The sequence below is a fragment of the Hemibagrus wyckioides genome, linkage group LG11 (assembly GCF_019097595.1).
Source record: "Hemibagrus wyckioides isolate EC202008001 linkage group LG11, SWU_Hwy_1.0, whole genome shotgun sequence".
Classification (NCBI taxonomy): Eukaryota; Metazoa; Chordata; class Actinopteri; order Siluriformes; family Bagridae; genus Hemibagrus; species Hemibagrus wyckioides.
In genome coordinates this window covers 16,752,401-16,896,579 of record NC_080720.1, presented here as the reverse complement: position 1 = coordinate 16,896,579, position 144,179 = coordinate 16,752,401, and the positions used below count along the sequence as shown (strand labels likewise).

At 37.0% G+C, this 144,179-nt stretch overlaps 9 protein-coding genes and 1 pseudogene across 19 annotated transcripts; 6 read left to right on the top strand and 4 right to left on the bottom strand.

Moving 5' to 3' along the window:
• Window positions 1–27,914: 27,914 nt before the first annotated feature.
• LOC131361239 (monocarboxylate transporter 1-like) lies at window positions 27,915–36,488 on the top strand. 2 transcript variants are annotated; one of them, XM_058402223.1, is made up of 5 exons: window positions 27,915–28,062; window positions 31,269–31,533; window positions 32,998–33,141; window positions 33,267–34,052; window positions 34,239–36,488. In XM_058402223.1, the coding sequence occupies exons 2-5, from the start codon at window positions 31,320–31,322 to the stop codon at window positions 34,445–34,447; spliced, it is 1,353 nt and encodes a 450-aa protein (XP_058258206.1). In that variant the 5' UTR covers window positions 27,915–28,062; window positions 31,269–31,319; the 3' UTR covers window positions 34,448–36,488. The 2 variants fall into 2 exon arrangements, with proteins under 2 accessions (XP_058258206.1, XP_058258205.1); XM_058402222.1 differs by having other exon boundaries at window positions 31,266–31,533.
• Window positions 36,489–40,199: 3,711 nt separating this feature from the next.
• Window positions 40,200–44,068, top strand: LOC131361442 (uncharacterized; annotated as a pseudogene).
• A 422-nt stretch (window positions 44,069–44,490) lies between these two features.
• Window positions 44,491–53,382, top strand: LOC131361242 (monocarboxylate transporter 1-like). The gene is made up of 5 exons (XM_058402226.1): window positions 44,491–44,685; window positions 45,174–45,422; window positions 51,641–51,784; window positions 51,897–52,682; window positions 52,837–53,382. The coding sequence occupies exons 2-5, from the start codon at window positions 45,206–45,208 to the stop codon at window positions 53,088–53,090; spliced, it is 1,401 nt and encodes a 466-aa protein (XP_058258209.1). The 5' UTR covers window positions 44,491–44,685; window positions 45,174–45,205; the 3' UTR covers window positions 53,091–53,382.
• Window positions 53,383–54,417: 1,035 nt separating this feature from the next.
• Window positions 54,418–78,180, top strand: sycp1 (synaptonemal complex protein 1). Of its 3 annotated transcripts, none has more exons than XM_058403930.1 (34): window positions 54,418–54,511; window positions 55,815–55,941; window positions 56,031–56,112; window positions 56,257–56,300; window positions 56,398–56,562; window positions 56,882–56,949; window positions 57,033–57,106; window positions 57,215–57,273; window positions 57,952–58,018; window positions 58,146–58,219; window positions 61,848–61,956; window positions 62,040–62,125; window positions 62,199–62,383; window positions 62,494–62,561; window positions 62,637–62,698; window positions 62,784–62,900; window positions 63,932–64,036; window positions 64,339–64,442; window positions 65,392–65,479; window positions 65,588–65,658; window positions 71,866–71,947; window positions 72,076–72,138; window positions 75,401–75,463; window positions 75,616–75,732; window positions 75,940–76,050; window positions 76,167–76,259; window positions 76,791–76,865; window positions 76,952–77,026; window positions 77,143–77,211; window positions 77,292–77,423; window positions 77,518–77,589; window positions 77,657–77,758; window positions 77,895–77,963; window positions 78,040–78,180. In XM_058403930.1, the coding sequence occupies exons 2-34, from the start codon at window positions 55,816–55,818 to the stop codon at window positions 78,178–78,180; spliced, it is 3,018 nt and encodes a 1,005-aa protein (XP_058259913.1). In that variant the 5' UTR covers window positions 54,418–54,511; window position 55,815. The 3 variants fall into 3 exon arrangements, with proteins under 3 accessions (XP_058259913.1, XP_058259912.1, XP_058259914.1); XM_058403929.1 differs by having other exon boundaries at window positions 77,657–77,764; XM_058403931.1 differs by lacking the exon at window positions 63,932–64,036 and having other exon boundaries at window positions 77,657–77,764.
• si:ch211-105j21.9 (sialomucin core protein 24-like) lies at window positions 77,418–79,588 on the bottom strand. 3 transcript variants are annotated; one of them, XM_058403933.1, is made up of 3 exons: window positions 79,078–79,588; window positions 78,827–78,982; window positions 77,418–78,716 (listed from the first exon to the last, which is right to left on the bottom strand). In XM_058403933.1, exons 1-3 carry the CDS (start codon window positions 79,586–79,588, stop codon window positions 78,493–78,495), a joined length of 891 nt encoding a protein of 296 aa, XP_058259916.1. In that variant the 3' UTR covers window positions 77,418–78,492. The 3 variants fall into 3 exon arrangements, with proteins under 3 accessions (XP_058259916.1, XP_058259917.1, XP_058259918.1); XM_058403934.1 differs by having other exon boundaries at window positions 78,827–78,985; window positions 79,084–79,588; XM_058403935.1 differs by having other exon boundaries at window positions 79,084–79,588.
• slc5a8l (solute carrier family 5 member 8, like) lies at window positions 79,555–88,937 on the bottom strand. The gene is made up of 15 exons (XM_058403932.1): window positions 88,160–88,937; window positions 87,713–87,778; window positions 87,447–87,498; window positions 87,019–87,086; window positions 85,957–86,111; window positions 85,602–85,742; window positions 85,373–85,502; window positions 85,187–85,275; window positions 84,969–85,081; window positions 84,024–84,091; window positions 83,599–83,685; window positions 83,129–83,322; window positions 82,806–82,918; window positions 82,622–82,710; window positions 79,555–81,820 (listed from the first exon to the last, which is right to left on the bottom strand). Exons 1-15 carry the CDS (start codon window positions 88,511–88,513, stop codon window positions 81,701–81,703), a joined length of 1,839 nt encoding a protein of 612 aa, XP_058259915.1. The 5' UTR covers window positions 88,514–88,937; the 3' UTR covers window positions 79,555–81,700.
• A 1,722-nt stretch (window positions 88,938–90,659) lies between these two features.
• tshba (thyroid stimulating hormone subunit beta a) lies at window positions 90,660–92,567 on the top strand. Its single transcript, XM_058402371.1, has 3 exons — window positions 90,660–90,795; window positions 91,055–91,232; window positions 92,166–92,567. The coding sequence occupies exons 1-3, from the start codon at window positions 90,764–90,766 to the stop codon at window positions 92,433–92,435; spliced, it is 480 nt and encodes a 159-aa protein (XP_058258354.1). The 5' UTR covers window positions 90,660–90,763; the 3' UTR covers window positions 92,436–92,567.
• A 2,813-nt stretch (window positions 92,568–95,380) lies between these two features.
• On the top strand, window positions 95,381–101,047 carry slc25a55a (solute carrier family 25 member 55a). Of its 2 annotated transcripts, XM_058402367.1 has the most exons (10): window positions 95,381–95,538; window positions 96,304–96,410; window positions 96,504–96,629; window positions 97,043–97,098; window positions 98,243–98,333; window positions 98,426–98,544; window positions 98,680–98,872; window positions 98,969–99,123; window positions 99,241–99,316; window positions 99,712–101,047. In XM_058402367.1, the coding sequence occupies exons 2-10, from the start codon at window positions 96,391–96,393 to the stop codon at window positions 99,869–99,871; spliced, it is 996 nt and encodes a 331-aa protein (XP_058258350.1). In that variant the 5' UTR covers window positions 95,381–95,538; window positions 96,304–96,390; the 3' UTR covers window positions 99,872–101,047. The 2 variants fall into 2 exon arrangements, with proteins under 2 accessions (XP_058258350.1, XP_058258351.1); XM_058402368.1 differs by lacking the exons at window positions 95,381–95,538; window positions 96,304–96,410 and having other exon boundaries at window positions 96,545–96,629; window positions 97,601–98,333.
• Window positions 101,045–113,879, bottom strand: tspan2a (tetraspanin 2a). The gene is made up of 8 exons (XM_058402370.1): window positions 113,700–113,879; window positions 109,502–109,604; window positions 105,027–105,124; window positions 104,489–104,563; window positions 104,311–104,394; window positions 104,158–104,220; window positions 102,249–102,332; window positions 101,045–102,152 (listed from the first exon to the last, which is right to left on the bottom strand). The coding sequence occupies exons 1-8, from the start codon at window positions 113,766–113,768 to the stop codon at window positions 102,087–102,089; spliced, it is 642 nt and encodes a 213-aa protein (XP_058258353.1). The 5' UTR covers window positions 113,769–113,879; the 3' UTR covers window positions 101,045–102,086.
• Window positions 113,880–121,051: 7,172 nt separating this feature from the next.
• On the bottom strand, window positions 121,052–132,154 carry ngfb (nerve growth factor b (beta polypeptide)). Of its 5 annotated transcripts, XM_058404255.1 has the most exons (5): window positions 131,929–132,154; window positions 128,417–128,737; window positions 124,874–125,056; window positions 123,079–123,196; window positions 121,052–122,035 (listed from the first exon to the last, which is right to left on the bottom strand). In XM_058404255.1, the coding sequence occupies exon 5, from the start codon at window positions 122,019–122,021 to the stop codon at window positions 121,428–121,430; it is 594 nt and encodes a 197-aa protein (XP_058260238.1). In that variant the 5' UTR covers window positions 122,022–122,035; window positions 123,079–123,196; window positions 124,874–125,056; window positions 128,417–128,737; window positions 131,929–132,154; the 3' UTR covers window positions 121,052–121,427. The 5 variants fall into 5 exon arrangements, with proteins under 5 accessions (XP_058260238.1, XP_058260237.1, XP_058260239.1 ...); XM_058404254.1 differs by lacking the exon at window positions 124,874–125,056; XM_058404256.1 differs by lacking the exon at window positions 124,874–125,056 and having other exon boundaries at window positions 123,079–123,193.
• Window positions 132,155–144,179: the final 12,025 nt, after the last annotated feature.

The window sequence follows — 144,179 nt, the reverse complement described above, 5'->3', positions numbered from 1 at the left end:
GTACCAGCAATCTGACTCTAAATGTGACTGAATATTGATGTGCATCATGTGAATCCAAAATCATTTTTCACACTGCACTGGTTACAATGGAATTCACCATGCCACAGTGCCATGAGGTACTGAGACAGTTCCCTGCCCGACCACCAGAGAGCGTGCTGGCAGGCAATTCCGCTTTCCCATTGTGTCACCTGTTCCCCATTTACCCTAATGTTTTGTCCTATATATACCACCCCTTTCTTTGTTTGTTGTTCGCTCAGATGCTGTTGTGTTTTCCATGTTCCCATGTTATCGTTACGTTCTGTTAGTCACGTTATTATCCAGCATTCTGTGTAAGTCTGTGTAATCTTGTTTTAGCTGTGTTAATAAAGCAGTGCTTTTAATTTGTCCTGCTTGTGGGTCTGATAACCTGCACACAGGTGATTGCGACTACCACAGGTTTGATCCCTGCTTCAGGCGGTGTCTCCCGAACTTTCCAGCAGGCATTTTATTTACTTTTTATTTATCTTTAAAGCACAACAACAATTGGAAAATCTAAAGTGATATCAAAGTATTAACAGTCTATTAAAACAAAAGAAAGTATTTTCTTAACCGAGTCTGAAGTCTGTTTTACTTACCATCTGCCTGAAACTCCTGCCTTTCTGTTCCCAACACCATGACTAGTTCATGGCTTCACTAGTGAATGTATTAAACTACTTGACTAGTGTATAAAAAACCATAGTACACTCACTGCAGAGAGAGAGAGAGAGGGAGAGAGAGAGAGAGAGAGATGTGCTGCATTAGCCGACACCATCTTATTAGTACATTAGCAAGCAATTTGGAGCAGTACACACAGGTCTCTAGTTAGTGTTATCTCAAAATTATGGGTGAAAAGAGCCTAGACAAATGTACCATTCCTGCTGCCAAGAGGCAACTAAATTCATTGTTTCCCTAAACGAAAAAATTGCATTGATTCTCTAAATACAAAACTCAGTGCATTAGTATATTTCTGCTCAGGTTAAAAACAGCTAAAGGTTACAAACTCCAGACTTCAAAAAAGATAGCTGGTTGTTTTTGCATGCAAAATACTTCTCCCTTCATTTAGTAAGTCTATTAGCAAGCTAATGAATAGTAATGAACATTAGGGTCTGATCTATTAATATTAATGATGTCAGTGAAAACTGGCTTGGAGTGCAAAAAATAATGCAGACTTTTTGGGTATAATAATAATGCAAACTTATCATTCTTGTATAATGCAAGCATGTCTACTCCTAATTCGCTCTACCACTTTATAAATTAGTATGTTTCCCACGGGAAAGACTAAAGGGTTTTCATGGTAACCAGGATGACATGATTGTTTTGATTTGTACAAACATGAATGCTTTGAAAGATGCAAAGAATGCTGTATGCACATCGGCTATACTGTATGTATACAGTACCTAATTGGCCCAATTGCTGTTATATAGTGGTAGACAGTGTTAGATAGATAGATAGATAGATAGATAGATAGATAGATAGATAGATAGATAGATAGATAGATAGATAGATAGATAGATAGATAGATAGATAGATAGATAGATAGATAGACAGATAGAGTGAGAAGAGATTTGCCTTCTGTTGCACACTTTATTCAGCTAAAAAGCTTTTGCTCCCATTCAGTACATTCCATACTACTCTGTCTTTGTCATTGGACTGTGCTATGTATTATTTTAGACTTTATTCGTTCCCATTTGTGAAATGAAATTCTTCAGTAATGTATAATGAATGCACCATATTCATATATTGTATTGTTAGTAATGCAGCCTGTGCAATGTATGTATACTTGATGTGAGAGATATGAGTCAGACCAAGAAATCCTGCTGATTGTCATTAAAGCAGGATTGGGCTGAGCTAAAAGAAAACCCTAGGCCAATGTTGTTATTGTCCATATACAATCTGTACTTTCACTGAATAATGAGTCTATTTCAAGTTCATTTCAAACACTTTGAAGTTTCAATTCAGTAAAATGAAAGCACAGCAGTCCCTGGTTTCCAATCCAAAGCTCCCAGCTTAGCTTTTCAGGAAAGCAAACATTGAATACAGGATTTTTGGCAGCAGGGCACTTTATTCTAACATGGAAACCTTGCTAACCTTGCTTTGGTCTCTACATCAGTCTGGGTCTTTTGAACCTTCTCTGAGGTCTAAGGTCAATCAAGATGCTGAATGTTGAAAAATAAAAACTAAAATGTCAAATAAAATAAATGCGAACCATGAATATAATCATTCTGCTCACAAGGTGCAATGCTGAAAAAGCTCGTTTCACAGTAAGTAAAATAACTGTGGTGTCTATCACCATATCATTTTTAAAATCATTCTAATCGGAACTCTGGTTATAACACCAATCATCATACTTAAGATGGAAGTTACCTAGAAAACATTAAGCAGTCACACATTTGTTTTACTAGGTGGAAATAGAGCAGAAATATTCATTGCTGCCATGTGGTTGGCTTTGCCACAGGCAGGCCCAGCCCTTGAGGTGTTCTACACAGTTGTGTAACACCTATACATGAAGGCATACTTAGGGCACTAACATACTGCAGCATGTGCCCACTATTATGAGGTACAAACCTGTGGTGAAAAACATTACATTCACTCTGCTCAAGAGGCTTTTAATCCACCGGGGAGGTTAGTAGATGAAATGGAATCTCACAGGTCAGTGTATGTATGCAAGTGTAAGAGATTAGGTAACGATTCAAATTCTTAATAATACAATTTAGCTCTCAACAGTAGCTTGGAATGTATATGTGGTGATTTTAAACATTAAAATTTAAGAAAATGTGGTCCATTTCAGCAAAGGAGCAATTTCGATCTATTATAACATAAAGGGCATTTGAGACCCACACAATATTAAAGGAAACTTTAAATGTAGAGCAAAGTCGATTCCCACTTTTCCTATTTTCCGAGCATCATTTAGACTATTCATTAGAATTCTACAACATGACCTGCCTCGTAGTTAACATGTCTCCAAGGTTAACATTTTTAATTCAAGACTGAGGGGTTTGGGAGAGCTGCTCCTTTGAAGTTTCTTGTATGAGTCAGAAGGGAAGCTGCAAGGCCACTGAAAGACCGTCTACAATATTGACATTAAAACTCAACACACAGAATGGTGCCGATTGAAATTTCATATGCCTCCCTTAGGGTGAAGAACAGAGTAGGGCAGGCAAGTGTGAGATGAATAATGAAAGTTTCTATCTATCTATCTATCTATCTATCTATCTATCTATCTATCTATCTATCTATCTATCTATCTATCTATCTATCTATCTATCTATCTATCTATCTGTCCTTGTGTCTGTCTAGTGATATACTTTTGTAGAAATATATCTATATATCCTCCATTCTGTCTATCTTCCTCTGTTCTCATTCTTTATTTAATGTGGAACTCTCTTTCATTTCCTCCCTGGTGTTCCTCTAAGTGAGACACTGGTGTGGAGGCAATGGAATACCAAGAGCTCTGTGTGAGGTGAGAGGATATTTACATGTATGGCAACGATTATGTAGCGTAAGGAAACAGATGTGTGGATGACTCCCAAAGAACTAGGAAAATCTATAATGGTTCTGTTTAAAACATAAACTTCTAGATCTTAAATTATGAATTGATTAATAGTGGGGCTGTTTAAGGAGGGTCGCTACTCACATGAAAGCATTTTTGCACCTCTTCTTGTCAGTCACACTCTGTATAAAGATTCCTCTTGGACTATTCTCACAGCTGGATGTAACCAGCTGCAGAATCTCATACTGTGAGGCATAAGTAAGTCAAATTAACCTACTGCTGCAAGATAATTTAATAACACAACGTGTATCTGCAAACTCATGTCATTATTGAACATTTGATTACTTCAACAGAAACAACTTCATGTTAAAACTACAATGAACTCAGAAATTACGCTTATATGCTCATATTCATATTCATTGCTCAAAAACTCCTGGTTGCACAATTGCTCTTGACTATATAGTGTACATTTATAGAAAGAAAATTATTTATAATCATACTATCCAGTGTCACCCAGATGAGGATGGGTTCCCTGCTGAGTCTGGTTCCTCTCAATGTGTAACAACGTCCATTGTTAAAAGCGATATACAAATCAAATTTATCTGAATTGAAATATGACTTTGTGTCTAAATGTGGCATCTCTTGTCTTTTTAATGGCTGCTTTACCCTTTACTCTTTCTAGATGTCTCTTTATGCATTCAATTCGCATTCTATACACATAAGCTATGAAATAACAAATCTGGTGAATGGATAAACAGATTTTGTGCAGCTAAGACAAACACAATCATTGTTATCCTCTTTACTTGAGTCATTTTTTAACCTGGAAACTGTCCTTTACTCTAAAAGAAGCTATTTGTATGCCTGTTTGAGAATATCAATCCTATTCCATTTCCCCTAACCTTCTTACCCTTTAGCCCCTTACACTCATTCTTACCCTCCCACTACTAGCACCTATATGGAGCCTTTCTGTATTATCGGTCGGCTCCATCGCATCTTCTGCATCCTTCCTTTTTTGCATTGGCCACTCACGCTCCCATCTTGAAAGGTTAATAACCTGCTGAAATGTCAAGGGCACATCCAATATACCAGGGCCCCTGCATACTAGGGAAAACAATGCAAAATACAAGGCAATCAACATTATTAAGCTTTGATTTAAGAGAATGTTGAAATGCTTGTTGACAGGAATGTAGCCTATATGATTATAAGGAAAAATAATGAGGGTAAAAGATTGCCTTTTATTTTGACCCTGTATAGTATGTGTGGTTTTTGTACCAAGTGTATTAGAAAATGTTCTTCATGAACATTTTTGCTGGCAAAGAGGCGATCTCAGTTTATAGCCAGCTATTAGACTGTGACAGACTTAGCAGAGATGTATGCAGAATGTGATATATACTGAGATTGATTATAGAGTATGTGGGGGTTTAAAATGTTGGAGATCAGTTATCACCAGGATAACTGATGGGACCTGAGAAAGTAAGGGTTCTGTGAAATGGACCCACTGTCAAATTGTGAGATAAACCTGACATGTCTAACTGTGAGCATTGTTTCGATTGTGATTGAAATCCAGTATGAGACCAAGGTCTAGGATCTCTTTACCCAGTTACTTTTCAGCCTACCACAATTAATCTCCACATCTTATTTGAGTTAAACCGTTTGAAGACTAGATAGGCCAGGGTTCCCCAGATGTCTGACAAAGGAAGTGGTTCATCACTGGAACTTCCTACTTAGTTCACCAGACCTGCAGGATTACAATAAAGAAACATGGATAGAGGTTTAACAAGGTCAAACAAGGTCACCTGACTAGTAAATGTGGGTTTCTTTCTCATCTACTTGTTTCTTTCGTTGGCAAGCAATATTTTAAAGTTGCTTGTGTGTGTGTGTCTGTGTGTCTGTGTGTCTGTGCTTGCGTTGCTTTGCTTTATCCAGTCATCCTCTGTGGAGCACATCTGTGGGAGAGGAATCCCAATGGGTTGTGCATAAACTAGGTTGCACTGAAAGGGAGTCAGGGCTGAGGAGGTATGGATTATTGAGTTTGTGCCCACAGAAAAAAAACAAGATCACTCATCTTACTGATCCGGACAGATATGTACACATTTTCCAAGGTACTGATTAACTCTCTTGCACAGGCTGTTTGTGGATGATATCCTGAGGTTACACTGACATTTCAGAGCTTCACAATGAAAGATCTCCTTACAATGGAATTAAATTGGTGATCTCAGCTAGAGATGATATCCTCTGGGATGGCATAAATTCTAAAGATATTATAAAAGAGTTTTTTTGTGGTTTCTAATGCAGATGATAAGGTGGAAAGAAGAATGAAACAGAGAATCATTTGACTATAGTAAGCATTGGTGCTTTCCTGATGTTCTTGAGATCTTGGATTTTGTTACACCTGTGAGTTTATACAGAAATTGTGCACATGAGTTCTCATATCTCTGATGTTTCTACAGACTTAAGAACCTAAGTATATTTGGTAATATCAACTTGACAAAAAACCTGAATGACATTCAAAATCAATTAAAACTAGAATGTTGCTTTTCCAGAAGAAAATGCGAGTGTGATTGCGAATATGTTACTTAAACTATTGCAAGCTCAAATAATATTTAAAAGCTAAAGTCACAGTTTAAAAAGTTTATGTGGCTGTAGAGTAAGAATTCAAGCTGTAGGAACAGTTTAAAGATGATGCATCCTTATATAATATATATATAAAAACAACGTCTCCAGTATGGGAGGCAGATGCTCTACCAAATAAGCTAAACTGCAACTTGTAATGTCATTGAGATCAGTGGTACTAATACTTTAGATGCACTACCGCTAGCCACTGTCAAATACACAATATACGATATACACGCTAAATATGCTTAAACTATTGCAAGACATTCTCAAATAATATATACAAACTAAAGTCACAGTTAAAATATGAAGTCTAAACGAACTAGTGTGTGCGCTGGGAACAGTTTAAAGACGATGCATCCAACCTCTTCCCTCACTCTAGCTGACGTCACACACACACACACACAGTAGCGGTCTGAAGTCCGTAATGCATTTAAAAATGCATATAAAATAAACTATAATACTTATCAGAATGAACTGTAATACCACACTTAAGCACAACATGAGCAACATTTTAACATTGGAACCATGTTTCTGTCGTGTGCAGGAAGTGAAGTCCGTAAAAAAAAGCATTTAAAAATTAATATAAAATAAACTACAACACTTATCAGCATGAAATGTAATACCACACTTAAGCACAACATGAGCAACATTTTAGCGTTGGAGCCATGTTTCTAGTTATTACCGTTTAGGACTAGTAATGTTTTACATGCTTGTTTACGGCATCTCCCGAACATCTCCGAGAAAAAACAAACTGTGCGCGCTCTCCTTAAATGTCCATGCGGAAACCAGGCAGTGAAGTCTGTAAAAAATGCATTTAAAATTAATATAAAATAAACTACAATACTTATCAGCATGAAAAGTAATAGCACACTTAAGCACCACATGATGAACATTTTAGCGTTGGAACCATGTGTTTACTTATTACCGTTTAGGACTAGTAGCGCACCCAGGAAACGGAATAATAATAATAAATAGTGACGATAACAAGAGCTTATGCAATCGCACTAATAAAAGCTAATAATTTACAGCATTAGCTTTTCCCTTAAAGAGCATCAGAAAAGATATCACCTTAATTAGGGCCAATATGAATATATTCATATTGAATTTTTCGATTTAATTTTTATGCATACAATTATGGACAACACTTTCTTAAAGTGACTGTAAGTGTTGTAAATGAGTGCTACCTCCGCTTGTCCTGTAAAACGTTGACACATTCTTTTTAGGCGATTGTTTCAAGTTAGCCAAAAACACAGAGATAATTTTATTAATTTGATCATTTAAAACAGTGAATGAAAAGCCCAAAAATGTGTACAATATAATAGAATAATATGTAAAAAAAATATATATATATCAGGATATGCTGTCTCAAGTAGTGAGGGTGGGACGCCAAATAGTTATATGAACGTCAATGTTTAATGCAAAAATTCCTATTAGAATTTTTCATGCAGCAATTTATTTCCAATATAATAAACACCCATTAGTTAGTTCTTTTAAAATGTGTAATCTTCCCCTTATGCTATCATATTAGTGGTGCTTTTCTCTGTGTTTAAAATGGTCTCTTGGATTTATTTATATCATGTTGCATTTGACAGCAAAGATCTGCTTCTTCAGTGTACATTTTTAAGCCAGGTAAAAAATCTGGCAACTTCAGAGGCGTGTACTACATGCAGGTCATTTTAATATATTGATGTAACATTTGAACTACATCAACAACTTAAGTCACTAACTCTGAATACAGGCCACTGAAAGCAGGAACAAAGCAATGGTTGTCACTGGACATATTCTCCCACCAATACTAATTGGCCAAGAGTAGTCAAGAAATGGATAAATGTAAACAGAGGTCACATGTTATATCTTCTGGATATGTATCTATGGAAATGGGAACATTAACTGTATTTATCTCCCTGCCGTTAAGATGACATTACATCCAAAATTATTATCATACACTTCAACTGTAACAACTAGGAAAGGCTCAGGAAACGAAGAAGGGAGTATTGTTGAAGGCTGTTTTTAAATTCTCATCCTTCCCATTCCGTTGTAGATGACGGGGCTTTCTCTTGATGACAGTTAGTGTGCTGCTAAATTCTGTAATCGTTACTAATCGTATAAATTGATGTTGATATTACTGGAGTCAGGCCAGTTTAGGACTGCCTTAGCCATATAGTCTGATGAATGGACTGATGATGTTACCAAAAGAAATTAATCAAATGGAAGAGACTGTGGTTTAGGAGTCTCTAGAGCAGGGGTCTTCAATCTTATCCTGAAAGCCTGCAGGCTTTCATTCCAACCAAGCAGGAGCCACACCAGATTTCACTTGTTTAATAGTTTATTTAAGTCTCCAATCAACTACCAAGTGTGCCTTCAGTTTGGCTGTAATGAAAGCCTGCAGCTACACCCTATGCTTTGGAGATAAGATTGAAAACAATGTACATTTTTGTGAACTATTATAGGATAAGAGCATAACTAACTTTCTGTGTTTTTAAGCTCTTCAACCATCCACCACAACCCTCACCCTCTTGCAGCACATGCTACTCTCAATTTATCAATGATCTTGGTTCCTTCTGCTCTCTGGACATGTCTGATCTATCCAGGTGCCCTACTTCTGTTTTTGTCACCTGGAAATCATTTGCTGCTGCTAAGGATGGCCCCACGTGAACAAGATCACCATGAGATTATTGTGAATTGTACTACATATAAACCATAAAGATGGCTGTGGGTGTTCTTCTTTGATGATTGTCTAAGGACTGCAATTTCTAAGAACAGTTAGTTACCATAGCAATATTGGGAGATACAGTATGTGCTTCATTTCCCTCCAGCTATTGTCAATTTCTACCTAGGAACCCTTATTCTATATTGTTATATAGTTTATGTGCAAAATTATACATTTCAGACTTCTGTATTGCTTGACTTTCTGATGTGATGTTGGGGTCTGGAGGTGTTGCTCCAGAGTGTGTGTGTGGTTTAGGGACATTTTGTGTGAAACTGAAAAGGTCCTACTTTAGCTTGGCCCATTGGCTCCTGGGCTGTCAGGGGCAGCTGAGGCAGAGAGACTCAGCTTTACTGGCTGAGTTAATGATGTCGTTCATCTTGCTCAGGTTGGCTCTGTCTGTGCAGGTGCATCTTAGCATGAATTTTAGCTCTAGGCTGGTTCACTAAAGATTTTCATGAGGCACATTACAATTCTGCAGGGTAAGAGTTGTACAAATGTATATCAAATACCAAGGTTGGGCGTTTGAATTTATAGACGTGCATAATATGGAATTTTTTAAATTACATTTTTATTACAGTGAGAGTCTTTATACATAAATCCAATGTGTTAAGTGCAAATGCATATTTCGGTTGGGTAATTCTATTTTCTGTTCATTTCCATGTAGGCACACAACCCTGTGTACATAATGCAGTATTTGTTTATTTCTTTTAAATAAACTTTTTCATATACTCACCATTAACTCTCCAAAAGCAAATACCTCAGAAATACAGCACAGGTCTCAAAAACAGCTGTGTAATATGTCTTCTAGCGACAATTCTTAATTATAGGGAGAGGAAATAAAAATACATTTCATTGTTAGTGGACAGCACCTAATTTATCACCATCCAGAAATCTACTATCAAGAGATTTCATGATTAGTTAGCCAGCCTTTTCCATTTTGTATGCAGAAAAATCCTGAAAAAAAAAGAAGAAAGGCAACTGTACTGTACACACAATGTATCAGACTGCAATTCGTCTAAGAATCCCAGCTTAGAAATCAGCATACAGACTCTTGTTCCTTTTAATGATTTAATATTTTCTTATTCTGTCAAATACCCTGAGATCATTTATGGGTTATGATAATTGTGATTGGTTGTAATATAATATATAATGTTTCTTGAGTGAATGCAAGCAAACATAAATATGCTGTCACATGGGGGGAAAAAACGTTTGGCCAACACATTCTTGTAACTGTAGTTACATTATTTTCACTGTATACTAATCTGATAGCATAATGTAAATATGAATACATGTATTAGGTGAACAAACATGGGATGCTGGTAAGCTTTAAGATATTGCTCTCATAATAGCAACTGATGGCAACCATTAGATAATTTTCTTTGAAAAACCATATCAATAAATGTGAATGTTTTCTGTGTGACAAGAGATTGATCAAGAAGCTGATGGCAATCGGCCCCTTAATCGGTTACCAATAAATCACAAAAATGTTGGAGTGTTTAACTGTAAATGAATTATATTGGTTTCCTATAATTGTGGTAAATCAATAATGAAGGCACAGCATCGGAATGCACAAAGACAAATGTACAATAACTCTGAGCCTTAACATAATATGTAACATAAGGTGCTACACACCAAATTATACACCTTCTTATATGAACTTTCCTTGAATGAATCTTTCTTTCTTTCTTCTTTTTTTTTGCTGAATTCATTTCTCTCCATGTAATGTCTTTCACTGATTGACACCGAAAGTAATAGGCCATTTTATGACTTCAGCCAGTTGTTCCACCCACATACATCTGGCAGGTAATGACCCTGCTCCTGAGCCAGCCATTTCTTTTCTTGAGTTTATAAAGATGCCCCATTGAGATTGCTCCGAACTTGTGCTGAATCATGAAATCGCATTCAACATGTCTAGCACTGCCACTCAAGAATCATTTCCAGCCAAGTATTCTCATTTTATTGCATGGGCCTCTCCATATACACAGATCAATATCCATTTCAGCTCACATCGTCTCCTCCTGATAAGCATCAACCACACATACATACACAGCCAACACTCCTGCTGAATTCAGTCATACCCCAATTGCTTTCATTGTGAAGGATTCTTGTTAATAAGCAGATCACCATGAGATTGCTGGTCTCAAGGGGCATATACTCAAGAGTAAGATGTACTGAATGCTGTGAAGGTGTCTGTTATTATTTTACCAAATGACTGCACAGCACAGATGAATTCTGCATGGTAAATGGACATTTGTAACTAAAGGTCTAAGTAAACATGTTTAACGTTATTTATTTATCTATTATGTGCAGAGTATGCTAGGGCAAATCTAATTTTCCTACCCATCCTTTCCTTTCCATCTTTTTACTCACCTTGCTTCTGTATAAAGATGTTTATCATTCTAGTCTCTCATGTTGGTTCTGTTAATTATTTCTTACGCAGACAAGTCAACATTCCATAAATCATCAGGTGTGGTTAACTGATTACTGCACCGTGTTTAATATGCTTTCAGAGTTTTAATAATTGATGCATAATTAGTTGTGAGTTATTGTCATATACTGTGGGACTAACAGACTTTCGGTAATTATGCCCAGATGGAGCTTGTTGAGCAGTGGATGTTCATAGAGAGAATGTCGCGACAGAGGATTCAGGGGGGAAAAAAACCTTTTGCAGTAATCAGTAATGAAAGACAAATATCTCCACACTACCTACAGCGTTGTCTGGATACCTAAGAAGTTTACATTCATATGCAGAGCAGAAAACAGTGGCAGCGCAACCAACAGTAAACAGATATTGTATGTGTCTGTGTGTGTGTATTGCTATTGCTACAAATAATTGGAATTTAATATTCTATACTATCAATGCTCATTTATATGCAATTATTCATGACAGGCATTCATTTGATTCATTGTCACCATACTGTTTAAGCTTTGTAGTTGTCTGAAGTTGACAGGCATATGAATTACGATAGCCTTTTGGCAGTGTGTACTTTTGTCTGTTGACTATCTTTCATTGGATCACTAAACCTTCAATTTCTTGCCAAAATTGCCCTTAGCTCCACACAACTATAATTTCTATGACTCACAGAGGAGGAACTGCCACAATGCTAAAGCTATTAATCAATAGACAGAGAAAACTTACAGCTTGATTTTACCCCCCCCCCCCCACACACACACACCTTTTCTCTATGTTTATCTTGTGTATTCTGATGTCTGTAAACCAAATTGATTTTTCTTCAACCTACAATTTCTGTTATGTGCAAATTAAAAGCTTCATTGTACTGAAATTAATTTAGATGCAAAGACACACTCCACTGCAGAAAGCAATGACATGACAATGCACAGTCACCCAAGGATTACTGTATCTTAATGGATTTGATTTACAAGTTCACATTAAACACATTATATCTGCTGTTAATTTCAAAACATTATTGCTTTGTTATTCAGACTGTCAAAATGCTACTGAATTGTTTTTCTGTTGTGTGTGTGTGTGTATGTTCTAAAAGAATAAACTGTGTATAAGATTAAAGGTGCCCTGTCACAGACTTTTTTCTATAATATCTCATGCATGTTTTGATGTCTCACAAGTGAATAAATTAAACTTACTGTGTACTTGTGAAAAGCTTTAGAATTATCAGCCAAATTGAGTGGATATCTGAATCTATATTTTGAACAGATCATTATCATAAAGATTCAAGTATGTTTTCCCAGAATTAACGATTATTAATTTATTGAATGTGTGTGTGTGTGTGTGTGTGTGCTATAAATATGTTGCCAACACTTTAATTTAAGGTTTGGTAATAAATATGCATAGGTATAAATGTTAGAGGCTTAATTTTAAACTTTATAATTTATTCTGTTTCAATACTTCTGAAAAGCTGCTTTGAGACTGTTAATATGGCTATAAAAATAAATTTCATTAAATTGAATTAAATAGTGCTCGAGTAATCAAGATATGATAAATTCATGATTAATTTTCAGTGTATATAGAGTTTATTAATATTATTTAAATATATTTTTTGTGTTGCTTTATATAATATTTTGATAACATTTCAGTATCAGGTAAGAGTTTGCTAAATTATATACTATATAATCTAATAATTATTATAGACCTATTTACACATTATATATCAATATGTTTATTTGACAGGATAAATACACAACCATATAACAAAATGTTGTCATTTAATGGCAAATGTATTTTCATTTATTATAATTATTACTGTCAGGCAGTGTAGATGGTTGCAGTTCTAGGTGACTTTTATTAACAAAAGTCGACAATTTAAAGCTTGAAGCAAAGTCAGTATCAGCAAGTATTCACTTTGTATTGCTTCACTTTGCATTGCTTGAGTTTTCTGTGTGTGTGTGTGTGTGTGAGGGTGGGGGTTGTTTGGGGGGGTAGGTATAAACAGTGTAGAGTGTTGGTGGTGATTGAGTCAGGTGTGTGTAATCAGTAATATATTGATTTTGAACATGACAATGCAGATGAGTACTGGGAATAGCGGTCCATGGCGGCTATGGTGTAAGGCCACAAGTCATACTGGGAACTGGATCTCGGCACATAGCACATGCTGACATGACAAAAACTGACCATGACTACAATCCTGCAGTAGAAACTGACTTGCATTTTATCTTTCTTCTTTTTGATTTTATGTTAAAGAACCGTCCGTTTCATCAGTCAACCCTAAAACATGCAAAGCCTTAATTTACAACAAGTAAAACTGCACACATGCTTAACAGTTTTCACTCTGTGAAGCATTTAGGTGTTTAGGGAATGTTGTGCAAGCAATAAAGTTACAATTTTTTGTTCTGTACTGTATTTTATTTTGAGCAGTTTTTTCATTGTTCAACATCCCTGTATATTCCTGATTCTGAAAAGATTGTCTAGTCTCCATTCAAGCTGATTAATATGCCTAATAAAAGTAGTTCCTTCCAACATTTAGACCATGTGCTCAGGGTGTGTGAGTAAGGATTCAAAAAAGAGTAGCTTTTTCCACAGCAATGATATATTACCAAACTGATATATGACCCAGTTGGGGCATCTTTGGTTTAAACAAACTTGATTTTTGTGGCTTAAACAAATCAACAGATTTAGATTTTTCTGTTTGTAGGATACAAAAAATGCCTTTAAATCATGCACTCTGGTGACTGTTGTATCAGCAGAATCCTAATTATGAACAAGACTTGACAGGCCACATTATGTGTGGCCTAAACACTAAAAGCAATGTTGATTCAGCCCAAATGGAGATTTAACATGGTCTCAGATCTTGTAAAAGAAGAGATAATAAGTAAATGACAAAGAGAACAGAGAGAGCGAAACAAAGAAGATTTTTTTTTAATGAAGAACAAGTTATCTGTAGACTGATAACTGATCTTTTTTTTCTAGCACTGTCTCCTGCCATTTTTGAAGTTCAACAGTGATTGCATTTATACAGAGACTGTAAAAAGCAAGTCAAGCACTTCAAATAACTTAAAATGACATTGCTGTTTTCATGTTTCTCCACCAGCTAATCAAACTCATGTCAGCCATGAAGTCCTCTGGTTGTCTATTAGTCACATCCCTGCAGACAAAAAATGGTTGCTTACACTTGAACAATATTAAATAACTATTGACTGCTTGCACATACCTAGTTTATGACCGACACTTACTTTAAGGTTTTAACAACAATTCATTGTTAGAATTATTTAGCTGAGGATCAAATCAGATTATCATTATATATCTATTCATCTAGATAATATCAAGGTTCATCAAATGATAGGAATTTGGTCTATACAGTAGGAGTGTCCTCAGGGTACTGTTGATGAGAAAGGTAATGCTCCCAAACCCATTCTGCATTACAACCTCTGTCAAACACTTTCCACTTAATCGTCTTCACTGAACAAATCAGTAGTGGTGTGATTAATGTAATTAGGCTTTAATCAAAGTACCAAATTAAACTGAAGAACAAATTGTTGCATTGCTAATGTTCCTCTTGTAATAGAGGCTTAATCCATGACTGGGGTGTATTACACTGATGCATGCTGCCCCTCAGTGTAAAACAATATTATGCTAGAATTAGGCTGTTGCATCTAGGACCAACTGTGAAATCATTTTCAACCAAAACTAGCATAAAACAAACCAGAGCACTAATCTCAAGCGATTAAAGGGAGTTTCCACCATCTTGGGTGGCTAAAGAGATTTCACAGAGCTAAGATGCACGTTAGTGTCAGGGTTTACACAAGATTTTTGCACCACTGCAAGGAGTCCTGGGCCATGTCCTTCCTGTTGCAGTAACAATGCAATTAGGAAAGCCCAAGAGGGAGAGGAGAGGAAATCAGCTCTCGGCTGTCTTGTACCTGTAGTGTAATTAACTATCTCTCTCTCTCTCTCTCTTTCTTTCTCTCTCTCTCTGGTAATATAAAAGAGTTAAGGGTGAGGAGTCAGCTCTCTTCATTAGTACAGCAAGAAAATGTTGCTGTAGCTCGATCGTCCTACAGGAAGCTTCAGTCACGCCTCGCCTCTCTCTGTTTCAAGGGGCTCTGCACTGTTGCTATCCTCTGTGGCTTAACTCCATGGCTTGGTAGGTTTCTGCTAATTGAGAGCTAATAAAACTCATAGAGTGTTCACACTAAATAGTTTATATTCTTAATAATTTAAGCAAGGCTAGTATACCAAACCCATCAGCTTTCTTACTATTTACACACAGGTACCCTCAATTCCACATGTCCTGAATAGGGAGAAAATAGTTCATGTGAATGGATGTGTGCAGGAGTCTATGGCTAAATACTTAGGCTACAAGCAGCCATGTTAAGAATTCCATGTTTGAATTCAGAACTAAAAGAAAAAAACAAGTACAAAATGAGAAGAACAGTCTGTTTAATACACATCCCTTATGGTTAGACTGCTGCTAATGATAAAATCATTAAAATGTAATAAATGCATAAAGCCAGCAGTATTAAATGATTTAAATTGCCAAGACCCACTAGAAATGGGTACTATTGAAAGGACATCTCTGTTAATATCTCTTTTAAGAGCTTCACACCATTTTCATTGTCACTGGTAATACATTGGCTCTGATACACACACTATAATGATAGTGGTTGCATTTGACCAGACAGGGCAGAATAATGGTCCCAGTTGTTGATAGGTTAAGACTATATTTTCTAATCTCACCTCTGCCCTGCTCATCCTCTCTCATTTTTTTCTCTATTTTCATGCTCAGGTGTTAATTGGCCATGGTGCGTGACAGTGATAGATTTTTGCAAGTGCAATTACTCAGACAAATTGCCCTTTAGAGGAGATGTAGATTGCCTAGCATTCCTGTGTCCTCTTAGATTTCAATCCCCAGCACTCTGATCATTAATAATAGTGCAACGGGGAGACAATTTCACATGCCATTTAAGAACAGAATGCTTTCATTATACATGAAATTTACTGCGGCTAGATTGTCCTCAAGCACTGATCTAAAAGAGCATCCTGTTGTGACTTTAAACATGACCAAAGAAGGGACTAACCTGTTTAAGGTGTACCAACATCTTTCATATGACAGGCATAAAAGTATAGCTCATGTGATCTGTTGTGATGCAGTGACTTTACAGTGGTATAGTGTGGTGGTGCAGCTGGTAGCGCTGTCGTTTCACAGCTTCATGATTCTCTGTCTATGTGGGTTTCTTCCCACCTCCACCTGCCTAATAGATGCTGGTAGGTGGATTACTGACTCTAACTTGCCCTTGGTGTAAATATGAGTGGTGTACTGCTATTCCATCCAGGGTGGATTCCAGCCTTACACTCAGTGTTTCCAGGATAGGCTCTGATTCTATCATAACTCTGTTTCTGAATAAGAACAAAGATGATGACTTTACACTTATTTAGCAAAAAGAGCTGTAATTTAGAAGTCCAAAGATACCGCTGAAGTATTTATTTAGCTTCATGATAGCTGTTCTCATTAAATTGTGCTCTTTCTGGACTATAGGATTCTCATCTAATTTGTTGTTTTTAGAACTTAAACAACAATTTATCAAAAAGTTAGTGTACTGAAAAATCGTTCTCACCAGCCTATTGGGCCTGCCTTCAGTGTCCGTGGTTTACAATAGCCATACATTGCTACAAGTATGTGGACAGGATTGTTTGTCTTTGACACAGCATACACTGGGCTATGGCTAAAGCTAGGGGATTTGAAATACATCAAAGGACCAACGATCTCCTTGAATATGTCCCTGTGTAAAAAACAAAACAAACTAAAAAACAGGTGGCATGAAGGCAAGAGAGCCTGGGCCTGTTTTCATTGTGCCGGTTAATCCTCTCTCCTAAATGTATTATCTGTAGGCCTGAATGCGCTGATGACTTATTGACTCTTTTGGTATTATAAAAGCAGTGGGTTCCATCTGGCAAGAGGTGGTTGCCATCGAATCAGACTTAATCCCTTTTTTGCTTGCAGATATCTTAAAAACCTTCCCGTCACTCTCTACCGTTCTTTTCCCCGTTCCCTCTCTCCTTCGTTTCTACTTTTCTTTTATCCTTTCTGCATATTGTTGATGAACTCCAAAGCACAGACAGACTTTTGATATTCTTGCATTTTACAAATGGTTTTATAAAAAATATGAAACATTTTTTTTATCCTGCTTGCAAAGGGGCTAGGTCTATTTTTCATAACAATCGGCTGGTATAATCCATTTGCTCAGTCGTTTCTCTGTGTCTGTCTATCTGTGATTAGTGCAGTGAGCGCTGTCTCTGCCTCTCTCTTCTGCAAATTTCTGTGGCAGTGTTAAATCACCTGTGTGTGCCATCACGTCTGAACATTAGTCATTAAATGGCAAGCAGTCAGTCCCACACTATTTCCCCTCAGATTAATGCAGACACACGCCAATGCACCATCATTACAGCTGTTATTACTGCAGAGTCATGTAACCATACATGTAGATGTGAATGTGGTATGGAGTGATAATGCCCAATACCCTTTACAATCATTCAACATAATTTGCATATAGAAATATATATAAAAATCATTGTTAATAGCACATGTAATGACTATGCTGCTTTTACCACATGATTATGACATATAGTGAAGATTTAGCACTTGATCAACGTGCATGCTATTGAACAGTGAAAAGAAGTTTGATTTGGTCATATTTATACTATGTGTGATGATCAAGTACACTGAGGAAGTTATGAAATATTAAAGTTTTATCTGTTTTATAATATTTAAAGTGTGATTATTGTGGAGAATTATGATAAAAACAGATTTTTGGTAATATTTGTTTGAGAGTAACCTATTTATAATCTTAACCCCCCTACCCCACACACACACACAAAAAAAGAAATGTATGTGATTCATTTAGAATTACTGCACATGAAAGTTCAAGGCTTTATTCTGTATCTGAAAAGTTTGGTGTCCCATCTTTCACAGCTTTGCACTTATAAGGCTATTGTCCCACAATCCATCTCCATAGCATTAGCCCTAGAATGCACTTTATCTGCATTATGGTCCTGGCAGACACTGTCTCTCTAAAGGTGCAGTAAATGCAATCTCCTCCACGGTAAAACTCTGTTTCCCAAGCTTTGTCCTCAAATGCAAAGAGTTACCTTGGTCCTGAGGGCACTTTGAAATGCTCTGATTGGGATGTAATGAAGCCATCAATTAGTTTGACAAAATTTCTGAACATCTCTTACCGAAAGGGCAGAGCTGACTTGTGTTTTATTCCACATTTGCATGAAAGGAATTATTGCAGAGGCAATAAAAGACACAGAGTCTGACCAATGATTCAGATGTCTTTATTTTTAATGCTTTTGGTCTCCATATTTGTCTTCTTTTCTACTACTCTTGCTACTACTAACTACTACTAGTTGTAATAATAATAATAATAATAATAATAATAATAATAATAATAATAATCTTGACTCTTGAAGATAACTTAATGGATGAATGAATACAATATGATCTTATAGCCGTATAATGTGTAAAAGCAGAAAAATTTCACATCATTTAAAGGTACACTTTGGGAGATATCTACAGTAACTTTTGTTTACATTGTTGTAACTACACTCTGTTTATTATGAGAACTTGTGTCTCCAATGTTTCCTGGATTCATTTCTTACAATGACCTTTCCAACTGCCAGCTCAGATGTGGATCCTGTCCCTTGTCTCTAAACCTATCCAACACTCTGACATCCGGACCGCTTTGAACGTCTTCAGCATCTGAGTCTCCAGTAGACAGCCCCAGTGGACCATGACATTTAAATAAAAGCTGGCATAATCCGTAGAAAATGCTAGGCTGTGCGTACACAGTCAAAATCAGATAGCATGTGGTAGGTAACACAGGAAATTAACCTCCACCTTTAAGTGCAAACCTTATTTTTATTTCCACAAATAGAAATAGACCTCTCACATTAAGTAAAGAAAATATGTAAATTTAAATTAAATTTACACATTGTTTACAAGATTTTTTTTTCATGGCAGCTGAATCCATTCTCTCATTTCTCTGCTTGTTCTTCCCCACTATTTAATTGTGTGATTTTTAAACCTGTGTCTCTGTACCAGTGGCATACTGAGAAGAACGAGCAGAAATTATGTCAGATAAAGCTCCTTTCTGGCTTGTGGCACCTCTGTCAGTTTGAAATGGAGACTATTGTCATGTCTACTCACTGGTAGAAAGTATTTTACGAATACTTCATCTTGTACCTATTCCTGCCTCCCTTGCCATCTACTGCATACAGATTTATACACGGTGAGGGAGAATGAGCCATATATCAGTACTGTGGAGTACATGAAGCCCCTTAAAAATGCTTATGGCTTCAGATATAAGATGTCTTTGAGCAATATGCCAGTTCCCAGCAACAAAATGTGGACAATACATTAAACTTCTGAAATTATGTATTTGTTTATTTATGTATTTGAAATCTTGTCCTCAAAAATTGCTGCCTCTTTGTAAGAATGAATGAATGAATTAGGTAAAGTTTCTGTCAAATAAATGTCACACTGCAACCATTTCCATTGATTAGGTTTGCCACAGAGCGAAAGTAACCACATACTGCCACAGTGTTTGTAAGAGTTCCAGCATCACACTGGTGTTTCTGAATCTGTCATTGACTTGCCCTCTCTGTCTCCGTTTCTGAAGTACCTGCACTTCCCCTATTGTGCAGAAGACCGCTGTTTGCCATTCTAGATCTGTCCCTCCGTGAGTGTTGCTGGCCAGGTAGCTAAACAAATAAAGAACAGACAAGGCTCAGGCAAAGCCCCAGGACAACTTCTGTATTCATGTGACCTGGCCACCTCCAGCATGACACATTCCCAAAGGCTTTCAGCCCCATACACACCATTTGCTTTGGAACTTACTACCTCCTGTTCCTTTTTATTGTGTTGCTCATACAGGGTGGTAGAGCAACAGATGTTACATTGAGTTTAAATTGGTGCAATTGTAAATAATTAATAACATAATAAGAATAAAATACTGTACAGTTCTAGTATGGTGGCAGAGCAGGTGGTATTTAATCCTGAGCTTGAGTTATTGTGAAATGAAGATTTACTGTCTGCAAACCTTTCCTCTACTCTGATTTCCTCTTTAACCAATATTCCTCAATAATTTATTCATAAAACTACTATAAATTATTACATTTTTAAACAAAGATAAAATTGTCTGTATAACATGCAATCTCAATAGCAAAACATTTAGTCCACTGTTTTTTTTTTTCTCCATTTGTGACCACTACATATCTGAAAATTGAGAAACTGGACATCAAATATGACATACTCATGAAAAGCATGTGTCTTGATGTATATACAGTATGTCTGGACAAATGTAAATTTCCAACATAAACCTTTTAAACTACAGTTACTAGAGTGCAAACACACATCACTATTTCTAGTGTCTAACATTTTTTCTAAATTTTTTCTATATTCAAAACAAAAAAGCATGTTCTTTATTTCCCTAAGCATATTAGAGGGAATGTTGATAACTATTGGATTTATGATTTATTTAATAATGTTTTCATAGAGAACTTATATTCCATTAAATAGCTGTTTAAATTTATTTCTCAATTTTACAGTGAAATAAATAAATGAATTCTAACATCATCTAAAGACTTTTTTGGTAAGTATACAAATAACATATAAAACCTGTAATAACTGTAAATGTTTAAAATTCTTTGTTCTTAGCTTTTCTTAGTACTGCACTCATCTGTACAGAGACCTCAGATGTTGTACCTGGAATCTCCCAGCCACTCTTCTAGTTTGTGGTTCATAGCCCCATAATGCTCCTATTAAAGCTGGGTTCACTTTGGACTTCACCTTTCACATCTGTTCCAGTTGTTCCTTCAGCCGTGGTCCTGCTTGATGTCAGCCATTTACTCTATCTGCCATTGATACATTCCATGGAGGGGCTTGGTCTTCCATGATATTTTCTCTTCCTCTTCATCACCCTTCTGTTGCCAGAGGCACTCTCTTAGCAGTTCATCCTGTGGGGCCATCTTCCTGAGGTAGTCATGGATGCACCTTGTTTCACTCTAGATATTGGCTCTGACACTCACTAATCCTTGCCCTCCATTTCATTGCTCAGGGTGCTGGACTTGTTGTGCAACCCTCTGTGCCTTTGCAAGGATTTTTTTTGTCTTGACATCAGTAGCATCTATCTCCACCTGTGACCAGCTTACTATTCCAGCTGGGTATCTAATGACTGGTAAGGCATACATATTGATAGCTTGAATCTTATTCTGACCATTGAGCTGGCTTCTCAGCTTCTGCCTAACTCTCTGGAGGTACAGAGGATATAAAAATTCAACACATTTTTAGGGAAAAAATAAATAAAAATAAACATGTACAATGACCTGCTTCAAAAAGTTAGTTGAAGCAACTTTAGATTTTATCACATCATTCAATCATTGTGGCTAAGAGTCAATCGTTTGGTACATCTTGACTTATTATTAATATTATTCTTGACAATATTTTGCCATTTTTCCTTACAAAAGCATTCTAAGTCTGATGCCCAAAGTGGCTGGGCATCTCCTGTGCACATCCCTCTTCAGGTCACCCCACAGATTTTCAATTGGTTTTAGATCTGGACTCCCACAGGGCCATTGCAGAATCTTGATCTATTTTGGTAAAGCTATTCCTCTGTTAAATTTGGAGGTGTGTTTCAGGGTGTTGTTATGCTAAAGGGTGAAAGTCCTCTTCATCTTAAATGGGCCGCTCTTCAAGCCAAGCCAAGGTCAAGCCACTTGGCTTTGGAGTTGTGTGTTTCTCCCATATGTCCCTCCAGTATTGTCCAGTCTCTGCTCCGGGTGGGTCTATCCTTGTGCTGTTATTCCCTTTTAGCTGGTAGTACACACTACAAGAATCTTTGGAGAAGAGGCCATTTATTCTCTTGGAATCTGCTTCTCTGGTGTATCTCTTCAGGCTAGCTGACAGAACTGTAAGTCTTTCTTTGTCTCTAGAGCCTCACCTATGGACATCTAGTTGTACTTCTTATCCATCCAGGACTTGTCCTTTATGACACCCCTCTGTACGTCTGTTAGCTGACTAACATCCCTCCGGAATTTCTTGATCTTGGCTTCCACTTAAGTCTTCTCCATGGATAGCACTCTCTGCTTGTTGCATTTTTGATCTTATACCCAAGTATCTCCAGGATTTCTGTAGCAGTAGCATATATAAGTGCAGTGGTTTCCATGATATTTGTAGTGATGATAGTGAGTAGACCCTTACTGGAGGCTTACCCTGAAAGGGATTTGCAAATGCAAGGGCACTACCACTGTGCCATCCAGCTGCATGCACACACACACACACACACACACTGTGTGTATAGAATACTGTTCCAGATCATAATTACCTCCTGAGGAATGGCAGTAAACATGAAAATGAAATTTTTTTTACTTGCTTTGCAAAGTAAGTTGTATTCTTTATAAACTGATTTCTTATAACTTTCATTGCTGTTAAGTCTTAGCTGGGAACAGCTTACAAAAAAACAACCTGTGTGTGTGTGTGTGTGTCTGTGTGTGTCTGGGTGTAAAACGTACATGAAAGAAAGCAGGATGCATAATAATAATTCTTTTGGCATAATTCTTAATTCCATTAGGGTTAAACAGCCCAGTTGATCTTGCTAACAGAGGGAAGGTTGATTAGCAGTCTATCCTGTTGTCCATCTTTTGCCAATATGAACTCTAACCCTTCCTGTTCTTAGTGGAATTAGTGTGGATAAGAGCTACTCTCTGGATATTTGACCTCATTGGAAAAAATCCCGCTTCATATTGAGAGGCTTAAACTTGCTATGGCATTGCAATTCGGCAAATTTTTTGTGTTTATCTTCTTGCTCCTTGCTTTTTTTCCTCCAACATAAAACCTTAAACCAAATATCCTCTACAATGAATTTAACATGGGCTTCAGTTTGATTTGTCAGACAGTTTTCTTGTCTAATACAATCAGCATGAGGTTGTGAGTAGAGAGTGGAACACTGGCCAAAAAAATACGCAAATACACAATTTAATTATGCAACAGGAGTTTCCATAGCAAAGAATACATAAAAATGGGCTGTAAGGACAAAGATTAAAATTAACATTTCAAGACAGGCCTCTAGGCAGCAAAATAACAAATCATGGCTCTCTGTCATTGAAACAGATGTTGGGAATGGAGACAGAATTGTTTTTTATGTTTGTTATTGTGAGTTACAGTCCCCTGCACTCGATGCATGATGGCTAATTCCATTGTGAGAAGCAACCCTGACCAGAATAAATGACACAGGTGAGGGCCGAGTGACAAAAAGGTTTTACAGCTACTGTACTGTAAATGTCAGAACAATAACAAAGATTTGCTGTGCCTAACAGCAGTATCAGACCTTTCATTCATTGTTAAAGCATTCAGTGGATGCTCTTATCCAGAGTGAATTGAAGTGAAGTGTTTCTTTCCTTCAAGAACATGTTCACATGGAAGTATGAATGTACAAATACATAGCTCAGGTGCTAGGATTACTACCAAGCTAAAGCCATGTAAGAAATGAATTAATGCATTGGTTAATACATAGTAGTTAATAATGAATTAGTTAATACAACAAATAAAACACAAAACTATATGCTCTTATTTTCTGTATAGTTACAACGAGTGATTTTATGTGTGTGTGTGTGTGTGTGTGTGTGTTTCCATTCCTCTAAGTGAATTTACATCAGTTGTATTATATAGCTGACAAGTGGATCAGTGATGGCTCCTGCACCTGCACCTCACTTTTGTGATCCCTATTGATGTAAAAAACAAAGCTACTCTGCATGGAATCAGGTAAGGCCCTGCACACTGAAAAGAAAGAAGGTATAGATTAGAAACGCATGCACATCCCAAAACGTTATCCATAAAAAGCTTGCCTGAAACCAATGTGTTTCTGAGGCATTGGCAAAAGGTTAACACATTCAGCCAGACAGTATTTCTGATACATATATCCAACATACATATTTAAATGCATTACCTTTTTTGTAATTTGCATGTAATAAACATATAAATTTTTTGTGTATTTTTTTATTTTATTATAACACCAAAAGTACTTTATGTGGTGACATAATGTAATCTGATGCTCATGTGATTTTTGTAAATCTCTCACACTCATTTACCTCCCACTGTGGTGACTGAATAATTCATCATGGTTTTATGGATAATGTGCTTCATAATATGGTGAATCATTGAAGGATGACCTGGCATTTCAATGGTTAACATTCTGTTAAGTCAACTGATATTGCTTTGGAGTGATAGAATCAGGAGCACACGTCATAAAAATTTTTTTTGTCTCATTGCAAAAAAAAGATTGATTCAGAGAACCAAGTACCTAAGAATACCAGTATAATAATTGGATTTCGTGGGGGAGGTTTTAGAAACGTAGCCAGAGATAACTTGGTTGAAGTGGATATTTTACCATTCTTATACCTCCATAACAACTGTCACTATCAGCACAGCAGTTCTGTGTTAATGTGAGTCTGTGCGCTGTTGTGTTTAAACTTAATGTCTTGAATCCCAAGCTGTGTGTAAATGCCAGCCACGCATAAATTTCCTTTGTGAATTAGAATTTTAGCATGACCCTGACCAGAAAAAGCAGTTACTGAAGATGAATGAATTTGAATTTTTCAATATGTAGGAGGTTATCAGGGTTTTTGGCTGATGCTAGACTATCATACAGAGTCCAAAGGACAGCAGCAATACAGTGCTTAAATGAGTTCCCCGGGGTTTAGTTAAATACCCTGACCCCAGGGTGAACACTCATCCCTGTAACAGGGGAATAATCTGAATCCTGTGTGGGAGAGTAGAGGCTGAACCAGGAAGGTAATTGCTGTGCTGTGGCACTTAGAATAAGTGAATAACTAGGTAACAATTAATGAGAAAATAGTAGATCAGCCTTTGCTTTTTAAATGCAAGATTTACTGGCATTTTTTATTCTTACAAATGTTTTTAAAAGAATTAGCTGCCTTATTAAATCTTCATCTTGTTCATGTGTTGCTATTTTATGGACACAGTTCTTTCATTTAGCATAATGGAAACGTTTTTTCAATAGCATTTTTGGTTAAAAGATAATATAATATAATATAATATAATATAATATAATATAATATAATATAATATAATATAATATAATATAATATAATATTTTTAGAAATTACTTTTTATAAATTAGGTAGGGTGCCTGTAGTGTCCAGTAGGGGGCATTCATCTCATGCCAGATAGCTAGTGATTCACATGTTTCAAATGTTAAGGAGTTGATTATCCATTATCCTGTACAATTTATTTGGTCCAACATACCCCATAAATGAGCTAACTACCTGAATTGCTGAATTAGATTAGGTTTGTTAGCCATTTAGATTAAAATATAACAAAGTGATCTGGATTAGTCTATGCCTTCTTTTGATTGGACACTGGCTCAGATAATAAAGCCAAAGAATAGATCATGTTATCAGATCTTGACAAATTATGTGAATTACATATAATTTAGGCCACAATATATTATGGTGATGTGACTATAAACACTGTTGATTTATATACACCTGCATTATGTAATAAAATTGTAATAAATAAGTAAACTGTCTACTGTATAACTCAATACAGTGCTATTTGTTGGTGAATTTCTAATTATTCAAGATAGAGAAGAGGGGCTGGTTAAGAATTGAAATGGGCTTTATATTACTCAAGAGTCTAGAGCTTCCTTTTAGAATCAGTTGACGAATCAATTGATGGCCCTACAATTATTTTATATGACAACAGTTAATAGGTTTAATGTGATACTGTGAGAGATGTCCAAAAAGCAACAGACATTGGGCAACATTTCTCAAAAGTAACATCAGAGAAGTGAAAAGTTTTCTCAGAGAAGCGGCTTTAATAAATGCCATGGGTTGAATTAAACGATGTGTAGTAAACTGTAGAGACATCCCCATCTAGCAGACAAAACTAATGCCTTTTATGCAGGGCATATTTTCAGTCATCCTGCATTTGATAAGCATGAAAAGAGTAAAGAGCTACAAATGTAAATGCTATTAATAACAGACATTCTAGTCAAGATGAAATATCCAGTCACCCACTTGCTAGATGGCAAACCAAGGTGAATGAAGAGCAACAGATGGCTTACTGGGAGTGAATGTGATAGGAGTGTATTATTCATGTGAAGAGAGGATGAATATAATTCAAAACATTGCACTATCCATATCAGTATGGATTTGAGGGAAAAGTTGAAATTAGCTGAATTTTGGGAGAACATAGACATAAGATAAATGTCCACTATTAGAGAGTTGTGTCCACCAGTAGAAAGTTCCCTGGAATAATTGAACTGGGTGCTAAATGAACAGTGTGGGACATAATAGAGGGGCTGATCAATGATGAATGGATGGCAAAGTTAGTCAATGTTAGTCCAAATTCGGGGGCTGCTGTTATCATTGGTATTTACAACGGAATTCTGACAAATCTATGGCAAACGACTGAGATTGGTGATTACCTTATACATATTCTGTGCACTGCACACACCCGTACTGTTGTCAAGCTGCTGCAATTTTATTTACATAACAGTGGAGTGAAAAAACGTTGAAGTGAAACAGGTGACAACGCCTTGAAGCATGTCTGCACAGCACATTTTCAGTGTTTTCTGTGTTTTCTAGCCAACATGCTTGACACTGGCAACATTTTACAGCTGACTTCCCAAAGGTTTTCAGCAGGAAATGCTGACTATAGGAGAATATAAAGCAGAACCCATGCTAACCATTAGACAGGTCATGGTTTTTGATGGTGAAGGCCAGCACAGGAAATACACTGTTTCTAATGCTGATTATGACAGGAACAAAACTGATTTACTGAGCAGTTTAATTTGAGAGTTTGAAAACAAATAGGAATCTTTAAAGTCATGTGATTATTTTTTTAGTATTTGATCCTTCAGAATTGTTTTGTTCTGCAAGATCTGCATATTTTTGGCAACACAATGATTATTACAAGTGATTCTCCACAAGTATAAGGCATCTTGACTTTTGACAGAGACACAACTGGGAGAGAATGAATGCTTTTAAAGCAAGGAGGAAAACACTTGCTGGCATTATGTATGACTTAGTCAAGGTAGTTCATTCAAGCATTCCAGACTGTACTCCAATATCTGCAAGGTACATAAATTGTCACTTACTCTTTCTTTGAATATAGGAAAATAAGGCAGGTAGGAAGATGATGTTTAGTCAGACCTATGGGTGGATACCACTGTGGTGGCTGCGGGATGTGGTTTTGTGTAAAAAATTAGATAAATTGTAAGAGTGTCTGCCAAATGTCAGAATTATAATGTAAATGTAATGGTGGTAAGTACCATACACATCTCCAGGTGCTCTCCTGAGAACCAGACTAAAACGTTATGTGCATTAATGGTTATATTTGAAAAAGTGAATTGTTATTTTACTATAATTAGCTCTGTGAATTGTTATTTTACTATGATTAGCTGTGTGAATTTTCCACATTTCCCTCCATCCAAGGTCATTTAATGAATACTGTAAATGGAATATTCCAAGTAAAATGAACATACATATAAATATTGCCAATGAGGGCACAACATGGACATTTCTAAGTAAATGAGTGTTTGTTTTTAACTGCCATTAGTAGGCCACATAATTTTGCAGTGATTAGTACTGTGGGGGATTTGAGAAGGCTTATAATTCACCAGAAACCCAGGCAGGTTGCTTTCTCAGTACATAGGACATTAAATTATATTATAAAATAGTTCAAATGTATGGGGAGAAAATCTCTGAAAGGATAAAGAAAGAACACTGACCACAGAGGTATGTCTAATTATTATGATATATATTTTTCTGCCCATCTTATGTCAATTTAATTTACTAAAAATGGAAATGCAGTATTGTTAAACCCCTTACCATTTAGAATTATTGTTGCATGGCCCACTTTGGTTAATTAATTTAACCAAATTTTTATCTAAAACAAGATTAATGTGGCCTTTAATACTATAGTAAATTAAATGGCACAGAGTTTATTGAATTTGAATATACTTATATATTCAAATGTATAGTCATATTTAGAATATAATCTTTTAAAATAAAAAAAAAATCATGTAAAATTCATGTTTTGGAAATTACTTGTCAATTTGTAATTTGTAAAAAAGAAATCCAAATTAACAAAGTTTTACTGAGTATTTTTAAGAAAAAGCCATAACAAGGAATTTTAAATTTCTTGACACATATATAAAAAAAATATTCCTATACTGAAGAATGTTTGTTTGATAAACAATATTTAATGAGTTCATGTAAAATTTCTCTTGACAACTTGTCATCCAAAGTTGAATCAATTGTGCATTCTTTGGTAATGACGTTATATTTGATTATGATATAATGATTTATTAGATCTTTTTAGAACACACTGTATTTATTTATTTGTTTAGTTATTTAGTTTAGTATAGTTACCAATAGTAATAGGAGCAACAGTAGAAGATATAGCATTTATAGTAGAAGAAGTACTAAACAACAGACGTAGAAGTAATAGTAGCAGCAGTTGTAACAGTAGTAGTAATCGTAGTAGTCTTGTTTTCTTGTTGTAGTTACATTAACATATACTATAAAGTTGTCCAAATGCATGGATTTTTGTTTAAAAAGTGATACAAGTGATACATCCTCCTCATGTTTCCCTCCTCTGTTATGGAAATCCTCTAATCTCTCTAATTTATACAGGTTCTGATGACTGGACACTAATGTTTGGACTAAAATCTGTCAGCAAACAAAATACATTGTGCATAAATATACACAATAGAGACAGTGCATATCATTTGCAATAACTAAATATAACATATTAATGACAATATCTCTACTTAATAGTTATTGTTAAAATTAATGATACTATTTATATTGATATAATTCGGAAATGTCACAGTGAACTTAGTTCATATCAGTAATAGATAACAACTCTTAGGTTTTCATTCCTGGACCATAATCATGGCCGTATCTTCTTTGAGTCTCTTTAAGTGCATGAAGAATATACATTTGTGTTATTGACCTTACACTCCCATTTCCTCTGGATTAAAGCTTCATATAATAGTTGAAGGATTTTAGCATTTTTCTGTTGATGAACTTTGTGTATTTTCCACTTTTAGGTCTCTGTTGGACTAACCACTGGTGTACTTCCTATCCATGGATTGTGCCAAAATTTATTGAAATAATGTCATTTTGCTTGTGAAATTTCCCTAAAAAAAACATCCTTAATTTACATGTTTTTGTTCTGCTAAGACGTTTCATTCATTTCATTTACTACAAATCAAATTTGTTGTTTTGTGCTGGAGCTTCACATCAGCTGTGGGTTGTGTTTGTTTTTTTTTTCAACTTTATATATCTTTGTACTGATTTCCAATTATAGATTTTGTCGACTGAACAAAGCTTTGCTAAGCAAACAAGAATGTAAAGAATATGCAAGCATTTATTTTTACATGTGAAAAAATTTAAATGTAAATGTTAATGTAACAATATTTATTTTCTAACGAAAAGGTTAATACAATTCATCTAGAGTGGCTCAAAACTAGTTGCATATTCTAGTACAAATTCATATGTTATTTCCACTAAATATTTCTTTTAGTGATGACAATATAATGCCAGTCAGTATATCTAATTATTTATAGAAGTTGAGTAAATAACAGCATATTTGGTGGTCACACCACTGGTCACTTATTGTCAACAATTAAACCAAGATGTCCTTTCCAGAATGTAGTGCTAATAAGAATGGTGTTACATTTAACTATAATAACCTGAAGATACATTCTGGGTATCTCTGTAAACCATAGTCAAGGAAATTGTTTTTGCTTAGTCATGTCCTGCCACATATTTTTTACTTGTAGTCAGATTCTGGAAATATAGAGTATATTTCTTGGTTTCATTATAATGTCTTGCTTTTGTTAACAGTAATAATAAGTGAACCATGTGCTGTAGAGCCTGACCAGTATTCTTGGAAATAGTAAATAAAGACTGCACTGGTAGATCTAACTCCCAGACTAATGCATAATAAATAGTAAATGCAGGGTGTATGGCAGAAAGTTTGTGCACACCTGACCATCACACTCATATTTTGCCACAAAGTTGGAAGCAACCAATCTGATATAACATCTTTGTATGCTGTATCATCTCAAGTTCCCTTCACTGGAGCTAAGAAGTCTAGCCCAAACATGTTTCAGCAGGACAATCCACAAAGCAAGGTCCATGAAGATTTGGTTTCCCAAGGCTGGAGTAGAAAAATTCAAGTTGCCTGCACAGAACCCTGACCTCAACCCCACTGAACACCTTTGGGATGAACTGGAATGATGACTGAGCCCCAGCCCTCCTTACTCGACATCAATACCTGACCTCACATTCTGGCTGAATGAGCACAAATCCCCACAGCCACATTCCAAAATCTAGTGGAAAGCCTTCACAGAAGTGTGGAGGTTAATATAACTGTAGGTGGAACAAAATCTGGAATGGGATATTCAAGAAGCATGTGTGTAATGATCAGCTGTCCACATACTTTTGTTCTTATATTGTATCTTTTGCATTAGTCCAAATTGCATCTGATGAAGGAATGAGAGGTGAGAGCCATACTGAGCAGCATGGGAGTGATACTTAACAAGGCTAACAAGTTAACAAGGGCACACAGGACAAGTTAGTAGTCACAGAGTTCTGAATGGATTCCAAAAAGTATGAAATACATTCACAAATAAGCCATTAAGATATGAGAGGAGATGCTACTGTAGGAGATGAAAGAAGTCTACTGCCAGCTTTGGAGGACTAGCTACCTGTAGTTTGGAGATAGCTCAATGGTGTCCATGAGCTTTATCTCATATGAAAAAAGGTGGAAAATGGCTGTATGACATCTATATTAATCTCATAATTTTCATTGCTTTATTACATTGTGGAAGGGTTTGGCATGCCTGGTACATGGCATTTGGTATTTACAACTTGGTAGTATTGAGCTAAATATTTGTTAATGAAATATTTTTATTGCTCTTTTGAAGCAGAATACCTTTTGCTCCTCTGTGTATTGTGGATCCATCAAAAACTCAAAGCCAATGCCAGCTGTCAAAGATCCTGAGTCATATACACCACCAGATGGGGGCTGGGGTTGGGCAGTGGTGGCTGGTTCCTTCATCTCTATCGGTTTCGCCTTTGCCTTCCCAAAGTGCATCACTGTGTTCTTCAGAGATATTGAACTGATCTTCAATGCAAGCACAAGCAAAGTCTCATGGATCTCATCCATCAATGCATCCTTCATATATGCAGGAGGTGAAACATTCTCTTTCAGTCTCTCTCCACCACACAACATACCTCACCATTGCACAGCAACATATCTGAACCATCATATAATATTAAAATGAGCATGAAAATGCATGATACACTTTCACAGAGTAAACATATAAGAAAAACAAGACATTTGTCAATGGTAGTGTCCATATCCAAACATAATAATATTCTGATGTGCATTGAAAACAGGAGGAAAATACTTTAATTCACAGTGAAAATACAGAGGAGTTTGAGTGCAAACCTTATCAGTTAATGGTTAAAAAACACAAAAAAGCAGTCATGCAGATAGTAGAATAGTCTTTCTATCCATGAGGACACTATAAAATGCATCAGGCACCATTATTTTACATTACTCCATTTTATTTTATCCTATTCAGGGTGCAAACAAAGTTAATATGTTGATTTGCGCCTTGAAAATATGTTGCTGGAAAACAGTGAGAAACTTTGGCAGGCAATACACTAGCCTACAAGTGAAAAGTACTGAAGAGTACGGATCTGCAGTAGTTTTATCTCTTTTTAATCCAGATTGTGAAAGAAGCATTGCCTTTAGCTACCTCTCAGTTCCTTTTATTTTCCTCTTGGCTTCTCGCTTTTCAATGCATCTTTGTATTAACTACAAAAGGAACAGTAAATATCTAATATGTTGAAAAATGAAAGACCATAAGATACACATAAAGAAATACTCTAAACACTACCTGGATTTGAATCAGTTCTAGCTATAAAAGCTTCAACAGCTTGAAACTGCAATGCCATATGCACTTCATGTCCGTACTACCAATCAGTCAAACAATGATGATTCTGTTGTACATTTTTTGTCTACTACATGAGCCCAGTTCTAAACTAACATGGCCTTTCATAAAACCATAATCTATGTTGCATGACCTTATATTAAATTCTCAAATTTTATGATACCAGCTCAGTGATCATGTTCAATAAGAAAACAGTGAAGCATTACAAAGAGTTTGCTTAATCCACAGTATTTTGTAGGATATGATTCATTTTTATTTAAACAACCTCTTGATCAAGCATACTATCTGAAAAGAGTGCATCTGGTTCACAACCTATAGCTTCCAGATGCCTGGATGCTGAAGTGTCCTCAAAATTGCGGCTCTAGCCAATTGGTTTGAGGCTTTATGTCAGCCTGCTCAGAGTGAGTAGTTCATGTTTTTATTAAGTCATCAAAGCAAGTGAAAAAATGGCCTCCTACTGAAGACTTAATGGGCCAACTAGTTCAACTGAATTCAATTTTATTTTTCATAGTGCTTTTAACCATAGACATGCCAGAGGCAACAGTGACAAAAATACCCTGAGATGACACATGGAAGAAACAAAAGGGAAGCCATTCTATTCTTTGAGAAACCAGAACAGTTTTGCCTTTAAGGATTGTCTTTCCTTATCTTATTGTATACCTTTAATTACTATGCTTCCCTATCTTATTATCCACAGGTCCAATTAGCAGTATCCTGGTGAATAAGTATGGCAGTCGTCCAATAATAATACTAGGGGGTTTGCTCTCGGGAACTGGACTCATTGCTGCGTCTTTCTGCAACACAGTGGAGGCTTTGTATCTCTTTGTAGGTGTTATAGGAGGTGAGTTAAATGAAACCTGTTTTACCCAATGGAGCAATAAATCTAAAATGATACTGTATGTTAGTAGCTATCATATTATAAAAGGGGCAACATTTTCATCTTCTCTGGTTATGATGTCTTAACAGGTCTGGGACTTGCGTTCAATCTCAATCCAGCCCTTATAATGATTAGCAAATATTTTTACAAAAGAAGGCCATTTGCTAATGGCATTGCCATGGCTGGTACTCCAGTACTTCTGTCAACTTTAGCTCCTCTGAACAGTTGGTTATATGACCAGTTTGGCTGGAGAGGTAGCTTCTTAATCCTGGGTGGGCTTCTGCTCAACTGTTGCATAGCTGGATCTCTCATGAGGCCTATTGGGCCAAAATCCAAACCTGCTGTGAAGGAGGCTAGTGCTGATGGAGAGAAGAAGACAGTAATGCAGATTATCAACAGTTACATTGATCTGTCTCTCTTCAAACACCGTGGATTCATCCTCTACCTCATAGGCAATACTGTGCTGTTCTGTGGTATTTTCACTCCCCTGGTATTCCTCAGTAATTATGCCAAGACTAGGAATATTTCAAATGAGAAGGCTGCATCACTGCTTTCAGTGCTGGCCATTGTGGACATGGTGGTGCGGCCATCCATGGGAACGGTGGCCAACACCAAATGGGTGCGACCCAGGATACAGTATTTCTTTGCAGCTTCCATTCTCTTTAATGGTGTATGTCACTTGCTTGCCCCATTTGCACTGGATTATATAGGGTTTGTGATCTATTCAGCTTTCTTTGGGTTTGGGTTTGGGTGGCTGAGCTCTGTGCTGTTTGAGACCCTGATGGATTTAGTGGGAGCCCAGCGCTTCTCCAGTGCTGTGGGCATAGTAACCATCTTTGAGAGTGTGCCAGTGTTACTTGCCCCACCCATATTAGGTAAGTCAGAAATACAGATTTGTTTTATGTTACATGTGTAATGGTAAACAGTATAATGGTAAACATGAAAGGCATACATCTGTAGATTTTTTCCTAATTAATGTATGTTTTACACTTTTACCTTTCTAATTATATCATTATATTGAATAAAGCATGTACAAATGGAATATATATATGCATTGACAGGAAAATTTAATGACATCTACCATGACTACAAATACACTTACATATGCTGTGGAATACTCCTGTTGATCGCAAGCACATTCCTCTTCATTGGCATGGGCATTAACTACAGGCTGCTGGATAAGGAAGCAAAGGAGGAAGCTAGAATATCACAGCTAAAAGGAAAAGAGGAAGAATCCACCATAGACATTGCAAACAAAGCAAGCACCTAATGACACTGAAACTGTAGAAGATTCTGTATATCTAAAGCAGGTCTAGGTATAGATCTATAGGTATGTCTAGCACAAACTTAATTCAAATGAATTTACTGAAAGTGTATGCAATTTGTAATTTAAAATAAACTAATTTACTTACTGATTATATATTTAACATTATAAATGTGGCATGAAAAATCAGTGAGATATTTTCTGAAAACAAAAAAAGAGGTAGAAAAAATCAAAAATCAAAAAAAAAGCAGGGGGCAAGCTTTCCAGCTTGCACCACCCCCTTTCTCTTCCATGTAATAACTGCTGTTTCAAACAGGAAGAAATTCTTTCAATCAGGAAAAGGTCTGAGGGGCAAAACAATTGATTTTTCCACTAAAGTATGAAAATGACCTGTTAATTTCCCACTAAATGTTCTTCATATTTCCTTAATTTTCATCAATTTCATAAAGGTTTTAATTTAGTATAATGTAAGACATGCATGCATTCAGATGTGGTAAAATGATTTAAATGTGTATCCTGAATCAGTTTGGATTATTAAATGGGATGTTTTGTTTTTTCAGTTTTATTAAAGACTTTATCATTAATTATTTGGAATGTTGCATCATGATGTTGCATGGCTATTACAATGATGACTGATTAAACAACACAAATGCTTGCAAATGTGAAAATTGTTGCATCTGTCATGATCTCTGAATGGAAAATAGAAAAATGTATCTCTATTTTAAAGTCTACAAAAAATAGAACTCCAGAAGTTTCGAATAAGATATGGTATTCTGCAACAAGAGACAATCCAAAATAAAGGTGCCTTAGACATAAGTAAGGCTTCAAAATCTTTTCCTTCTTCATCTGCAAGATATGCAAATGTTTAAACTCATCTACTGTATATAAGCTACTCATCTCAGCAGCATTTTCAGCTGCTATACCACTTACTTGTACACTTTATGCCATGCATTAGAGGACAAAATATTCTCTCAAACACCAATTGCTTGGCATATCTACAAGCAATCATATTAAACATCTTAAAATGAAACTCAAATGTCAGCATAAAGCTCAGCACAATGAATTTATTGCTAGCAACACAGAATAGCAACCAGACACTAGTTAGGTCTAAATACAAACCTAGATCAGTGAAAATAACAGCTTTTTCCCATTATATTGTTTTTAACGATCCGCTACTGTTGGAGAATGAGGACTATATTAAAAAATGAAGTATTCGTTACTAACAGGTGTACAGAAGTCATTTTCTAAAGTGGAATCCTCTCTTTTTCATTTCATTTCATTTCATTTCTTTTTCATTTCAAACCTACTTGAGCTGAGCTTACTAATGTGTGTCTTCATGTATTTGCACACTGCCTATACCAGGGAAACATAAACGTAGCTACCATCTCTCAAGGTACAAGGTAGGGATAAATCTAGACTCGTCTCTGTACTGGCACCGAGGTGGTGGAATGAACTTCCCCTAGATGTCCGAACAGTTCAGTCACTGGCCGTCAACGGATGAAGACCTACCTCTTCCTGAAACACTTAAAACTAGCTCTTATTTACCATGTTTGTTTTATGTATTGTTGTATTTTGTATGTTGTTAAAAAAAAAAAAACTTCCTCCCAACACAGATAGCATGGTTGTTTGTTATTTCAGAGATGATTGCTTTCCTGGGATTTTCAAAGTTGTCTGAGTGTAAAATCTTGCATTTTAAAAAACGTCAGTAAAAATGGTAAAAATTGGAGTGTAAACTGCAAAACTGTAACCACTTTTACAGCTGTGGTGAACAGAAAAGCATCCCAGAACATGTTGAGCCTTGAAGCAGATGGGCTACAACAGCAGAAGATCACATCAAGTTACTGTCCTGTTAACCAAGAACAGGAATCCGAGGCTACAGTGGGAACAGGCTCACCAAAACTTTATGGTAGAAAATGGTGTAATTTTACAGTGGTGTGATTTTACAACGATCGTAAACCAGCCGACTATCATTCATGTGGAATTAGACAGTAAATTACTATTCAGCGAGAATATTCTCAGTCAGTCCTGAATCCTTCTCATTTTTCTCTTCTAGTGTAACTTCTCACACAGCTGATTGATTACCGGTTCTTGTCTGTCTCTATGACCATGTAATAATATAACAGATCACTTAATAAAAATACACATAAAAAATGACCAGGCATGATTTTTCCTCTATAATATATTTCAGATAGCTAGCCACAGTTATTAGACTAATTCACAACTGTTCTCAGGACTGTGGGATTGCAGCAGAGTAGCTCAGAGATTTTGCTGTTTAATGTGTTAACTATGAGTCACATCAAAATGCAAACATTTTATTCTGGTAATGCTTCTATAAAACGGCATGTGTTGATTTGATGCTTCCTTCCCTGAGATTATTTTACAAGGCAAAAGCAGCACAACCCACATTACTAGATATTTTTTCAACAAGCAGTTTCCAATTGCCTTTTTGTAGATTTTTGCAAATTTTACATCCAGAATCTTTAATGTATGCTGTTTTAAGCCAAACCTTTAGCTATATATGCTATTGCACTGCATTAAAGAAACATTTATTTGAGAATGTAAGACTAGACACAAACCTGTTTGCTTTTTAGACAGCATTTAGGTACTCAATGGCTGGCCATCTGGACTGTTTCAAAAACCTCAAGCAGAAATACAAACTAAACACTGTCATATATCTGCAGAAAAAACTCTACAACTGAACTGCAACAGACTGTTCTGAACACTGGTGTACTCGGTCAGAAAAGAATACAAGTATTTCTCTCTCTCTCTCTCACTCTCTCTCTCTCTTTGTCTCTAGTTTACTCTCTCTCTCTCTCTTCTCTTTTTTATCTTATCCACTCAGCAGTGAACAATGATTCAGTAACATTTTTTTCTTTAGATTTTTTGATATTTACCATATTTGCTCCCAGTCAGGTCATTAACTAATTGCCTAGTGCTCCCTCATTAAATGACTACTGGTGAGAAGGAAGCCTAGTACAGGCTCAATTTTGCTCTTTTGGTGTCCTATGGTACATAGATATACATAGATAAACAATAGTCACGGCTTAAAATTCAGCAGCATTAAAAACATTGTGAACTATGCAACAGTAAATAACAGACTGTAAATAGGATTGCACCTGTATCACTTGTCTGAGATTGCATGTTAACTCTACTGAAACACCTCAAGTTAAATTTGCATCATATATGACTGGAATTGCAGCAGGCTGATGTTATGTTTAGCATCTTAAGGCTTCTCACCCATGTCCTTTTGGCTGAAATTGCCAATTTGTTATTTTGCTAGTCCTCACAAGGTGAAACTGATTAAGCTTGCCATTGTTATCAGGACTATGTGTCCAGTTAAGCACACAAACAAAAACACCAAAATCACACACACACACACACACACGTTTTTCATTCTCTCCAGGCAGAACACACAACTTCCTTGTTTAATGAGATGTTATTACTTGAACATATACAGTATATGGAGTTACTAGTGAAAATTGTCCATACTTCTTGCTACTTATAAATCATTCATTTTTTTCATTAATAATATACCTCACTATGCTTTCCTTTTTTCATGCAAACAATTTACTAATAATACGATTTTAAAACTGCAAAAACAGAAATAAAATTATAAAAGTGATTGACAAAATAACAAATAGTTATAGCGTCAAACAAAACATCCTTATAATGAATAAAATTATTTGACACTTTCATGCCATCATGGCAGTTTGTAGATCACATGTAAGAGATTAGTGCTGGATTGCATAATGACCTGAGGAATGTACAAAATGTTCATGCAAAGGAAACAATAAGCAAAGCAGAGACGTGCTGAATGTCACAGAGAAAGGAATAGAAATACGTCAAAAACAGTAAATGTAGAGCTACCGTATAGTTGCATGTTTGGAAGGTCACGTCAAAATAAGCATGACTGTATTTCCCTTCACTTTAAAGCTTTATTTTGATAACAATGAAGCACTAAATGAACAAAATCCCAGACTCCTCTGTTCCTCTGCTAAGTGTTTATTTTTGCAGGTGCTCCACACAGATATACAATATGTTAGATCTTTTGGCATGGGACTGCCTCTACAATGAGGAGGCCAAACAAACTATGCAGCTAATGGGAATGTGTCTCCTCCTCTCTCATTCTGCACGAATCTCCCAGCTTCCTTAGATAAAGCAAAAGACAGTCTGGTTAGGTGTGGTTCATACAGTTAAATACTACATAAATCATACAAAAGTAAACAGTTGCAGTTTATTTCTAAGCCTTGAACACAATGAAATCAAAGAAGCACTCCTGCTTTGAAAGGCATGAGAGAACGTGAGGAAAGTTGTGTTTTCCTTTAGAAGACAATTGTGTTTGAAAATACGGGGTGTTTATCTTTAATAACCCTTTACTTAAAGAGCAGTGTTGAGAGGTTGAAGGGAAGCATGCAGTGCAATTTCTTAGTAGGGCAATTCAATCTCTAGAAAGTATACTAGTGTAGAATCAGCAGGTTTTTTCTTCAATGTACCTCACCCTGCCTTCAGCAGTCTGTCTTTCTTGATATTCTTCACACATGGGTGGCACGCAGCAGGACTGTGTAGTGTCTGCCTCATAACATTTCCAGATCATGTTTGTTTTGTCTGGGCTGACCCGTATAAGCAAAATGTTCTTGCTCAGCATCTTTGTCCATCAGTGGCTCCCTCAGAAAAGCAAAAGATGAATGTTGTACTTTTTTATTGGATAGGGACTGTCAGCAAATTCACGATGTAGGTTGCCACGAGAGTTTGTTTGTTTTTTTTCATTTGTCGATGCCAGCATTTAGTCTGCTTTCTAGATATGTGAAATTTGCTGTGTAGATGTTAAATCATAAATTTGTCCTTAGGTTTTTATATATTGAGTAAAATCAATTTCAGTTATAATGTTTGCCACCAGATGCTGTCTACTGTTTTGAATCCTTTATCATCTAGCTTACTTACCATCTATGTGGCCACCATTTGTGGACACCTGACCATCACCCCCTTAAATGGGCTTTTTCCCCATATATAATTTGTATATATTTCTCCCATATATAATTCATATGTTCATATATAATTCACATTCATAATTCACGCATACCCTTAACATTATTCAAACTCATGCTAGTTTAATTACAGTACTAAGCTACTCAGTTAATTATTTTTTCCCTACACTGAATGCATATTTAAAGAGGGAGTCTCTTTCAACTTGTAGTAGTGTGTATAAATATAATTTACATCAGGCATGTTTACAGGACAGCTAAAAAAAATCACCACTTAGTGATTCATGCTAAAATTATGAGCCTTCTTACATAATCTTCTTTAAAGATCAATTTACCCAAAATAATTTGCTTATTAAATTTACATAATTAATATGTGAACTTAAACGGTATCCAAGATTTATTTTTTTGTTTGAGTTTTTTGGTTCAAACATCTTTTATCAGCATCTTGGTCTATTTTCACTCTGCTTAACACTGTTCTATTTTACCCATAATGCCATATGACTACCTGATAGTTGTGTTTTGACCCAATGAAAATCTGTATCATATAGCTACACTGGAATATGGAACTTTGAGCCCAATGTCTTCTGTCTTTACTACTTTCTATGCTGAATGTTTTCATTTGTACAATGATGAATTATACTAGAAAATGGTGAATGATATGAAGGTCTTGCTCTTGAATGAAGGTCTTACTCCTTTGATTTTAGGAGCCATCTGCAAAACCTGACCATTACTCTTTGTACTCTAAATCATTTATAATGAAGATTCATCAGGCCAAGATGAGGTGTGTGGTGAGGGTGCAGCCAGAGCAACGCACAGGAAGTAATCCTGGTAAGACAGAGTAGGAGCCAGGTCGGGAGATTTTGAAAAGGAGGTTTAAAGGGGCAGGTAAGGAGAAGAAGATTGGGCTGGCAGAATTGAGTGGAATACTCAGGAAGATGCTACTAGACGGAACAAGGAGAGAGCCCAGAAACAAACTGCCTTCCCAGCAAACCCCTTTGGGGTTACAAGACAGTTGCTAGGACAGAAGCACAGTGGCCACCTCACAGTTTCAAAGGAGGAACTATCTCCAACTATCTCCAGAACACCTACAGCGGTGCAGCACGAAGGGAAGCCCTAGGAGAATCCCAAGCCTTGATCAAGCCTCTGGGTCCAACAACAGCATTTAAGGCCAAAACAAAGGAACATTGGAAGGAGATCCAGACTACCATCAAGGCCGCCAGACACAGTTCAGCACCAGGAACCAATGGGGTGCCATATCTGGTGTAAAAGAGGTGTCCCAAGCTCATGCTCAGACTGTGGAAGATCCTGAGGGTCATCGACTCCTCTGTACAGAGGGGGGGCATACCAGTGGTCCCAGGATGCCTGGAGCACAACGAAGTGGTAACACAACTGATTAGAGAGGCACATGAAGGGAAAGGGGACCTGGCTGTGCTATGGCTGGACCTAGCCAATGCATATGGATCCATACTCCATGCACTGGTGAATACCACTCTAGTTTGATACCATGTGCCTAGCAACATAAAGAGCCTCATTATGTATTATTATGACAATTTCAATCTGAGGTTCACTTCTGGGTAAATTATAGCACCATCTGGAGAAGGGTATTATCACTGGTTGCACCATTTCAGTAAGCCTTTATTCCCTGGCCATGAACATGCTGGTCAAGTCAGCAGAGCCAAGAGAGTGCCAAGGGCCAGTGACCAAATCTGGAGTGAGACAGCCCCCCATCAGAGCTTTTATGGACGATTTGACAGTTAAAACATCATCAGTCCCAGGAACCAGGTGGATTCTGGAAGGTTTGGGAAAACGAATTAAATGGGCCCGGATGTGTTTTAAGCCAGTGAAATCCAGGTCTCTGGTATTCAAGAGAGGTAAGGTGATGGACCTGTTCCACTTCTCTCTTGGGGTTACCCGTATTCCATCCATCACAGAAAAGCCAAGTGAAGAGTCTTGGGAAAATGTTTGACTGCACTCTGAACAACTCAACCTCAGTCAGAGTCACCAACCAGGAGCTGGACAGATGGTTAATAGAAGTTGATAAATCAGGACTCCCAGGCAAGTTCAAAGCCTGGATATACCAGCATGGTATTTTACCTAGGATTCTGTGGCCACTGCTGGTATATGATTTCACACTGTACATTGTTGAAGGCTTTGAGAGGCGGATTAATAGTCACCTTCAAAGGTGGCTGGGATTACCAAGATCTTTGAACAGTATCACTGTCTATGGCAGCACAAATAAACTTGCACTCCCATTCAGCAGCCTGAGAAAAGAGTTCATGGTAACCCTAGTGAGAGAGGTGCTGCAGTGTAGAGGGTCCAACAATCCAAAAGCTCCCAGGCTGGCATTGAGGTGAGGACTGGAAGAAAGTGGAGGGCAACAGAAGTAGCCGATCTGGTGGAATCACAACTGCACCACAGAGTGCTGGTGGGATCTGTGGCAGTTGGCCGAGCAGGACTGGGCAGCATTCCATCAGCTGACTATAAGGCCAAGGGGAAAGAAAGGCGGTGATGATGGTAAGGCTGCGTCAACAGGGTGCGTGGACCAAATAGGAACAAGCAATGGAGTGCAAGATCACGTGGATGGAGCTTTGGAAGACAGAACCATCTCACATCAAGTTCCTCATCCAGTCACTGTATGATGTCCTGCCAACCTTTTCTGTTGGGGCAAAGCTGAAATACCATTATGTCCTTTGTGCCAGGGAAGAGGGACACTGGAGCACATTCTTAGCAGCTACCCGAGAGCACTAGCTGAAGGTCGCTACCACTGGCACCACGACCAAGTACTAAAGGCAATTGCTGAAGCTGTCGACAGCACTATCGGGCAGTCCAGAGGTCTCCGACAGGGAAGATCCAGCATGGCCTTTGTGAAGGCAGGAGAATATCCAAACACCAAGTCAAAAACCCAGACGGGCCTCTTGAGATTGGCACAAGGCAGGCAGATGAGAGTTGATCTGGGGAAACAGCTTAGATTTCTGGAAAACATCACAGAAACTTCTCTGAGGCTATCACTGTAAAAAAAAATCCTAATTTTACAGAAAATAACTCTAATTTTTTTACAATAGTTTCCCGTTTTTTAAAAGTATATTTAAAAACCAGTAAAATGACCAATATTATCTTTAAATTAACAAATTTACTGCAATTTTAAGGATTATACCATTAATGAAAAATTACAGTAATTCTCATTTTTTTTACAAAAAATACTGTATTATTTTAACTGTATTTTTTCTATCTTAAATTACATAGCAATTTACGTAAAATTACAATAATAAATTGTAATTAAACAGGTAGCTTATTATATTAAATGTTTATGCCCATAATAACATTTTACCATTTCCCACCTTCATTTTACAGTAAAACCCATTTGTATGTGTATGTGTTGTATGTGTATTTCTACATTCAAACTCTGTAATTCTAAAAAGAAATTTAGTTAACTTTTGTCATTACACCAACGCATGTTTTTTTAAAGTTTTAAAACTTAAAGTTTTTTTAAAATATATGTAGGCCAAAATGTTTGATGTTCAATTGACATCAAATCAATGTCATGTTTTAGATGTGAAATTGATGTCATATTGACATCACATTGACATCAATAATTCAGCTGTTTAGCTGGTTTTGTAATGTCAAAAGAGTAATGTTAATTTTGGGGTCATTTTAATTTCAGTTTTTAAGGTTTGGTCTCACTGGCAGCATGGTGGCTTAGTGGTTAGCACAGTTGCCGCACAGCAAGAAGGTCCTGGGTTTGAATCCCTGGTTTGACATGTATGTATATTTGGTTGGTTGGTAATTCTAAATTAGAATACTCACATAGATATAAGTGTTTGGTTGTCTGTCTATATGTGTGACCCTGTGATGGACCTGCAGGGTGGGATAGGCTCTAGCAGACCCCTGTGACCCTAGTTAGGAATAAAGCTGGTATAGAAAATGGATCTCTTCAGACTAAGAAAGTGTCCAAAAGGGCCTGATAAATGAAATATTTCTTACTTTTGTGTCATTATTTTGGTGTTCAAAATAAGACCTCAATATGTTGATGTCAATTTGATTTGCTTTTTTGACTTGTTTTTTGACATAATTTTTTGGCGTCAGTTTGGTGTCATATAATAATAAAGGAAACATCTGTAAAATTACAGTGTTTTTCTGTAAAATATTTAATGCTGTCATTTTATTGAAAGTAGTGGTTCATAATAGTAAAGGAAAAATCCGTAAAATTACAGTGTTTTGCTGTAAAATATTTAAGAAAAATGTATGTAAAATGATTGTTTTTGCATTTTATTTGAATGAACGTATTTTACTTTAATTTTACGTTTTTTGTTTGGCAGCCGCTGCTACCAGTGATTTGACCGTTTTTTTACAAGATTTTTTTTACAGTGTAGACATTGTGCTGACATCAGACTCGTCAAAACAAGTCATTATGCTGGAGCTGACAGGAAATCTAAGGAAATCTAAGGATAGAATGGAGGAGGCGAAAGGCGGAACTGGTGGAGGAATGCTGCAGTCAGGGGTGGCATGTGCAGTGCAGGCCAGTTGGGGGGGTGGGGGGGGGGTCTTTGCAGGGAAGTCACTGTGCAAGGCTGGTTGGGTCGCCAGGACAAGGGGGTCTGAATTTGAAAGACCCAAAACCCCTAAGGACCCCTGGTACTGTCACTGATGATGTGTCCAAGCGCATCAACAGATGTATCTTACATGTTTCCTTAACATTAACCTGTATCCTGCCCAGGTAACTTTTTGTCCTTGCTTGATTTGGAAAAAAATAATCTTAAATGTTGTTATTGCTAATAGCCACTTGTATGGCAATGTGTACTGCTCAGCACCTCATAATAACACTTTGAGGCCTAATAGTGATGCCTATATTTTTCAGACTTAAACATACATTTCAGTAAATGAATACTAGAACTTGAGTCCCGTTGAAAGGGACCTGAGGGATAAGAGAATGAGAAGGTGGAGAGAGGGGACACAAGTGGGCAGTCCTAGTAAACTTTGTGCAGCCAGTAAGAATCTGTTTTCACCTCTGTGTTGACATCAAGAGCCAATAAAAGCAGCACTGCTCTCATTCTGGCACTGTATATTGAATCTGGGCCTGGCTTGTTACATCATCAAGACCTGTGGTGCTTATGATATCCCTTAGTTCAGCTGTGTGTCAGTGCTTTCAGTGTACTGATTACCATTGAATACTAAAGCATCTTGAAATGACTTGTATTGTGGAAAACTAGTGTGCTTTGGAGTTTGTTTTTTTCTTCTGAAAGTGTGCTGAGTGGTGTTCAAAAGGTAAGTGCTCTGCCTAAGAATTATGTGACCTATGAGAGTGGATTCTCTGACTAATCTACCTCGATTGTGAGGTCTGAAAGCATTTGATCTGTAAATCCATCCATCCATCAATCTATCTTGCTTTGCTGATTTGCTGATAAACATAACATATAAATATTTTATATAATGAATTTATTTTGAACAGCTAGGACCATTATAAACTATTTATAATTAGGATCATAGATAGGCTTTGCACTGAGAATGGATTAATTGGATATGGTGTTATGAGGACCCATGGATTGTTTGTTTTGTGGTGTTTTGTGGAACAGAGATGAGCATCTTCCCTCCCAATTATTCTGCTCAAGACCAAATGGGGACAAGTGGTTTAAAAATGGTTTTAATTTTTACTTCATGTGCAACTTATAATACTGGACCATGCTTATAACTGAACGTAATCCAATGTATCTTGTCAGCTTTTTAATTAATAAAACCCTAATCTCTCCTCACAGAAACCCAACTATCATTTAGTGAAGATATCACCATGCCACTTGCAGTTGGCGGTCCCGTGGGTTACACTCCTCCAGAGGGGGGCTGGGGTTGGGCAGTTGTGGCTGGTGCCTTCATCTCTATTGGATTCTCCTATGCCTTCCCAAAGTCCATCACTGTGTTCTTCAAAGAGATTGAAGTAATCTTTAAAGCCACCAGTAGCCAAGTCTCCTGGATATCATCCATCATGCTAGCTGTCATGTACGGAGCAGGTGAGACTACATGGTGCATGAAAAATATATTGTAGAAGTTCTACATTTCTTCTCTTCTTGCTTCTCTTCTCTTCTCATATATTGATTCCGAGTCAGTTTATTGAGGACACCATACAATGCACATGTTTTGTTTCTACTGTATGTCATACAACTCAACTTCTAGTCTAATTATTAAGCCATTCTAGAGCATAACTGACAGATGTCCAGTACATGGAGTCTCTAAGAACCACTGTAGTTAAACCAGAGGTCCAATCTTATCCAGTAAGGGCCAGTGTGGGTGCAGGTTTTCATACCAATCAAGCAAAAGCCACACCTGTTTCCACCTGTTTAATCAGTTGATCATGGCTTTCAATAGACTTGAGTGTGGCTTCTGCTAGGTTGGAATGATAGCCTGCACACACACCGGCCCTTATCAGGTAAGATTGGACACCCCTGACTTAAACCATTGTCTTAATGGTTAAGGTTTAAAAACAGCTGAAACATCACAAAGGCTGGTTACATCTTGACTAGGAGGCAGTCAGAGGCAGCAGAACCAATTGCACCCAGAATCTAATAAATGTTTGATCTCTGCCTCATTTTAATTAATTTCATTAGTTATTTTCAATTACAATTATTCAGCATTCAGAATTATAGACATCAGCCATAAGAAGCATTAGTGAGGTCAGGTATTCATGTCAGGGAGGAGACCTGGGGCACAGTTCATCCTAAAGGTGCTCAGTGGGGTTGAGGTCAGGCCTCTGTGCAGAACACTTGAGTTCTTCCAGTGCAACATTGGCAAACCATGTCTTCATGAAGCTTGTTTTGTACATGGGGGCATTGTCAAGCTGGAATAAGTTATGTGACTATATAGTGTTTTTGAGCTCATTTGGTTGCACTGAAAATGAGGATAATGAGAATAGAGCTAGCTCTATGAGACTCAGCATACCTTGTTTCATTAAGAATATCAGCATCTGTAAAACTTTAGAATACACTGATTCTTAAACAGACTCCCAACACAATCTTTCACTCAGTTTTGTCTTAGAGCACAAGCCAGTTTAATATTGTAATCCTCTTCCCGTGTCCTTTACTTTGATTTACATAATCCTTTGTCCCAGATGGGACAAAGTTGTTCCTAGCTGTCTTTTACTAAGCTTTGCATCAACACCTCTCTTAGTCCACTGATGTGATCGGTGAGGGCATGACATAGATAATGAAGCTTTCAGTACACTCCATTATCTGAAATGGCCTAAATGGAAAGGTTTCCATGGACAGAATGAGCTAGTTGAGTACAAGATGAGCTTTAAACATTACTACTCTGTGAGACAGAGCTCTGAATGGGCAACTCTATCTGCCTCTAGAGCCTGTGTTCTCAGTCAGCCTTTTATTTCAAGAGCAGGGGGTTCAGATGTTTTCCTTGGAGAGAGATCAGGAGATGAGATGCTTCCATCTCCGGTTGCACAGAGCTGAGATTACTACCATCAAATAGCACTGCTAAGTGATGTCAGAGCGACTATAGGTTACTAAATTACTTGTTTATAAAGAGCAGGAAAAAATACTCTAAACTGCACTATTTTGGTTAACCAATTTAAGTGTTAAACCGTAATGACGTTATGCTAAATGTGCATCTTTTATGAGCAGTTAACAGATAAATTGGATATTGTACTTGTTTGGTCATTAATGGGACAGTGATGCAACATGGTGTCAGTTGCTTTTGTCACATTTTTTTGTAAATATTCTATAATTCCTGTTTCTTTGACTCATGATTTTTTTTTTCAATTCAATTCAATTTTATTTTTATAATTTTAACAATGGACACTGATGCAAAGCAGCTTCACAGAGATAGATTTAAATTCTGTTACCTGTTAAAAAACAAACACCTTTTTTATATTAATATCAGAGGGTATATACAATTAAATGAAAGGAACAGAATGTTACAACTAACCCCATAGGTCAAGGGTAGCTTGTAGCTGATTGGAGTGATTGATTGTGCTATAAACTGACCCAAGTCTCCTACTCTCAAATTAACACTAGTTTCCTGAATTTATAAAGAACAAAATCTCATAATTAATTCTTCATTTCAGTTCCAGTGTTCTTTGAGAAAAAAATAAAATAAAGGGGCACTTTGGTAACCAGCTGACAATTTTTCTTTCTTTCTTTTTTTATGCATTTATAAAGTATAAGCATGAGTGTTCTTCAAAAACATTTTTTCATGGTTAAGATATAGATATATATATATATGTATATAGATACATTTTCAACTGGATGCTACATATAGTGATGAATGCAATTTGTTGTGTTTGTAACAAATACATTTAATACATACAATTAAGCCAGCTTTGCTATAAATTAAGTATTTTGTGTATATTCTTTAAAATCTGGGGCACAGAATTACCACAGTTGTAGACTGACCCAGAAAGTTTGTGTAATCCACTTACTTCCAGGGTAAATTCTAAATAACTGCTAGTTAAGCTTTATAGGCATAAACTTCACACAGCAATTTTATTACACAGCACACATATACAGAAGCACTTTTTAGTTTAAGCTTCTGTTAGAAGCCTTTGTTTAACTTCCAAACTTCCACCCATCCTGTATGCATTGAATCAACATTTTAACGATTTGTGGTATCCACAAAATGGCATATACACAACCAGGAAACCAAGCTGAGAAATGTAGTTAAAATGGGATATCAAAACAAGACTGTAACACCTATAAAACTCTGTAATGGTAATACAATGGCAGTAAAACTGATAAGATGCCCAAATTTTAATTAACCATATTAGATATGATCATATGACTACAGTGAGCAAACACTAGTAGATAGAACCTCTGTAAAGCCAGACTGCCATACTGGACAAAGGAGCACAGAACCAGCAGAAATTTGATTGGATTTGATTATGTTATTGCTACAGAATTCATGAAATCAATACCGAACCATGGTGAAGTTAACAATTTGATATGCTGTTTGTTATGTTATACCTTTTTATTGTACCTTACTTAATCAGTCACACTAGCAAGCTGCCTAACTAGCTAGTAATCTGATGAGCTTTATATGATTTACAATTTGTGGAAATATTATTATATTATATATAGTTTAGAAGTGTATACTACATTGGTTTGTCCTATTACTATTACACTGCATATGAGCAAACTTGTAAGATGTCTCTTATTGAATTAAAAGGTGGACTTTTATTGGCCATTTCTGGAAGTTATTCATCCAAGAATATGACTGGGTGGCATATTGGGTGAAACATTAATAAAAAAAATTTTTAAAAAAGAATATCCGAAGATAAAATGCCAAACAAAATTTCATAAGACCAAGAATACACCACGATTTCTTATACTGAGGTTATCAGGCTCTCCAGTGTATTGAACAAATCTTGTCTTGGGCTTTAGCACAACCTCTGTCTTTCACATAGTAAACATCTGTGCACTTTGACTTTTTTGCTGTATACCTAGACAGCCATTCAACAATAACTGTCAGATTGTGTTTGTGCCTGTTCAACACTGTGGTGTTATAGCATAACAGACTGGTGTATATTTCAATTTCCTTCTTTTCATATTTTGATAGGCCAAACCAGCTAAAGTCAGTTTGCTAAGAGAAAAAGACACTCTTATATGTACAGGTATATGTATATGTATATAGGTATAGTTTTTGCATGCTTTTCCACTGAAATCAAATACAATTTTTAAAACTGATCCAAGCATAAAAACTGTCTGTTAATCTGTCACTCATTTTGAGTGTCACTAATTTTTCTGAAACCTTACTTGATGCAATTTTGCTGTGATTAGCTTTGTTCTTATGACGTCTTGAATGAAATAGCCAGTTCATATTCAGTTATACAGTCAGTTTATGATCAGTATATTAATGAGCCAGTGAATTTCTTATTTTCATTTAAGAGTACCGGTGCTGAATTGTGGTTCATGTCTGACTCCACTTCACAGGCATTATAAGGCAAATACAACCTGCTTTGCAGTACAATAATTGCTAATCAGCAGGAAATTGGAAGGCTTAAAATGTTGGGAACACTGATTCTAATATATTACATCTTACAAGGTTGCATTTCTGCATTAGATTAGTGTAAGCATGTAATCTTTTAGAGGTTTGATGTAGGAATTGGTTGGCTCTAGTTGTATAAGGTGGATTATAAAAAGGACAAATAGAACAGTCCATTGTACATTTGGTAATTCTTCCCCTTGCAATCCACTTATAACAATTGTGTCATAATTCCTTTCTAGGTGGCTATTTCCAACCTTTCTTTCCTTATAATTAAACAAGCTGTATTTGTTACTGTGTCTTTAAGATATAAGATCTGTTATCATGGGATGAAATAAGGGATGGCAAACATTTATATATAAGATAGAAAACTGTGAATAACAATAAGAAAAATAATGTCAGCTGCACAACACTTACTAACACTTACCTGTACTATGTTTTCAGTGGAGTCTTCTTCTGAAACCAAATAAGAAGACAATCAGCCAGCTCAACAATGTAAATACTACAGTTTTTGGCATGATGACTAAGGAGAATTCAAATGCATTAGTGGTGCATCTGTAGCCCAGATCGGGCTGCATATTAACAAGTGTTCAGACCAAACGATTCTTAAAACATACAACATTAGAGCCATGTTTGTATCCTTTGGAGGGCTATACTATGACAGATGTTCTTTCTTATAACAAAGAACAGCTCAACATTTAGCCATTTCTGTCCCCTACCCCTCACCAGGCTACCCCCCACACACACATACACACACATCCCCTGCTTGAATAGCTCTGCAGACTGCAGTAATAGCACTCCTTATCACCTCTGTAATAGCCAAGCTGATAATAGGCAGTAAATGTAGGTGTTTATATGTAATGTCCTGACATCACAATCATGTACAAAGAAGGGCAAAAATATACCCACAAAATGTCTTTTTTATACATGATACATGGAAAAACCACAAATGTAAAGGCTTTAACATAAATTACAAAATTATGCAATGAAAAATACATAAAAAATTAGTATATTATTTTATAGTATTTTGAAAATACACTTTTGCAAGAGTTTTGAAACGGATCTGCATTATTTCTTCAGTCTTTGGTGCCACTACAGTTTAGTAGTAGTAGCAAACAGTATCAGTATCTTGTTATGATTTTAACGCATGAACTTAGTAATTCCATTCACATTTTGTTTATATTTGTTTGTTTTGTACAGCTTCTACAGTAAACTCCAGGTAGCATTAAACCCTGTGAATGTAGCTTCTGTTTAATTCTTTGGTTTGTCCCTGTTGGGAGAACTGCCTAGACAGAAGCCTACAACAAAGGGTTTCTCCATTATAAGTTCAAATCCTTAACCATCCAAAGAAGCTGACGAGTATATTATTGCATTAACAATATAATAATAGTCGAAGGACTCCACAGCATTTCATGCTGCTTAATGATTTATAATTAAGATTTGCTGGTATTATATGAAAACTGCCACTTATCACCAGGATACAACATATATTACTCACAAATATTATGAATAATGAATCTTTATTTAGTATACCACCTACTGATGTTTGAATCAGTAACTGAGGGAAACAAGGCAAAGTTGCAGGTTAGTAATAGCTACAGCAGCAAAAGACAATTTCAAATTCTTCTGCTGTCATATGTAAGACTATTAAAGCAACAGTGCCCTCTAATGTCGAAATTCTAGACTATATCAGATTTTATCCACATTTAATATATTTTCCATCAGCAAATGCAGTTGAAGAAAATATTTGCAAAGCTTTTTCAAAACATCATTACGCAGATAGATGACAAAGGGAAACTGGAGGCTCTGTTATGCTGTAGAAGGCATTTCTGGCATGGTTTGGTCTACTTGTCTACTTAGAGGAAAGAGTCAATGCAAATCAATACAGAGTTATTCTGGCTAATCACTTCTACCCTGTGATGAAACATTTCTATCATGATGGGAGCTTTCTACTCTAGGATGACAATCCCCCATTCACACTGAATATCTTAAATAGATCTCAGCCCAGGTGAAAAGAAATAGAAGACAGCACCAAATAAAATCAATTAAAATAAATTAGGTGGTACATATTCTAAAAGAATTGTTTTCATTCATCTAGTGCAGCCTTAAATTAGTCAAGATGTACTAAAGCTGTTCCAATGGTTCTTAAGTGGCCTTATGTTGGTTTGTCTTTCAATTTGTTACCTATCTGTATTAATGAAGAGTACATTTAAATACAATAAATATATTTTTTCATTATCCACAGGTCCAATAAGCAGTATTCTAGTGAATAAGTATGGCAGTCGTCCAATCATGATAGCAGGAGGCTGCCTGGCAGGAGCTGGACTCATTTCAGCATCTTTCTGCAACACGGTGGAGGGCTTGTATTTCTTTGTGGGTGTTGTAGGAGGTGGGTTAGTATAAATATGCATGTGACTGATGTTGAACTTTATAGAGTTGTATATGCAATAGTACAACTTTATTTAAAAATGTGTTTATTTTTTTTACTGTTTAAATTACAGGTTTGGGACTTGCGTTTAATCTCAACCCAGCCCTTACTATGATTGGGAAATACTTCTACAAAAGGAGGCCCATTGCAAATGGCATCGCCATGGCCGGCAGCCCTGTGTTTCTATCCACTTTAGCTCCTCTGAACAGTTGGTTTTATGACCAGTTTGGCTGGAGGGGTAGCTTCTTAATCCTGGGTGGGCTTTTGCTCAACTGTTGCGTAGCTGGATCTCTCATGAGGCCTATTGGGCCAAAACCCAAACCTGCTGTGAAGGAGGCTAGTGCTGATGGAGAGAAGAAGACAGTGATGCAGGTTATCAACAGTTTCATTGACCTGTCTCTCTTCAAACACCGTGGATTCCTCCTGTACCTCATGGGCAACATTGTCATGTTCTTTGGCCTTTTCACCCCACTAGTATTCCTCAGTAATTTTGCCAAAAGTAGGGGTATATCAAAAGAGAAAGCAGCTATTTTACTCTCAGTACTGGCCATTGTGGACATGGTGGTGCGGCCATCCATGGGAACTGTGGCCAACACCAAGTGGGTCCGACCAAGGATACAGTATTTCTTTGCTGCCTCAGTTCTATTTAATGGTGTGTGCCACGTTCTTGCGCCTCTTTCAGTTGATTATCTAGGGTTTGTTATCTATTCCATCTTCTTTGGGTTTGGGTTTGGGTGGCTGAGCTGTGTGCTTTTTGAAACCCTGATGGACTTGGTAGGAGTCCAGCGCTTCTCCAGCGCTGTTGGCCTGGTCACCATTGTGGAATGTGGACCAGTTTTAATTAGCCCTCCATTGTTGGGTGAGTGTGAGAGAGTTGCAGATTTTTTAATGCATATATTTCTTATAACTGCCCTTTAGCAGTCTCTTTTCTAAAAACATAATATAAAACATTTCACATACTAAACTGATACTTTTGTATTTATCTGTATCTGTATTTTATTTTTTTTTTTCAGGAAAATTTAATGACATCTACCATGACTACAAGTATACTTACATAACCTGTGGAATAGTCCTGATGGTGGCGAGCATGTTCCTTTTTATCTGCATGGGCATTAATTACAGGCTACTGGACAAGGAAGCAAAGGAGGAAGCTAGAAAATCACAGCTAAAAGGAAAAGAGGAAGAATCCACCATAGACATTGTAGACAAGCAGACAGCTAGACAGAGAGAAAACAAAGACATTAAAACAGCAGAAGACACTGTGTGACTTCCCCTATCCAGACATGATTGTACACTTTTGTGGAACTATATATGTCATGCATTTTGGCATTGTTGTATAATTTTTATTATTGTGCAATATTTCCATGCCTAAAATTATCACTGGGAGGACACAATACAACATGATTCCATGCATAAGAAATATGTTAGTAATGTTAATGTTTAACATTATTTTAACTGAAACTAAGATATTTTCTCTTTTTATTTGTAAGAGTCAAAACTAATCTAAGGTATTTATAAGGGTATTACAATAACCAGCACTAATAAAATAATGGTTTAAATGTCTTTGTTTATTTTTTGAGTAAACCTAGATTTTATGTTTATAGCCTCCTGCCAACTTACATCAAAGGATTAAAAAATTTTAGTAAGGACATGGCTAAAAGTTTGTGGACACCTGTGGTTCTTCCACACACAAAGGTTTTCCACAAAAGTTGGAGCACACAATTTTACACAATGTTTTTGTATGATGTAGCATTACAATTTCTCTTACCTGGAGCTAAAGGGCATAAGCATACTAGAGCATGGCAATGTCCCTGTGTACAAAGTGGGTCTTTGTCATTATCCAATAATGGAACAACTCGTGTGGCCTACAAAGAGACCTGACCTCAACGCCACTGAACACCTTTGCACCTTCACACCCATCATCAGTGCCTGACCTCTCTAATGTGCTTGTGGTAAATGAACAAATCTCAACGCTCCATAATCTAGTGCAAAACCAGAGAACCTGAAGGGAACTCACGTGAACATGCATTAGCACCACATTAGTCACTGTTACTAACTACTTTCCCATGTTAGCATATTATTAGCAACGTGATTCTTATTAAACCAAAACCTACCTCTCCCAAAGAACTGTCATAATAATAACAACAACAAATATATCATAATATTAATACAATTAATAATAATAATAATAAATTAAGAATTACTATAATAATAATAAATTAAGAATTACTATAATAATAATAATAATAATAAAATCAGATTCCATAGTGTTTTAGAAAAAAATACAATTTAATTTCAAATAAAATTTCAGCAACTTGGAGCAAAAAGCAAACTGGACTGGTAGATAAAGGTAGAATAGCTAAACACACTCTCTTTTCGTTGGAAAGTACAGGGGTCAGTCGAGGCAAACTTCAAGCTCTAAAATGGGTAACTGGTAATTTTACTGTATTTTATCTAAATTTATGTTATTTATAAATTATTTACTCTATTTGTCCATTGCTCTTGTTTTGGGATAGTGATAAATTGTCAATTGCGTGATTTAGCCACATCTGGCAACCCCGTGAATATGCAATATATATATATATTATCCAGCACGCGCGCCAGAAGTATAAAGTCGTTTAGAATACCGTTAGGATCCTGACAGAGCTGCTCACAGAGATACGGCTGATAAGTAAATAAACTAATAAGGTAATTTGACAAACCGTGATTTAAAGGGTCATTTAACATTCACTTACTCTAAAACTGTCCATTTTTTTTTCTGTTAGTCGAATCATTAACAAGCTAGCTCAACTAACCGGCTAATTTTGCGCAAACGTTAGCTAATAATTCACCTCACGTTCAGTACAGCTGAAGCGCCGAGTGACAAAATTACAGAGTTCAAATTTTGAGAGCTAATATTTGCCAAAATAATATTTGTCAAAATAAACTCCTAAAATATGGGTCGTGGGTTATATTTCATCGTGTAATGAATTACAGTTGCTCAAATTTATCGCGTTTGTCCGTTGTGTTAATCGAGTTAACGTTACACAATATTAAGCATGAGTCTCTAAACTCACATTCCTCTTATTGTAATGTCTGTCACTTGACCAAATACTAAAACTGGGGGGGAAAATGACTTAAAGCTAAATTGGTCAGAGGGAAAATCACAAGTCCAGTTTGTTGTAGGAGAATGGTATTCTGCACACTATATTTCACTTTTCTGAGGATCTTTATGAAGTCATTCATACAGGCTGCAGTGTTTATTCAGGGCAATGTAAGATCTACCTTCCAACCAAAATCTATTCTCATCCATTCATTCATCTTCACTAGCCACTTTATCCTCAGGGTTACAGTGGATCCATAATGAGATGGGAATAAAACCTGTATGAAACACCATGTCCACTCACACATTCACACCCAAGGGCAATTGATCAATTCCCTTAATGATGTTTTTGGATGTGAGATGAAATGTCTTTAGCACAAAGAGAACATGAGAATCAACACAGACAGTAAACCCAAGCTCAGGTTGTGAACAGAGACCATGGAGCGTTTAGGTGGTAATGCTACCCACTGCCCCCAATATGCATTTTGATTAACAGAATTTAGTCCCATTGTTTTGAAGAGAATCAGGGGAGCTGTTGTCTCATCAGTGTGCCCATGTGACAGATGCTCTGTTTAACCAGTTCCTTCAGGATTTCATGATATTGCAATCACAGAAATGTACACAAAATCAATCATATTTGGAAGTACTTGCAAATTTTCAATATCTTGGAGAGGCTGTTTAAAGAGTGTAGTGTTTCATACATTTCATTATTGGGTTCATTTGACCTTTTTCTGTTTAACAGCTATTAATTATTATTTATTCCTTTTCCCAACAGACCAGTTTATGAGAACAAACTGTGTCTGAAATGGAATCGTATTAACACACCTTGAAATTACGGAAGTGCCTGTTTGCTTTTCAAGAAACTTGTCAGACAGACAGCAAGCTAATTCTTTTCCCATTATGTTGCAGCATGGAAAAAGCATTTAACTTCAAACTGTTAGTGCCTCCAAGACACAAGCTAGGTCCGGTGTCAGCTGTAAAGCCTCAAGATACTGGGCTGAATGAAGAGAACAGAAGCTTTACGGCACCGGTTAAGGTGAGTAGAAATAATAGTGGGATGTTCGTCAATTTCTGTAATTACTGTAGTTGAAGATATTACTTGGTGTGTGTATGCTTTTTCTTCAGAGTTTAAATAAATGTTTTGAAAAAGACACTATTTCAAACAGCAAGATGGTGTTGCCTAAAGAGTACCCAAGACCAGATAAAGGTGCAGAGATGCTTTTCATATAGAGCCATTATTTAAATAAAATAAAAATAAAAAATTAAAATGACATTTTAATTGTGAAGCAGTAGAAATGTTCGTTATTCTGATGTGTACGGAACATAATATTTCGAGTTTGCTGTTTTAAAGAGATCACAAAGATGAGTGCTGTGATGCCAGTAGAGAAAGAAGGGGTGAGTGAATTCTTCATGTTTGTGTTTTTGATATGAGTTTAATTGTATGTAACTGTAATGATTTTTTATTAATGTTTTATTATGTATGTTGTGGTAGCCTCCGTTGAGATCCAGTCAGTTGTATTCCAAACTGTATGAAGAGGCTGAAAAAATAAAAGCTTGGAAATTGAAAATGGACTATGATATGTCAGAAAAAGATAGAAACCTTCAGGAAAATAGAAGGACAATTGAGACACAGCGCAAGGCCATCCAAGAACTTCAGGTAAATCTGTCTCTGATCAGACAGATAGCTCAAATCTGATTTGTGTATGTTTATACAATAAATCAGAAGATGCTCACATAATTGGAATTGCAAACTCCATCTTTAAAAAAAAAAATGGTGTGGTTTGTGATGAATATGTGAAGGCCACTGTGATGTGTTCTGCTGTAGGTCTGTTCCAGATTGTTATTTATCATTTTTATGTTTTCAATTGCGTAGAAACTGTATTTAAATGTTAATAGTTTGTGGGTTTTATTTGTAAAGATTCTATTAGTTATTGAAACTTTTTTTTAATGTTAAATAACTGATGGTTTTGTTACAGTTTGAAAATGAGAGTCTCAGCATGAAATTAGAGGAACAACTAAATAAAAATGAAGATATGAGGAATAAGTATGTATAGCAAATATTTTTAACTCAATGAATTATTAATAAATGATTAAATTAGTAATTAATTGTCTTTTTGAACTTTCCAGACACAATGCGACAAGAAATTTGTGCAACATTCTGAAGGACACTTTTGAAAGATCTGTTGAGAAAATGAGCCTGTGTAAGTGATGCTGTAGAAGTCTGATGTATCCAGTAGGTCTTACTTAATGTGTAATTATAAATGCTATTTTCCCCATGTTAAAACAACAAGTGTAATTTGATTCTTTAGTTGAGGCAGACAGAGAAGAAACTCATGGCCTCTGCTTGCAAAACCATGAAACTATTCAGGTAAATTATTTTTCATAGTACGAAAAACAGATGCAGAATTGCATTGAGATTAAGAACATGTGACTCAATCAATATTTTTCAAAAATGGAATTTAAAATGGTAGCGTGGTATTGTGCATGTCAGTAGCATTGTGGTGGTCTGGAAAAAATGTTGCATGTTGCTGTGGCTGGATACTGGTAAACAGCCCAATATTAGCTTTTAGCCAAAATACGATGCATTAATCAGTGTGAAAATGTTTATTTGATTCATGTGTTACATGCCAAATTTCATACTAGCTTCAATGACAGATTTGTCACGCAAGTTACTATTATCTACATACACTCATCAGAGGCATCTTTACTTCCAGCAGTTTAGACAATAAGTGTTCATGTTTTTCAGTGAACCGAATAGAATCTTTAAATGCTTTAAATCATTTGATGCATTTTTCCCTTTTCACTTCTTGAGTTCAACACATTTTAAAATTATGTAACTTGTGGTTCAGGGATGTTAAAAATGTTATATATCTACGTAGTATCTGTAGCTTTCAGAATTGCATGCAGTAAAAAATGCTGCAATGTAAGTGGGTTTTCCTGGCTACCATAAATTTCAAATAATTCTCACATTTAGCAGAATAAATGGTCAATTAATATTGTGTTTTGATACGGCTTTCAAAACATGTGGTTGTGTTTTTTCATTCAGAGGATGGTTGCTGCCTTTGAAAGTCTCCGGCTGCAAGCAGAGGCTGACCAGCTAGAAATGTTCAAAGGTAATCAATGAGGAGTAAGAAAACTCCTAAGTTCTAAAAAAAAAATGTGGTGCATTTAAGCTATGCACTATGGCTTGTTGTTACGTAATTAAAATACTTTCAATGTCTATTTGGACATATCACACAGCTAAGGAAGGCCTTAAACAATTTGAGGAGCTTAAAGTGAGATTTGAGAATGAGTATCACATGAAGGAAGAGAAGGTAAGTGCACATGTTTACTCTATTGGCCAGTATTTGCAGCACAAAAAAATAACATTTATTACTGTGTTGAAATTTTTGATAATATTTTAGTACTTGTTCCTGATGGTTCGCAGGACTTCATTAGTTCCTTATATATCTAAATGAGATCAAGTGAAATGCTCGATCATTTTAAATCAACACATCCTTCTATGTTGCAATATAAATATGACAGCAGCCATAAATGATTTAGGCCAGGTCTGTAGTCCCCTCTGAAAATATTGGAGCAGCAAAACTGATGTATTTTATGTAGTAGATAAAACCTGAAAATACTTTGACCTTATTTCAGGCATTTAACCAAAAACCCCTTCAAAAAACCCAATGACTTTGAGAGAATGGAATTGGAAATGCTAAAATGTTCATTAGGACTAATTCTTCCAGCAGTCAGTGGGCAGTGAGAATCACCTAGATACACACCAACAAACTGACAAAGTGACAAAATATTTGCAACGAACCAGGGTTATGCTATCTTCCAGGCTGGCCTACAAAAATATGTCATCCTTGTAGCATTCTATTGCAACTAGGTGCAAAATTCCAAGACACTCAAATTTTTTAAATACAAACATTGTCTTAAATGTTTATTTCATGACTACTGCATTATTAAGTCAATAATGTTAGATTCCAAACATTACTTTTCCAACAGAAATATAAAATATTATAGGAAAATGTTTGTATGGCTGTAAAGAAAGCAAAATATTATGTACTACACCACTTTTCAGCCAAAAACATAACATCAAGTTTATCTGCAAAAACAAAAACAGTCAATCTCCACAAGAATTGTTGCAGGTTTCCCAAGATGCTCAGAAAAAAACTTGCCAACTATTTTCCTTATAAAACTACCCAAAGTGTACCTGAGACAACTGATGCATTTTTAAACAACAAAAAAAGAAAGTAATGTTACACATAATGTTGACTTTTGGTTTTGCTGTTTACTACTGCACTTAATAGTTTATGGCATTTCTTTGCATGTGCTAAAGCCTTTTGTCTTTTGTACACTACTAATTTCCTTTGTCTCCAAATGCATTTTATAAATTTAAGACCTTAATACATTTAATAATGCTGGATCTAATATTACCCCCTATAGTAAAAGATAACTTTGTAGACTTCTTTCAGAAGAACATTTCAGAGGATCTGCTTTTCTGCTGCTTTTACCCATTATTACAGAAAAACAATTGTGCACATTAATTTAATTGACATTTCCTAAATAACAGATCTATAAGACCTATGTTTCTCAGCTGTGATCTTACACCCTGTGGATATATATATATATATATATATATATATATATATATATATATATATATATATATATATATATATATATGTATATGTATATATATATATATAGAGAGAGAGAGAGAGAGAGAGATAGCTAACATATATATTGGGAGACAGAGGGACCAAATTGGCCGTGCTGTTGGGGTGGGAGGGATGGCATACTGTCTCCTCTGTCAGTCACAGGGACACTTAGACATTTCTGAGCTCATGTTCACGGAAGAAGGCACATAGCACTTTCCAACAAGTGGGCAGCAGTTTGGAAAGATGAAGTGGCTGGCACCCCTGCATTTAGTAATTTCTGCACCTCTCTCTGCCAGCATAACATCACTAAGCCTTCTCCATAATCTGGTCCCAGTAGCATCCAGCCCTAATGTTTTTGGTTAGATCAGGGGTCTCCAACCTTTTTTCCTCTGAGAGCTACTTTGACAAAGTTAAGGTGGCCAAGAGCTACTCATGTTATATTATTAGTAAAATTTATTTACATAGCTTATTTCCATAAACCAAACCAGCTAGATAGGCCATTTTTTTAATGAATTAAAAAATATATAAATGTTAATATCGAATACTCGTTTTTTGCAATAAATCATTTTCAATTCACATAAGCAGTATTAATTGTATCAAGTTAACTGCTGTAGATTTATCAATTATTATCAGATTTTATTCATTCACATGGATTCTGTTCGTTATCAGCAAACTATTACTTAAATTTAATTCCATTTCGTTAAAAAAAACGGAACAACTTTAATGTTGAAGGTAATATTAACTTTGAAAACAGAGACCTGAAATTGTATTGGACTTCATGTGATTAAATAATAGTATTTTTTTGGCCATTCATATGTTATTTCACTGAGAAATATTAAACAGTATTTTACTACGAAAGACCATCTGCACTAATAAGAAATGTCTACAGCACACTCTTCCTGCATCTTCATGCAGCATGATATATTCATTCAACGCTTTTGCTTGGTAACATTATTCCTAACGCTATTGAACAGCAACTTCCAAATTGAATTGATCTGTCATGTGTTTTCTTTATCCTTTATCTAAACTACTTCAATTTGTGCTTATAGATTTAGGTTTATATAACGCTTCCATGTACGGTCTTGGTGCTAGCTGTGTGTAAAATGTTCATATTCTATCAAACTTTAGGTGAGCTAATCAGAAGTGACATGTTGGAGACCCCTGTTTTAGATAAATAAGACTTTCTTTTCGCATGCCTTTCGAATGGTTTGCTGACATGGAGGGGATGAATTGTAGATTTGAAGACTTAATATAGCCCAAAATACTACCTTCTTCTGCAGCACTTTAGGAGCATGTTCATTATAGCTTGGATTGTTTTGATTGCTGTTATTATTGCCTATGGATATGCATTTTGGCGCATATTGGTATCTTATCTATGCTATTGAATGAAGAAATAAGGTTCATTAGAGTTCTGAAACATTGTAGTGAAAAATAGGTTTTTATTTATAAAATCATCAAAAGTGATAATTCAAGCTAAAAATTAACAGTTCTGCCAAAGTGCATGGACCATATTTTGTTGGCTCACAACAAAGATTTTCCTATCAGTATTACATTTTGCCACTGTTTTTGTCCCATGATAATGACAACAGTACCTTTGGGCATTAGTAGACAAGTGAAGAGTCACTGAAATATATTGCAGCACAAGCAATTTCTCATGGGATGAACACTGTTGCACTGTGTTCAATTTTGCACACAAGCAGTGTGAATACTGCAAGAGAAAATCATGTTCTCTATGTTTTCCTTGTGTTCTGTCATCAGCTCTGTTGCATCACATTCTATGTGGATTATGTGTAATACATTTTTGTCTCATTCAGTCTCGCAGATAAACCTTCATACAGTCATACCGCCCACTAGTCTGCAGTGCATTTGGGTAAAAGAATAACTGAAAGATCAAAGCAGGAAAACAAGGCATTCATTTTAACAGGGAAAAGCTCAGACAATGAATGTTTCCTATATCTGGCTGTGATAATCGTGTTAATTTGCCACCATCACGAATTTGTCACAATTTAGCAATCAGAAATCCACCCACATTTATTTGGCTGCCGGTAATGTTGATAGTATTGCAGTACACAGCAGATCCTCATAATAATGAGAAGCAGTCTAAATGAAGTAAAGCTCATGTCTTGACAATATGATCTAGGCATTTCAGCAAAGTTTCAAGATCATATTCCACATTGTGCAATACAAAGACAATTGTAAATTGATGTTACTATGAGAAATCTGTTGCTAGCTTGTACCTACACAGACACGTGTTGTAAACTCAGACTTTTGATTTAAAAAAATTTTTATGAAGGTTTCTCTGCTTGAAGAACAACTAAGAGAAATGGAAAGTCAGCATAGAGAAATTTTACTCAAACTCCATGCGACTCAGGAAAACTTCAGTCAACTGCAGAGTTCTGCAAGTATGTTTGCCCAAAATTTGAACTTAGATAATATTGATATAATTTTCTGTAAGTGTAAAATAACTTGGGGTTCATTTATCTAGACCAGCATCTTCTCAGCTGTAAACAAGAACAAAATGAACTGAAGGAAAAACTGGAAAGAGAAGAAAAACTAAGGCTGGAGAGTGAGGTTTGTGCTCATATAATATTTTAATGTGATTTATTTGTGATTTTATGTTATTAATGTTTTTTTTTGTCTCCAGGAAAAGCAAAAATCATTAGTTAACACATTTGAACAAACCAAAGAGATGTATGAAAAGAACCTTCTGGAGAGAGATATCCAGCTTAAAGAAATAAAAAATAGCAAGGAGCAACTGGCCCTCCAAATTAAAGAGATACAAGTGGCAGCAGATTCCTTACAGTCCTCTTTAGAATCTAAGAAACAGAGGTTAGTTGGCAGAGAACTGATTTACTCCATACTGGTAAAACTAAGAACAATTTTAGCTGCAGAAAACATGTCTGCTCTTCTGATCTGTTATTGATTCCTCCTTTTTACAGGGTTCAAGAACTTGAATCAGAGCTTACCTCAATATCTCAGGAACTTTGTAACAGAAACAAAGAACTAGGTATGTACATTTTGCATAGATAACAAGCTAAAAAGCTTCTTGGTTTCTTCTCTGCTAAAACATGTATCGCCACAGGAATAATAAAAGAAGTGAAAGCGGAGTGTGACAGCCATATACAAGGTCTAAAATTTGAAATGGTATGTAGTATTCTCATCAGACCATTTATGTTTTCAGTAATAATTGGGTAAGCTGATAATGCATGTCCTTACTGTTGTATTAAAGGAGACAAAGGAAAATGCCCTGAAGTCTTTTGATGAAAAGATAAAAGAAGATGAAGTAAAGATTCATCAGATGACTTCAGAACTTGAGGGAAAAGAAGCAGAAATAAATAAATTGAAGGTAAAATCTTTAGCTAGCCAGACCCCTTATTATGAAGGAAATTGAGACAGCAGTCTAAACAAAAATAAAATTTGCCCAGTAGAAAAATAAATTTATTAAAAGGGACGTGTATGTGGGATGTGAAAAAGTAATGCTTTTCTCTAAGTGGTTATATTTGCTTTGTAAAAAATTTATCGAGGTGAATCTTGTGAATTAATGAGCATCAGTCTTGTGAGACAATAGAAAACAAGGGCTCTATGTCCTTTGGATGGTGAGAAATTAAGTAGGTGCTTAGTATCAACCAAAATTTTGGCTCACTATTTTCATAATGTTGATTGGCACACATCTTAATTAATAATAAGTTAATAACGCTGCAGATTTTCACTGTGACAATACCTTAATGCCCTTAGAACCAACATAGTGCTAAAGCATGGTCACCGGTATAGCTTGACAGTATTATGTTATTTATTTAGTCTATGTGCTACCAAAAATAGGAAGGCTAGATTGTGTTTGTTGTTGTTGTTGTTGTTTAAATGCCAGTGCATATTCTATAATGGTTTCATGTGAGCTGTGGTTGTGATTAAAATGTAGTGAACTGACAGGTGAAAAGGTGTATCAGTAGAAATATTATTATTGTAATATTAGTAACGTAACTATAATAACCAGTTTTGGGGTCCTTGTTGGCATATATTAAACTGTCTTGTTATGCCCAAATTTTTTTAGCATTACAAAAGGACTTGCTGCCAATACTGTACGTGTATCTTGGTCTTATTTGTTCACACCAAAAATCCCTCCAACTCATAGCAAAAGGACAGATTACTATTGTTTTTCAGCATGGTAGACATATAGTTAAATGGTATTTGCATTTTAATTGTAGTGTGCAAAAATGCAAATGTAAATACACATTGATAATAAGTATGCACATTTTTGTATTAAGCATTAAATGCAATTGCAATTTTTTTTATTAGCATTTAAATTTTAATAAAGTCTGGAAAATGCTGACAATTTAGAACACTGATATTGTGAGCTTTGTAATTTATCTCTTTCAACAGGAAAAATTTGAGACTGCTGCACTTGAAAATAAAACAATGGTAGCTACCCTGGAAGAGGCTGTAAATGAGCAAACGCTGTTGAAGGAGCAATTTCTTTTGAGAGAGGTAGAACTATTTATCCCCTAGTCTGGATATAGACGTCATAAACATCGCCACCTTATTGGTGGTCACATTTTAAATTGACTCCAATGAGATGAAGTGAATTATGACTGTCAACAAGACTTTTGCCAAAAATGGTTGCACAAATCATGGCCACAAAACAAGAAGACCAACTCTCACACTCTTCGGCCTTATCCCAAAAGAGGATGAGGCTTTATTAGAATTGCTGACAGTCAATATGCAGAAATCTTAACAGAGCAAATTCTGAGGTTGACTGTGATGTGATGTCTGTGATTTTTCTTACTCAGGTCAAACTGCAAGCGACTGAGGGGCAGTTATCAGAAGCACTGAAGAAAGAGAATGAATTAACTAATAATATTGGAAGATTGCAAACGGATATCAGCCAATACAAGTAAGAAAGCCAATACAAGTTATTTCTTTTCACTTTTTTTTATCAGATGCTTCATTTCAAACCACTGCATTGAACATCAGGTGTAAATAGGACACTATACAAATAATGGCACACAGTGGGAGAAATGGCATATTATGTGACAATGAGCTAAACATGAAAGACTGTGCACACCTCTTACACCAACATAAATAAAAAAATTCAGAAGAGGTGGAGGGTAGAGGAGTGTATCACACAATTTAGAAGCAGGCATAACAAAAGTGTACAGTGTGAAGTATAGTGTGTTACAAAGTTACATAGATATGTTGCTACAGACACGCAATCATGAATTGATCAGCGAATGCTACGTTACATGCTTTTGTCAGTCACAGACACCGTGTTTGTTGTGTAAATAGTTAAAAAGTTTACTTTTTTTTGTTTCCTTTATACATTTCAGGAGGCTTAAAAAGGCAAAGGATTATTTAAGTGGTGACATTTTTTCTCACTAATGTGAAGCACGAGACATTATTTAAACGTACAAGACTTTTTAATGTTATTTAAAAGTTTGCATGTTGTATTTATCTAAGCATGGTTGTTGAAACTGCAAATATGCAAATAAGAAAATTAACCCAGGCTTTAGGAATGTACAGTGTGAAATGTAAGATTATGAATACCCAGGATTAGTTGTTGACCGCAAGTAAAGTGATTATAAATACCCAGGATTAATTGTTGACCCCAAGTAAAGAGATTATGAATACCCAGGATTAATTGTTGACCCCAAGTAAAGAGATTATGAATACCCAGGGTTGATTGTTGACCCCAAGTAAAGTATGAAACAGGATAACCCAGGATTTACTTTTCCAGGGGTTTACAATGGCCCAGTGTTTAACTATTTCAAATGTGAAAAGCCTGCATATTTTCATATATTACATAAACATATATGTATGATATGTATAATGCTATGTTTATATAGGGATAGATATGAGAATCTACTAGAGAGATTTAATCAGCTTCTTCTTCAGAAGAACACTGTACAAGAGGAGAGTGATCCAAAAGCTGAGGTTTGTGAACTTTCTTTTAAAATGTGTAAATTAAGACTGGTGATTTGTGAATCATATTAAGATGAATGCATTTAACTAACACTTGATATTTTCCATCATTACATACAGGAAATGAAAGAAACTTTGGAAAAAATGAAAATTGAAGTAGGGAAACTTGAGGTGGAAAAACAGCAACTACAGTAAGATTAAACAACTTCTATTTTCCAATTCCAGTGTCAAAACATGTTATATCAGTATGAACACTCTTGCTCTTTAAATGTGTAGGAGCTCTGGTTGGGGTAGGCATTATGACAAAATATAACATTATGTTACCTGACATTTTTATGATACTCTATATGTTTCATGACCTTTTTAGGTCTGCATCTAACTACCAGAAGAGTTGTTTTCTTTTAATTGATTGATTTAAAAAACTAAAAGAAAGAATTTCTATATTTCCCAATTACTATAAAAGGAATTAAAAACTAACTAAATAAATGATAATACTTTTAATAATTGAAAGGGTTTAAAAAATACACTTTAATAGTGTGATGAACTTTTTTTTTATTTTTATTTTTTTTTTACAATTTTGGAAAATGGGCAGAGGTTTCAGTGGCCTAGTCTGAAAGAATATGAAGAATGGGTGCCTTTTCAGCAAAGAAATGAGCCTAATAATAGTGCTACCAGTTTTAGCTACTATTGGCTAACTAACTACCCTAGATTGCTGTATAAATTTGAATTATTAATGAATTATTTGTAATAAACAGTAATATTTCCTTCAATGTTATGATCAATAACCCTAACCCCTTCCACAATAAAAACAGTATATATAAATATTTTAATTGTAATATTAAACTTTATTATTGACCTTCAAAAATTCAGGGGTTAGACACTGAAAATGAAACACTGGCAAATGCAGTGCCTGAGGTTTCACACCAATATATGGAGGGCCTTGCATATTTACTGTATATAAATGTTTTTATGAACAGTTTCTTAGTCTGAAGATATTTAAACCTGATCAGAATACTTTTCTGTCAGTTTGTATTAAGAAATTGATTTTCATCATAAAACTAGAGAATTATAAACCTTTAATTCTTACTGTGTTATTCAGACATAAATTACTCAAATTTACTTAGGCTGTGAAGAATTCATTAATAAGCCTATGGACTTATTTGCTCTGGTAGATGAAAATGCACCTAGACCAGCCTTGTGTCCAGTAAAGGCTCAGCTCAGTCTGGGCACTGGTCTCTGACCAACTGTTTGTATATTTGGGGGCACCATAAAAGACCACACTGCCTAAAGACAGGTCAGCACTTTGAATTAAGAAAGTGCTTGAGCAAGCATATTGCTACCCGCTAAGCAACACTAAGAAGAGTGTTTGGTGAAATGGTGACATGAAGTTGGCTATCTATCATTGCCACATTTTATAGACTGAATGGTACTTGATTACAGTCCATGTGCTGTGTGTGGAGGGGATTATGATCCTAAGTTGAGAGCAACATCAGAATCTTATAGTAAGGCTATATGTGGCGAAGGGAGTCAGACCCAGTTTTACATAGTATAAATGCAGAAAAACAATTAGAACCAAGATTTTGAATTTTAATCAACTAAACCAACTACGCCACCCTGGTAGGTACAGGGAACCCTTGAACAATAAGTAAGCACACAGGTTCTTTAGTTCAAGAGGAGACAAAGTAGTGAATGCAGAAATACAAAAATACAAAACTTTATTAACAAAAATAGTTCATTACATACCACTCATTGATGTAATTTATTAAAATCACCAGGGCAAAAGATTGACCACTGCAATAAAAACTGGAAAGGACTGTCACCCACTTTTCTTCACACACACACACACACATACCTTCACAAATAAGCAAACATGATAGCACTAGGAGCCACAGTCAACCCAGGCCAGGCAACCCAGCCTCAACTTCCTTAATGGCCTACTCAAAGATACCTCGGCACTCACTCGCACAGCACACCAGTGAGATTATGCACAGCCACACCAAACAGGAAGCACCACCACCTAACAGGAAGGACAACTTGAGGCCTGCCCTGGGGGCTTGACTCCTAGCGAACACAAAAGAAAGGAAACAATTATACATGCACAGAAACACAACTATAGAAAATATAATCAGGTGAGCAAAGAAAAAAAAACAATTTACAAATATAGCTGCAAGCAGCAATGATGGGCCCTCGCACTATGGGCCATCAGTACACGGTGCCATCGCCGTCCAGGCGCACCAGACACAGTGGGCACAGTGGGTACATGCATTAAAAGGGGAAATACCAAAAGGACAAGAGTGACAATTTGGGTCTAATGAAAGTGATCACAGCAATGTCCACTGATGGCAACAAGAAATCTCTCCCTCTAAACTACACTATATTGCCAAAAGTATTCGCTCACCTGCCTTGACTCGCATATGAACTTAAGTGACATCCAATTCCTAATCCATAGGGTTCAATATGACGTCGGTCCACCCTTTGCAGCTATAACAGCTTCAACTCTTCTGGGAAGGCTGTCCACAAGGTTTAGGAGTGTGTTTATGGGAATTTTTGTCCATTCTTCCAGAAGCGCATTTGTGAGGTCACACACTGATGTTGGACGAGAAGGCCTGGCTCTCAGTCTCCGCTCTAATTCATCCCAAAGATGTTCTATCGGGTTGAGGTCAGGTTGAGGCAGGCCAGTCAAGTTCCTCCACACCAGACTCTGTCATCCGTGTCTTTATGGACCTTGCTTTGTGCACTGGTGCACAGTCATGTTGGAAGAGGAAGGGGCCAGCTCCAAACTGTTCCCACAAAGTTGGGAGCATGGAATTGTCCAAAATGTCTTGGTATGCTGAAGCATTCAGAGTTCCTTTCACTGGAACTAAGGGGCCAAGCCCAGCTCCTGAAAAACAACCCCACACCATAATCCCCCCTCCACCAAACTTTACACTTGGCACAATGCAGTCAGACAAGTACCGTTCTCCTGGCAACCGCCAAACCCAGACTCGTCCATCAGATTGCCAGATGGAGAAGCGCGATTCGTCACTCCAGAGAACGCGTCTCCACTGCTCTAGAGTCCAGTGGCGGCGTGCTTTACACCACTGCATCCGACGCTTTGCATTGCACTTGGTGATGTATGGCTTGGATGCAGCTGCTCGGCCATGGAAACCCATTCCATGAAGCTCTCTGCGCACTGTTCTTGAGCTAATCTGAAGGCCACATGAAGTTTGGAGGTCTGTAGCGATCGACTCTGCAGAAAGTTGGCGACCTCTTCGCACTATGCGCCTCAGCATCCGCTGACCCCGCTCCGTCAGTTTACGTGGCCTACCACTTCGTGGCTGAGTTGCTGTCGTTCCCAAACACTTCCACGTTCTTATAATACAGCTGACAGTTGACTGTGGAATATTTAGGAGCGAGGAAATTTCACGACTGGATTTGTTGCACAGGTGGCATCCTATCACAGTCCCACGCTGGAATTCACTGAGCTCCTGAGAGCGACCCATTCTTTCACAAATGTTTGTAAAAACAGTCTGCATGCCTAGGTGCTTGATTTTATACACCTGTGGCCATGGAAGTGATTGGAACACCTGATTCTGATTATTTGGATGGGTGAGCGAATACTTTTGGCAATATAGTGTATATCAGTTTATATATAGAGAGAGAATCACCCAGGAAAAAATGTCTACTTTTTCTTTTCTTGAAGTCTATACATACATTTTTGTCTGTCTCTGTATATATAAATTGTGAACATGAAGGCATATTTAAAAAAATAAAAATAAAGTGGAAAGATCCTCTAGTGGACATAGTCTAGTACTGCTGGAGCCAGGCCACAACCATGTCCAGTCAATGGACTGATAAATGTAAAAATTTGTTGTGAGCCGTTTGAGCGTCACAAAATCATGAAACTTTGCAGAATTACTCATAACCAGTTGTTCTTTCTATGTAAAATTTTTCAAAACATTAGGGCTTTCCAATGTTAAGATATAAGAACATTAATTTTTTTCTATTATGTCCTCACAATAGCAACATCATTCAAAATATCACAAATTCCTTCACAGTTTCACATCAGCCATGTCCTGACATGTACAGCAGCTATATTTCTGACAAAGTTCTGTGCAGCTATATTTCTGACAAAGTTCCAGGGGGCTCTGTGACAGCCCTGTGCCACGCCCGGGGACCAGCCACACTGGCCTTTCTCATACCCATTTACACTCTCTATCTGAAATATTTTGGAACATTAGGCCTTTCCACTCGTAAGATATGAGAAGATTAATTTTCTTCTATTATGTTCTCGTGTAAATCATCGCCATAGTAACACGATTCAAGATATCAAAAATTCCTTCACAGTTTCACATCAGCCATGTCCTGACATTATCCTGACAGATTTTGAACCAAATCAGGTGAAAGTAAGGGAGAAAATATTAGAGATTTCAAAAGGCGACACACTTCCTGCTGCCAGTTGGTGGCGCTATGACCGAGACTCACACTTGTCATATCAGTGTGATCAGTTTTCAATGCTTAACATAATCCTAAGGTTTCATGTAGATCAGGTAATGTAGACAGAAGTTATTAGCCACTTCCTGTTTCGTTTTATTTAAGTTTAAGGGCTTCTCACGGCTGAACCGTTTGAGATATCAAAAATCCCTTCGCAATTTTGCATTATCAATGTCTTGAGATCATTTTAGCCTGGGTTTGGTGGTAGTTGTATCAATTCCCTAGGAGGAGTATTTCAAATTCCATTGGGTTCGTTTTGCAAACAACTCAAAGTAACTCACTTCCTGTGGATTAGACTTAATGACATGTAGTGTGAAAGTTGTTCAGTTCAATGAGATCTAAGTGTGTACCAAGTTGTACATGGATACGTGCAAGTGTGTATCAGCTATTCAGCAAGATGTTCCAGGGGCGCTGTAATGGGTGTGTGCCACGCCCAGGGCCGAGCCATGGTGACGTCCTAATGGCCGCAGATTCCAACCTGTCTGCTGATTTTGTGAATTTTTGTTTTTGTGAATGTTAAGGGAGTCAGACCCAGTTTTACATAGTATAAATGCAGAAAAACAATTAGAACCAAGATTTTGAATTTTAATCAACTAAACCAACTACGCCACCCTGGTAGGTACAGGGAACCCTTGAACAATAAGTAAGCACACAGGTTCTTTAGTTCAAGAGGAGACAAAGTAGTGAATGCAGTGGTGCTCAGGCTGTAACTAGATCGCACAAGAAAAAGAACAGAGAAGCCAGACGATACAATGTTGGAAACATGCACATACGAAACTCCAGTTTGCGTAGTGAACAAGATCTATTCCAGTGCAAAATGTCCGTAGAAATTAACCAAAAAAAATAATTGAAAACAAAATCAAGAATTACCCATCTCACGCCAAGCGACAGCCTGCGTAACATCAGCACGAGACGGCGCGCGGCAAAGAAAAGAAACCAAAACCAAAAAAACACAGATGAGCAGAAACAGCCGTGTTAGCCAAGCGTCCTTAATACGATAGCAGTTTCATTAATAAGAGCAACAGTTTTGTTCGTAAAGACAACAGTTTCATTCATAAAGACAGCAAGCTCATTCATAAAGCCATCAGTAGTAGTTTCGTGCATAAGACAGCAGTTTCGTGCGTAAGACAACAGTGCCGCAGGATGCCGCAATGCAATGTCAGATATCCAGAAGGCTATTTCTTTCCCGTGATTGTAGGCTTTAACTGAAAAAACAAAAAAACGATTGTACATTATGTGCCAATTCATCGCAATATTTAACACCTTATTTCATCTACCGTCATTTTACCACTACGGCCAGAATTCCTGTCATACACAACCCAAGGCCAAAGGTCTAATTGGCATTAGCCAAGTAGCCACTCTATACATACCATAAAAGCAGCAGTGGCCTTGAGCTATACCGGAAATGGGCTGTCCCAAAGCTATGATGCACACTGGGTGGCGCCCCATACCCAGGAATATATATACTCTCCCCAATCATATTGCAATTAAACCACGCCCCACTCATTACAGCTCTGTTTTGAAGCACAATCCAACTGTGTGACTCACTACATATAGAACATAATGTTTCCCATGTTACACGTTATGTATGAGCGTCAAGCCACCTGGGTCACTTGAGTTGACAAAGATAGACAGGGTAAATGTGACATATCAGAGACCTTTAAATGGCAAGACACATGGTCACAGTTATGAAATTTGCCATTGGTACTCAACAGGGAAATGAGCAAACAGGAAAACACCAGTAGTTCTCTGCTTTGGCAATCTGCCACTTTGTCAAAGGACCGCCTTTATAAACAAACTTGCAGTTACATAGTTCTCCTAATATTAGATCAATGAAAGCAAAAATGACATTATGCAGGAGTTAAGTTATAATATCCCATTAAATGTTTTTGACAGTAGTCTTTTCTAATTTTAATGGTATACAGAAAGCAGTTGGAGGAAATAAATACAAAACTTGAGGAGCAACATCAAGAGAATGAGAATATTCAGGAACTGTTGAAAGAATCTGTAAGTAAAACTGAATTTTTCAGTATAGGTATCAAAGTATAGGTGTTATGTATGCTATATGTATAGGTGTTATGTATGTTATGTAAGTAGCAAATATGTTTGAAAGACATTTCTCTAAATTTCTGCAGAATAAAAGCTCACAGAACAGACTGACAAAGAAGGAAAGACAAGTCAAAGTACTGGAACTAAAGGTGAAATTATCTGATATTTCTCTCAGGAACATTTAATGATGCATTTAATCTCTACAAAATCAATCATTTAAAACAGTTCTCCTAGATCTGTATATAATCACTTGGTGATTTTGATTTTAACTCAACTGGTGATTGACCAAACATAATTAACTATTGAAGCTACAGGATATCAGATTTTTTTTAACCCTTTCTAGTAGATAAATGGTTATTGCAAGCTAAATTTGAACAAGATTCTGTAAAGTAAGTTGTACTGCATTCTTCCTCCACCATATGCAATAATCTCATAGTGTAATATCATACTGTTTATCATACACTCATAGTGTAATACCATACTACTATGGTAGTATCTGATTTGAAATAAATATTTATAGAAACAATATTTGTGGTTACAAATGTACAGTAAATTATAATTTCCTAGGGTATTCTAGCTGTAAGATTACTGCAGAACAACCATTTCCCCTTCAAGTAGAACATGTGTTTTCATTATAGCCTGCAAATATTAGGTGACTAGTTCAGCCTATAGGTTATGTGCTATTTATATGTTCAGAAACAGTTACACAAGTTTGGCAATATCTGGGCAGACTGTTGTCTCAATCAGATTGAAGCTGACAGTCACAGTGATGTGCAAAAAAAGATTCAGCCTCATTGCTCATCTTAAAAGATATTAAATTAAAAAAAATAGGATATTTTGGATTAAAAGTATTATTTTTCATGGCAGATCTGCACATTTAGTAGAGTTCTGTATAGTGAGTCAACCTCACTGAGTATTGTGGCAGTATAAGAAAGTGATGATTACATTCTTTATTGCCCAATTCTAACTTCCAATTTCTTAAAGTCTCTGAAGGGCACCTATTCTCCTTTATTTATTTTTTCATTTCACTTATGAGCCCTGAAAGATGAGAATAACTCTAGAATTTCCTTGTGACCTACAGACCCCACCAGAATCGCCCCCACCAGCTCCTAGCTTCCTTCTGTGTACAAGCCACAGCTTTATCTAGACGCAATAAAGAGCTATCACTGGTCTAATTATTGCCTCTTATTCTACACCCTTCACTACATTATTTTGCTGTGTAACATATTTTTTTTTACATTAACTAAACAAAAATAACATTCTCACTTCCTACTGGAGATTGTATATTAGGGCTGCACAATTAATTGATTTTCTAATCGTGATTACGATTACAGATGCCACGATTACGTAATTGTTCCACGCTGCGATTACAAAAAAAAAGCTACTTACATTATTCTGCGTGCTTAAGGGGTGTTCATTGCATGTTACGTTGTGAGGGGTGAATAAAGACTTTTAATAGGCCTTATAGTCTGTAGGTGTGTCCTTATCAATGCCCCGATTATCCACTTGCACATGTTTATCTCGTTATGTTAATTTAGCGAACATGTGCGCTGATAAAGAAACTATAGTGTAGTTTGCAAAGTGTTGCTGAGAAGAATCAAGAATTAGAATCGAAAAGAAATGCTTTATCGGTGGTGTGGAATTATTCACTATCGGTGATGTCGTGCAGCATGTTATAGTGTGTTTCTGCACCATCAAGCAACACCACAAATTAATTCAATCATTTAAATGTCAGCCAAAGAGTGCAATACAACCAGTGTTTTAGCGTCTTCAAGACAAATGGAGATAACTGAAGCGATTATGCATTTCATTGCAAAAGACATGGTGCTGATTAATACAGTTTCCAGCACAGGGTTTAAAATACTCATAAACGTACTGGATAAGAGATATGTTATCCGGACCGCAAATCCTTTTCACACAATGAAATAAATATATGCCAAACGCTATTTTCTAATAAAATCAAATTTATATCAGGCACATCAAGGTCAGTTCAAGAGCCGCTTGGGTCCTACGGCACCAAGGGTTGCTACTACAGTTACTATGCTCACTGTTACTACGTTCAGACATGCAGTTATGCATGCAGTGAATAGAGCAGAGAGCGTTGCGAAAACAGATGAAACTTTCAGTGAGTGAAAAACAAAAATAAGGAAAGTTGACACTGAAACCCGAGTTTTCCGTGATGAATGATTGTGCCGGAGGCTGTTTTTCCTGGACTTAGGAAAGTGGTACTACACACCTTGAGCAGGTTAGGTTCAACATATAGCTGTGAGTCAGCATTCTCAACACTTAACATTATGAAAAGTAAATACAGTACAGGTCAAGAATGACCACTGAACATTTATATTCCAGTTTGAATCAAAGTAAGATTCAAAGTGATAGCTGGAAAGGCCAGAGTTTCTCCCACTGAAGTTCTCAATCAGAAAACATATGCAAATTAACATGAATGTAATTTGATATATATTTTTTGGAACTAAGAAGTTTTATGCTTCCACCTTTAAGTTCAACTCAGTTCAGCCTAACATACAATTTTATTTAATTTTAAATGGGTTTTTATAGACTTAAAGAAACAGTACAAATTAACAGATAAAGGGTTTCTTGCACTGTTTCATTTTTCCAACACTGGCACTTTATTTTTGCCTGTTTGTTTTACTGAATGATATTGCTGATGATCTTTTACCAATGCAATGTAAAGCACAGCAGAGAGTAGTGTTCAGCATTAGATACATTTTGTTAAGTGGAGACAATAAATGTAAAGATAAAATGTGATATGAGATTTCTGTTTTTTGTTTTGTTTGAACCAGTGAGGTTTGCATTATTATGATTGTTAATCCCAGTTCATCAAAAAAATCACTTTATTTTTCCTTTTATCTATTATATTGTGTCCAATAAAAATGTTGTTTACACATTTGTTTAGTCTGGCAAAAGCATCAGTTGATGTTTTAAGGTATATAATTGTCCGGACCTCAGCTGGCAAGGAAGGTTCATTTACTGGGCCTCAAGCAATTTTAGTTGAAGTCCCCAGGCCTAGATTCATAAATAAATTTTATTTTTAGTGTCACATTATTTATACCATGCAAATTTTTCCTTTTTATTTTTTTTTTTAATTTAAAGAAACCAAAGAAATGTATAGTTGACATTTGAGTCTTAAGTAATAGAAGTTTTTCAGGAAGAATGTTTTCAGCTTTTTTAAATTTTTATATAAAATATGGCATGAAGTTGTTTCAAACAATGGTATAAAGCTATTCAAAACACAATTTAATGTAAATTGTGATAGTTGTAATTAATAATCACAATTACAATTTCAAGGGAATAATCGACAATTTTTATTTTTTGTCATAATCCTGCAGCCATATTGTATATTGTATATTAATTTTATGTTTTATTCAATCTATCTTCTGTAATTCTTTTCAGATATCAAATCTAAAAACAAAGCTGGAGACCAAAGCCAAGACTAAGGATGAAACTCTCAAAGAAGTACATAATGTTTCCTATGTAATGTGTACTGTGTTATTTACATTATTATGTAGAATGATGTTTTTTCTGTAAATAAAAATTTAGCTGTTATTTCTAAAATAATTCCTATAAAATGAAGATATTGTTTCTGTTTACTTTGATTGTAATAAAAGATAGCTCAATTAAAAGAAGAATCCCAAAAGCTGAAACACTACCACCAGGAGGAATATAAGAAAATATGTTCTGAGTTGGAAAAAAAATCATCATCTGAGGCTGAGCTAACACTGGAGGTGAAATGCTTTGCCTTTTATCCATTATAAATTTCTTCTTCATATTCAAGTCCTAATTCTTATTATTTCCCCAATAAATACTGGTACTGATGATTCTTTCTAAGGGTGGCCGTAGTGTGCTACATTTTAACTTTACATAGAATGACTTGAAGAACCGTTCTGTTAAAGCTTAGTACTGTGGTTTAAAACCCTATTTGGTTTCTACAGGTGCAGAAATGGAAGCAAGCATCACTGGAAGCAACAAAGAGCAAGGAAGACATTGAAATAAAATTCCAGCAGAAGATAGCAGACATGGTTGCTTTGATGGAGAGGCATAAGGTGAAAAGTTTTTATTATGATTACCATAATTCATGTTTATAAAGAATCTTATAGTAGTATTTGCTGTTATTTGGAAGTAAATGTGTGACTTACATTTTTCTTGGCATTCTTGATAGCATGAGTATGACAAAATGGTGGAAGAGAAGGATTCAGAACTGAATGAGAAAAGAATGCAGGAGGCTGAAGTTAATGCTAACAAAACTTCATTGGTAATTTTTGTTTTTCATTGTTTTTCATGGATTTGAAAATATTAAGCCAATATATTTTTCAAAAAGCCATGAACATTGCCCACAAAGCAGACTTTTGATATAGTATATTGGCTCACATATAAGCCAGTACTGATAAAAATCTGTCTCCTTTCTCTCTATAAGAAAGAAAAACCTTTTGTCAGAAATATCAGCCCCTTATACACATTTCAGTTATATTTCATTATGTAGTTCACTCCTGATAGTCTAGTCTTGTATCTAATTATAATACCACAGGAATGTAAACATTTTAATGAACTTTGGTATTTAAAAAATTTTGAAATTACATATTTAGAGAAAACTTAGTAGTTACTGTATAGTATGCTGCGTAAAAGTCTGATCAGCGCCATCTGCTGTTGTAATTACATAATGAGCAGATCAGTTGAAGTCAGTGAAAATAAAACACCCAGAAAAAAGGAGAAGTTTCTTTTTAGCCACTATAGCAATTAAGTCTGCAGGACATGCTCCTATTCTTCCTGCAAAATATTTTTTTAGGAACTGGAGCTATCCTACCTGCAGGTTGAAAATGTACAATTAAAGCAACAGCTTGATGAAATCAAAATGGAAACGGTAAGTCATGGTTTTGTATTGTTTTTTTTTGTTTTTTTTAAGAAATATTTTTACACAGAGTTGTAACAATAATGTGGATATTACAGGAACAACTGCAGCAGCAAGTGGAAGAAATTACCAAGATGCAGACATCTCAGAAGAACATTTACCAAAAGAAAGAGGTTTGTGTTCTTTTGAATACAGTAAAACAATTGATGTGTTGTATTTATTTGATTATATCCAATCGGATAAAGCTTGACATATTTACAAATCTATTTGTTTATTTTTCTTACATAAGGAGTGTCTACAAATAGAAATGATTGCCCTAAAGAAGCAAATTGAATCTCTTGAAAAAGACAAGGCTCAGGTGTTATTTTCTGTCATTTAAAGCTTTTGTTACAGCATGTAAACATCAAATTCTAGAAAATGACTAACATTTTTTCGCAGCTGTCTGAGACTGCTTCCAACACAAATGGCTCTGAAACTCCAGATGTTGGTCCTATCAAGAAATCAACCCCTGCCTTTTCAACGAAGACAGGAATTGAAACTCCATTAAGAAAATACCCAGCAACACCTTTTGTTAGCATTTATTCAGTATTTACATTGATTATGGTGATTAATCTAATAGAGTTGGCGTTTCTCTATACATGACATGGATTCTATTTAATAACAGGGATTAGATGACAGTCTTAAAACACCATCTTGGACTTTGGGACCAAAGACTGGAACAGCATCTCGAATAAAGGTATGCATATCAACTCTTTTTGTCTGAAGTAAAAAGAATGAATAAGTGAATGTATTTTCTGCTCCAGTCTTTCAGAATACGCACCCCACCTTCAACAAAGAAATCAGCACCTTGGAAGAAAAACACCCTGGAGCTGGATCCCAAATCTGACAGCTCAGAGCAAAATGATGTACTGGTAAATTATTCTGTAATGCTGTTTAATTTACAATCAGTCTTAAAACGCTTGTTTGCTTTAAAATAACAGTGAATATATTTTTGCTTCGGTTTGATTTGTATTTCTTTTTAACTTTTTTCTGTTTTGGCAGAGTATCTCTACAGTCATTAACAATCAAACAAAAGGCTCAGGAACAGAGTGCCTGGGCTCATTCAAGAAGGTTTGGAATATGGTATATAAGGCTTTTCTCAGAAGTAACAATAATCCTACAAAGTTTAAATGTTCTTTATTTATAGGTACAGAGTTATGCTGTTTCTAAGTCTCCAGGAGCAGCATTAAAACTGGCAGCCATGAAGAGGATGCGGGATGCAGGTTGGACTACCATTACCAGTTCAGACAAGAAAAAGAAAAAAGTCACTGAAAAAATATTTGCTTAACCACTTTTGTATTGTCAAACTAAATCAGTTAGACTCTAGAAGTGTTACTGGTTCTTCTGTTCATTTTAATATTTTCATTTAAGAACATTAGATAATATTTTTAAAGGAAAAGGTATTAAAATATAAATATATTTTCAGTGTATGTTATTCCTGTGTTTGCTTGTGTGTGTTCACACATTTGTAAAAGATTTAAATGTTTCAATATTTAAGTATTATTCCTTGTTACTGTTCCACACTGTTTGTTGTTTCACCTATTATTCTTCCCATGAAATAAAAATTTTTAAGCTTGTTTTGAGTTTTACAAGACTGTTACTAAGGCTGTTGGCCAGTGGTGTTAAAAGTTTTAAAGGTTGTAGCTTCCTGTGTATGGTCTGTTGCTGGGTCCTCATTCAAGAATTCCAGTCTAAATTGTGTGGGTGTGTAGGTAAAGGTCTGGTCTTCATTCAGCGCAGTTACTGTGGATTTGTAGATCTGAGGGTCATCACAGAGACCTTCTGAAGTCAGTAGGGTTTCATCTGTTACCATGAACAGCCCACCTACAAGTGCAGGTACGAAACTGATTACTTGTCAGTATACAGTATTAGTTGGACACAAAAGTATTTGTTCAGTCTCATGAACAGATTATTGTGATGAAAGTTGTTCTAACCTGTATCTTCATTATGAAGAGGATGGTGAGAATACTGAGCCAGTTTGCTCCTGGTCATTTTGTAGACAGCTAGTGCCAAAATGATTAAAAGTGTCATACCAAGCACAACACTGAATAAAATGGTCAGGGACATTTCTGAATGATTCAGACCAGCACCTGCTTAAACAATGAAATTAATTAAAGAGCATGAATATGTGTACATGTAATAAGAAAATCAAATTGTGTATTATAGAAATGACAATGTATCGCACTTTTACCGGCAGTTTCATTGTTTGTTTTGTTGTCTATATCCGTTCCTGTGGTGAAGTATGCCAGAGTGGACTTGGCTATACTTTCATTACTATCATGCACAGTGGATACTGGTGGTCTGGGTGTTGAGACTGCTGCTCTTGTGGTATCAGAAGCAAACTGTGTTGCAAAGTTTGTTTTGGTGGCAGTTACGTTTATCAGAAGTGTTGTAATCTCTGCTGTTGGGCTTGGCACTGTTAAGCTGTGGTGTGTGCTGTCAAAATCTGTGCTGTTAGTACTGTTATACCTGGTTGGAATTGTTGGGTTATTTGAAGTATTAATATATGAATTGTTATACAAGTTAGAAAAGATATTTTCCTGTTGTGTTGTGGCGTTTTTGTTGTTTTGTGTCATTTTGTGCACAGTTGTTTCTTTTGCATTATGGATTGTTGCTGGACTGGTAAAAATTTGTAGAGCCAAGGAAAGTGCAATCAAAGCAGAACACTTCAAAAGCAATTTATTACACAGATCCATGGTTATCCAGATGTCCTTTGTACCCTTTAAAAAAGACAAGAATTATATTCCTAAAGTTAGGTAAATGGTATCGTTAAGTCTATAAAGCTTTGTAAGTTAGTTCTGCATGCATATTTTAATTAGAACACATGGACATCTGACAATCGCAGCCATATGTACGTATTGAACATCCAATTTCAGTCCCCACTGATGTTATATTAAGCTCCACTCTTCTCAGAAGGTTTTCCAGTAGGTTTTGGGAACCCGACTGTGGAGATTTGCACATTTAATCAAAAGAGCATGAGTTAGGCCTGGGGCTAAGTCAGTGTTCCAGTTCATCTCAAAGGATGAATATAAAAATACAGTTTAATTAGAGGTGGCTCTTGTAATAACTGTACAAAAATACTGTACTTTTATATGAGCTTTAAATGTGATACAAATAAAAAATAGGAGAACTTGATCTCCTGGTGTCAGACATTGCCAATGTCAAATATTAACATTTGTGTCCTCTCAGTGATATTTCGAGGCATGGAAAAACTAAAGAAGAAGAAGCAGTCACACTATCAATTCTAGACAATTGTGTGTTTAAGACTTTGTGGCAGCGGTTTCCAGCTTTGAGGCATCAGGCCCAAATACGGGTGTGCTGGACAGGTGTCCATATACTTTTGGCCATATAGTGTATCATCTACAGTAAGACAGAACATACAGAGTTTATAATCCACATCATTATTGACTGTTTAGATCTCATCTCACTATTAATGTTAGTACTAGGAGTTAGTAATCTCACGGGTGATGGCACTGACGAATAGCCCAGTGGTCACTGTCACCAGCATGGCAACAGGGTAGAGTTTGGATGACCATTTGAACATAACCATTTTCCTTTTTAAAAATAGATATAAAAATATATACTAGAATCTAACTGACCTATACCCCTGACAATTACATTCCTCCATAGATGTGTGCCTGCCAGTTATTTTAGAACATGGCATTATAATGAAATTTTGCTTCAGCTCATTTGATTGCTTAGTGGTTTGGCAAGTTTTTACATGGTCTTTATTCGTTCTCCGCATACAGGTTTCCTGTTTCCTTTTTAGAACACCACACATTTAAATGATGAGTTATAAAAACTTTTAAGGCACTATGGGTGTAATGATTGACTCAAAACTAAATAAATATTTACCACTGTTGGTTTTGATTTTATGTCACTTACATTGCAATACTATTAAGCAGTAAAGTTTTTACTCACCTAAACTTTGGATGGAACAACTCCAAACAATAAAACCACAAAATTCTCATGTAGTGATTATTGTTTTCCTCATTTAGTGAGCTCTATTTATTTTCCACTCCATGAAAAATGGAGTCTTATATCACACAGGCATAAAAGAGGGTGTAGCCTTCCCATGCTCTTTCCTGTTTGGTTATGTTGTTAAGGGAACAGGTGTGGTCAGATCTAATGTGTTTAACCCTTGTGTGTTTGTACATTGCATCTGTGTGTTGTGTGTTCCCATTATAATTATTCATTCCAATGTATATTTATACATAATATATTATAGCGGATTCTCAGTAGAACATTCCATTTTACAGCACACTGCTTTGTACAGCACACTGTCTTAATTATATATATCTTTATACATGTCTGGTGAATCTGGAGCCTAACATAGGTGTGCATCAGTCCACCATCTATCCACCATATCAGTCACCATCAGTCCACCATATCTATCTCTGTTTCTGTATGTCTGTCTGTCTCTCTCTCTCTCTCTCTCTCTCTCTCACACACACACACACGCGCGATTGCCCCACCATGCTGCTGACAATCGGTCTTTGAATATTGTATTACAAATAATACTTCATATATAAAAATTAATTCAAAATTAATTCAATTCAATAATTCAAGATAAATAATAATAATCAATCATATTTCAATTGACAAATCAATAATAATAATAATAATAATAATAATAAATAGACTGCCATGAAATAATTAACCATAAAAAGATGCCAATGCAGTGCAAAAGCTGTTTAAAATTGGAATTAAAGTAATCGTTTGTGTTTTTAAAAAATAGCTTCTCTCCTAGTTACATTGGTTACAGTATCATGAATAGAGTCATACTGTTGTGGTGACAGAAAAATAGTTTACAACTTGGTGGTATCGTCACTGTCCTTTAGTTTCGGTTTGATGTCAGTGAATTGAGGATTGTCCAAGCCATGCGGCTGCTCTGGCTCTACTTTCTCAACCAAGACTGTTGCAGGATTCTGTTAAGAAATTCAGACACATTGTAAGTCTCCTTTGTAATGACAATAATAAGAGCTGTTAAAATCAGGCGGTTGGCAGGAATTGGCTTTCTAATGGTAACTTTAACCTCCTTTAAGACCCAAGCTTTGGTTTGGCTTGTATTTTAGATTTCTTCTAGCTATTTGGGCTTAGGAGGAACCAATAAATATAATAACCAGATATTATCTTTGAACATGAAGCCACTTCTTTTGTGTTCAACAGGTTCCAGTTTTAAGTATTAAGTATTATGGTGCACACACATCCAACAATTTGATGTCCACGTATGTTGTAAGAGGTTAATAAACAAACAATTTACTCTTTTGTTTGCCATTTAAAATTTCTTTCATGCTAACAACAGTTTAGAATGTTGCCCTATGTAACATGAAAATAGTTAAACTTTTAAGAACCAGGAAAAGATTTAGCCTGCCTTCAAACTTACTGATAATTGAAAGTGCATCTTCAAGGAGAAATATAAAACTATAGTACTATTATTTAAAAAGAAATGGAAAGCATGACAGCTGTGTTTAAACCAATTGTAATCATGCACTTTACACATTTAGATTACTCAGCTTGTCTTCCTTTGCTCTGGCCACCTAAGTTAGTTCTGTGTGGCACCTTTGCATCTGCCCTTATCACGCAAAAACACGGTCTACTTACAAACTATGCTAAAGAAATCCGTGATAATCTGTAGCTATAAGAACATTCCAATAGCTTTCTGAAATAAACATATTAATGTGCAGTGATATGCAATTATATTATAATATAGTGTATTATAGAGATACCTCAGGATCTGTTCTACGGCAGCCAAAGCAGATGAGGTCTTCCTTCATAACAAACATCTCTGGGTTTATTTTCTCTTGTTTACAGCCACCTACAATAAGACATAAAATACGCCTTGTTATTGGCTGTTCAGATCTCATCTTACTATTAATGTTTGTACTAGGACTTCTCACTAGGTCATCTCACCTGTGATGGCACTGACAATTAGCCCAGTGGTCACTGTCACCAGCATGGCCACAGGGCAGAAGTACAGGTAGGACAAAGAGTACCAGGTATCAGCAAGAGCTGGTCTCACAATGCTGAATGATAAACAAGAGGTAGATTTTTTTTATTAACATTAAACTGAGTATTCATACAATGAATGTTACCACAAGAGGAAGTAATATAAGGATTCTGTAGTTTCAAAATTATTTCTAAGAACAAATCCATCTGTTTCAGGCAGAAAGCAGGTCATGATTTTCCCAGTGGTGCCTTGTAGGTGACAGACCCTAGAGGAAAAGAATTCTTGCCTTGGCTCTGTGGCTGGTAGGGCTGTACTCGTCCATGCTGCCACTGTGGTGGTTATGTTTGTGTCTCCAACATGACATCCTGAAACGCTGAGGGGAAGTGGTTTGGTCTTAATCGGTAAAGGAGGGTACACCTGAGCACCAATGCCCACCCACAGGGTTATAATCAGGCCAGTTATTAATCCAGTCAGGCTCCCCTGATAAACAATAAACATAACACTCAGTTTATCAGGATTGCAAATTCATTATCATGATTCATGATACAAAAATGACTAGGCTACCCTGAGATACCGATAATAAATAAGTTACCAAAGTTAACAAATAACAACAACATAACAAATTGCAATTTGATAGTATTTCTGTTCAAAGCTGTTTAAATAAAATGATTCAATACTGGATTAAAATATCTGAAGAAATATGTCAGAAATTTGTTCTGTAAGTCACAGTATGGAGTATGACACAATGTGACTTACAATGGAGTTAGCACAGCGGAAGAACATGCCCAGCAGGAAAAGCCCCAACAGAGGTCCACTGATCATACCAAATACAGACAAGGCGGCCTGTGGGAGGAATTCAGCCAGATCAAACAGCATGTCATGACAAATACCATACAGTAAGGGGTGCTCTTGCCTCTATAGTGAACACTACATAATACCCTCAGAACTCGGGTTATAGCTGGGGGTTCTCAGCTCTAATCCTATACCCCACTTCTCTGCAGAGTTTCAGGCTTCTGAATATAAGCTTTATCAGGTGTGTCAGGAACAGAAAAAAATGCAGACCAGTAGGTGTCTGGGGTTGGAGTGAGACTATAGCTATAATAAAAAAATTCAAATTTCATCTTGTATTACACAACCATCATAATGTGTTAAAATGCAGAATAGTTTACAGTCTGTTTTACCTGCAATATACTTCCCATCAAAGAGGCAACTGCTGCCATAGCAATGCACACAGCCCCAAATACAACACCTTAGAAATTTAATGGAAAAAAAGTAAATAATTTACAGACATAAAGAATAGATAACAACAATAGATATTTTAATATGGATCAAACATTAGTGAAGCAAAAAGCACCATGACGAGGATAGAATAATTAAATGAAGCCCACAGAGAGGGTTTGTCTCTGCCTATTTTCAGATTTTCCTGCTGAGTAAAAGTAAAAGCTACTGTTGTGAGAATTAGAAGAGCGTATTATAGTTGTTAATAGTTGTTTTAATTAATGTATGTCGATATAGGGCAGGTCAAATCCTAAATAAATACTTAAATCGTTATACGTAATGGTATCATTCTTGTGAATTTTAAGACCTCACATGACTCAGTTTGGATGAAAAGAGATAAAGGTTAGGTCTAAAAGTGAGGTTAATGTTCATACCTTGTTTAGGGCTTTATTCATGTAAAATCAGTTAAATCACTCAGCCCTCAATCAAGTGTTACACTTTAATCTGGGAAACAGGAAGTTGGTTTAATTGGACAAATATTCAGAGGTCATATTTGTTTAAAATTTCTGTGGTCTCCCTCTTATGTTGAAGAGTGAGTTCAATTAAAGGAGGCTGTTTGCTATTTACTATTAACAAATAGTTTGTGAACTTTGAGAACTTTGTGAAAGATTTTGTTCTCATTTGTACATACTCTTCCTTTCTGATACACTTATCTTTGTACACTTTGTCAAGAGACTTTTTTTTTTTTTTTAACTTTATTCTCAACTCTAGGAACAAACAGTCCTGGAATTCCTGGAATTAAACAGTGGGTTTCAGAAAATAATCAGGGTAATAATTTAGGGTAGTAGGAACAGTCTTGTACTTTGTATTACATGTTGCATCATTTATGTAATTCTATTGAAACTCACTCATGCTCATGTTAATCCATGACAACTTCTTTTCACTCAAATTGGGCCACATAGGTTTCACAAAGTCTTCCACTGTGACAGCCACCAGAGCATTAATACTGGATGATACCGTACTGAGATATAAAAGCAAAGAAGTTAGCAAGTGACCAGAAAAATTTGAACTTTCATATGTATTATCGTTTGAATGAAGCCTGAATGGAGGTGTTTTCCCTCTTTACCTTAATGTTCCACTGTAGGCAGCTGCTACAAACAAGCCAGGAAGGCCTGGAAATTCTGCTAGAATGTCCATTACTAAATATGGAAGAAGCTACACACACACACACACACACACACAAAATAAAAATCAGACTCACTGGTACCAAATTAACCCATTATTTCCAGCACTATAGCTTAGTGAGCATCACCTGGTCTGATGAACCAACATCTTTGTTAGTAAGAGGATCACAGTCTTTATAGATAGAGTACATGGTGAGGCCAGAAAACATTGCCAGACTCACGGTAATCCACAACCCCACCATATTTACATACAGAGACCTAAATACAGCAGCAGAACAAATGGGAGAGCTTATTTGAGATCTGGGAATTCTATTATTTTTTAACAATTTTACTACTGATATTTGAATTCATACTCACATTTTGGCATGGGTCATGGTTTTACAGGAGATATAGCGCTGCACCTGTGACTGGTTAATGGCATACATTGACACCCACATCAAACTACCCCCGACAACAATGGTCCAAAAACTGTGCCGCTTCAGGGGATCTGGATCAAAACTAAAGAAAATAATTTAAGAGTTAATATCAATAATTAATGAATAGTTAATAAATTTTTTTTGAAGATGAATAGTTAATATTTAAAAATAATAACTGAATTGTGAGACATCAGTAGCAGAGTAAGATTTGCACCTAACTGTAAACGGCCCTCAGTGTGTGGCATACAAACCATTCCTTCAGTTAATTTATAACAATTCTCCAGCCAATGACTTACCTAAACGCATCTAAGCGTCCTCCATTATAGTTATCTTCCCAAATTTTTCCCAAGCCTCCCTGAAGCACGGCCCCACGAGCAATGACTGCTACAAACCCAGCCAGCATAATGACCATCTGGAACACATCTGTCCATATCACTGCCTTTAGGCCTCCCTGTTAGGAAGAGCAGAGCGCTGCATGATACTGAACACTGTCACACATGCTAAACAGCACTAAACAGAATTCACAAATTCACCAGACAATGCACTTTCACATTACAGTCACACAGGACAAACAACATGAATCATTCACATGACAATTTATCCTCACTGCTTTTACAACCTTGTGGAATTTGGGTTGCTTCAGAGAGTACAGGAGACATGAAAGTTTTCAATTAATCATTTAAAGCTGTTTGCATAGAAACATGTGAATAAATGCCTGGATTGACTTTTGCTCAACTAACAGTGGATAGTGCAAACTTAAATAATCCTGAGTAAGGATACATTGATATTTAGCATTAATGACAGGCTTAAGAAAGGACATCATGGAACACTTTATTAGTTTTGTTTATGCAGGCTGTTTGTGCTGTCAACTATGAACTATTCATAGTGAATTCTATGTTTAAGGCATAAACATATCTATAACAGAGAGTGCCGGCAAAATGCCAGGAATTGTACAATGAAGCATGCGTGTGGGGGAAGAGAATTGAGCATGTCTCAGTGCTCACCGGCCTAAAGAGCTCTCATACATGCCAGTTTCTCTGCATGCCCACTTCACTGCTCCATGCACGTGAAATCTTATTGTGCATGTAAAACATTTCACCTTGTGCTCACTTTTAATGACTTTGTTCACTGATAAATCTGTGAACACTCAGATCTGCCGCTCCTGCACTATCAATTGCAGTTACAATTTTAATGCCATAAATTCTTTATTGTGTTTGTAATTGCTATCTGAACATTGTTATCTGTACATTTTAGTACAAATATGAGTAAATGAGCACAGTATAGATAGGACAGATAAACGATACAATTGTCAGTAATGATGCATTCCTATTCCTGACACCAAATAATATATGACTGACCAGGGTGCAATAGATGATGCAGACGGTGCCTGTGGCCACCAGCACTCCCCAAAGATCCAGGCCAGTAACTACAAAACAAGTAACGAGCACTGTAGGAAACACATTCTATATCATAACTTCAAGCCCCTTTTTGAATAGATGCCTTAGAAATATTTTTATTTTTCTATAGCAGAAGTAATTTGTGACTGTTATTCAAAACTTATATAAAAAATATAACAAAAATATTTGGTAAATCTGGCACTTTACACAAATCTGTATTTTTGTATTTCTGTGTGGTTAAATGTCTTTGTTAATATCAGCCATAATATATCTACCTTCTTAGTATAGATATATATATATTTCCTGATAGCCATGTGACTGTGTATTCATTATACAAACTAATGTTACTCCTTTTTTTCAGCTGAAAATGATGCAAATCTAAGCCTTACTCTGGTTGAGGGCCAGCGCTGGGGCATAGATGACCATGCCTGTGTACAAAGCCTTGTAGACAGAAGAACAGACATTAGATAATTAAACACTCACCTATTGGATTTTTTATTTATGACTATATCTATTACTTTGGACAGCAGTGCATCAGGTAATTACATGATGGAAAACAATGTGTGCACATGGCTTTTTTCCACTGGAATACAAACATAATTAGCTTATTAAAATTTGTGTTAGCCATAAATAAATAAATGAAAACTTAGCTTACTGTCTGGACTATGTACATGGTTGTTCCGATCACTCGAATAAGTTTATTAAAGCGTAGCTCCAAGTACTGAAAAACAAAATAGATTTAAAATCATTTATGAAAATAAACATATTTTGTTACCCTTCACATACTGTAAGCAATTAATAACTAATGTCATAAATGGCATGAGATGTTATTTTAATTTACCTTATGAAAACTTAGAAAATTGAGAAGTCTATTTAAAAAAAAGAGAGAGACTATCTGATTTGTATATGGACATGTTGTGATACAACCTGTACCATTTTAACATAATAATGTAGAATCTTACAATTATTTCATTTCCCTACATTTTTTAGACCCAAAATGGATCTAAAGGCAAATAAATGGTACTTGTGATGTAACTACCCCCAATAAATCCTGGCTGTCTATCTGTTCACTTCATTTTCCCTGTTCAGACAGCTCTCTTACCTCATATGTACTGGTGATGCCAAGTCGATAAAACAGAGGCACAAAGATCTCTGCAGTGATGCTGGACATGATGGCATAGGCGAAGGCAAAGAGCCAGAATGCTGTGCCATATCTGTAGGCCTCCGCAGGAGTGCCAATCACTGTAATCCCAGACATGAAACTAGCCGTGAGTGACATGGCGACTGGAACTGCCGTCATCTGACGGCCACCCAGCAAGAACTCAGCACTGCTGTTATCTTTGCGGCCTCGGAAAGCTTGAAAGAGTCCAATGCCAGCAGCTCCCAAGATCATCCCAGCAAACACCACATAGTCCCAGACTGAGAATGTAGCTGTCGGACCTCCACTGCCAGCCATGGTTGGTTATGATACGATGAAGGCACACTTTCACTCTGTTGTCAAAAATTCAAACTGCTAGTTTTAGCTTTCTATACACAGTCTCAGTGTCATATGTTACAGATTTACCAGACGCTTTTTGTTGGTCTGCTGTAAAGTTAGCTTTTAATAGACATGATCAGTTCACACAAAGTCCATGCTATAAAGACATCTGTAAAGCAACGTAATCCTTGATCAGTGAATGAAGGTGGTGTTCCTCTCTGGCTTTCTTAGGCTTTCTTTTCAGGCTAATTGATCTGAAGCTGGTCCCTACATTCATGAAGAGGTGAGAATAACTGATAGCATGCTGTCCTTCAGAAGAAACTGCACAGAAACAAGAGTTAATGATCTCTGAGTCCAGTAGATATCCTTGTCACACATGGCTCTTTGGTTCGATTGTTAAATGCAGCTTTTATAACAGGTTCATAAAGTGGGATTGGCTGATGTAGAGGATGGTGAATATGTACCAAGCTCAGCACAATCTTCAAAAGATAACATATTCTTTGTGTGAGAACATGCTGGATACTTGACCGAGTTGTTCTTTCTATGACTCGTAAACCACAAAAATGCTGCTTACTCAGATCAAGGTCAGACATTAATTACTGCACAATTATTCTTACATCATTTATTTCAGCTGGACAGAATTCCATATAATATGAATGTAGCAATACTAATTACTATTCTGAAAGGTTAAACACAGTTTAAGTTTAAGGAGCAAACTTAATAATAGAGCTCTATGACATTTGAAGATAATCCACTGGAAAGAAACTATTATTAAAATTACTAATATTAGGATATTAATTCAGTTTAATTTTTCATTTACAGAATTGCAACTACATGTCATTTTCCTAAATTCCTTTGCATACATTATTTGATAATATAGACAGTTTGTATGCCCTAAATACAGTGACCACTCACTCAGCCACACTACACTTCTTTGTCGACTGTTCTGCTATGAATACACACCAAACTTCACCGCTTTAAGAATAACTAATTTTGGAAAAACATTAAACTTCTTTATGTTGCTTAGAAATGTGGTTAAGCTACAATTTTAGTAACTCAGTTGCTCACTAGGTGTATGTTTTAAATTTCTTAGAAGTGAAGCTTTTCCCTTAAGTGGATACCATGACCTCATCTGCCTCCTTCGATCCCCCTGAGTTCCCCCTCACCTCCTTCTACTACTTTCCGTTAAGCTCCCACCTTTCAAATATTATTCTTTTCATTTTTTTAGTTAGTAATTTTGTTTTCATATATATATATATATATATATAATTTATATATATATATATATTATATATTTTAATTTAATTTAATTAATTTAATTTAATTTATATATACCATTTATATATACTTTGTGTAACTTTGTGTAACTCAATATGTTTTAAATAGCTGCATGTCTGACATTATATCTGTGCACAACTAGTTTTGTTCTGTTCTGGTACATATGCAGCAAACAAAATATAAACAGCATACACTGTTTTTTATTATATTATTTTGTTGCTGTCAACATTGGGCACATAGTTCCATATCTGGAACTCCCTATTCACCAACTTTACTGCATAATCTTAAAAAATTGTTAAACCTTTTTAGCTTTGATATAATGTAAAGCAAACATTAGTTCATGTTAGAAAACTGTATAAGCATATATATCAAAATATGTGTGTGTTTGTGTGTGTGTGAGTGTGTGTGTGTGTGTGTGTGTGTGCTTTGATCAAATGTTACTGAGACTTACTGGGTAAAACGTACAACAATTCATCTTTTATTAATAAATGATTATGGCTGTGAAGCACTGTGTTCGATCTCAATCGAACATTTATTATTACACATAATAAAATTATAGTTGTCTGTGTCACATTTCTTGGAGGGAAAAAAGAAAGCATTTCAGGTCCTGTATCATTTGTATAATTTCACATTATACATTCAGCTAAAGTATGTAACTGCCATAACAGACTGTCATGATTACTGAGAATAATGACATCATGTCCAAGCTCTATTATTATTATTAATATTAAAGGCCAACTCTGACTAGGAAACATCTGTTACTTTGAGCTGCACTTTGAATATGAGCATAGCAACAAGCACCAGCAGGTCTGTAGCATGGTCTAGCGGTGCGTGTGGTGAGTGCAGCTGGCAATGGTTTTATGGATGCTGCACTATGGGCGATCTGCAGATAAGGAGACAGTGGGATTAGGTAGGATAAGGGGATCAATATAAAAGCAGAATCCTTACAGAATGAACAAGAGTCTAGCAGCCAGGGTACTCAGGTAAGGAAAATTCTGAACTTCTGCTTTTGTGTAATACAAGTATATTGAACTTTATAAATAATAATATGCATTAATAGATTAAGAAGTATGTATTCAGAAGGAAATATGTAATCAGAAGGGAAAAAATAAGTTTCAGTTAATTTACAACAACAGTTATAAACCTTCAAAGGATAATGTACATCATACACTGCTTCTCTTTTCTAAACCTGGACTGTAACCATTATTTTACTTCTGGTGTGCCCAATCTTCTGACTTTTAGCTTGTCAAGAGACGTGATGTTTGCTCCTGTGTTAGTGGCTGGTGTTCTAGGCCTTCTGGTTGGATCAGCTGTACCTATGTGTGTCCCGACAGAATACACTCTCTATGTTGAGAAGCAAGAATGTGATTATTGTGTGGCCATCAACACCACAATATGCATGGGCTTCTGTTTTTCAAGGGTAAGAGACCTGTTGTTTAACATGTAACTCAGTATGTTTGCGAGTGAGTGAACTAGTTAGTGAGCACAGTAAAATAAAGTAAAAGAACTTATCAGTAAATGCCAGGTCTTGTGTTACACAAGTAGAGACTTGTAGAGTTCCCCAGAAAAGTATGATGTTCCAAAAAAAGCTGAAAAAGAAGAACAAGATAATTTTCTCTCTTTTTTTTCATTTTGAACTGCTGTGTGAAACTGATAATACTGAACCAAAGGAATCAAGAACAAACAGGTGTTTTTTTAAGCAGTTTTATTTCTACTTTTGTATTTTCATTTCACACTATAAGCTGCATAATAATAGTAAGCAACAAAACTACTTTTTTTTTTATACTGGGAAAAATATGTTCTTGTTTATACTGAATACAATTTTCCAAGTTCCTTTTGAATAAACACTTTTGCATATATTAGTCACAGTTTCCCCAGACAACACAATCTATATCAGTGAGCATAAGGAAGTGGGAAGTAAGTAATCATTTGCTCAGCCATGCTGAAAAAAATCTTTCTTCAGTTTCTCGTAACCACAATGTGAGAATTGTTTTTTTAAGGAAGAGACAAAGAGAGAGAGAGAGAGAGAGAGAGAGAGAGAGAGACTTCAGAGGAAATCAGCTTATCATTAAGAGATATGCAATTACAGACTTGCACAGTTTTCGAGATAGAAAAAGCATGAGAGTGTTAGTGACAAGATGAAACAGAGATAATATTTTTCTTGAAAGGTTTGTATGAAACGTGATGATCTGTATGACAATGCCGAACCCAGGGCATGCATAATGTAGAATTTATGTGACATTTCTTATCATAAAGCTTTGTTGAACAAGGAGTAATTTAAATTCTTAATTCTTCTGTGCTGCATTTCAGGTCAAGAACTTTCTGTGTCTCTTACATTTTGTTCTTGTCTCAGGACAGTAATGTGAAGGAACTGGTGGGACCTCGTTTTCTAATCCAAAGGAGCTGCACCTATCAGGACGTGGAGTATCGTACAACAGTTTTGCCTGGCTGTGCCTTTCATGCTGATTCTTACTTCACTTATCCAATCGCTCTCAGCTGCCATTGCAGCATGTGTAACACACGCAGTGATGAGTGTGCCCACAAAACCAGATTCAGTTCAGCCAAATGCTCTAAACCAGTCCGACATTTGTATCCCTATTCTGGGCAGAGTGACTACATCTAATCCAGATTCAGTGAAACTTTTGATATCAGCTTTATTTCAGTGTCATATTGGACACTTGAAGATTTTGTTTTGACCTGATCTGTACATATCATAAAAACTACACATGTAATAAAAAACCTGTCTGCAGCGGAACAGTTTTGTTTGCCCAGCTGCTGAATTTTTATGAGCAGTAGTATTCCATGACAGGCCATGTTATGGCCACCAATCTGGTCATCCTGAAGACTTTAATGAGTGTTTGCTTACTAGCATTAAGGCCAGCAAGTTGCTGTAAGGCATGTGTCATTGCCTTCTCATTCAAGTCATTGCTTTTTGGAAGAGCAGAAACATATGACACTGACTACAACTATGAATCACTTAAAGGAATCAAGGTCAAGGCTGAAAATAGTTCATGCGAATCGAAAACAAAATCAAACTGGTAACACTGTACGGTTACAGTAAGTAAAAGGAAACAAGTTATATGCTGGCAGAGTATGAACAATGACCAAAATATGTGATGAACTATTAGTTGAAATACTATTATACAAAGAGACGTAACCTCAATCCTACTGTAGACTTTTGGGATAAACTAGAATGGCAACTGTACTCCAGACCTTCTTATCTAACATCAGTGCCTGGTCTCACAGATGCATTTGCTGCTGAATGGGCAAGTGTTCGGTGTGGTTGAGGTCATGGTTATCTTCATGGACCTCATCATGTACCTGGAGCATCCCTAGTTCCATTGAATGGAAATCTTAATGCTACAATACAATTTGGGGACATATGGGAGTGATGATCAGATGTCTACAAACTTTTGGCCATATAGTGTACTGTATCCAGGGATCTATACCTATCTATACAACAGGAATATTTGTATTTAACTAAAGTGCTTTAAGGATTCTTTATTGAGGTTATCGCACACACAAAATAAGCTACCATAACTCTCTTCTTTTGAGCAAGTTGTATGATAAACTGGATAAATAAATATTTGATGCACTTCCTATGAAAGCTACACCAAACATAATAAATAATGAACTTATTAATTATTAATTAACTAAATAGTGTTGAAACAAATAACCTGTAGGATATTTGTAAACCTGTAACTCTGTAGGTTTAGGCTTTAGGTGAAGGCCCACAGTGACCAGTGGGTTCTAAATAAAATGTTTTTGTTGCTTTGTAAATTTGGTCACTTTATCTTGTTTACAGAAATGTCAGGGAGTGTGTGAGTCTGAAAATGGCCGTTGTTGTCGCCCCCTATAGAGAGCCCCTCGGGGGAAATAGAGAATAGACATGATGGCGCTAGAATAGAATGCAGACTGATAATGACGAGAAAATAATAATGAGGTTTAGACTGCTATTTTGAGCTTGCGCAATCATGAGCACTATCAAGCACACATAGTTTAGCCGCGACTTCTACAGAAGCACATACCCCCGCCATGAGAAAAAACTCCCCAAACCAGCTACAGATCACGTGCTGCAGGTCACGTGCAACTAGAACTGAGGAGGCAGTGACACAGAATTCCTTCAATCTCTGTCTCTGATTGGTGGACGCGTCTCGATGAGACCGCCCCTTAATTTTTATAAATTTTCCTTAAACATTTTTCTTTTCCCTTAAAGAATACGCTTATTCATCTTCTGTTCTTTTTCATTGAAGTTTATGCCATTTTTATAAGGACCCGGCATATAACACGTTTTTCTAACTTTTTAAGGCTTTTACAGAGGTCACCATTTTAGAGCAACAGTATTTTAAAGCAACTTCACTGTACCTCACTGGATGGGAAGGCTTCAGGAATAGCTAGAGTTAATTAAACAGCATAGTATCTAGCATGGTTTATTGAGTAAAAATATTGTATTGTATTATTTAACAGTCTCCACTCTTCTTCTGACCAGCACACACCAAAACTATCATATGTGACTTGTCATCATTTCTTTAAGAGTCACTGTAGCCCACTGTGTCTGATGTTCACTGGCATTTTAGCCACATTCCTGATGGTAATTCCCAGGGGGGAAAAACTTAGCTTTGGCCTGTAGGGCTTGATTTGACCTCCAAGAGGTCTTTGTGAGTATATGTCTTCTGTGCTTACTGTTTCATCTGCATTAAACAGACCACTTAAGGCAGGAACTGCTTGGTAATTTACTTTACAAGCTTGTGTCATGGAAAATAAGTGAAAATAAGAGGCACATCTCAAAAGAAACAAGGCAAAGGAATTTCCCCATGGGATTAATAAAGTTTTTTGAATCTTGAAAAATATGCAAGAGATTAACTACCATTGCATTTAAATACATATACAAAATGTCTGCCTCAATGTGACATAAAACAAAATGATATACACTGCACATTATTAGGGGTGAGAGAACTTTCTAGCTGTGTACTGCTCTATAAGAATTGTGACTATGATGGCTGTTCTATTTTAGGATATGTGATCCTGAGGATCATGACTTTTCTATGACTATTTTCTCAGACTATTTTCTGGATAAAGAGATCATATTGTTAAGGATATTTCCTGAAGCTGCCTTTAATCCTGTTTGAGGTCAAACATATTGGTAGAATAGTGTAGCATCAAATATCATGTAAAGAAACAAATTTAGTAGTAAAAGAAATTTAAAAACATTAGTTTAATGTTTCTTGGTATAAAAATTGTTCCTTTCTGAGTTGTACTGAAAAAAGTAAACCCAGAATGGAATGCTGAATGCCCCCACCCCACCCCCTCGCGCGCCCATCCTAGATCCTGAATATGATCAATATCGGTAAACTTTGCAGAAAAATACTATAAAAGCGAGACATCTGCAATATTTAAATGCTAATATTAAATATCAGCGCATTTAATTGCAAAACAAATCTATTTTTTAAAAAAATCATGATTAAAAACTACCAAGCCTTTGTAGTGAAATGTGACACCACACTCGCGCTCTGCGGCAGCAGCCATCGCTTTGTAAAGTGATTCTGATTGGTTAAGAGCTCACGACACGAGTTCACCGACTCCGCCTCCTCCTACGCCTTCATATGGCAATGGAAATTTCCAGAGGACCATTCATTCAAATTCTCGCCGTGTCTGACGTACGGAAGCGGGTTTAGGCGCCTTTTTATATTTCACTGCAGATTGTTGGTTTATATTCGATTAAAAGGGTAAGTTTTCTCTTTTTTTTTCCTTCTGACAAATGTCAAATTTTTGGCTCCTGAAAATTTGTAGTTAAAATTGTACTTGTTAGTTTAAAGGTGATTAGCCGCTTAGCTAACGTGTCAGCTTAAACATTAGTCGTTCATAGTCATAATTTCTATGAAGTCTGCTAATGTTATTCGGCAGTGTTGATGTAATTCCGCGTACTTTAGCCACCTAGCCACTTCCAACCCGTTTTTGAGTATCTCTTAGCTAATATAAATGACTCAACGGCGTGAGCTAGGTAATTACTTCACCCGGCAATGTCTCATTTTCCAGAAGCAAGCTATAACAGCCATTGGAGTCTAAGACCAGCTACCTAGCGTCGCCTTCCGGCTAAAGGCTGTAGTCTCTTTGAAATATATTTTGTTAAACAAATAGTCTGGGGTTTGTTTGGGGCTTTCCGTGTACCTTTCTGAACTTTTAAACCCATGCATTATGTAAAAAATGTATCCTAATAAAGAGTATGTATACTTTAATGGCTTAAGGAGCAATATTTCTGAATCTGTACTGAATTTGTTGGGCCACTCGAGTGCATTTTTTTTTTTTTTTTTTCGAGCATATGACCGCTGTGGTCAGCTCATAGCTATGAACCAGGCTGTGTCTATTTCTAGCTGACCTGTGTGAGATTCCTGTCCCCAGACTTCCCGTGATTCATCATGTGCTCAGTTTAGCTTGAGAGTGAGTGTATTTACCAACACAGTTTATTGATGCATTGTCCTGTCTGATTTCAGGTCCACCAACCTCTTTCAGTCTGCCTAATCAAACATTTCAGTCAAGTTTTTCCCTCTGTGAATTTTCCACGTTACCAATAGTTCACAATGTCTCAGCAGCAGATCAGGTACGTATTGACACTTTTGACTAGATTACTTGTATTTGAAGTGCCATTGTGTTTGAGTTATTTATGCCTCTAAATTTATTTTTTTTTGCTTAGCCTCCCAGCCAAGCTCATCAATGGTGGTATTGCTGGACTTGTTGGTGTCACTTGTGTATTCCCCATTGACCTAGCTAAGACTCGACTCCAGAACCAAAGACAGGGTCAACAGGTCTACAAGAACATGTAAGCAAACCTTTCTTTTGTTTTTTTCTTATTGTTCATATATATATATAAATAAAACAAGTAATACACACACACACCTGTTTTAGTCTATGGCCCTCTTCTCCCCCATGATATCACTATAGCCAGTGGTGCGCGTCATCATATTCAAGGTCTATTGTAGCCACTCCCTATTTGGCATTGACACAGATGACTGTGTGTTTAGCCCCGAGTGGGCCATTCACACCAATATCAATGGTTAATCTCATTGGAATGTGGAACAAGACTGACATTCACTTCCAGCTTTTGCTGTCCATAGCGTCATGCAAATTTGTGGGGCAGATCATCATTTGTGTAAGAGTAAGCAATGACTGTACTGGGACTAGGATTTCTGAGTACAGTTGTTTAACCTACTGTTTTTTCTTTCTTTTTTTTAGGATGGATTGTCTGGTCAAAACTGTGCGATCAGAGGGGTATTTTGGCATGTACAGAGGTAAGAGCAATTCTATATTGAGTGTTTCACCATTCTAACAACAAATAATTGTGGACTGTAAGCTATAGCAGCCTATGGCTTATTCTTCTGACATTTAAGCTGTGCTTTGAATCCTAAGGTTCATGTCTACAGAACTGGTTAACTAGTTTTATGCCATTCTGCATTAGAAAAGAAAAACCTTTGCAGTGGTTGGTAAGATGGATCTGTTCAGGGAGTGTATGCATGTATCTATGTAGATGTACAAATCACAATGTCCACAATTGTACAGTGACTACTAAGTAAATGTGCTGCACATAATTACCAGTTCATTTGTTGACTTATCATCTACATGTCTATCTCTACCAGACATACACACCTATTGGAACATTTTTTACATGGTAGTTCTGGAATGAGCTGAACTGTAGGTAGCAGAACTTTGAGCATAACAGCCCATGTTTGTATTGGGTTGCCGCTTGATGTGAGGAATGCTGTTTGTTTGCATCTGTGTTTTTTCATGTTACAGACATGGGTCCCCCCTGGGATAGTGAAGGCTAGCCGATTAAGGCGCAGCCACGCTGGAGGCAAATCATTTATCATGGTTCTGTCCACTCTGCTCTATTACAATTAGGCACAATTTGTTTATTTGTTGAATAATTGTTTTATTTTCTTCATAGCTTCTGAATTTCTGTAGACTTTCACTTTGTCTATTACTAACTCCTTTGGGCATGTACTGTATAATAACCTACATGCCTCTCACCATTTTGAGATTAGTTTTCTTTTGGTTTTCTTCTCTCTCATTATCTGTCCCTTGCTTTTTAAGAGGGATATTGAACTACAAACTATTTTCTTTCTCTTCCTTTATGCCTGCTTTCCTGGTTTCTAATCTACTCATAACTCATTCTCTTTTTTTTTTTCTTTCCCTTTTTTTTTTTCTTTTTTTTTTTTGGTATAAATAAGTTTTTGTTCTGAAGTTTTTTTATGCCAAATCCCCCTCCATGATCATTCCATTGTCACATGAGCTTTGCTTATGTTATTAGCTCTTCAATATCTGTATTTTTATTTATATAGTATGGTTCTGTCTTTGGTATGATGGTGGTGGGGAATGGGTGCTCTGTGATTAAATCTTGCTACTTTTTGGCTAATCTGCTGTGTTTTTGTCTTTTAGGTGCTGCAGTGAATCTTGCTCTCGTCACACCTGAAAAGGCCATCAAGCTGGCAGCCAATGACTTCTTTCGTCACCACCTTGCCAAAGATGGGTGCGTTGTGATTTAGGAAATTTTGGGAACAGTAATTTATACATAAATCATCTCTTGATAGTTGTATTTACCAAACACTTGCTGTGTTACAGGAAGGGGTTATCGGTGTTTAACGAGATGTTAGCAGGTTGTGGTGCAGGCATGTGCCAAGTCATCATTACTACTCCAATGGAGATGCTGAAAATTCAGCTACAAGATGCTGGAAGACTAGGTAAGCCTTGCTTATAATATTTAAGGCCACTAGCTTGGTACCACTAGGTGGGTACCCCATATAGGTCTGCCCACATATACCATCCCGTATTGAAAAGTGTTTGTACACAAAGTAAATGTAATTTTGTTTTTGCAGCTGCCCAGCAGAGAATGCCTGGTATCCTGGCTCCCAGTAAGCTGGCTCAGACCAACACTGTTCTGAGCCGCTCTTATAATGTAGTGCCGAGTTCCGCTGCTCAAACTATTTCTGCTACTCAGATTGCCAAAGAGCTACTACACACAGAGGGCATCCAAGGTCTATATAAAGGGCTAGGAGCAACACTCATGAGGTAAGAAATTGTGTATACTAGATGTGCATTTTTAGTGCTTTCTAACCTGTCTAACTCAGCACTGTGTAATGATGTGGTTATCATCTTTGTCTTCAGAGATGTGCCGTTCTCCATCGTGTACTTTCCTCTTTTTGCTAACATTAACCGTTTGGGTAAGCGCTCTGGAGATGATGTGGCGCCATTCTATTGGTCGTTCATGGCTGGCTGTGTTGCTGGTTCGACTGCTGCAGTGGCGGTTAACCCATGTGATGGTGAGTAATGTGTTTTTTGTTTTTTTTTTTTCCGTTTTTTCTCCTCTCCCCCTCATGTCTTCCTGCCCCACTATTTCCTGCTTCTATGCAAGCTCATTTCCTGTTCATATGTTTCAGTGGTAAAAACTAGGCTGCAGTCCCTGAGCAAAGGTGCTAATGAGGAGACCTACAGTGGAGTGCTTGACTGTGTGAGGTAATTATACAAACCACTAATGCTACAAACTTTCGCTGGTTAATATGGCACTGGTTTTTATTTGATGGGCATCAACAGAACATTCTAGGGGAAAGTTAGAAATTGGAGGGTAAAAATGAGCAAAGATGCTGTTTTCTTATGTAGATTAAACAGACTTGAATATTGTTCTAGAATAGCTTGAATAACATTTTAAATATCATTGTGAAGATCATTTAAATATCACATCAAAACTGCTCATTTAAATGCTAGTAGATAATGTAGACTTCCTCTCAGTCTTTGGTAACAGAAAAGGAAATGGTTTGTGCTCTCTCTAATGCTTGTTTTGCAATCTGATTGCAGCTGCTCATATTTTAATAAGCTGTGGCTGAGTTGTTTTGCTCTTTTTGTTTTTATAGCAAGATCATGAAGAAGGAAGGACCATCTGCTTTCCTGAAGGGGGCAGGCTGTAGGGCACTCGTCATTGCACCTCTTTTTGGCATTGCTCAAGTTATGTATCTTGTTGGAGTTGGTGAATTCATTCTGAGCCAAAGGTCATTTAACCTCCTGTCTCCTTAAGCAATCAAGAATTGCCTCAACTGAATCTGTTCTGGGGACGTGAGACACAATCAAAGACTAGAGTTAGATTGACAGCACAGCTGTCAGTTTCCTGAGCCAGTTTCTGGTGTAACTGCACTTCCTGTCTGGTCTGCTCACTCACTTGAGTGCCTGACCAACATTTTGCACTTGTTAGTAAGGCTTTTGCAGGAGGTATGAGATGGTGCTCAACATCCTTCTAGAAGGATTTGTAACTGATTCCCCTCAGTGAGGGACGATGGCGTCACAGACACGTTCATCAAAATGACTTTTCTTTTTTGTGTAGTGTCTGTGTTTTGTAAGTCACTTATTTTTGTGTTGATGAGGCATGCATTGAATGCATTCATGATGGTCACTATTTTTACTAATTACTTCTCATGGTAGCTACAACAGTTTGGGTGGGGGTTTACTTATTGACCACAAGTTCAATTCATTGACATGTTTCTAAACTATGACATTGTGGGCACATGGCTGCTTAGTGGCGCCAGACATATTGAACAGTAAAGTTTTCATTTAAACAGATTTTCTGGACCAGTTAATTTAAAACCTGCATTGGTTGTAGGCGATAGATGCTGAAAAAGGCATGTGCTGCTCTTCATAGCGAGAACTGTATCTAAAGCAAACCATAACACCCTTGTTCTATTATTCCAACATGTTGCTCTACCACAATAATAGTACATATTTACATCAAAAAACAAAAACTCATTTAAAATCTATGGAAGTTCAAGTTAATATCCATAGCACATTCTCTGAATTAGATTTAATGAAATGGCCTGTAAATGCATAGTAAAAGGAGTTACTGAATGAACAATGTGTAACTGCATAAAATAAATAGTATATTTGTAGAATGTCATCTCAGAAATGTGAAGATCAGAAAGTGCCAGTCTGGTTAATATTGATTGGATCAACAGTTCTCTTTAATATTTCCAGATGGTAAGGTATGTTTTAATGTAAGCTGCATCTACCTTCTAAATTCCAGGGTTATTAAACAGTATGGGATTCAGATTGTTTTTGTATCAAGTGTTAAACAGCATAAACCATGGTGTTTGCTATAAAATGTTTCATTAAGACTAACATTTAACAACTTGGTTCAGTTTGTACTTCAAAACACTTCAAAATACACTTCAAAATAAACTTGAACATGTAGCTAGAAAATGAGCTTTTGAGTATCTTTTTTTTATTTTTTCAAAGCAGTTCATATTTAGAAATTGATACAAAACACATGCAATGGAATTTCTGATCATGTGTTGTGCTTTAGACAATGGTAACTCCCTACTACCCTGTATTGAAGTATTACCCAAGGTTTTTGAGAAATATAATTATATGCAACTACATATTTTTTACATTTAACATTCACAGCATGCGTACTGAACGTGTGATTAAATGCACAATGAGGTATCGGTTATCCCAATTTGTGCTCATTTAGATAAAGAACTTTGGATAGTATGATGATTACTCACACAAAGCTGTGCTTAATGTTTCACTGATCTTGATCTATGAATAAGGGGCAGTGCTGTGTTATTATAAAGGACTGAGTGTTTACCAGGGCAAGGGTTTTCACACTGCACTATACAAGCAACATGGCAGTTTTGTGTGGTTTACATTCATGCCACACCACTCAATACTGGACTGTTGCAGTCATCTTTAAATCTTGATTTTGCAATACGGCAGCATGAACTTTAGATAGGATCAACATCAATCACAATCTGCCTAAATGTTTACAGAGCATTACTCAGAACCTGAACTAAACACACATTACTACAGCAAACATGGAATACATTTGCACGTCAAATACCATTCCAAGGCATCAACAGAAAGCAAGCAGTAGCTATTCTTTACACACGATATTTACATTACCAGTCTTTATGTGTAATGCATAGTAACAAGAAGCTGAAAAAAACAAAACAAAATTACCCAATCTTCTCTGCTTGGGTATGTCTAAACTGATCGTACAAATCAGGTTGTAATCATAAATGGTCTCATTAATAAACAAAATAATATAGATGCATGTTAATTCAGTTACACTTTCAATCCATATAGTGGTGAATCAATACAAACACAAACAATTAAACAAAGAATGGAAAGAAGAATTAGAAATCTGCAACAATATCTTACACAACTCTATGCTGAGCCTTTCAAATGAGTTGGCTCAGTGAGGTCAGGACAGATCTACATGAAGTAGGAGACCTGTGAGCATCTATATGACTTCCCTGTTGCTCCGAATACCACAACATAGAACCATACTGAAGATCATACCAATTATCTGCCCACAAAAAAACAGCAATATGTTAGAATAATAACACACATGACACGCCACATATCATTAAAACTCTATATGCAGACACTTTCATGTACGCACCATGATTCCTGCAACGCCAATACCCACATATCCAATGATGAAGAGTTTCTCATTGAAAAAATCCTCTATGGCTTTGACACAGTCCTGAAAAAATAAAATAATGATCAAGTTATTTGAGTTTCTTTCTTGATTAAATATACTATATTGCTAAAAGTTTTGGGACACCTGTCCAAATTGAGTTCGGGTGCTGTTTTTCAGGGGTTGGGCCTGGCCCCTTAGTTCCAGTGTATGTTCCTCTGACTTTCATATCAGGCCCTGATATGGTGCTATAACACTGTTCATTATGAAGTGACATGCAGAGACTGAGGATTGATGGGTCTGTCCAGCTGATACAAATAAAATTCTGGTGCATTTGTGCCACTCCTGTCTGGCTTTAAGGGATCAAGTGACATGAAACATCTCACCATCTGTTCCCTCTATGTTTAACCTCCCTACATGGTGCACTTCTCAGCTGAGCTTCACTCCCTTTCATATTCTTCACCTCACTATCTAGTCATGGCCATCACTGCCATCTGCTGGACATAAGAGTTTATAACAGCTAATATAATTAAAGGAAAACTTTACATAAATGTCATTTCTGGGTACATAAACACCACTTTGCATCATCATAGTGGATCCTAAAAGAATATCTGTCCAACTAACATTGTTTCAGATACTTTGTGTTATAAAGCATAGGGATATAGAAGCTAGATGAACACATAGGACAGAAGTTTAAAAAAAAAAAGAAAGAAAGAAAGAAGGCAGGTAGATAAACATATAGAACTCAATGGTGTTTTGTTCAATATGCCTACACCATGTCTTCTTACTTGGTTTTGTAAATATTTCTTCTTTCATTTAGAATTTTGAAGACTCTATGAGTGGAAGTGCAGCTCAGTTGCTGGGATATTTTGTTCATATATTTTGTATTTCCTGTTCTTTGGGGACCCATGATTGTTTAATTGTTTGTTTCTGAAGTTATTTGGTTTGTTGAGAAGTTGATTCTTCTGTTTAACCTAGTTTTGAGTTTGAGGGGAATTTTGCCTTTTATGCCTTTTTAATTTGTATTAGAAACGGAAATCTGCTTTATTCCGGTTTGTATGCTGAGTTTGCTGAGTTCTTGTCTACCTTTAGTAAGTAGTTACAGAACTCTGGATGCAGGATCTCAATTAAATGTTGGTTCTAATTGCCTGAAGCACTTCACTGAAATGCAGGGCAATCAGTTCAAACATTTACCCTCAAACGTCCTGTAATTGCTTTATCCCGATGAGGGTCACAGTGGATCCTGTCCCGAGAACACTGGGCATGAGGTGAATGGGATGCTAGTCCATCGCAGGGCATTAAGCACACATACACATAATCCTTCACAAAGGCTGCAAATTTATCTTAGCCAATTCACCTACTCGCATGTTTGGAGGTGGGAGAAAAATTGAGAACCTGAAGGAAACCCAAGTGGACAAAGGGGGAACATCAGAAACATCAGTCACCCCTATCAAAGCTGGGACCCTGGAGTCATCAGGTGGTAATAACAGCTTCAAACATTGATTCAAATTATTTTAATTGTAATATCCACAAAAAATATTTTATGGCAGAGAAAGCTCTCACTTAATTTGCTGGAGAAAATGGCCTGAAATAGTTTTTCCAAGTATTTCAAGCATTATCTGATCACAAAATGGCTGCTTGCCTATATTAAAAAATATCTCAGTACTTTATTTCATTGAAAATAAAATTGTTCTCAACTATATGTTTTCCTTAACTCCCCTTTAGCTTGTTAAATCCATTTTTTTTTCTAAGTAAAAATAAGTTATAAGAAATATGAATTTTACTTTAATGAGTTTAAACATAATGATAGCATCTGATGGCACAATTTATGATTTATTAAGTGGATTACTAAATACTAATAAAATGCAACAAGCACAACATAAAACTGTACCTTGCTATTGTCAGGGCATGATAAGACATCAGATTTTCTCTCTGAGCTTCCACAGCACGCAAGCTGTAAAAGACAAACACAAGGGATGCAGCGATTAAATCCTGAAGTAAAGCCAGCTACACTATTAGTTTTGGAATAAAATGATAGACGTACAATTTCATGGTATATGGAGGTGATTGTACTGTTGCCAGTTCCAGTGAGGGAGGCAGTGTAGAAGTTTTGAACATCCTTAATAATCTGAAAAATGTATGACAGAGCACCCATGTATGTCGTTAGATATTATTAGCATTGACACTCGCAGCACTGTTGAGTTGCACGGTGAAGAAATTACCTGATCTTTGTTCAGGAAGCCAAAAACTCCTGCAGCCACCTCTGCACCAAAAATGATCAGCAGACAGGAAAAGAACTAGACAAGAGACAATAGAGTCACATCTACCGTAGGTTTTGTTACCCTAATTTTCACCAAATTTGATTATCTGCCACTTCCCACACACTAGCTAACTTTTCCCCACACAACATCTACCAAATAGTAAAGGTCAGGACTAGCACAGCATTTCCTCCAAAACACATGAAGCCAGCCACCACATATTTTCAAAAAGTTCATACTACATCACAGGAAAGCGTAACACACTAGAAGAAACAGGCTAAGTGCCCTCTTATGCATACATGAGATCACAGCCTGTCATTATTGTCCAGTGACTCAAGTTTAACTTTAATGACTGACAGGGGAATCCCACCCTTAGTACTCCCATCCACAGTCAATGTTGCTTCTTAGACTCCCAGCCACATTTAAATAAATTAAAACAAACATGTTTGTATTGCTCTAGACTGGTCGAAGGTTACTGGAGCGGTACACAGCTCTTACCCACCAATCCAAGAAGACACTGTGACTCCCTCACAGCTCCACAGCACCCAAAGAAACCCACGAGCATCATGATTCCTCCTGCTCCGATCAAAATATACACAGCTGGAAACAGAAAAGAGAGACAAGGTAGCTGGACAGTGGTGTGTTTAAGGAGTTTCTTTAAATTTCCTTTCAGTAAGTTCATCTGTGCAATTCAAAATCTCACCAGAAGACGGCAGCAATAGGACATGCTTTACATGTTTATGCTAGAGCAACAGAGTTCTGAGTGTTTCAGTAAGGGAACGCTGACATGGCAAAAACGTTATTTGCTGATACTTGATACCAATATTACCTGAAAAAACTAAGAAGGAAAAAACGTTTATTCGTGATATTTATTTAATACAGGCCAAAATCAGTCAGATTGCATCCAAATTCAACCTAAATTTCAAAATATTTAACTATGAAAAACACAAAGTGATATGTAACTTATTGTGGTACGGATGTCATATCCACTAGGTCTAATTGTAGTTCATTCTTTGTATTGATATTTCTTCTCTGAACATTTCATCCATGAAATGCTAAAAAAAAAAAACAATTGTGCCTTACAAGAAATTAAAAACAGGAACAAAAAACATCTGGCTACCTTGACTAATGACAAATTATATTCCATTATAAATAGGCACATAATTATATACATAATTCTACCAGGTGTTTGCGGTGAGGTCAGTAAAAATGGAAATCTTTATTTTAAACATTTTGTGGTTCATGTATGACAGGAAGGCAGAACGAGTTTCAGTTTGAATATTATGTACTTCCCTTTGCATAAATAATCTTTTCACAAGGGACCATGAAGTGCAGAAGTGTGGTAGCAGCAGTAAGTCTGCTGATTTACCCCATGCTACAGGCTGCTGTAGGGCTCATCACAGCACAGGCAACACAAAAAACAAACAAAAAAAGTCAAAGGCCCTCATTAAAACAGAGCAACATAAACCAGTCTTTGTATACACAACACACTTGACTAATACGGTCAACACAAGCTTCTCCTGTGATTAGAGACAAACCCTGGATCCTGGAGAGTTTCCTAACCTATTCACACTTTCACTTTCTTCCAGCTCCCAACACACCTGAACCAAGGTTTCAGAACAGAATTAGGTATGTGGAAACTGATCACCGGGGTCAACAAATAAAGTCGTAGAAATGACAAATTTTCTTGAATTGAATTCTAATTCAATTCTTAATTTTAAAGCATTATATTCCTTCATTGTTCACCTCATGCTAAATAACCCCATCTGCTGCACCGTATCCCCTCTGCCGTTAGTGATCGCATCCTGCACCATAGCAACAATTCTCTCTTGCTTTCCTCTGAGGACATTTAAGGACTGCTCTGAAGACACTGTTGCTAGGATGGCATCAAATCTATAACTAAAACCCCTTGCTATCATCTGCATAGCATTTCATCCTGGCTTCAACCATAATCAGTGATGAAAAGTCCAAACTGATTACCTTTAAGGAGTGTGTTTTACACACAGAAATCTATCTACCTCAGTGCAAATGAGCCTCATATAAGATAAGCCTCTTATGTGGCGCTCTCTCAATTAGTCAAATAAATCTCAAACTTGGATAATTATTAGGCATCACTGTCTTGCCCTCTGTTTTCCAACATATCCAGCGAGAACAGTCCTCAAGCAAAAAAAAACATCGCAGCTGGAGGTATATGAAAGGGAAGCCATTTTCCCATATACATTAGATGGCTGCTGAGAAAGGGCTTCATCCACTTCACTCCCTAGTCTAATTAAAACTCAAGGGAGGCACTGAGCTGTTGTTTTCCTTTAGACATGATGAAGAGAGTAAAATGAGTCCACTGTGAGTATAAGAGCTGAAAACATCAGGCCTCAGCTCCTCTCTTCACTTCCTGACTGCCACAGGGACAGAAAACTTGGCACTAGAAGCAGCCACCATTTTAGCCTATATAAACACTGCTCACAGAATTTAAATAAACAGCTCTGCACTGCACATAGATAGAATCATTTATGATGCTTCTTTTTTCAGTACTCAAATTCTGTGGGAATTTACCTGAGTCCTTTGAGAAAGTATGAAAATAAGTGGGTGTCAGTAACATGATGCCTCGAGCATGATGCGCTCCATAGAAAACAGGTGACCAAATGGAAAAACACCTGGGAGGACTGTTGCGTCATCATGCAAATCTTTCTAGTTGGTCTGGGCAGAGTCAGTTCTTGGTAACTTTTATACCTTCTGATCAGTATCAAAATCAGTATGCCAGTGTAGCACGGTCTAGCTATTATTTTTCTACTTAAAATCCGAGTACAGTAAACCTAAACATTACACACTCGTCATATAACACCGAGTTACAACGTGTTAACATATCACTTTAGTTGATGATGATGATAAGAATGAAGAAAGATATATATTGTTCTAGTTTGAGAAATAAAGCTGAAAAAGAGATATGATGATTTAAATGATCAGTGACATAATAATGACAATGTTCTATAATTTGCTTTTAATTCAATAATAATGCTACAAAACAGCTATCAAACTGTAGTATTTCCATTCATTTATCATCAGTAGTTGGCTATCCTAGATCTGGAGTTTATCCCAGGACCACTGGGTTGGTGAGACAGGTATACTTCCTGGTTGGGACTCCAGTCCATTGCAAAGAAATGTTCACAAACACATTCACACAGACATTCCCATATTTGGGCAATTTAGAATAGTCAATTTATCTACCAGCAAGTGGGAGGTAGAGTAAAAACACACACAGTTGCAGGAGAACATGTGAAACTTCACAGTCAGTAACCCTTGCTCAGGATTGAACCCAGGACCACAGAACTGTGACGGGGAAATACTACTACATAGTTGATGCACTGACTACTCCCCATCTTTTTACCTAGAACATCATACAATATCACCACAACATTTTTACCTTTAATAAAAGTGTAAAGTCAATTGTAATGAACTTTACTATAACACTTCACACCCACAAATACCCTGTTCTTTAAATAAAAAGAAAACTACAAAAACAGATGATGCATCTTCAGTTTCACATCTCATATTCTCATTTTGATATGTCAGCCTGATTTTTACAGAACACAGAAGTGAATCTGCCATCCGCAGCCTGTAACAACAAGCCTGTCCCTTTATTTAGATGTCATAAAGTGCCAGAGTCTAAAAACTAGTCTGAAACAACCTCTTCGCAACTTGAAGACTAATAGACCAGAGATCAAGATTTATGAGGTAAGTGGATGGAGGTCCACAGCCCATGGCTCTAGCTCAGCAGTCCCGTGTTCCTCTGAGAGAGTGCCGAGGAGAGTCAATAAGAAAATGATCCCATTGTAACTCACAGGGCACCGCTATGTGTAATGTCCTTTGAGAAATACCCTTTAGCCATTAGCTGGATTTATAAGTGTCCCATTCATCATGCCTGAGCCCAATATTGACCCTCCATTCCCCATTACAGCACCACAGCAGCTCTGCCAAACAGTAAAACAGTTTATTAGTCCTGTCATTATATATGCCTCATTTCTCAGATTCAGTAGCAGGTCATCATACCGAGATATTTCAGCAGAAATAATACTACATATATAGAAATATCAATAATGCTTTAACATCTTTTGACAATCAAGTGTTTTGACAGTTGGGTTACTTGAGGCCGTTCACCTAAATGAAGCCATCATGTGCCTTACGTTACTGTCTGTGTGGATTTTAACATCTTCTCCCTGTATCTCCCTAGTTGGTGAATTTTGCTATGCTAAAACCTTTAAGCTGAATGTGAATAAGTGTGCAAATGTGTTTGTACTGTGCCATGTAATGGACTGGCATTCCATCCAGGGTGTTTTCCCCTGTTCATTGATCAGTAAATCTGGTAGCATACTACACCTCATCTGGCTTTCAGTAAGTTCTGCTGGCTGTCCACAAAGTCAGAAACCAACAGGAGTTAAACAGTGGGAAGACTGCAATGGATACAGATGAAAAGGTAGAGATAGTGCTTCTTGGTGCTAGAGGCCAGTGTATGATACAAAAAAACTGAAACTGAAAGGGAATTATCATGAAGCTGAACTGCAAAATGTGGGAATCAATGACATCTTTAGGTCATACTTTCACCCCAGTAATGGTCAGTAATGGAAGACATTTTGTTATGCCGTGTTATTCAGTAGATTTCTGTTCAGCTTCATAATTCTTTGATAGGAATACTGGCACCAGGATGATGGCTGTTATAGCTCATTTGAGACAAACAATGAGGTGCCTTGTGAGCTGAACACACCAAGGTTGAATCTGCATGTCTTGGCCTGGTTTAAAATTTATATCTCATTCTATGGTTTAGCTAAGAAACCGGAATGCCACATAAAATCCCAAAATCCCACTTAATCACATAAAATCACGGTAGAAGATCTACAGATGTAAAATATACTTCACTATGTGATTGTGTAACATCATAACATTCGTTTTTCCCAAAGCATAACTTTGAAGATGTATGCTACTCACCCAAAAAGAAGGTTTCAGGAGCTCCATCTTCTTTCAGTAATGAGGCTATATGAGGATCAAACCTTAGCCAAAGTCCCACTGCTAACACCAAAGAACCAGAGAGCTGGACACCAAATGAGAAATGGTTATAGGTATCAGTTTGAAGATTGTATTGTCAATCTTTCTTCTGACACATTTATTTATTGGGCATAATATGCATACTTGAAATATTTGTGGAGCAAAAAAGATGATCATACCTTCTACCAACATGACACCTCTATCAGAGACAGACTAAATAAAATCACCTAAAATATCTTAATTTAGTCTCAATTAGAGTCAACCGGGATCGGTTTTCCTATAAAATAACCCCCAGTTGATTCCACTTGAGATACATGTACCACTTGTGGCAGTGTCATGACATACAATAAAAATGTGGATCAACAATTTGTCAATTGCACAAGTAATGCTAGCTAGTTCACATAAACTAACTTGCACCATACCTGTATCGGCATATTATCGTAATAACCTATATGAACCGAAGCTGAGAATATTAGAGTAATAGAAGTGAAATGGATGACATAACATTTTGTACTAATTTCCTGCTAATATCCTGCAGGATGAGATTAACAGTATTCCCTAATCTCAGTGGCCTCTTTAGCAGGATAATGAACCGTGCCCACACTGCAAAAATTGTTCAAGAATGGTTTGAGGAATGACAAAGAGTTCATGGTGTTGACTTGGCCTCCAAATTCTCCAGATCTCAGTCTGATCAAGCATGTGTAGGATGTGCTGGACAAACTGAGGCCACCTCACAACTTACAGGAATTCTGCTGCTAAGGTTTTGTTGCCAGATACCACAACGCACCTTTAGAGGTCTTGTGGAGTCCAGGCCTCTGCAGATCAGAGCACAAGGGGGACATACACAATAATCATGCAGGTGGTTTTAATGTTATGGCTGATCGGTGTATATACACACACTTAGAGTCATTAACGTCTGTGCATCTGCTCATCCATGCTATTTTCTAATAATTTAGTCATGTAGCAGTAGCGCAATGCATAAAATCATGCAGATACAGGTCAAGACCATCGGTTTCTATAGAATCCGCAAACCAGCCCAACAATCCTATCATGGTTAAAATCGCAGAACTCTGCATTAGAAAAGATTAGTGCTATGTTGTCTAAACAAAATCAAAACACATGTTCTACTGTAATAATATTATTACAGTATTTACTAATGATAAGCGGTTAGATTACATTTATGTTCAAACCTCTTAGTTCTCCATCCACCTCTTAAAGTTCTTTAGTCATAAAAATCCTTAAGTGGGACTGCAAAAGATGTGATTTTTTTGTTAATGTACGCTGGCTCCAGTAGAACAGTAAAATGTTATTCTCACCATATTTGTTTAGTCTGTCTGTGGGAAGTTTTTTAAACACATGTTCTTAGCCCAAGTGCACTTGGACTTTGTCTGCAGTGTTTCAACACACAGCCTGCCTTATAACATCAGTGAAATGGATTAGGCTTTAGACTCAGGTTTGACCTAATATGCTTCTGTTTTTCTAAATGCCTGAAAGGACACCAAATACCAAGAATACCATTTTGATAATTCCTCAATAAGTACAAATCAAATCAATATTACCCTCAGCAAGGAGTAGCATTCCAAATAAATGGGAAACCTCTCATAAGGTCATCCTGCCACTCCCCCACTGTCATCATCAACAAGCAGGCTGTGCCAGTCTCACAGGACTCTGCTGTCACTCCTGCTGGAACTCTGCAGCCCTGGCATTCACCCCACCAAGCTACTATGCCAAGTGGCCAAGACAACAGTTCACTTCTCTACCGTACAAATTTCAAGACAAAGGCATTGCTGTCAATTGTTTAGACATCAATACAGAGATAACCAATCACCCCAACAAAACCCTTCATTACAGCATTCTTACACTGACCACTTGCGCAAATCTAACGTAACCCTTTCATTAGTGTGATGATAAAATCACCATGCCAGAGACAGTAGGAGGAGCAGAAACTGTACAAGGTTGGTCATTGGAAGGTTATAACATGAACTGGAGTATATGGATTAACTGCACTGCTCCATACAGCAAAGATTAGTCTGGGACTGTAAAAATAAACCCTAATGATTTCATAATTAAAACATTACCCTTTAATTACTCCTTCCTAATGTGCATGTAACCATGTAATGGAATGGTCAGCCCAGAGTCCAGATCTAGATCCAGTTACCAAACTGGAAGAGCCTTAAAGAAGAGTGGACCAAGATCATATCACAGCAGAATGAGAAACTAGTAATGTCCTGCAGATGTCATTCAAATCAAGAGCCTCTACACTTCCTAGTAATTGTTGAAGTGCCTTGGTTATTTTTAAAACATGCTGGTAGAACAATGGTACACCCACAGATAATATCCCTTCAAATTTTGAGCGATGAAGAATTTACATCTCCACTATATATTTAGACACACACACACACACTAAAATAACACACAGAAAATAAAGATAGCTAGTCACATTACAAAAATGGCTGTTGCATATGTTATTTTAAGATTTCTAAACGACTACCGTGATTCATTTAAACACAAAAACTGCCAGTAAACCCAAACCTGAAGTGAACCATGAAGTTTCCATCAGTCATAGGCAAAATAAAAGCTATTTTCTTCTTGACATGTGACTTACTGCATCACAATACTCTGTACTTGGGTAAATCACCTACTGTATTGCCGCAATACACTGCTTCATATGGGTAAACTAGGTGTTTGTTGGCTAAATATGAACATTTTAAACTGACACCAAAAAACCAACTGGTTCTGAAACCAAAACTACAAACTACATTAAGAACACTTTAGCTGATTGTTAAACAACCAAACCCTAACACTTTATAAGCGCAGAATCTTGAGGTACTTACACAAAACACACAGAAATATTCTCAAGTCAATATAGTAGTAATTAAGTGATCATTGATTCATGGCAAAAATTGATGAATGAACAATTAACCATGAAATTTTACACACAAGGTTATCTGCATGTAATAATATCGGAAATTACATTTCCATTTAAAAGCTATAAGCAAATTACATCTTTAAGAAATATGAATAAATTAGACTAATTAATTAGGCTGTTCTTTCTCTATTAATCTCTTGATCTACAGTCTACCATCATTTAAACTTTTATCATTTAATGGATGTCCAGTGATGTGTAATGACACTTAAGCCATTAGGTGACGATGTTATAATTTCTCAGGTAAATGCACTCCTGGACATAGGTGTGTAAATTTACTTTAAAAAGATTTTAAAAGACCCATTAGTGGGAACTGAGTGACTATGACTACGACTTTAGTTAAGCAGGAAATGTCACAATAAACTAACAGCAACTCACTAGCCAGGAAACGGTTGTGTAAATACACAGAAAATTGAATTATTTGTTTTATTCTTTTACTCTATTCCTCATCATAGTGAAGCAATAATGTGAGGAGCAGCTTATAAGCAGCACTGAGCTGGACTAAAGTGAGAGGACTACATCAAATCCTCCAGTGATGAACTAACACCTAAACTGCTCATATTCACGTTTACACTTCATTCCAGTTGTATTTTTGTGACACCTTAAATGACATAATGTTGGTGGAAATTCAGCATGGGGAAGCATGAAGAAGGTTAAATTCAGGACTCTCCATTAGAAATTTCCCTATGCTAAAAACAAACACAGTCCTGGCAGAATTCCCAGCGCTATTATAGTCACAACAGTCGGTCTTATACACTACAAATATAAACAAAGACGGATAAAAATGTTGCACTAGGCTCCTGTCACAAACAAGCAGTCTGTAAATCATAAATAAACAACTGAATGATAGTTACACAAGCGGTGAGATCTACAGTCACATATCTTCTGATCCCAAACCTAATTATCATCAGAGGCAACACAAGGCTCAGATTCTGATACTACTACTACTATTACTACTACTGGGAGGGTGAAATCATGAGAATATTCTTGTCGGTAGGCTGCTTAGAAACCTGAAAATATCTTCCATGCTTCATAAACAAGATGAAATGGAGATATGTGAATCTCACAGACAGACATGGGCAGTTGATGCGGTGTCTGTGCGGCGGTTAGCCCGGTTAGCAGTGTGGTCCATACACCTGTCATGCCTTAACCTCATATCCCTCAATTCAATACCCGTTTATTCCGCCTGAAATGGTTTAGAAGTGAAAAGCTCACCCAGAATATGAAGTTGAAGATGAAAAGCAGGTATTTCACGCATTTCGTGCCTCCTTGCACTTTGCCCATTTTGGCTGTTCGGCTCGTGCGTCCTCCGTTTCAAATCGCAGGGTTAATGTCCAACTCGCGAGAGGAGATTGCGGGAAATTTCTCAGTCACACACTGTCTCACTCCTGTGAGCAAGAGCGCGTGCGACTTCGTTCCCTGTAAGCCCCGCCCACCTGCTCCCCACCCCATGTTCATACTCCATTAGCGCTTAGAGTTAAACATTAGACACAGTGGAAACTGTTCTCTGCATTTTACTTTGCATTTTAATTTGCATATCCTCATTCATTTTCTATTTTATCAAATACCCCTTACACACAGGTCAGGTTTAGGTATACTAAATGTGACTGTGCTAAGCTAGATAGATAGATAGATAGATAGATAGATAGATAGATAGATAGATAGATAGATAGATAGATAGATAGATAGATAGATACTTTATTGATCCCATGAAGGAAATTCTTGTTACAGCAGCTTAGACAGCAAGACGCAACACACACAAAAATATAAAATGTAAAATTATATATATATATCAGTCCACTCAGTCCATTGCTGTTCACTCTGCTGACTCACAACTGTGCAGCAATGCACAGCTCTAATCATATCATCAAGTTCGCCAATGACACGACCGTGGTGGGTCTCATCAGTAAGAACAACGAGTCAGCGTATAGACAGGAGGTGCAACAACTAGCAGCCTGGTGTAAAGTCAATAACCTGTCTCTGAACGTCGACAAGACTAAAGAGATGGTTGTTGACTTCAGGAGAGCAAAGAGTGACCATTCTCCACTGAACATCGATAGGTCCATCATGGAGATCGTCAAGGGCACCAAATTCCTTGGTGTTCACCTGGCGGAGGACCTCCCCTGGTCACTCAACACCAGCTCCATCACCAGGAAAGCCCAGCAGCGTCTCTACTTCCTGCGAAGGCTGAGGAAGGCTCATCTTCCACCTCCTATCCTGACCACCTTCTACAAAGGGACCATCGAGAGCATCCTGAGCAGCTGCATCACTGCCTGGTTTGGGAATTGCACCATCTCGGACCGCAAGACCCTTCAGCGTATAGTGAGGACAGCTGAGAAGATCATCGGAGTGATCTCTCTTCCCTCTATCACAGACATTTACTCCACACGCTGCATCCACAAAGCTAACAGCATTGTGGATGATCCCACACACCCCTCACACACACTCTTCACCCTTCTGCCATCCGGAAAGAGGTACCGAAGCATTCGTGGAAGTGTTTGGGAACGACAGCAACTCAGCCACGAAGTGGTAGGCCACGTAAACTGACGGAGCGGGGTCAGTGGATGCTGAGGCGCATAGTGCGAAGAGGTCGCCAACTTTCTGCAGAGTCGATCGCTACAGACCTCCAAACTTCATGTGGCCTTCAGATTAGCTCAAGAACAGTGCGCAGAGAGCTTCATGGAATGGGTTTCCATGGCCGAGCAGCTGCATCCAAGCCATACATCACCAAGTGCAATGCAAAGCGTCGGATGCAGTGGTGTAAAGTGTAAAGTTTGGTGGAGGGGGGATTATGGTGTGGGGTTGTTTTTCAGGAGCTGGGCTTGGCCCCTTAGTTCCAGTGAAAGGAACTCTGAATGCTTCAGCATACCAAGACATTTTAGACAATTCCATGTTCCCAACTTTGTGGGAACAGTTTGGAGCTGGCCCCTTCCTCTTCCAACATGACTGTGCACCAGTGCACAAAGCAAGGTCCCTAAAGACATGGATGACAGAATCTGGTGTGGATGAACTTGACTGGCCTGCACAGAGTCCTGACCTCAACCCGATAGAACACCTTTGGGATGAATTAGAGCGGAGACTGAGAGCCAGGCCTTCTCGTCCAACATCAGTTTGTGACCTCACAAATGCGCTTCTGGAAGAATGGTCAAAAATTCCCATAAACACATTCCTAAAACTTGTGGACAGCCTTCCCAGAAGAGTTGAAGCTGTTATAGCTGCAAAGGGTGGACCGACATCATATTGAACCCTATGGATTAGGAATGGGATGTCACTTAAGTTCATATGCGAGTCAAGGCAGGTGAGCGAATACTTTTGGCAATATAGTGTATATATACCGATCAGGCATTATGAGCACTGAGAGGTGAAGTGAATAACACTGATTATCTCCTCATCATGGCACCTGTTAGTGGGTGGGATATATATAGGCAACAAGTGAACAAGTTGATGTGTTAGAAGCAAGAAAAATGGGCAAGCATAAGGATTTGAGAGAGTTTGACAAGGGCCAAATTGTGATGGCTAGACCACTGGATCAGAGCATCTCCAAAACTACAGCTCTTGTGGGGTGTTCCTGGTCTGCAGAGGACAGTATCGATCAAAAGTGGTCCAAGGAAGGAACAATGGTGAACCGGAGACAGGGTGATGGGCACAGATTGTCAGACTTCTCATGCCTTGCCAATCATAGTATAGCTGCATATGGGCTACAGTCAGTAGAATATCTATAAAGTAGATCTCTGTGAGAGGTGCAACGGATACAATTACTGAAACTGACAATGTACACTGTGGGAGTATCTAATGAACTGGCTGAAATAAAATATAGGCTGCAAACATCGATCAACCATAACATTAAAACCACTGACAGGTTAAGTGAATATTATTGATTACCTTCTTACAGTGGTACCTATGAATGGATATTTTAGGCAGCAAAAGTTGTCCAAGGAAGGACAACCTGTGAACCAGCAGCAGGGTCATGGCTCACTCATGCTCGTCAGGAGAGAAGGCTAGCCTGTCAGAGGAGCTGCAGTAGCACAAATTGCTGAAAAGGTTAATGCTGGCTATGACAAAAACCCACATAGCAGACGGGTCTGGGCCAGATCTGGCATTAAGTCGACACTGCTGGCTGAGTGCTGGCATGGCAAGTGGTATGTCAGATGCGGCCAGATGCGGACCAGGTCTGGCAGTGATGGCACTGTTTATATGATGGCATGCCAGATGTGGCCCGGTTATGGTTTGGCATGCCAGATAAGGTGTATACCTTAAGGTGTACAAACACACAGCTTGCTGCGTTTGGGACTATGTAGCCACACAAGTACCCATGCTGACCTCTGTCCACCACTGAAAGGGTGGTGGTGGCGGCTCAAGTGGTTAAGGCTCTGGGTTGTTGACCGGAAGATCAGGGGGTCAAGCCCCAGCACTGCTAAGTTGCCACTGTTGGACCCTTGAGCAAGGTCCTTAACCCTCTCTGTTCCAGGGGTGCTGTATCATGGCCGACCCTGTGCTCTGACCCCAACCTCCAAGGATGGGATATGTGAAGAAAGAATTTCACTGGGCAGTAATGTATATGTGACAAATAAAGGCTATTTCTTTCTGTCTGATCCTCTAGGCAATGTTCGGCTGGGAAAACTTGGATCCTGGCATTCAAGTGAATGTTAATTGCATAAACATTGTTGTAGACCAAGTACCTCCTTTCATAGCAAAGGTATTCTCTAATGGCAGTGGCCCCATACAGCATAATAATGTGCCCTGCCACACTGCAAAAACTGTTCAGAAATGGATTCAAAAACATGACAAAGTGTTCAACATGTTGAATTGGCTGCCATATTCCTTGAATGTCAATCAAACTGAGCAGCTGTGGGATGTGTTGGACAAACAAGTGGATGAATCTATGGATGCTCCACCTCAAACCTTACAAAACTGAAGGATCTGCTGCTACCTTGGTACCAGATACCACAGCACACTTTCAGTGGTCTTGTGGAGTTGTGGAGCAGTTTTGCCAGCAAAAGGGGGCCCTCCCACATAATATTAGGTAGGTGCTTATGGCTAATTGGTGTATATGAGTAAAATAGATTCACTGCTGTTAAACTGACTTTGTGGCTGACCAATGTTTGTTAATTCATGTTAAGGCAATGTTTAAGTTACATATGGACTGTACATGTGGCTTATCATTTACACGAACTATCATGTCAGTCAAGTATAAGAATCTGAGGTCCCTTAATACCAACTGAGCACTGAATTAATGCAATCTATTTCAGTATTGTTGCACCCCTCTATTACCACAATTTATGCAACTTATGTTTCCTGCATGATAATATCCTGACAGATCTCCATTAATTATGTGATGCAGTCATGTCAACATGGGCCAGAATATTAGATGAATGTTTTCAACACCAGTATGGGTAGTGGCTGGTGAGTGAAAAAAATCAGAGTTGGACTTGGCTTTTGTGCTGCATAACCCAATTGTCCTTGAGCAGCAGATCATGGACTCATGAATGGACATTCTCCTTCAGGACTTTCTGTAAAGAGCAAAGTTCATTGTTCAGTAAAGTATGGCAACTTGCCCAGGGCCTGAAGCCGTGAAGCAGCTACACATCATCACATGAACGTTGACCTTCTCTGAGAAAAGCAAGGCCTGCAGTTCTTTAGATGTTTGGCTGGGTTCTGTTGTTCCTTCTTGGATGTGCTCTTGGAGGAATTTTGGTAGGCCAGCCACATCTAAGAAGAAAAATTCCCCCATTAGGAGTTAATTGCACCATTTTGTGTCAACTCTAGAGACTGTTGTGTGTTGAAAATGCCAGGAAATCAGCAGTTTCCGAAAAACTCCAAGCAGCCTGTCTGGCACAAACAAGCCTGCCATGGCCAAAGTCACTTGCTTTAATCACTTTCTCCCCATTCAGATGTATGTGAACATTAACTGAAGTTCTTGACCTGTATCTGCATAATTTTGTGCACTATGCTGCTGCTGCATGCCTATGGTTGGATAATTACAGGTATGAGATTATATCCAGATGTTCCTTATATAGTTTCATATATTAGAAAAAAAACCTTGTTACACCTCCTCAGAAACACTTTGTTGCCCAGCCAATTAATTATTTGATGTTTTATTAGCAACTGCCAAAAGCCCTGTTTCCCTAATATTAATTTAATTAAATCTGAGTAATAAGCCAAACACAGTGCTCACATGCTTCTGAGGCTACTGCGGCTGTAGGACATGATACCAGTCATTTGAAAAAAATATATTATATATTGCACAAGTCAACATAATGTGCTTTAATTACCTTTGCTTGACAGTTGCTAGAACACGTAATGTGTCAAGGAATACACAAAGAAAACCCAACCACCATTTTAATATGCTTTTAATCTCTTTAAACCCAGAGTACATGTACCATGTGTCAGTTGTTTGTTCCTCTGATTCAGAACTAATCTTATCCCATACTTCAATGTTCTTCTTGTGTGAAAGCATTGACTCTTCTCTCAAGAATAAGTCTCCCCCTAGTGGCTCAGTGTGTCAAGTGCTCTTCACAGATTATGAAGCCTGGATTTTCTATAAACTGTAAATTTGACCTTAAATGCATATCTAAAGGCCTATATTGTGTATATATAATGTGCAAGTAAAGAAAGAAGAAAAATCATACACTTAAACTTTTTCAAAAACTGTGACATTACAGAATGTTTTCATGTTTCTTATAAAAATAATCATGAACATTCTGGGATTTATTTTTTTTTGACTGCAGCGAAAAGTTTCCCAAGAACCAGTTTTCCAATTTACATGGAGTGTACCTATGAAATGTGATCAATTTTTAAATGCAAAAACAAATAATGATTTCATTTGGTTTTTCTCTTTTCTTTTTTTAAATACAATTTTACATCATTAGAAACATTTCATTTCATTATTTCTGAAGGCATATTTGTTATGCTTTGTATGTGTGAGATATATAATGTACATCTATAACAATTCTTGTAAACAGCTTCAAATGTGCTGTACTAATCTTTTTTAGTATATATTATATTTACATGCACATAGAAGTAAAAAAAAAACAGTGACTATTCAAATATTCTAATCCACAGTAAAGATTGGGTTTTAGTTTTTTTCATGTAACAGATAAATTAGCTGAATCAGCGTTAGGGGGCGATGCTGTGCCTTTCATAAATGTACACTGCTTTCCATTTCAGTATCATGTGAGCAGTCCAGTTATGTTCTGTAGGATTTTCTAATATATTGTATATAACTGTTTCTACCCTTCCTCTGATAGATTCACCTGGTTACAATCAAATCCTCAAATCATCGTAATCTCATTACCCTTTCATGGAGACTGATTTTATCCTTCCACATGGGAGATGTTCTATAAACAATTACACCTTAGTTTGTTTATCTTGTAAAAAGTAAATGAGAATAAAGAAATTACATTTATAATCAAGTCACTGAAGGCTCATGTGTATTCTCACACATGCCTCATCTCCCAGTTAGGCTGTGATTAGTACTGTTTTGATCTGCAATGCATGGTGACAAAAGAACAGGAAATCCTGTGCCTACTGCTCATTCATCAAAGAATATTATTCATGCTGCCATCAAAGAGAATGAGAAATGGGGTTGAAGCTGCATGCCTTCCCTCTTCTAAGCTGACTATTCGTTGATTTAATATATATTGTGTGTGTGTGTGCGCGTGGGAGAGAGAGAGAGAGAGAGAGAGAGAGAGAGAGAGAATGTGGAGATCTGTGTGGGCATGGTGGAAGACTTTGTTTAAAATATCCTGGTAACCCTGGCCCATGGCATGACCCTGCCAATCACACAACACAAACAAGAGTTGACAAAGTGTGTCATTAGTAACCTGTAAACCTAACAGTTGTGTCTCTGAGTAAAAACGATCTGTGATCTTTGACATTAGATATCCAAGTGGTAGGATTCCAGGTCCTCAGGCGTGACCTCATCATTAGGTCATGGTCCTGACTTTTGACATGCCGTCTTCCTGAGTACTTCAACATGGCAGATAGCATACCAATGCAAAGATCAGATCTTTTTTCAAACTGCCAAAACAAACCAAAATGGCTGATTAGAAGGCTGTTTATGATGTCTGGAATTTTTTTTTATCAAAAATAATGTCCTAGACAGCTTGATTTGGCAGATCAGCTCATTCCTGAACCTCTTTGTTAGCTCTAGTGAGCCATGGAACATTTTTAAAATTTCAATAAATCTCCATGTGTTTCTCCCTCGTGCTTAAAAGAAATATACCATCTGGAGCAGGGTGTGAGGTAGATCTGACCATACTGATTCTGTCAAACCAAGTTTAAGTTTCTCTCCCGGAGAGTCGCTTAACATGCGTTGTTCATATTTTGAGGCAGCATAAAACACATAGCAGATATTTTTTTGTAAAATGTGCCTCACACATGGTGTCATGGAAAGGTCCACAGGTCATAGGATGTAAACAAATCCTCAAATAAATAAATGGAGAAAATATTTGAAAATAATCCTTAATACTTTTACCTGTGCTGCAGTATTATATCATCATAATATTTTCCATCTAATAAGCATAGAACTTTATAGATCTCATTAAGTCCACAGTACAAAGAAAATATTAATGTTCCAAATTTAATAAATAACAATAGCAATAACAATAACAAAATATGCATAACACATGCAGTCATCATAAACAAGCATTTTCATTCTCTGTAATCTCTGTAGTCAGCAATATCAACTAAGCATGTCCATCAAGAAAAATAATAGGATACTAATGTTGTGCTACAGATTTCATCACATGGCTTGATATAGACTCTCATAAGGCCATAAAATTATTAATAGTAATAAGGCATATAAAATGAATGCCTTGTTCATAAACTTTTTATTGATGGATTTATTTGATGGAATGGGGTTTTTTTTTTATTGTTATTGGGTTTGGAAAATCACAGGTATAATGACATCAACATACAAGTTAACCTTTATATGGCAGACTGTCATTGTCTCCACGACTTGCGGCTGAGAACACACACACAGGCTACGTTGATCCTAATAAGTCTCCAAGCCACCAGGTTCTTAAAAGAAGTCAATGCTCTCACAAATGTGTGTGAGTTGGTGCAGTATGAGTTCCAGTGGCGCACATCAATCCCCAGACACCCAGAGCCCCCGGTTCTGGCCCCGCTGCACACCGTTTCGAAAAAGTACTGCTTTTTCTTGACGTCATTGATGCTGACGTCAGGCAGCACGGTTACCTCGTTACCCGAGATGTCTGTTGCTTTTGTCTTATTACCCACCCAGAAACTGACGCTCTCACACACTGAGTAAACGCCACGACTCTGTGGCTGTCCTGCTCGCCTTTTTGTCCTGTCCTTTGAACCCTGATGTTCTGAAGGCTCTGAATCAGGGGGTAGTTCACTGAAAAGCACACGAGGCGACCGGTAGCGCCTCTTGTTGAAGAGTTTGGGGTCCACTGTGGGCGTGGGGTCAGCCGACTGCTCATGCTTGCTGTCCTGTGGGCAGATATCGCCCGCTCGCAGTGCCAAATTGTGGCTGCAGAACAGGAGCAGCAGAGCTAACATGGACCACCGCATGGGCACACCAGGACCTGGAGGGAAATATAACCACAATTAAAATAAAAGTGTGTTAGATACACTGTAATTATTGTATATTGGTATAACAGTTTGCCAGCATAAGGCATCGTGAAGTAGCTATGTAGTACTATTCCAGAGAATCACTTCTTGTGCCTTATTAAGCTCGCTGTTAAACATGTTGCTCTGACTGTTATTTATTACATTCTTTGTAATATATCAGATGCTAGGTTTTTGTGTAACACAGATAGATATCTACAATGATCAGCACAGTGCTACACCTGTACATATAATAAATGTCAACATCATATTTAAGGAATTTTATCATATTTATCAATTTAGTCCAATAATGAAACACAGTAAAATATTATTTACATTTCTTTACAAATATAAACTATGAATTAAATCATATGTAACCATCTACACTAATCGTGTTGCACAAAACCCCCAAATATAAGAGCAGGTCAATAAAAAAGGAATCTAAATCATTACATAGGTTTTTAAAAGATTTCCCTTGGAAAACTGTAGGTAAGTAAGTGGTATGGTCACATCAGTGGTATGTTCACCTCGGCTTTACACAGATATTGTGCAAAATATGAATGATATGGTCTGTGTATGGTTTAGAATTTTTTAAAAGCCAGATAAAAGATACAATATGTAGGAAGATGAAATGGTTTCCATTTACAGCATGCACTGTAGTCTATGAATTTCTCAGCATTTGTAAAACAGGGCTGTCTACTCACTGTATTTTAACTACAGTTTACATTGCATTAAAAAAGCAAAGAGAAAAAAAATCTTGTGATATGAGGAAAACGCTGATATTAAGTTGGATGGTTTTCATCCTATTCTGTATTGACTAGAGTTTGCCATATAGAATTTGTCCAAAACCTTTACAAATCACAGAATAGTATTAATTCTTTGCATCTGTGTGTTGAAGAAGGTCACAGTCCAAAATGAAAAGTATGTTACTCAGGAAAATCACACTTCAACAGACAGGCAGTTTTTTTTAGCAGGTGCTTTACCACTAGTGAAGTGGCATTCAGGTGTGGACTCTGTATACCTGTGAGACGTGTCCAGGTGAACTCGTCTTTCCTGTCTGACCTCAGGGGGAGTACTTTGGGTTCATCATGATCTGAGCAGTCAGTGTCAAGTCATTAGCGCCTACAAGCTCTCTGCTTCTGAAAGACAATAAACCCAATTAGCTAAATATCTGAGCAATTCTAAAATACAAAATTCCTCACAATTCATTCATTTATTCCTCTTCAGCAACCACATTATCAAGGTCTGGGTCATTGTACATCCATACATCCAAAGCCTATCCCAGAAGCCCTGGGCACAAGGCGGGTATTTTCTCATTTTCAGTATATTACAAATATTTATTTGACACTCATAACAGATGAATGAATCATGCTTTAGCTGGGGATAAAAGCTCTAAATCAGCTTTTCACTGCCGAAATAACACAAAATTGCTATAGTCATTTGAACCATACATCACACTGTTGTGACACTCAAGCAATTATAAATTAAAGTAGTACAAATAAACTCCATCACAACATTCAGTCTTATCAGTCTTATCAGTCCAATGCCACGTATGCAGAGTATGAACCATGGTTTTCCTTCCATTGTTAATATAAGGTAGCTTACTTGTGTGTCTGCATTTGCGGCTTTGCTTAGTCGGTCTAGGAAAACCTAGGTGCTGACCTAGCACTCATTAACTGGAATGCAGTCTAGTTAAATCTAGTGAAAGCATTCTGTCTAGCAGGGCCACCAATGGTCGTGGCGACACGTAGAACCTAGAGGATTCAATAATCACCCTCCAAAACCACAGCCCATTTTCATATGGTAACAGTTCCACAGTTTCCCACTGGCACACCTTTCAAAAGGGAAATGTGAACCCCTTCAGTCACAACCACACACACACAAACCACACACACATTCTTATCTGCAATCATAGGCCTGTGAAAGCCACCGCCTAAAGGAAAACCCTCCATGAGCATTCTTCTGTGAAAAACACATGGATAAATTGTGGCTTCGCGTTGGCTCTGATCCGACAGCCTATGACACCCAGCACCAGCCTTCACAAAACACATTCGGTATCACTGACTACAACATTTATTCAAAATCTCACACTCTATATGTCATCTCTTATTCATAGCCCTGCAAGATGCTAGGATCCTTTCCATAGGGGTGGCAACTGAGAAAGTGTTTACCATTGGATGATGAAAAGTACATCTGAAAGAAAGCATACAATGTCTCATGAAGCCAAAGTGCAGATTTAAAAATGTAACAATATTTCAAAATATCATTAGGAACTGCTGGTTCACATTCCTGACACATGAATCGGACTTGATATACATTCTAATCTTATTCTGCTACAACAAGTTCATCACAAATAATTATGCAGCTTCTCTAGCTTTGCACAAATCACTTGGTACCCATAGATTTTTAAAGTAAATTTGACAGACCTTGAGCTCCTTCCTTATTGCATCTATTAATTATCGTTTGTGGAAAAGCAAGTCTAAAAACGCACACATACACATACATATACATCTACATATTGATTCACATGGAAATCTTTTAATAAGACCTGGTGGCACTGAGCTGAATTTCAATCTTCCCTTTCCTGATGTTCCTACCTATTCATCATGTTATGGAGAGATAAGAATAATCTTGTAAATAAAGCGTAGAGCAATTTGGGGTATATCTACTAAAAGACCAATATTCATTTCAGTTCTATAGTCATGAAATCTAAAATGGTGTAGTTTCTTTCTGTCTCATAGTGTGATATCAAGTATTCTACCAGGTCAGCTAAAGCCAGATAGGTTTTAAAGTAGTGTGCAGTTTTCCCCACACACCTGTGCTACATCTCCAAAAGTAGACAAGCGGTAAACTCTGCCATGGGAAGTCTTGTCAATCTGGAATGTGCAGGACAACTTCCCCTGTCAGGCAGGCAGGTCAGAGGTGTTGCGCGTCTGTCTGCATGTCTGTGTGTGGTCTGCATTGCTACAGGTCCGGTAACAGTCAAATCTGGTTTGACACTGATTCAATGTGGCAGGGATAAAATGTTGATATATAAATATCTACATGTTCCAAATTTAGTTGAACAGCCCTCAGTATTTTTTTTGTGATAGTAAGCTAATATATATATATATATATATATATATATATATATATATATATATATATATATATATATATATATAGAAAGAGAGAGAGAGAGAGAGAGAGAGATCAGCAAGAAACACTATTTCCTTTCTTAACGTAAAAAGGAACAAATGATAAATGATGACAATGATTAACAATAAATGAAAACATTTTATGTTACAGATTTAAATTAAAAAGATCAATAACCTTTAATGAAATACGATTTTCAACATGTGGAACAGGAAATGTGCACTTCCAAACCATTAGTGGCATTTCCAAAAATATTTTTTCAACTTGATGATTAAGGTGTACCTCAGAGACTGTACCTCAGCAAAAAGGCAAGTATTCAACAATTATTTCATGCCTCACAACTCTTAAGCCTAGCCCTAAACCACAAGCAAATTACCAGCTGCTTTAGACCATCCCTGAGTTTCCACTGAGACCATAGACTGTGTATGGAACCAACCATAATACCAAGACAGGGGTCTATGTTATACTTCATTTAGATGAAAACTTCATATAAAATGCTGTTGGATGACAGACTTGGGATTGTGTATGTTCAGTCTTGTCTGTTATACAACATAATCCATAAAGAATAATGCAAAACAAGAGGTAACAGTGGTTATTCCACTAACTTGCATATATAGGTGGACGAAGTTGCAGTGCAGTAGTATCTTGATTAAGAGACTATACATGACATTATATACTGTAGGACACTGGGAAGAAATGAGCAAGAAATTTAAAAAATCTGCACTCACTGTAGTATTATGAACAGCTGTACACCTATTCATTCACTAAACGTTCATTCAATCATCTAATCAGCCAATCATGTGGCAGCAGTGCAATGTATAAAATCATGTAGATACAGGCCAGTAGCTTCAGGTAATGTTCACATCAACCATCAGAATGGGGGGGCAACCTGATCTCAGTGATTTTGACTGTAGTATGATTGTTGGTGCCAGGTTCTTGATGCCAGACAGGCTAGTTTAGGTGTTTCTATTACTGCTCATCTCATGGAAATTTCACACACAACAGTACAACATAATGTTGCAAAAAAAGAAAAAATATCCAGTGAGCAGCAGTTCTGCAGACAGAAACACATTGTTGATGAGAGAGATCAGTGGAGAATGACCCAACTGGTTTGAGACAGAAAGGCTAAAGGAAAAGCATCTCAGAACACACAACCATCAGGCAGATGGGCAAAAGCACTGGGGTCCTCTTCTCACCAAAACTGGAAAACCAAACCTGGACTTATGAATCTCAATTTCTGCTGAAGTACATAGATGGTAGAGTCGGACATCATGAATCCATTTGGCACAGACATCATGAATCCATCCATCATGAACAGTCCAGGATGGTGGAGGTAGTGTAATGGTGTGGATAATGTTTTCTTGGCACACTTTGGGCCTACCAATCATCACTTAAATACTGTAGCCTATTTGAGTATTGTTCCTGACCATGTGTATCCCTTCATGGCCACGATTCTTCTTACCAAAACATACAAGCACACCTGAAAAATCTTCAGGAATTGTGTAATACAATCATGTCAACATGGAACAAAATCTCAAAGGAATGTTTCCAACATCTGGTAAATCCATGCAACAAAGAATTGAAGCTTTTGAGAGCAACAGAGGCCCTACCCATTATTAGTATAGTGTTCCTAATAAAGTGTTTGGTGAGTGTATACATTTTGCCATTCAGTACCATGTCTTACTAAAGTACAACAGAACTTAATTCCATGTCTAAAGCCTAATTACAAAAATATACTGAAGCAATATTTTGCTTGAGTGCAAGAGAATTCTGGGAAATGTATATTTGTTCACAGACAGGTAAGCCTGTAATAAATAGGTCTAAATTCATAAAGAAGCATTTCAAGACAAAAAGACATTCCAAACGGATCGGTGCTTCGGGCCATGTGCTTTAAAGGAAACTTTGCTTCGTCTGCCAGCTAGCTACAGCTTGCTAGGAATCCGGGAACTAAGACAACCATTTTGCCTTTGGCCATTGTTTCGCGTTAGCAATCTACAGAGGATAATCGCATGCAATTGAGACCAACTGTCAACTTTTCTTTCTGTTCCCATGACAGCCTTTCTGTTTGTAATACTTAAAATATCTAATATGAATAAAAGCTCAATTACAATAGGGAATCTATTAGAATTGGTAGCTATAAATATGAGGATTCCTGCAAATTTGATGCCTATCTGTCATGGTGTGATTCAAACCAGATGTGTTGGACCTGATCACCAGAATCCAAAAGTCCAGGTAGAATTAACAATCAAATTAAAGAATGCGGCAGGACTGTTCATCCAAATTCAAGTCTTAGGGGGTCAAACATTTCCTTTGTATAACAAGTTTATTAGGTCCTTTTGGCAAAAAGAGCTTTCTCTCCCTGCTATGCTATGTAATGTTGCAAGAAATTGTGGAAGTGTCACATTATTTAATGTGAACAAAGACCTACATTATCAAATGACACACTTTGTCCTGCATTGCAGGTCAGTACAGGTGTTAATAACACAGTGTCCTTTATGTCCTTACTTAATTGTAAATAGTCACACACCATGCAACTTAGGTTGTAGGTGGTCAATCTATAGCATGGGCTTAAACAATTACGTAGGATTAGTAGTTATTTACGTTTAAAATGTAAAATAGCACAATTTTTTCTCTACCCAATTATTTAGCCAGTGGTAATCATGACTCCCAATTCCCACCTACAGTATCTCCATCCATTCACACAGCACCAGGCAATCTGGAATATTTTTCCTTGGAGATACTTGAAGCCCAACACCATATCTTTTCAAGTTCTGTTAACATATCCTAAGGCAGACAAACAGACATGAAAAGAAGCCTCACTGAACAATTCTGTGTGCATAAGCTGGCAGATATCCAAAAATAACCAGTACCAATGTAGATTAATACCGCTGAGATGGTAACTAAACCATGATTCCCACCCAGAAAATAATATCTTGGACCTCTGGCCATGAAAGTCCAAGACGTAATCAAGATTTAAACTTTGGTCCCAGTGATGGGCCTCCTACGCAAGGAATCAGAGCTTCCAAATGTTTTCTGCCAACTAAGAAAAACATTCTTGGCAAGATTTGAAGACTGTGTACATGTCTTTTAACCCTTGAGATTTACAATATCATACTTGAGCCAAAACCTTTGAACCAAACTGTATTTGCGTTAAAATAGTACTTGAATGTTTGAAAGACACAAAGAGTCACATGCACATCGTCACAAATTGAGAGAAACATTACTTTAGACAGCACAGCTTGGAAAATCCATCCATTGTGAAATCCAGGCATCAGGCCATGACATCACTTAATCTCATTTTTAAGAATCCTCCTCTAAAAGCAGTAACCTTGGACGAAACGCTCTAGAAAAACAAGACATTTAGGAAGATGAACTGTGACAGTACAAGCTAGCTTAAGCAGAAAAGTTGTAGATGCCATTTAAAAAAAACAAACTTAACTCAGGTATATGTGAGTACAAATTCCCTTAGGAATATCCGTGCCAACATTCTCATCCTCCGAGGCCTGAAAACATTCTCCATGCTGAGGTACATGAGGAGGAATGCTCTGTCAGACAAAGATCATAAATTATTCTTGCTGCATTCAATATCAGCACAGTTTCAGTATGTTTAGGATCTAGTGCACGTTTTAGGTGTCACTACAAGAATATGCACTTGATTTAGTAGACCTGACTTTAAACAAATATCCTGACTAATTTAGTCAAATTGTTATGATCTACTGTGAAGATCCAGAAAAACCAAACTTTGCTCTGTGGATTGAAAAGTCTGATTTGAGACTGAAACCACTTGAAGTCAGGACACAGCTATAGAACCACCACGGTTTTTCAAATTTTCACAATTTTTTCTGGGTGTGAATGGATTATCTGATTAGCAGCAGCAATGAGAAATTTACTGTAAACCACTTTCAATTTTACTTGACCCACTATGTCTGATATCACCATAAACATGTTATGAAGTGCTTTGCTCCACAGTGCTGGAATGTATCCTCAGCTTTGCTCAATTTCAGCCTAAGCCTCCAGATGGGGTACCAAAAGAGGCTTAGGGCTTAGCTGCCTACACCATTAGCAAACACTTGTCCTGGGGCACTGCGGGTAAAAGTCTTTACTCCTGTTGTTTTCTCCATACTGCTTTGTCCCAGATGTTCAGATTTACATTATGTTTCATAGCAGCTGTATACAACTGTCTTCGACTCCTCAAAATATTTAAATTAGAGTTCAAAGATTAAATCATGTGCATAAATCATTTCTGCACATGACAGAGGGAGAGAGTTCATGTACAACTAAAATATACACAATTTTGAAACAAGTTACATACATTTCCCCGATGTGGGCTGTTTTATATTTATAAATAAATACAATTCTGATTAGACGTATAACCAAAACAGCAGCAAATACAGTAACTATCTGGCATCTATTAATATACTACCAATGCTTTCATATTTTATATGCTCATGTAAACTGATAACATAAACAATTCTACTGGTGACACTACAGATTTTTTTAATTAAATACACAAACTACATTACATGACTATTTAATCTTTCTAATAAATATTAATATTACCAAACTTTTAATACAGCATGTGGAAAAATATTATTCACATGAGAGGGAGCATCACAAGACTGACAAGGAATTGACAGGAATTGACAGTAAAGTTCCCCTTATTCCCCTAACCCTTCTTAATAGTTACTGAAACAAGGGAAAACTGCCCAGCACTGCAGAAAACCGAACAAAAGAGATTTCTGGCCATAACCCAAGTCTTAGATAAAGGCCTCTAACATATTCTAACAGTTTACAGAACAGCAGAAAAAGGATGTGTGAGAGAGTTTCTCATGGGGAAACACCTGCATCTCTTGAACATATTTCAGAGGGAAACTGGTAAATATTCCAGACAGTTTATATCAAAATTCTGATTTACAGCTGCACCGGGACAGGGTGCATACCTTCAGGGTCATATTTATTGGACAGCTTTGGAATTGAAGCCACGTGTTGGCACATAATTCTGCTCCATGGCTGGTATCTTCAGACAGAACATGAGACAGAATTTACTCTACTATGTACTACATCAGAGAAAGAAAAGCTTGCCATTGGCACAGGTGTATCCAATTTGGAATAAGTCCTGCAATTTGTCATGAAGTAAACAAGGGATGTTTTTCCCCTCCTCATTTTAGTGACAACAATTGTTTTTTAAGCGCTCACAGAAACCATTAATATGCTGCCAATTCAGCTGTTACTGTCTATTTAGTCTGAAACTTGATAATTGACTCTCAGTCCTTGGGCAGAGAGTTTATTTTCTTAGCATGGCTCCTGGGCCACATATTTGTTTTCTCCAGTTTCTCTTGTTATCCTTTGAGTAATCCCCAGCTCTGAAGGGGGAGCCCTGGGGTCAGCATAGCAAACCCTCTCGAGGCTGTTGTCATAACTGTGCAAAATGGTTGAGACGGATTAGTGCTACTAAAAGATCCCTGTTCATGAGTCACTAAATGATGTTTTAGGTGTGTTATGGAATGCAGGGGCTTTAGCACCTTAATTGGTGTAAAATTAGCAGCTCATTGACAACTTCTGAATAAGCACCATTTAAGTTTAATTTAATGTTTAATTTAGACATGTAGGATTTCTAAATACGTCAGTTTGATGAACTTGAGTGTTAAAGTCTATTAATTGCCCTGTTGTGTATACATGAATCAACAGGAATTTACTAAATGTCTGGGAAATATCAGTATTTGACCTGTGTGCCAGTGAGATAAGCAGAGATATCAGCTTAACTAAACACCAGGTCAGAACTTAAGATATGTTTGCATTAGTTAAAAGAACCTGATATTGTGTCTTGGAAAGCCTACGTTAATTTTACAAATAGCAAATAATCTTTTGATAACACAGCTGTACATTTTTCTGGATACCTGCGTATTCGAAACTGTACAAATGGTCTTGGTAAACATGTCAGCAAGTATCTTCAGAAGCTCCACTTCATTGCTTGCATGTGTGCACCAGGAATGTAATGAGATGTAATGCCTTGTATTCATAAATGAATAATGAGTGATTGAGGCGTGATAGAGGCGTAACTGAGATGAAGCTCAACGTGTTCTAAAAAGACGGTGATGATGACGAGCGATGTGATGACAGTCAGCCTGGAGTATGATCATATGTTAGATAAGAGAAGCAAATTTCTTCTGCTGCCAATCTTACATCCTTGCTACTATATGACTTGAGGTAATATGATTCATGTGTATAGTATGAGTATGTGTTTGTGTGTGTGTGTGTGTGTGTGTGTTTATTGGCCATAATTTGAATGCAAGGACAAATGTTTTCTATTCCCTAAATTCAAATAAGCAATTAAGAGGTTGATTTATGTTGATAAACCACTGCAGGCAATGTCAAAGATTAACACAATCACAATGAAAAATGAGAAATACTGGCATATTAAAAAGGATAAGGACAAACCCACAACATTCTGTATGTTCATGTGGAAAAGAAGCGGAATCCAAACATCACCCCCAACACACAAACACACAAATACACACACACACACACACCCTAAACTGGAACTTAATGATAGTACATGCAAAAAACATGAATGTGAAGAATTGTTAGAGAATTATTATAGAAAAAACAAACACAATGAAGTATATCACAACCAATGAACACATAAGAAGGAGTGTTTGATTTTAGGAATAACATAACATGGATAACCTGCGATCCTTACACAGTGGAAAGTTAGTGTGAAAACAGTGGCTCAAACCTCTAATTTCTTTCTTCCAGTATTCAGCAATTCTTGTCAGTTCCTCTCTGACACTTTCCAAAGGATTGCATGTAAGCTGTTGACATTCCAGTGTTCTGAAGTTCCCAAATTCCAAACTGCCACTTAATCCCAAATTCCAGATCAGGAAAAGCAAATTCTTCTGTCATCCAGGTCCACACAGCTCCTGTAGTGGCTGAGAAACAGATTGCTGTGAAAGTTAGGAGTAAGGAGTAAGGAGTCTCTGTCTGAGTGCCTCCTCTGTGAAGGGCATGCCCTTGGTCCTAGTGCCTGACAAACTGTTATTGTTCTCATTATCCAACTCTGTCTTACACAAAATTCATAGGAATTCTAACGAGGGACATTTAGCCTGTCTCGTCTGTAACCTTTCATCTGTTGATGGAAAACCATAAACACTGCAGATGTTAGCATCTTGAAATAGCCCAAGACCTAAATTACACAGACAAACGGATAATAGCAATTACTAGCATTCCATTCATGACTTAAGTCCTCGCAAAATCTGTTGATGTGCTGCAGGCCTTCACAGTTCCCAGTCACTTTAGAGAAAAAAAAAAAGTGGGTGACAAATTAAAGGAAAAAACAACATGAAGTGTATAGTAGAGTGTTGGACCATCAAAAGCCTTCAAAACAGCCTCAATGAATCTTGGCTTAAATTTTACAAGTCTCTGGAACGGCACACAATTCTTTCAAAGGGTATTCCATCTAAATGATCATTTGTCTAAAACATCTGTTCAAAGTCTCCCAGCAATCTATTCCGTATTTTTAGAATGAGTTTAATATAGTCCAATTTCTCCTGGCATAGAAAGACATGTTGACATTTACAAGTTTCTGGTTAATGAGCACTTATTTATCGTCATGTCGTTTATTCTACATTCCAAAACTCTCCCATAAGATCCCATAAGTACATGCAGTACGTGAACTCGGTGCCAAATGCTTCTGAAACCATGTACTATTGAAAACATATGTGCCGGTACTGCACAGATTACCAAAGTATGTGAAATTTTGAAGAGAAACCGAAGGCTCTGTATAGAGATACATGAAATTTCTTCATCGGAAACCATGGCTAGTTCGATCATCTAAAACATTGCTTTTACATTGCAGAGGTGAACTCTGGTTTTAAAATGTAAGTTGTTTCCAGAGCTCTCATGGATTACACATGGCAGGTGTACAAAAGGAATGCAATATCAGGACACCAGTTCGGTGGAAATAAAGTACTGATCTGAACATAGGGTGTAATAAATGCACTTGGTTTCTTGCTGTGGCTTAATATGGCACTATAGCTGATTCATGAGAGCCATACTGAAAAAGTAGTAATTTTATATAAAATTCTGTTCTGAACTTTCTCACTCATGACATATAATTAACAGTGGCCAATTTGCATTCCTGAGGTATGAAAACATATTTATACTGGGCTGTAACCAAAAAATATTTCCTGAACGGAGACATTATTTATACAAGCGCTTGCCAGTGGTAAATATCAATGTGTCAAGAAACATTTTTTATTTTTCATTGCAAATAACAGCCCTTACTGTGAAGAAACATGGCACATCACAACTGTAGATAATAAACACCAGTTATTTACTGCAAAATTTAGACTAAATGTGTTCTCCTGTTCATGCCAGTGCTCTGCTCGTGAAGATTATTCAGATCGGACTGCATCAGATAGTGGCTAATACAACTTTTTGTTTGTATGTAATTGTTAAACTAAAAGCCATAAGCTTGCCTCTCATAGTGCATGCCATAAAGCTTAACTATATAGAAGCATTTGAAATTATGGTTAAAGACTGAAATGTTGATATGAAAGGACTGAATAAAATGAAGAATCCATTTCCAGGTAACTTAAACATTAATAGGGCAGCATGGTGGCACAGGGGGTAGTGCTGCCACCTCACATTTCCAGGGTCCAATTTCAATACTAGGTTCATTGTCTGTGTGTAGATCCTGAGTATGTTTCTTTCTGTGTCCCCTTCCTCTACACACTAGTAGTTTAGAAGGCTAGATAAAGATGAATTGTGACTGTGTGTGTGTGTGTGGTGCAGTGCCCTGTTATGAGCTGGCACGCCATCCAGAGTTCATTCCCACCTCACTCTCTGTAATCCCAGGATAGAACCCACAACCACTGCAGCCCAGTCCAGGATAAAGTGAATTCTAAAGATGAATGTATGAATGAGTGATGAATAAAAGAACATCCAGAGCAACACTCCTTGCTGCTGAGATGTATATGAATGCAGGTGGCCAGGTTTTTAAAACGTGTTGACCTTATTTCACAGGGTCCTGATTTAAATTATTCTTCTACCATGTTCTCTCATTTTAAGGGTCAGAAGGACAGTTCTGTTGTCAAGGTTAAGGTTGTTAAGGTTATGAAATTTTCACAATTTTATAAAGCAGCTGTAGTTACTAGGTGAAATGAAAATAAATTAGCTAACATTTTTCCTGTAATTGTTTATGCAAAGGTTTCAGGGATACCAACTTGTCTTGCATTACTGAATGAGTGTGTTGCAGACCATCACATTTCAAGTCATGTTGTTTTGTTTCTTGCTGATTTTGGCATGTGGGCCTGTATTTTTGGAGGTTACAATGGAAAATAAAGATTTTTTTATTGATCAAAGAATGAGCTACATGCTTCTTTTTTTTTTTTAAATAGAATACTACACATTAGTAAATTGTTTGGATGTATTTTGTACCTGCACTGCTTCTTTGATCTCTGGTTATAATACTTTAAAGATGAAAATATTGTTCCACTGCCTTTTTACATTTAAGGAGGCATAAATAGATGAATAATGGTTGTGTTAACGCTATACTGTTTCCACAAGACATTGCCAAATCCTGTTTAAGACTCCTTTGTTCAGTTTATTCAGCGTAGGCCTTCTTTCCTCCTGCTATTGAACTCAAAACCTGCAAACACAGGCCTAGATGTTTTACCTTTATTTAAGCCCATTGCAAATAGAGTATATAAAAAGGGTTTTGATCTATACTTAGTGAGTTGCAGCAGTCTGTTTTAAACTGAAGAATTCATTTAAAACAATGATATATTCAAGAGGATAAATCAAAATCGGAAAAGCTTGGTATAGAACCTTGGCTACAACCTTCATGGTAGCTCAGATTCTGGGATTTGATTCCTTCTGTCTGTTTGCCTGTATACAACATTTCAAGGGCTGAAGTACTGCTTCAGTGCCCCATGGTCTCCCATCTATCATGACTGACAGGTACCTATGGACACACCACAGGGTAACAGGTAACTGGAGAAGGAACATAACTCCAGCAAAGACAAAACACTTTTCATCACAGACAGTGAAGTCAGCTGGACAGGCATGACTCAGATGAGGTACATGGTGGCCACTATGAGTGTTCATCAGATGTAAGGCTTATTTCAATTAAATTATATTTTGCAATGGAAAAAAATAATTTAAAAAAATGCATTCCAGCCCAGATATGTAACAATGTAACATGTGTATCAGCACAAATGTTTTATTAGTATAAGTGTATCAGTGCAGTAGCCAGAACCCTTAAACAGACAAGCCTGAAATACCCCTGCTCTCTGTTTGCCACTGCTTAATATGATCAAGAGAAAGCTGGTGTGCCTTCTGCAAACCTTGTCTGATTGCAGACACACTGCTTTAAGTACAACCAGATCCTAGAAAGGACACAGTCTGTTTGCACTTATAAGCCTCAGATGAAAAGAATTATGTGATCATTTCCAAGTAGCTTTTCCTCATAAACAAGCAGATCCGGTGTTTTAAAATGTTTTATCTGTTTTCTGTGGTTAAAAAAATTGTTATTGTTAATAATGATAAAATCAATTGGAGTGAAAATTGTCTAAATAAAAAAATATGTCTGATAACCCTTCAGAAATAAAGTAGTTCACAGCAAAGCAGGTAAAAGGAAGCCTTGATCCTCTGTCATTACCAATATCTGTAAAAGAGGATTATAAACCAATAAAATGTGACCCAAAGGAAAGGGAAAGAAAAAAAACTTTCACATTTAGACCCATTCAACATTTTGAGAATACTTTTTCTGAATAGTAAAAGCTACTTAATTTAGGCTGGAACTATGCCCAAACACTGTGTATGGGTCTAGTAAAGTTGTTTAAAATCTAAGCTTAAGAACCCCACTTAGTTTCTACAGCATGCTGCCAAGTGTCTAAGACTGAAAATTCTTAGATTACAATGTGAGTGGTGTAGATTTGTTCAGAGTAAGCCAAGTGAACTTCCTCTAAGATTTTCTCCATGCTATATAGTCTGAGTCACTCTTTCACCTTTGTCCTTCTCCTAGACAATATCTGTGTTGTGTCAGTTGTAAAGGCCATTTTTCACACTGGGTTAGAAAGGATAGTAAAAAAAGAAGAAGAAGAAGAAGAAGAAGAAGAAGTAAATTCCGGATGTTCTATGTTCTTATGGAGACAGACAATTTCCTCTTTTAAGACATATAATCTTTGTCAACATTTAGGTATTTTACAGGTTTAGACACTTAAATCTTAGTCATAAACACCTAGGCTAAGGAATTCCTGTCACTGGTAATTCATAGATGTACAGAGCAATCCAATAATGGGTCTGATTTTCATGCCAGTAGCAAGCTCTGCAAATATTCTGTATGAAAAGAGTGCTTGTCTTATATTATGGAATGAGTGAGACCGACATTTCTATAGTGTGAGCAATTTCCTTGCCGTTTTTGTCATCCCAAATGAATTGAAGGCATAGTTAGAGGTTCAACCAAGATTTTTTAAATACATTTGGCCTTTGGAAGGCATTTACTGCAGAATAATGGATGTGCTAATGACATACTGTCCCTGTATGGCATCTAGGAAGTCTGTTTAAAATCCTTTTGTTCAATGCATTCAGTGCACGCTTTATTTTCTTGTGCTATTGAACCCAAGGTTTCCACACAGAGGGAGGGACACTTCTGCTTCGTTTATACTGATTGAAAATGTTTTCTTGAAACGGATGTATACGTCATGCTATTACACTGATTTTTCTCCCCTCGTTTGAAAGGTAGTTTTGGCTTTTGACGTAAATGGCTGCTGTTTCTAGTCATTTCATTTTCGGTTAATCCTTCATATAATAATATCAACTTTAATTACTGATGGTCATCACCATCAAAAAGGATTTTTTCTGTTTAGCCTTTTTTCATGACGGATTAGCTTACTTTGTAGGCAAATAGTTTTTGATAATATAATTTTTGAAATTCATCAGATGAACAGTTCTGAGAATTAATGTGTGTGTGTTTATCAAAGACTTACGCACAATTCTATATCATTGTATATCTGTCTTCACCATTTGTTAATGGAATCAGTTCACATTGAAGTTTACTACATGGAGTGTATCTCATCTGACAGACACATGTGTAGACCTGCCTGAATGCAAATCAAATTAGTACCCACAAACTTGTGCAGGTGTTGTGACATATCAGTGACACAGGTGCGCGTGCACACACACACACACACACACACATACACACACAGACTTCATCTCTCTCTCTCTGTCTCTCTCTCTCTCGCTCACTCTTTCTCTCTCTTTTACACACACACACCTGCATGTATTGTCATGCATCATTTACATAAGCTTTTCATTCAGGAGAGCAATGTTGCAGTTCAGCTTGATAGTATTATTCAATCCCTTTTTATCTTTCCTCTGCAGATTGCCCTTCTGGGCATGTGACAGTAGAAAAGAGAGAAGGTCTTAAATGAAAAAGACTTACAGAAGACTGATGAACAGAGAGGTAGGCAGAAGGAATTAAAAACATAGTATTGCCCCACCTGTTTCATCAGTTTTACTCTTTGTGCTGTCAGATATTTTCACTTTTCCAGATGTTCCATAGGTTCCCTGGCGACCTCCCTGACACAAGCAGGCTATGAACATCTGCCAACATATGTCATCAGCTTTTACAGTGGGGCCTATTAGTCCATAACAGCAATATTTAAAGGCATGTGCTTCAGCCTGTTGACACCTGATAAATGGGGCAAGACATCAAATCAAATTGGATATGAATGGAACAGAGGGAACATATTTCTTTTGCTTAATTGTGCATTAGAGCTTATTTAAAATTTAAGAGAGATTTAAAAGCCCTCTCAGCAAACCAAAAGCAATCTAATGGACTTAAAATACTTCTGAATCACCAACTCTCAAGAGTTACTCATTTCAAACACATTAACAATATGTACAGTATAATCTCATGATAAATTAGTTGCTAGCATATATCAAATAAAACGAACTGAGAGACATTTATTCCCAGCTGCTGAGGAGTAACTCCTCATTTCTATCCTGGAAACGTTAAGGCAATATTGAGCGATTTTTTTCCTATGCCAGCCACCACAAGAAGAGTTTTTATAGTTCTTAAGGATCAACCATAGTTGTTGCACTAAAACATTTTACAAATTATATCATAATCTAAATGTGTAAAATTGAGTAAGACTGACTTCTGATTTGGTATATTAAAAAAAAAAGAAACAGACCATTTTGTGATTATGAACTGGAAAGTAAGTCAGAAAGTCAATCTGACTTGCAAGTGGGTTGGCCTCTTCAATTGCAGGGGTGGTAGAACACACACACAGACACACACACACACACACACTATTATAATGGCCACTGACTGTGTGGCTGTGCGGCCAAGCCTTTACACCCTCCCCAAAACAGCCTCAGCAGATCAAGTGACCCCTTTCACCTTTGAAACCCAAGAAGTGATCAAAAGAACTGCCATCTCTTAAGACGCACAAAGGCCTTGCCTATAATGCAGAACATGACCCTTGCAGAGTACAATGAGTGTCATATACTACATCATTATCTGATCTCATTCAACAAAAGTACAAAAAAGGATTGATTAAATAGTCCAGTGATGCTTCTCATCTGTTATGATGGTCATGATCTTTGAGGTATTTAAAAAGCCCCAGTGGAACAATATTATCTATTATGATTTCAGTGAGGGTGTATTGTTGATTTTAAGAAGCAAAGAAAGTTCTTCAGAATTTAATGACAGGAAATGGTATAATACTTCAACAACAGCGGTGAATGTCAATAAATCACTCACACATGGGAGGCATTCATTATTGAATTATCTTAAATATATTTGTGTGCTTTATTTTCTCACATTATAAATAGTCAACAGAAATTCCTGCAGGTTCCTATGGGCCATTTACAGATGTGTTGATTCTGCGTCATGTTTTGCCTCCTACACTTTTCTTCCTTCCTTCCCAATCTGTCCATCTGTCCAGTGCTGAGGGAACAGAAGGGGAGAACTGGCCTCTTTTCTAAAATTCGAGTCAGGGTCAGCAGAGCAAAGCAATCAGAAAAGCAGAGCAACCCAAAATTCCCCCTGAACAAACTCCAAGACTCTACCTGACAGCAGATCATATAGGCCGATGTGCTTAATTAGGCATAAGAGTTTTAAGACATGTCACAGCATTTGCCTCCCATGCCTACATTCCTTTAACAGTGTCCTTTTCTTGCACAGAAAGAGGAGGATCAGGGGGTAATTTAACTGATTCTGAACTGGCCTATGGTATGTAGCAATTGAGAAGCTGCAGGATTAGTTTTCTTAAAGTGTGGCAGCTGAGCCGCCAATCTATGTGCTTCAGGTAAACATGTCTAGGCAGACTTAAACAGATCAGTCATGCTTTGAGGTGCACTGCCCTACAGCTTTGAGAGAGAATTATACGTGTTATTTACTTATAAAACCATTATCATCTTATTTCTCAACACTGTGTTTTTTATTATTATTACTGCTCCTTTGTGTGCTGTCGGGGGAAAAAGGTTAATAATTATAATCATCTTATCATCTGAAGCCTGCAATGAAACTGTGAAGCAAGTTATGATAGAGATAGATAGGAGATTGGTAAAATAGAACAGTATTCACATTTACTGCCTCCTGTTGGTAACATTCAGAAACACTTAGCATGAAAGTAAGGAGTAATAATATTTTGTTTCAGAAAGTTTCCTAATCTAAAGAAAGACTGTGTGTGACATGAAAATGTGTACATGTTATATGTGCAAATATCTTTATTGCACCAGGGTCTTTTTCACTGACTATTAGGATTGTTGCTTGAGAAGCAATTTAACCAATGTTGATAGACTATAATAAAGGTTTTGGTTTCCACTGAATATTTTCCATGATTGTGTAATCAAAGCATTAATCTACAAAGACTTTACTTTGGGTTACAGAAATTGAGATTTCCACAAAACGTGTTTGTAAACGTGAAAGCAAACCAGGTTTTCATTCCAAGTTCTCCTTTCAGCTTGACTGCTAATAAAGAGACTGTTATTCAAATAAGAAGCGTATTTCTAATGAATGTTTAAGATTTCTGAAGTGTATATGACCACAAGAGGGCAACACGTTCCTAATAACTGAGGTTGTCTTGCTCTGTTTCCTGATTTTCCCAGGACTATTCACACTTCACAGTGTTGTGGTAGTAAATCAACCTGCTGCTACAGTCAGCTACAGCCAGCAAGCTGCTCCAACTAAAGGCCAAGCCAGACAAGATGTGCTTACAAAATGAGCTTCCCCCAAGTCATAACTTAAGCAATAGCATTCCCTTAAAAACATACAAGCTTCTAACATAAAGGTTTATAGTATAATTCTAATAGTATAAGTCATAATTGTGCATGTACGTTGTTTATGAAGGAAACTCTCTGGGGGATGAGGTGGGGGCACGCTGACACACACATGACTTGTTATTGGGGAAAGTAAATTAATTCTCACAGGAGCTGCTGCTCACAGATGTCAAAACCGAAAGGTACACGTGGCTGCTAGGAGACTCAGTTAATAAGATAATTAAGCTCGAGCCTTTGCTCAGGGAGAGGAGGGAAAGGCTTAAAGAGGGGAGAGCTTTGGCAAGGACTACGAGCGCCACTGGAGTCCAATTACACCTCAGTGCAACATGTGAATATGAAGAGTTTTCCATTTATACAAACACTAATTTATATGAACAGTAATAGTACATTTCATGTGATTCCTGGTAGTTTTGTTAGGCTACACTATAGAACAGAATGTATAATAGTCTGATGAGTAGAGGGTCTGTTGGAAAACTATGATTTGATTAATAAGGACACAAATGTCCTTTCACATACAAAACGTGTGCTCTAAATGTTAACAGTCCGGGCTGATTATATGAATGTTTTCATCCTGTGTGCTGTTGTTGTTTTGGGAGCGCGAGGCATCTCTGACCCTCTCCTCTACTTCTGCGCGCGGTAATTAGAGGCTTTGCGCGCGTGCTTACACCGTCAACAAAACACCCAGGCATGAAGTGTGATCGATTTTATGTGTTAGGAATAGTAATTCCGTCGTGGATCTACGGAAATAAGTGTTAGGCGGTCTCCATAGCTATCGCTCTGATATGTGCAAATGACTTCGCTCTCATTCCATCCTATTTTCTGACAAATGCCACACGTTTTCTGTTCTACGGGCAGAAAGGAATATGGATTTCTATCGCCGCCTATAGATGACTCGCTCGGTGATGTTGCTATGGCAGCACCCGCTGACGTCTCGTGGAGGAGGTGTCATGGTGTCCCACTTGCTATCCAAAATCTCATACTATCATATGTCACGATAACATACTGTCATGCTAAACTACAAAGGCTATTCTATTTAGAGCGGTAATGTGCCGTTTTAGATGAAGCCCGTGGAAATTTCCCTGCTTCCGTCGCGTTAACATGCCGCGTGCGTACCTGGTGAATGGGCCCGCGCGCCCTCGGGGAAACACCGTACATCATCGCGATAGCTTGGGCGCACCGTGGGATCGTTTTCGGATTATTTACAGCGCTCCCACCTTCTCCTTTCCGTAAATCATCGGCATAAGGAAATTGCACACCTGCCCGGGCGAATGAGATTTTTCAGCTTGTTAGACTTGTTTCGTGTGAGGAGCATGCTAACACAAAGGCACTTTCCCGTTATTGCATAAATAAAACAGCATGCACTGGAGTGATCAACAGAACTACAAGAAGAAAGTTGACAGGTGTAATGTGCATGAACGATTTTTTTTTTTCAGCTTTGGGAACTCCCAGAGAAGAGGTCATGGTGAAGGCAGATAAGCCCAAGTCTCCTGGGACCACCACAATCTTAATTTTTCCCCTAGTGTGCATTAAAATCAACCACTGACATGATACACACACTCAGTGAAGTCATCAGGAATCCCTGCTTACAATGAGCTTTCCTCCTCATTATCATCATCTGCTCTTTACAGATCTTCAGCCAACATTAGTTTTAGGGTATAGCCAAAATACATAGGCTAAAACTAAACAAATGAAAGCAATTCCAACTAAAACAACAGAAAAGAAATGATTTTATTACAATCTATCTATTTATCTGTCTGTCTGTTTAATTTTTGTCTGTTTGACTATCTATCTATCTATCTATCTATCTATCTATCTATCTATCTATCTATCTATCTATCTATCTATCTATCTATCTATCTATTCGTCCTCTGCTTAGCTAGGTCATTTTTTATCAGAATTACATTTAACCTTAATGCTCACAATGGCAGAAACATCATCTGATGAATTTCTGCTCTGATTCTCCTCTGATCTTTAAAATGTGGGTTTGTTTTCTGCTTAAGATAGCTCTCTTGTGTAAGCTTCAGCGTGATCACTGTATTTGGAACACTGCCTGAAAATTAGGTCCTCCTTATCACGCTGGTCTCCAAGCGAGCATGTTCAATTCCCTCCTGCTCCTCCTGTCACTCAAATGGAGGCAGAAAAGGAGATGATTGCAATAATTATTGTGTAGCACTTGCACTTGCTTCCATGGCTTGCTGTGGGAGATGGTGTGAGAGGAACAGCTGTAATCTAGTTGCTGCTTTGTGTTTTGTGCTCTTTGCTTTGGTTAAACATTTCCCCAAGAGCACTAAATCATATGATAGGGAGTGGTGATGTTTTTTTGACTGCCTGTGTTTGAGGCTTGTTCTGACAGATTTCTGTCCCCCTTTTTTTGGCAGCATCCCTCTTTGGCTCACTTTCTCAGAACAGAATGTAAGGTTTTGTGAAGGTGACCAATTTAATATGACTCTGTTTATGATGATGTATGTCAGCTTGGTCAGCTTAAGGTCCAGCATACCTAGTCTAAATGTGTATACTCCTGTGTATATTGCTCTCTTTTCTTCTCATATGATTCATGGACCAAAAAGGCCCCTGATGAAAGGCAGAAGATGAAGGTGACTCATGAGAACTGACCCACTTTTCAAAGAGAGCAAATCTGCTGGTGTTAATTAGATCATGAGCATTAAGTGTCTGAATAGATATAGGTGATGCTGTTGGAAGGTGTGTCTTGCAGAACTGGGTTTTTACTAGGGGGGTGATTAAGCCATGCAGTGACTTATTGCAAGTGCATATCCATATTTATTGTACACAAGCATTTCTAATGGTTCCAAAGGATGATTTAAAAAAAAAAAACATCATGTTATTGGCTCAACTTCACTGTAGTAAATAACTACTGGATCTCCTTTAGATGCCCTATAAACATTTGTAAGTGTAGCATAGACCTGTCTGTGACTAGAACTATTTTTTTTATCACACAAGCAATAGAAATGTTGTGATTTTCCAAGTAGATTGCTTTCTGTGTGCAGGATCCAGGTTTGAGTTTCTGTTTCTGGTAACCTATGATGCAGTAAATCATTGAATATTAAATTCATATACCCAATTAAGATGATACATGTAAAGTCTGACCAGTTCCAACATGATAATAAATTTTTAACATGGTATGATAGTATGGATATGAAAACAACAGGAGTCCTAGCCTATTTTGCATTTAGATTAAAGACTTTAATCTGGAGCCCAAAGGGCTGATTTTTTAAAGATAAAGGATTAAGTAAGATGGCAACAGCAGTAGGGTATATGTACTGTCATTTTAGTTCTTTTATTTAAAATAAATCAAGTTTCATTAACTTACATTATATGGGCTTGTGGCTTGCAACTGAGCATCCTGCACTATTTATGTAACAGGATACAGTTGGACACACTGCTTGCGCCTGTCACATTCCTTTTGTGGTTGTTACACCCACATCTTTGGTGGCATGCCTGCCTCCAACATTCTGCTTCTCTGACTGCTGACACCTGGTCTTTGTGTTTGGTCTCTTGGTTGGCCATCATGGCAATTCTATGTGTGGATTTTTGCTCTCAGTCTTTGGTGTTTTATATTTTTTTCATTAGGTCTCACATGCATTTCTATTTCCTTCATGTTGCAAGTTACAAATATATCAGTACAGTATACATTCTGTTTACATTTTAAAATCGCAGATGCTGTTGTTAAGTAAT

Excerpts from the sequence above, each read along its gene's own strand:
- ngfb (XM_058404255.1), bottom strand. The coding sequence starts at position 122,021 with ATGCGGTGGTCCATGTTAGCTCTGCTGCTCCTGTTCTGCAGCCACAAT.
- slc5a8l (XM_058403932.1), bottom strand. The coding sequence starts at position 88,513 with ATGGCTGGCAGTGGAGGTCCGACAGCTACATTCTCAGTCTGGGACTAT. Across the intron at positions 87,779-88,159 it reads GCATCACCAGTACATATGAG|TACTTGGAGCTACGCTTTAA; the intron begins GTAAGAGAGCTG and ends TTTGTTTTTCAG. Across the intron at positions 81,821-82,621 it reads GCCGTAGAACAGATCCTGAG|AATCCTGCAACAGTCTTGGT; the intron begins GTATCTCTATAA and ends ATTTCTTAACAG.
- tshba (XM_058402371.1), top strand. The coding sequence starts at position 90,764 with ATGAACAAGAGTCTAGCAGCCAGGGTACTCAG. Across the intron at positions 90,796-91,054 it reads CTAGCAGCCAGGGTACTCAG|CTTGTCAAGAGACGTGATGT; the intron begins GTAAGGAAAATT and ends TCTGACTTTTAG. Across the intron at positions 91,233-92,165 it reads TGGGCTTCTGTTTTTCAAGG|GACAGTAATGTGAAGGAACT; the intron begins GTAAGAGACCTG and ends TTCTTGTCTCAG.
- LOC131361242 (XM_058402226.1), top strand. The coding sequence starts at position 45,206 with ATGCCACTTGCAGTTGGCGGTCCCGTGGGTTACACTCCTCCAGAGGGG. Across the intron at positions 51,785-51,896 it reads CTTTGTGGGTGTTGTAGGAG|GTTTGGGACTTGCGTTTAAT; the intron begins GTGGGTTAGTAT and ends TTTAAATTACAG. Across the intron at positions 52,683-52,836 it reads AATTAGCCCTCCATTGTTGG|GAAAATTTAATGACATCTAC; the intron begins GTGAGTGTGAGA and ends TTTTTTTTTCAG.
- slc25a55a (XM_058402367.1), top strand. The coding sequence starts at position 96,391 with ATGTCTCAGCAGCAGATCAG. Across the intron at positions 96,630-97,042 it reads CAACAGGTCTACAAGAACAT|GATGGATTGTCTGGTCAAAA; the intron begins GTAAGCAAACCT and ends TCTTTTTTTTAG. Across the intron at positions 99,317-99,711 it reads GGAGTGCTTGACTGTGTGAG|CAAGATCATGAAGAAGGAAG; the intron begins GTAATTATACAA and ends TTGTTTTTATAG.
- LOC131361239 (XM_058402223.1), top strand. The coding sequence starts at position 31,320 with ATGCCAGCTGTCAAAGATCCTGAGTCATATACACCACCAGATGGGGGC. Across the intron at positions 31,534-32,997 it reads ATCCTTCATATATGCAGGAG|GTCCAATTAGCAGTATCCTG; the intron begins GTGAAACATTCT and ends TATTATCCACAG. Across the intron at positions 33,142-33,266 it reads CTTTGTAGGTGTTATAGGAG|GTCTGGGACTTGCGTTCAAT; the intron begins GTGAGTTAAATG and ends ATGTCTTAACAG.
- si:ch211-105j21.9 (XM_058403933.1), bottom strand. The coding sequence starts at position 79,588 with ATGGATCTGTGTAATAAATTGCTTTTGAAGTGTTCTGCTTTGATTGCA. Across the intron at positions 78,983-79,077 it reads CAATGAAACTGCCGGTAAAA|GTGCTGGTCTGAATCATTCA; the intron begins GTGCGATACATT and ends TTGTTTAAGCAG. Across the intron at positions 78,717-78,826 it reads TCTTCATAATGAAGATACAG|GTGGGCTGTTCATGGTAACA; the intron begins GTTAGAACAACT and ends CTGCACTTGTAG.
- sycp1 (XM_058403929.1), top strand. The coding sequence starts at position 55,816 with ATGGAAAAAGCATTTAACTTCAAACTGTTAGTGCCTCCAAGACACAAG. Across the intron at positions 57,107-57,214 it reads TGTTGAGAAAATGAGCCTGT|TTGAGGCAGACAGAGAAGAA; the intron begins GTAAGTGATGCT and ends TTGATTCTTTAG. Across the intron at positions 77,765-77,894 it reads CAGAGCAAAATGATGTACTG|AGTATCTCTACAGTCATTAA; the intron begins GTAAATTATTCT and ends CTGTTTTGGCAG.
- tspan2a (XM_058402370.1), bottom strand. The coding sequence starts at position 113,768 with ATGGGCAAAGTGCAAGGAGGCACGAAATGCGTGAAATACCTGCTTTTC. Across the intron at positions 104,564-105,026 it reads CACAGTGTCTTCTTGGATTG|TTCTTTTCCTGTCTGCTGAT; the intron begins GTGGGTAAGAGC and ends TCTCTTGTCTAG. Across the intron at positions 102,333-104,157 it reads CATGCCCTGACAATAGCAAG|GACTGTGTCAAAGCCATAGA; the intron begins GTACAGTTTTAT and ends TTATTTTTTCAG.